Genomic DNA, 114,062 nt, shown 5'->3' with positions numbered 1-114,062 from the left:
AAAAAAAAAGAAAAAAAAAAAGAAAAAAAGGAGAGTGTGTGGGAAAAAATAGGCTGCAGGGTGAACAGGTAATTCACAAAGATTTCCTGTCCAGTCCCTGGTTGTTCCTCCTATGCCCAGTATGCCCTGCTCCTCCAAACCTGCAGGGCAAAGTCCCTATCAACATGACACAAAACCAGAATGAAAAGATCCATTAAAGGAGAGGACAGAATTGCATGGGAGAGTCAGTCAAGCCCTTTGCCACAATGAAAGGAAAACTTTGCAGACTTCATTCCAACTCTGTGTTTTTCCTGTCACAAGGAAATGCTACTGAAACAGTATTTGTTTGCAAGTTTGGGTAAAGGTGAAAAATGTGACTAATTCCCAGTGTAGTTTCTTGAGCAGAGAGAGGCTGTAAACCCTGTCTTCTGCTAACCTGTAGGCTTTAATTATACATACAGACAAGGTATTAAAGTTATAAATGCTTCTTCCTTTTCCCTTCTTGCTCTCTCCCACCCTCTGCAGTATGGCAGGTTCCCATGGCAGCTAAACCCTCACTCACACAGCCAAACACGGCACCTTGGAGTAGGTTTCTGCTTTCCTAGATTTAATACAAAGTATTATCCAATCCTTCATTATATCTCCATTTTGGGTTCTTAATGCAGCTACATGTAATTCACATTTTGTACTTTAAAGTGTCTTATATCCTTATTTGGTTTGGAAACTTGGAAATCTACTTTCCCCTTTTCTAAGAGATATCAGGGTGCCTAATAGTCCAGAGGCATTAGTGATTAGGAGAATTAGTGATTATGAGTTCTTTCAGCTTCTTTCAGAGAACAGCTTCCAGCCCATTTCCTTCAATTATTAGGAAAACTGAGTTTACACAAAAGGGGATCTGTACTAGCTTTGCCTGACCTTTAATCTTCGTTGCTGACCTTGCCTCTTTCAATGATTTCTGACACAGACTCCAGTTATTCTGCCACTGGTAGACTACACTATATTGTCCCTTAAAATAGGTGAGATTCATGTTCAGATTAATAAATTTGTTATATAAATCCCTTTCACATAATCCTCCAAGACCCCATTTTGCTACGAATCTTACTGATGAATAGCAAGGCATTGTCCTCTACACTAAAAGAAAAATACCAAAAGACTGGGTTTGTGCAGTTTAAGAAGCAGTGCTTTGAAAAACAAAGCCCATAAGATTTAATGCAATCTTCCCATCTTTCCTGGATTTTTGGTTCATTGTAAAATCTCAGTATCAGCTTTCTAACGCAGTTGGGCTTTTACTGGAACTTCTGTATAGAGTCTTCTCTGACTTCTTTATAAGTGTGTATAATAGCTTAACTGGAACTTTAATAAAACCATGCTGGGGGAGATATTTTCCATTATGGAAAGTTTTCATACACCTTCCAGAAGAATGTCACCATTTCTTTATGAACTAATTATAGCAGTTCCTCAGAAACAGTCATACTTACAAAACTTTCCAGGTGCTCAGAGTAAATGAACACAAGATCTTCTCTACAATTCACTGAGTTCATCTGGCAGAAAAAAAAGTCTCATCCAGGTAGGAATTTATTAGTCTCCCAGGCCTTCAAGGCCATGGATATGGCATGGAAAGTCAATGCAGTACATCATTTATTACAATTCACTAACGAGAACTGAGACATGGGAAACAAATCACTACCAGTTTTGGTACAGGACATGACACCTCTTATGTGTCCCTTTTCAGTGCCTCCTGCAGCAGAGCACTTCCCAAACACAATGACACAAAACCCACTGGAAGCCTGCTAGACCATCAACCAGACAAGAAAGGTTTTGCTTTCCCATAGTCCTAAAAGAAATTGCATACTTATATATAGTTATTCTATAATTGAAACAAAGCCATTAAAGCAGCTATAGGACAAAGAATAAAACTAAAGCTTGTTTCTTGCAGTCTATTTTCTTTGCATTCCTACTTTGTATTAGTTACAGGAAATTAGGAGCCAGACCACCTTCATTTCTAAAGCACAGGTTAAATTAATTATGTTTACAAAGCCTAGTCTGGCCAGCATGAATAGCTGTGACAAGAGTAATCTTGATACATAGACCCACCAATACACTAACAACACAGGAGGTTTGTGGGCCAGTCTTACAAACCATCCAACAGCCACAGACCTCTGATGCATAGCTCTGAACTCAGCTGCTGCTTCTTCAGGCAAATTTCATGACCAAATGTTAATCTTGTAAAGTCTCAAAAAAACCCCCAAAAAACAAAAGTTCCCCCAAACCCCAACCCGATGTTTAGAAGCATGAAACTTTTTCCTTTCTAAAAGACATTTTTTAAAAAACATATTCCAACAAAACGCATTTTTATCCGCTAGAAGGAAAATACTGACTTGTTAAAAAAGAAACTGAAAATGCATAAATATGATTAGGATATACCACTTCACCTTAAAACCTGAACTTATGTGATTCCTGTGGTCTAACAGAGGCCTAGTCCATTCCCAAGTCTTAGTCCATTTCCAAGTCTTATTCCATTCCCAAGCCTTAATACTGTGCTGCAAAGCAAAGCTACATATGAACAGTTGGTAGAATGAGTCCTCAAACTACTCAGATTGACACTTGGCCAAATGCTCCTTTACTGTTTTATTTATGCTAGCACGTAAATAGTCCAACCCTGAGCTGCCCTGGATGGACCCACAGAGGAGAGCCAGTCGTGGCAGCAACTGCTTGTGGCCCAGAGTGCTGCTGCAAAGGTCTCCTCAGATCCAGATCTCTTGCATCCTTGTCCAGAGAGCAGGAAGCTCAAGGCATTGTGCCATTGTTGAGTCTGGAAATGCAGCTGCCAGAATAAAGGCAACTTAGAAGGCACAACAGCTTGGAAGCAGCTGTTTCTTTCAAAGAAACATCTCCAAGTACTTAAATTTTAGTGCAATTTAGCTTTTAAAATTTATGAAAAAAATAGTTTCTGCTAGCTGTGATTCCCAAGTAAATGCATAGCTTGGAGTCAATGACAAGTAGAAACAGTGAAGACATTTGCAGTTATCTAATTAGGCAATCCAGTTTCACTGCCTATATAATTTTAATTGCTTTAGCTATGCTAGTCTATCACTGTAGATTATTTCTTTACATTAATTTTCCTCTTCTTTTTGTTGCCAGTCCTAAGAAAATACTTGGTAAGAACATACAGGAGTAGGAAACCCACTGCCAGAACAAACCTTGCATACTCATTCCACATCAGAGAACCAGAGACAAATAACACACTTCAGCTGCTAGAAGCTCTTGGGGATTGCCATGAGAATTTCAGGCTTGAGGACTTTCTTGTCCACCTAAGAATTTCCAGATACAGCCTCAAAGAACACTTTTCTTACCAAAGGACAGCAAAAGCAATAGAAGGGAGTTATATTTTGGACCATCTAACTTGTTATTAGGATATGAAGAGGTCCTTCTGAGAAGTCTCATTACTGTGAGGTGTTCATCAAATTATTCCTGACGTTCATATTTTCAGCCCCTTGCATGAGATATAAGGAAGAAGAATTAAAAAAAAAAAAATAGCAGTTGCACTAAATGTGTTTTCTGCACCCCAACCACAGATCACCTTTTCTATGTATGCTCTCTATGCTGGATGTTGAGGGAACATATAGAAGCGTGGCCAATGGCTGTACATTACCTTGAAAGCACTTGCAGAAAATAATGGCTCAGAGGTTTTCCTTCCTGAATGGTTAGTAAAAAAAAAACAAAAAACCTCCCACGTTTTAACAAGAATTTTCAGAAGGAGAGAAGTAGCAGGTATTTTTATACAGCACCACACTTTGCCAAGATCCCAGTGGGCCCTGTGAAACCCATCTCTGATGAGGGATAACAAAAAGGACAAATGAGAGATCCGGTGACGTGACATGTCCCTTGGGGGCAGGAAGTGTTTGTACCCACTGGAGCTCTGGGGAGAACTTCTATGTAAGGAGAATGTAATAAATGAAACTGGAACTTGTCCAGACACTAGAAATTAATACCATTAATCTTAAAAAAATCCCATAGCACTTTTCTTAATGAAGACAAATTCTTTGAACTAGGTTAAAACATAAAGATTTTGCCTAGAAATGTGGGAAGAGAAGGTGCAAAAAATTGAACAGAGGAGTTGATTACACAGAAGGTGCTGAATTTGTAGAATATGATGCCTTTGGCAAGCACAGTACTAAACAATTACCATGTGCAAAGGATTGTGAAGGGAAGTAATTTACCACCAACAAAAGTCACTGTAAACCAAGCCATTGTGCAGATCAAACAGGAACCCTCTGCTTTGTATTTCCTGGCTGAAGACAAGCAGATGTTGCAGCAACCTTTTATCTGTATCACATTTCCAAACCACTATGCCCAAGTCTACCCCAGATTATTTAGTGATTATAACTAGCAGTCTGCCTTGACTGTGGCATAAGCCATCAAAACATTCAGTAAAACTTTAAACTTGCATGTTTTCTCATGAATTAATGCAACGTCAGCATCACCTCTTGGCAGTGAAGCTGTTCAGTAAAGCAGTTAGCTTTCACAGCTTCCACCTCAGCGTGCCAGGTTTTTAGGAACCTGGAGTGGAGTGGTTAAAATTCTCCCTCAGACTGTGTGAGACGGCAACCCCAGAGCTACAGACCCCATCAGCCAGGGGAGCACCTGCAAGTTATACACCTGACTGTTATTGTCATTTGCTCTTCTATCCCTACGGGAATTACCAATGATATCCAAGGAGTCCATGGTGGCACAAGGGATAATGTCAATTTCTATAGGTTTTTGGTGAGATAATTAATGAAAAGTTAAAGAAAGCATTGCTAAACAAAGCACCAAGAGTTCTTTGAGAAGTCTATTTTTAGGGAAACATTTTGAGTGGTTTTTAGGCAAGTGATTTGGCCTAGCAATTGAGAGTAATTTGAACACCTGGAAAATGCAACATTTAATTGAGCCGCTACTGACTGTGTGCCATGGCCTGCTTTATGTTTCACCAGAACCCCAGGAGAGGCCTGCTCATGTGTGGTCTCATTAGCAGATTGACTGCTTCTGCTCCCTGTTTTATTGCTCATCTCTTCCCATGGGAACCTCTTCATGTTTGAAGAGCTCCAGAGAGAGTTTGGTGATTTTCAAAGAGAAGAGCATTCTTTACCTTGGTAGCCCCTACTCTTTGTGATGAGGAGTATTGAAGGAAAAGTTTTTCTTTGCAACTCCAGTCATATGTTTCTCTGTGAATTTTAGGATCAGTTAATTCCATGCTATCAAGTTATTAAGTGTTTGGGACAGACCAGCTGCAGACTTATAAGCAGTTCCCTTAGAATAGGTATAAACATATTTTAATTTCGTGCTGGCAAAGATCCCAACTAGTACCTTCCGAATCACTGCCTGGTGCAAATTGCCTTGGATGTTTGCCATTCAGAATTTTAGCCAGAGGACAAATAATCTGGTGGGACTTCAAAACCGACAGCCTGATATTTGTCTGATGCTGTTCTGGATTCTGAAATCTGTTAAGTTACAGGAAAAGAGGCTTTGAATACCTGGTTGATCCAGACAATTTTTATGCGGCCGTTTCAAATCAGTTGGCTGAGGAGCTCTCCAGGGCTTTGGTGAAAGTAGGTAATAAAACTTTAAAAATGGGGAAAATTTTTGACAGATGCAAGATACATTTTTGAAATTATAAACAGTGAACGAAGACAGCAGCCAGACGTCAATTCTGGCCCACATAAAAGCTTAGCAAAATTTTTCACTGAAGAACAATAGCATACTTACCAATAAAATTGCAAGAAAGTTGATTTCACTTGCTGATGTCTCACTTTACCAGATTACTTCTGTGATTAATAAGGGAAACTGTTAATTTTCGTTTTCTCTGGAAGCATTAGTCACTCTGCACTACTATGGCTGAATGCTGCCATGTAATATAGACCACATTCAGTTAGTATGGTCCATATTAATTGGATTGAACAGTACACAGATAATGGATGCTGAAATATTGGTCATCATTAAAGAAAGATATTTATAACAAGGCCTTCCACAGATTGGCTGAGATGCAAAGCACTTAACATGGGATTTATTAGTGATCTGAATTAAAGTGCAGAATTCTGCAGCTAAATATTGCAGGTAGTTAGATACCAATAAACTGGGTCACTAACACACACCAGGCAGGGTTGGAAGTTAAAATGGTAATTCAATATACGTGAGCTTTACTGGATTTCAGTCAGAATCTGAAGAGGGTACAGGTCATTTGCAGTCTGGTGCTTAAACTGAAAGCTGGGCATCAAAAGCAAAATTGTTCAATAAAGGAAAAGAAACACAGCAACAGGATACCACAGAATTATATTTATGTTGTACATTTGTCTTCACATTGCAACATCCACATTGTTCATTTTGTGACAAGTATTTCTAACAATTTTGAATACATATTTACTGTATAATACATTTTACCAAGAGGCACTTCCAGTAATTCTGGCAAAAAGGAGCTTCATTATAGTGTCTAACTTACAAAACAGTAAAAATAAATAATGTTTATCTAAAAGATTTTTTTCCTGTACAGAATCTATTTTGTACAAAACATTTATCAGCCATTAACTAAATCACTTAACAAATACTTGTGAAGAGAATATATTAAGTATTGCTACATGTATCGAGTGCAAGATACTAGTGAAAGGAAAAGAATTATTCTGTTTATGAAAATCACCTAAAAATACAAGGCCTTGTTCCTGAAGTGTTTAGAAAGGAGAAGCTTGGTTACAACAATATTGACAATATATAAATATAAATTAACGTATGTAGTACTTAGTGAAAAGAACACTGTGTTAAAAACTGGTGTGTACAAATCCTAAACAAGATGGCACTTTTCTGCATTGCCACTTTGGCTGGCAGTTATTTTTTAAAATATTGCTTCAAAAGAATTATAAAGGTACACAAAACCCCTTTTCAAATAGAGCCGTATAAAATTACACTCCCCCCACCTTTTCCTCACCTTTTAAAGTGAAAAAAAAAAATAAATCAAGGAGGGATTAAATTTGAAGAACATGGGTGATTTATGGAAACTTGCTACAAGAGCTGAGTCTGAATAAGCATCATTAAAATAATTTTATCTGAACTGTGGTGCCCCGGCCAGGAGTCAAACCTCACAGGATAGGATGTAAGGTGACCAAACTCCTCAGTGTTTTCCGAAGTAAAAAAACTTTTGCTGGCCTGTTGTCAGTTTTAAACTACAAATTTTGTGTAATTTGGACCTCAAGTCTGGTGGGGGTCAAGTGCTTCAATTATATTGGCACACCCAAAATTTTCATTCAGAAAGGGTTTTGATCTTGGTAGGTTGATTTCTTGATTACTTTACCAAAATGGGATTTTGAAATTTTTTTAATCACATCTTCTACATGATATACATACTTCATATTGTTACCCAGATGGCCAAACTGTATTGGAAAACAATTACTTTTGGAAGGTATTTCTTCCACAACTGGAGGCAAAGGTTACAAATAGTGTTTCTGTTGGAAAATGTCCTAGATGTTCTTTAATCAAAAGCACTAAAAAGAAAAAAAAACTGCCACCCGTCAGTGAAAATGTTAATCTGTAAAACAAACATAACCTACAGTATGAATCACGGCTTTTTTAAAAGTGAACTTAAATTACTTTCCATCATGCAAACATCTTATATCGATTACTCAAGAAAAAAAGACTTAACTTTAGAAAAGTAATGACCAAATGTACGCTGACATGATTGAAATATTAAAAATATCATCAACACCACATAGCAGTTATTAACGTTGTCTTTGATCTTTTGGGATACCATCTGCAGTACTGTATCAAGGTTTACAAACATCTAAAAATCAACATTTTGCATTCAAATACAGATTTTCATTGTGTGTCAGGATCAGGCAGGAATTTTGAAAAGGAAAGACAGCTTTAACAGACAGCAGGCTTTCTACCTAAAGCAGTATGTACACACATGGCAAACCCCTCACTGTTTTCTCTCTGATCAGATCACAGAGCCTTTTTATTCCTTTTTTATGAAAGCATGGGGGCAAAATGATTACTGTCACCACCACCAAAACCCCCAAAACTCAATCTCCTTTAAATAAATACTCAGAAGCAAAGAGCAATTGCTGATTCACATTAATTGTTCTTAAGTGTTCGCTGTGGTAAAGGAAGACCAGTTGAAAACTAGAGCATCCAAGCCTGAGGGCTGTAGCCATGAGCAAACCATGGCAAGGTGGGTATAGAGGTGAATTACATTTCTCTAAGGTATTTCTCAAGCTATTTTGACAACAACCCTATGAAATTCAGCATTTGTTCTTTACCTGCCCCCCAGTTCCTCCCCCCGTGCCGGGCTGCCCTGTTCCGTCTGGGAACCCAGGCCATTTGCAAGCCAACAGTGCAAGCACAGCTCCCTCTGCAAGCCCAGGGAGAAGCCATCTAACACACACCTGCCTCACCAGGCCTGCAGCACACTCTGTGTTTTGCTCATTTGATCTCATTTCTGTGGTTTTGAATCACGAGAAGAGAATTCAATCCATAAAAGGACACGTGGTCTGCAGCTGTGGCAAAGGCCTTTATACCTGCTCTTAACGCTTCCACACAGAAAACAGAATTATTTGCGTTTCCCATCTAATTTGCTGCTGGGATTCATTCCTTTCCATACCTGCAGATCTCAGTGGCGCTCCTTGGTGCACACAGATCCCATATATCATCCATGGCAGAACAAGTCTCATCTGTTGCCCCATTCCCACACCTTGGACATACTACACGCATGGCTTTGGAAGTAAGAAACAACTGGCACAGACTAGCCATCTGAAAAGCTCAAATGAAATAAATATGCTCTTTTTCTTCCTCCCCTAGCATGAAGCAAAGTTTTCCTTAATGAGGGAGAATTAAACAATTTCAGTCAAAAATTCTTCTTGGTTTACCATATCCTTGAGGTTGGCAGTCCACAACCAAGGCCAGTTGTCTTTACCCAAACTCATCAGCTCCCAGAAGAAGCAGTTTTACACGTGCAAGCACTCGGGGGGAATTTTTGCATACACCACAAGTCACATTGGCAAGGTTTCAAACTGCACAATGCTTATCATTTCAGTTTTATCACAGAATTATTGTTATCTAGCTCAAGCTTTTGACCCTTTTTGTCATTGTGAAAACAGACTCTCCAGAAATACACCGGCACTCCTCTGCCACCAGGCTCCAGAATAGTCCTAAGAATTCAGATGGGTGCTCACACAGGCAACATCTGCATCTTACTTGAGAAGGTGTGATGTATTTTTCACCAAAAGAACACCTGCCTGCCAGGAAAATCCCATTAATGGCCTCTGAACAAATCATAATTAGGATGTAAATGGTGGATAACTCACACTGCTCCCTCCAACAATAGGATTCAATAACTACCACAGCAGGGGCTAAACCCTGCTTTGATTTACCTCCAGAGGAATGTTGTTTTCCTAAAAGAAAGTGATGAAATTCAAAAAAAGACTGGTCATATTAAGTTGTTCTCAAAAGTACTGGTGCTATTTTGCTCTAATTTAAAATTTGACTCCAATAATCAATATTTTTGCTAGTTATTCCAATGATTGCCTAAGAGAGCTGTCACCTAATTTCAATAATTCCCCCATCTGTTCAAAACCACTTAACACAATTTTTCTCCAGGAGCCCTGGACATTCTTATTTGTTGATTCACCTAAAAATATGAAAAAATGTAAAAGATTCCCCCACTCTAGTTAATGGGAATAATTATCTTCTCTTTAATGTTGCCACCATTTTGACTAATGCTGCAACATCAAACAGTAATTAAATGCCCAGAAACTCTATGGTTACATAATTTCAGTGGGATTACATTTGATTTTGAAAGAAAAGGAAAATAAAGTTTGCTGCATAAAGTGTGTTTCATACTGGACTACAATTTCCTTTTCTCTTTCCCCCAAAATGCCACTTTGGCTTCCTTCTTATACGTGTACAACCCCATCAGCTCGAGGACTAATTACACCAGCCCTGTGCTGCCAGCTGAGGAAGACTCAAGTTCTTAAGCCAATGCCCAGGTTTGAGACTGGAAAGAGCAAGCAATCCTTTGTGCCTGCCTCCCATCTGTGATGGCATGTTCTCTGCTCTGGGCACTTGCCTCGATTTAATCTCTTGTCCATGAGGCCATGGGATCCTCAACAAATCCTTATACTCATTGTTAAATTGAAAACATTCTTTCTTAAACATAGAACACTTCAATCATAACAATACTTGCAAAAGCGATAGCAAATATTCTATGTTGTTTTTATGAATTAGAGGTTTTCCAACAGTCAAAACCGTCTTCTTCAGGGAAAAAAACCCCACAGACTGTCATTGTTGTCCTCCCAACCCACTGGACACTGTCTATCGGATGGATCAGCCTTAGGATGAACCACAGTGCATCTACATTCTCTCTCCCTCACTTGAATCATCTGGTGCATCTGCCTGGGGTATTTGTTGGTCAAGCACCTTGTGTCTTCTCTAGATCACAGTCTCAAGTGGACCCAGGTTTGCTGGGCTGCCCAGACTCACACTGACTGGCACATCTGGCCATTGAAAGTCGGTGAGAGTGGACTAAAACTTGCAACCACCATCTTCATCAACAGCAAAGTCCTAACACCACACAGACCAAGCAGGATAAAGACTTAGCACAAGTACTTCATTAACAACTGGGACCAACCACAAACCTTTTGCTGCATTGTACTCATGACAAAATTTTCAAAAGCACATGGGCACAGCATGGGGTGTGAATGCACCCAGACTGGGGCACAGTCTGGGCAGGTGTCATAGGCCCTAGCACTGACTGATGCTCAATTTGACAAAAGCCTTTGCTTCTCCACACTGCATCCTACTTTCCAGGGCATTTCTGAAGAAAGATGGCACCAGAATTTCAGAAAAAAAAAATTATATCTAAAAAGCATACAGAAATTTACAACTTTCTAAAGAAAACAAATGAAGTTCATGTCCAGCACGGAATGCATAGAAAGGGGGCTGGGAACTGAATTTGCCTAGATGCTAACTCTTACTTTTAGAAGCATATATTTGAACCTTTTAAGACTTAACTTCCTTTCCAAAATCAGACCATCGGGATCTTAAGAACTAACAGCAGTACACTAAAGGTAAAAGACCCAAATGCATCCACTCAAAAGGTATTGAGCAGTCGCAGTCTTGGATTTTAGATTGATGATGATGCAGAGAGAAGTTCACACATGATGTCAGGGTAAAAAATGATTAACAACTATCTTTACATTGATAATAAATGCATTCTCAAATTACACCTGCCCTGGGAACCATTTACTGTCAGAATGGGACCATCATTTGGTGTTGAAGCCAGCACTCTGCACAATGGGACAGGAGTTCCCCAGACTTCTGTAAAGAATTTCAGTCACAGAGGAAGGCAATCCAAAATACTGCCAAGAGAACAGTAAAATACCTTTTCCCTATTTCTTGTAACTAATTTCTAATGCATGGCTTGGAACATCGCATCAAACATCATCTTTCTACTGGAGGAGGTGATGATTTTCAGAGGTGAGTGTCAACGTGCTCTGTACATTAGCTAAAAACAAATCAAGAAACACTAGATTCTACAATTAGAGCATAAATAGTAAACTGTGGTCCTTTGAACATTTTTCTAGAGACAGCATTTTTGGGTTCTTGGAAGCTAAAGTCTCAGACTCCTCCTAAAAGAAAAGGTAATTAAATAGTTTGGGCCTTTCACAGTCTATTTGCATGTTTTCCATCTGCAACACAAGTGTAATGAGAGACGTTATATTCCATAGTAAACAGCATATGGCTATCCAAGAAACTCTCAATATAGGGACAAAAGTGTTTCTACATGATTGCTATGTGAGGGGCAGAGTGCCTTTGTCACTGCACTGGGAGCTGCAAACACTGCAAAAAACTCCAATTCTAGGGAACAGCAAACTTCTCCTAGACTAGAAGAGAACAGGATCAGTCACCGAGTGACATAACAGTGGAGAAAGCAAAATATCCAAGAGAAAAAACCACTTTAATCTTTCTCCTCCTCTTTTTAAAGAACTGGAATCTAAAACACCTCAATTTTTTTCTTTTGTTACTGCAAAATCCTGTTTAAATGGGGGTTGCTTTCTCTAGTATCTAACACACTGTTTTACATACAGCATGTACCATAAACACATATCAACACTGTAAACATCCCATCTAAATCCTGAGCATTTTGCTGATTGGATACAATTAGTTTTCTTTTATTTCTTTTTTTTTTCCCTAAACTATTTCACAGGCTGTGGTTTGTTTGGGGTTCACAACACCAAAGGACTACACAAAGTGGAAAACTATCAAGATCTAGCCTCCAAAAGGTTTCTGTAACTGCAGGTCAAAAGTTTTGCCTCCTTTGGACTAGAAAATATTAAAACCCCCCCTAAAAATTACCTGCTGTATTATCTACTAACCCCAAAGCAAAAAGAAAAAATAAAATTGTTTTTCACATTCTTGACATAAAATCTCTCTGTTATTTTCTTTTGTGTTATATGTAAGCCAACCTGGAAATTTCCTAACCATTGCCTGCCAGACATGCAGTTCAAAGACTGAAAATCAGATTCATAAGGAATGGACACCAGCAGATATTGGATTTGATTAGTAACTATTTGGAGTGCAGAAAAAGGTCACCTCTTACCAAGTTAAACAATTGCAGCTACTTCACTAATACACTGGTATTCCTTCCATTTTGGATAAAATCAATGATCATTCTCATTTTAAGCCTGTCAGTAATTTTTTTCACTCTAAAGACCCGAGTTAATCAGACTGTAGCCACAAACAGGCTTGGGTAGCAAAGGAGTATCAATTTCTGACAGCTGCATTGGCAATCTAGAAACAAAGCTTAAATTAGAAGCTGACACTAATTTTACTTAATGGCAACCAAAAATGATGACTAGAAAAATATAATGATTCCACTTCAGCACATTTTTAGGATATTTTTTCTTAGTTCAACCCTATGTATGCCAGCTCAGAGGAATATGTGGAACTCCACTTACAGGATTTCGCCTCATTCTCGAACACTTCTTTGTAATTTTACCAACTGGGCACCCACTAACACTTGCTGCAATATAATTTTTTCATCTTCCAGTGAAGGCAACATAAAACGCAGTATTAAGATCCAGTTGCGGTGATTATGTACTGAAAATCAAGAAAAAAGTGCTTGGAGATGTGACATTTTAAAGCATCTCTGTAAGTTTAATTTTTAAAGGACAGAATGAGGCATAAAAAATCCTTCCCATACTATAAGGTATGCATATCACTTGTACAAGAAAAACCCAAATAAAATGATCAATCGAAGTGACTAAAAAGGTGTGAAAACAGTGCAAGCTGGAATTGCTGGAGACTGGCTGAGGTCTTGGAGACATCATTTTTTTCTTTTGAGTGAATTCTGCTATGTCCTTTGCCTTTAAAATAACAGTGCAATTTGCTTTTCTGATTTCATTGGAAAGCACTTACTAAATAGTTCTGCCAATAAGAGCATTCAGAACCGTGCTCTAGTCACTCTCCTGAAAGGCAAACACGGCCTCTCTACTGCTAAGAGTAGAATGGGATGACATCAGGCAAATGCAACCAGCAAAAACCCCAAATCCTGTTTTGAGCGAAAGTTCACTCTGACAGAAATGCAAAGCTAAAAGAACCCCTGAAGTGATAACACACATGTTGATTGGCTTTGATAGAGAATGTTTTCCAACACTTTTGGGGAGGTATCAATAGGATCATGAAATTTGGTGAATGTGTAACAATGGCAAAAAGTGATGAGTGTAATGTCAGAAATTTAATACAGAAAGGACTTCTACAAACTCCACCTTTCACAAGCAATCCTCTTCTTAGTAAAGGGCTGCAGGATCAAAGTATAAAAAGTATATATAGTCAAATAATTTTTGAGAGATACTGAGCTTTATGTATATAATTCTTTCTGTGGGAACAAGTCTCTAAATTGTGTGGTACTGGTTGGTGCGGCCAGTCCCCAAGAGCATTAATATTTTGAAGCCTTGATTCTATAGACCACTGGCTTCCCATAAGGGTCTATACAAATTACTCAAGACTTTGTGGGGTTTTGAAATGGCTACACTGTATAAAAATGTTTTTGTATTTATTTTTTAAAAAATTATCTTTACAAAACAACTTTTCCCTTTTTTTCTTTTTCTTTTTTTTTTCTTAAAGATATCATTATCTACAGGAACCCATAAAAATTTTTCCATATTTACATCTAGATAGCTAATCATTGACAAATATAATATCGTGAAATAAAATATTGAAAGTGAATATCCAACTTTTTAAATAGACATTTGGCTCACAGCATAAACAACAGAGAAAACAAATGAACAGAACAAACAAACAAACAAAAAGATCTGCTCTTCTTACAGGCCTGATCTTTTTCTATCTCTTAAAAAAAAAATGAAAAAAGGAAAAAAAGTATATCGGTGGGACCAAACATGCCGCTTCTAAGCAGAATGCCAGCAACAAACTGCTCCCATCCAGCACCTCACACCGAAAAACCGAGTTCTCTGAAGGTCATGTGAGTGGTTGCTGAGACACACGAGTGCCCAGTGGATGCAGGACTGGCACGTGTCCCCCACGCTGCTCCTAATGCATTGCCTGCATTGCTTTGAGGAGACAATGGCCCCCACACTCCCCTTCTTTTGCTCTCCCAAGATGCAGTTTAGCTCTGCTCTTAACTGATATATTTGGTCATTGATGCAGGGAGGTGTTAGGTTGCGGTAGGAGCTGACAGTGGCGCCTCTCGCTTCCAAGGACATGTTTGCTCTCTGTTCCCTCCTGCCCAAACACGCTGCCCCACACAACCATTCACACAGAGGGCCAGGTCCTCTCCAGGGGAACAGAGCAGTGTGGCACACAGTCCCTCGCGACCCCCTTTGGAAAATATGCCTTCCTGGCACATCCCTTTCGCCAGCAGTGCGGGAAGTGCTGAGGAAGAGGAGGAGGAGGAGCCCACACAGCCAGACAGGGCCAGGCTGCCAGCCTGGGCCAGCGTGGTCTCTGCTGAAAGGCTGCTGCCTGCAGCTGGAGTGCAAACTGGGACTTGGAGGCCTATGGGGAATGCAGAGCTCCTCAAAATGGGCTCCATTTCCCTGGTGGGCACAAATTCTCTAAAATCCGGGCCTTCTGTTTGTTGTCATGTATTGGGACACGTGCTACAGCTACTGTAATAAGAACTCAAACTATGCTATATTTCCACACATCCACTCACACTTGCAAACACCCCCTCACACACACATATGTGTTGGCAGGATATATCAGCATTCATATAAAGCTTTGGAACTTTTATCCCTCAGCATTAAGAGCAAAAGCTACTTAACTGGTACCTTACTGTTAACTGCAAATGTTCTTCAGAAGCAGCATTTCCTTAGATAACTTTCTTCTGTAAATATCACAGTGACCATAATATATCACTAAATGTATTTTGCTGAAGTGTGCAGCCAATAACCCTGGCTATATATATATATTTATATAATTCCACCCACCCCCAAATCTCTTTAAAGAAAGTCTGTAAAAGCCGGTGTTGCAGTGTGAAAGCTTCCTTGAGCATAGGAGTTTAAACAATGTACCTCACCATAAAAAGGAAAGAGAAACAAATTAAACAGCTGTAGGCGCATTATCCCATACTTCTACAGTGTTGTGTCTAAATGCTGTGCTGGCTTGAGAAAGAGTCTGTGCACAAGTCAATCTGTCTTAAAATACTGCTGTAAATATTGTCATTGGTTTGGTTCTACAGTTGTGTTCTCCTCTTCATCCTTCTTGGGCTTCCCTTTCTCCTCCTCCTCTTCCCTGATGGCCTGGATTTGTTCTGAAGATTGGTGCAGTGGGGATTGCTCTGCCCCTTGCTTCTCTGACCCAGCTAACCTCTCCTCATCCTCAATTACTTTCTTCCACATTTTATGGTTCTGAAGCAGGTGCTGAGTGATCTGACAGTAGATTTTCCTCCTCTTGAACTTCTTCTTTCCTGTAAAACACCACGTGACATTAATGTACTGGTTTCTGTGAGAGAAGGAAAAGGGACTGAAGGTGTAGGAAGTAGACAGAGTGTACTATGACACATAGGAACTGGACTAACAGAATTTTAAAACCACAAATTCAAACTGTCTTAAAATTCAGAAAGCTACACCTCTCCAGACCTTTGGGAAAGCAAACTGGTTTCCTGCACAGTTTGAGCCCCAGCTTCATCCTATCCCAGGTTGCATGTTGTGCCTGACTATGCTGCTCACAGAGGCATCTGGTGCTTGAATGATTATGCATAAAGCGTGTTGCTGAGCTGTTTCTGCTCATTTAATATCAAGTACTTAAAGACTCTGATCAGCCTCCTTCATAACAAACATTATTAAATTCTGTGCCCTCCCCACACCCAGTGGATTCCTGCTGTTTGTCTGAGGGAAAAAGAATTGTTTTCTCCACATTTTACCTCTGAGCTGAGCTGTAGAAGGATGATGAATGTAGGGTTACTAATGAAGCATTAGTGATCAAAGGAGGGAACCCACTCCTATGTTCCGTTTTCAGAGATCTACTATTCTACCATTGCAGTGGAGGTGACCTTGAAGCTTTAGCACAACATTGCTTTGGCAGCAGTCTCACCACTGAAGAAGTATTCATATAGCCAAACACTATCAGGGAGCTCAATGTCTTATTTTGAAGCATCAGTCCCCTGCTGTTAACCTATAAAGTGTTTTTGTCACTGGTGGTTCTCATGGCTCCTGGCACAGCTGCACTACAAGTGTTTTGCTGTCTGAAGGGTGTTTTGTTCTGTCAATATAGTCTGTCCAACACAGATTGTTAACTCCTTAACAGTACAAAGCTGGAAAATTTTCCCTGGTCATTAACAGTGCCACTGGCAGTCGCAGAACTGAAATAACAACCCCTCCAAAGACAACTGCTGATTTCTTTTTTAAAGAATGTGACGTAGAGGAATGTTTTGTACCAAATAAATTTGCGTGGATTAGTATTTGCAGGTTGCCTAAAGTATGTCTGTGTCAGGATCCAAAACGTTTAGCCCTTGAAGCTTTTGAACTGGAAACAAAGAGCTTTTCACTGAGCACAGACCAAATCCAGCTCAATCCTTCATTAGAAAGCCCTTGGTTCCCTGTAGGAAACCTTCAGGTTTAGCACTAATAAGAAGCCCCTACCCTGCCAATGCCTCAAGCAGGACATTCTCTCCTGGGTTTCCTGAGTGACCCCACATCTTGTTGCTCTCTGCAGACACCACTGAGCAGTTGCTGTGGTGTTAAAATTTGTCTGAATCACTGAAGACCGAGATTGTTTCATTCTTCTACTTGCATGAGACCTTCAGTGAAAGTACATGCTCCTGAGCAGTAACAAATATTATTTCAAGCTACCTTAAGGTTTTATAACTCTTAAATTTATGTCAACTGCTTCAGTGAATTATCAGGACCTAGTCGAAGTGTTTTCTGCTGCAATTATATTTCTATCTGCCTGAAAGGCATTTCCACCAAGAAAAAGATTTTTACTAACATCTATACAACTCTTCATATCTATGCATCTGACATTTCAACCTTTTATTTTGTTTCACTGAGAAAGTTTAGAACATCCAAAATTTTGTTGATCATTATATAAATTTCTTACTACCTGTAACCCCCCCTATATTGACACAAAATATGTCACAGATTCCTGATTCAGACCCACAGTCACAGAGAATTTAGGGAACCTGAAGAAAACAGTTTGTAACACATTGGCATGATTGTGAAGATTAGCAGCCTACATTTGGTAAGAAGGAAGTAGGAAGAATTTGTTGGATATTTCACAATTTCTGATACATTCATTTTTAAAGTTTTGAAAACCGTAGCCTAAAAACACCAGGCTGACTAGTAAAGTTCTATAGCAGAGTAGAATGTGAAAAAGAAAACAGGAAAAAACTAAAAAGGAAAACAGAAATCAACTAAAAATGGTCTTTTTTCAATGTGACAACAGTTAATAAAGATCAGTGCTTTTAACCTGAAAAAAGCATAGTTGGACTCTGCTAGTGGTGATACAGAAGATAAGTATACAGAGATATGAGATGAAAGGAAACTGGGGATTTTAAAGGTGAGACAGTCCAGTGGATATATGAGAACACCCTTCATCTTTCTTTTTAATACAGCAATAAACATTTCAGACTTTGAAGTCTGTGTTGGTTACCTATCACATACACTTTCCTCCTGGTAGGCAATTCCATAAAGGCCAATCTGCCACAAACATGTGGCTCTGCCTGCTATTACAAAACTGAGAGACTATAAGGTGCTAAAATCAACCTGTGTGTGTCTTATATTACTTAATGTTTGCTGTTCTCAACATTTTTAGTGCATGAGAACCTGCTAAACCTAACACACATGCAAGTGTGTGTGAACAACAGCAAGGATTTCTTAAATACAAACTATATTCCTCTGGATTTTACTAGGGATAAAAGGTTAATTCTGTACATCAGGAGACATAGGCTTTAGTTGCTCGTGTGACTTATTGCAATCATCAAATCTTTCTGCTTCTCAGTTTCCTCAGCAGAAAACAGGGATGATATTCAGGTAATGGAGGGCATGAAAACGTGTGGGAAAGAACAGAGAAAGTGAGGCTGTTAAAAGAAAAAGCTCTTTATCGATATTTCACTAGCACACTTAGGGCTGGTGCTTCCTAGAAGAGGAGAGAGAAGAAGATGACCTAGAGGAAGGAAATAAAAGAACCATAGTAGAAAATTCAGAGGGAGAAAGAACGTGAAAGAAATAAAAAGGTAAAGCATGCAGCATTAAACAGATAAAAGAAATAGGTCTACAGTTGCAGCCTTTTCTCTTAAAGATCACTTCCCATGAGTGCCTGGAACCTCCTTTCAAAGTAAAAAGCTTTCCTCTCAGTATGACAAGTACTGGCACCGTGTTCCTTCTGGAGGAGAGGCAGGAAACTATCAGCTTTAGTTACTGATTAGCCAGAAGGGCCAAGTGATGCAGCTCCCAGCACACAACACAGCCACGCTCAGAGCCAATTCTCTCATCACTCTTCTCCACACATTACCTTGGAGAGGTTTGCATTAAAATACTTCCCCTGCTAAAAACTCTTTTACTGCACCAGCACCTCAGACCCTCATGCCATAGTAATTAATGGAAATGGTGAGTGTTTTCCTTGAAAAATTTTCTCCAAATCATCCTTTATTCAACTGAAATTGTTGCAGTCTACTAACACCAGTCCTGAAAAAGTCTAAAAAGCCCTCATGTAGAGATGGATGATCCACCACCAGAAACCTCAACTGAAGGTAGAAATGTATAGTAGATATGAACTGCACAGGTCCTGAAACCATGGAGCATCTCCATTACCAACATAACTGGCTACATGCCAGCGTCTCCAAGGACAGCACAGACTCACTGTCACTCTGGAGAGGCCTGTGTTGAACCTGACCAGCTCACAGTCTCTGCTTAGTTTTTTGGTCACAATATGGAACTTGTTCTGTTGAAAGATATAAGCGTGAACAACTTACTGGATTCAGTATTTTCACAAGTTTCCATTTCCGCTGTTTCTTCCTCTTCTTGCTCATCAGTGTCTCCTGATTCATCACTATCTTCTATCCACTTTCCTGGCATCAGCCCCGCTGAGTCATAGGAGTTACATAGTGGTCCCACAATGTGAGTGATGAAAGATTCCTGGAGGTGTGCCAGCTGAGGGGCAGAGCGGTCCATGAAAGGACTGATTGGCAAGCCCAGGCTGGCCTCTTCATCACCCTGGAGATGGAAAAGAGCAGTAACTTCTCTGAAGTAAATGAAACAAAACTGTGTGATAAAAAGGTAAAGCACATCCAACCAATTAAAAATGATGAAAGAAAAACAACTGAACTCCAATGCCACTTCCATAGCACGCCAGCATGACATTGCCACAGTGCCATCATGTCAAATGGTTAATCAAAGTCACAGCTCTTTTCTTGTGACAGGACCCACTACTGACAGTGTGAATTGATCAAGGATGTTTTTGATCAAGGATGAATTGATGGCTGTGTAGAATGTTGCCCATTGCTCTTGTCCTGTACTTTACATTGTGAGTGTGAAAATTTGAAAATTTTTATTTTATTTCTTTCTTCGCATTATTTAAAAAAACATCCCTTCTGATTTTGTGATTCTTAGTTCCCAGTAACCTTGTAGTCAGCCACCTGTTTACATGGAATGAGACTGAACTTCTACAAGCAAAGGCTATCTCACTGAACTAGTTTTCTTACTAATCTTTTCCTTACTACACATAGCATGGGGACCCCTGGTGGCCTAGTGGTTAGCGTGCAGGACTCTCACCTCTGCAACCCAGGTTCGAATCCAGCCAGTCCCCCGGGCAGATGGAGTCCGTTAGGCCTGTGAGGCCATCCATCTATGAGAAGGTCACTCTAAACAAACCTACGTCCTGAGGACCTCACTGCCATTGTCCAAGCTTGCTTGGCCCCGGCAGATGAACCTTAGGATTAAAGGGTGGGCTCAGTTCAGCGCAGGCTGTGTCTCTCACCTAAAAAATCCATTGCGCAGGCTGGAAAGGTAAAAGACCTTTCCCCAAATCTTCGTTCGCGAAGATGGGCCATTATTATTATTATTACACATAGCATGGAGATCTGGGTTTTGAGTCATAAGTATTAGTTTCCTGGGACTATTAGAATGATCCCTATGAAAGCAAGGATTGCTCAAAAGCAGTAAACCTTTCCCATGAAGCTTTTTGTTAGCTTTTCTTGGAGAGAGAGGGTAGAGAGAAGGTAGAGGAAGACTTTTTTCTTTCTCCTCTCATGATGTAAATAAAGTAAAACTTTATTGCAGAACCAAATCTGATACACTTACAGCAAAGCTTCTGGTGACATCACTGAGTTGTCAGCTGAGTAGACATGACAAGACCAGATGCCATCTCTCCAAGAAAAAAATCTAATTTACCTAATCAAGCTTGATATATAAATTAATGCTTCAATACAATACAGAGTTCTATATCTGAGAATATAGTTTAGAATTTGGAGATACATTTTCAGTTTCCATCACTTTACAGATTTATCTCCTTGTAAAGTAAATTTCCCAAAAGTCATGGACTTTGTATCTAGTCAAAACTGCGTCTGTATCTGTATTTGGTGAAGGCCTAAGAATGAGAGCTACATTTTGGAGCATGTACAGTAAATGGCTCACTTCCTTGTGTTTTGTTTGTTGCTTTTTTAATAACCCACCCCTAAATGTTATGTTCAATCATTAGACACAAAATACTATTGTTGACAAAACACTGAAACATGCCATCCATTCTTCAAATAGCAAACAAATTAAGAAGAGGTGGCAGCTTGGTCTTCTTTACAGCAGCATATGTGAGATTTCCTGTTTGGAAGCTGTCAGTAGTGGGAAGAATGCTGGTTGTTGAAATGTTTACAAGTTCTTTTTTCATATTCTGTTAAAACATGATTTATTATGTGAAAAGTCTTGCAGTGTGTTTTTTGTTTCTATTTAATACGTCTAACCTGTCTTCAAACAAGTATGCTGAGCATGTGAAGGGAAGAGAAGGAAACCTCCTGTAACAATATGACACTGGATTTTGGATATTTCCATACAACACATTTTTAATAGAGTTTTATTTATATGGGAGTGAAATTCTTCAAATGAATTGGAGTTTATTAAAAGAAAGATATTTTATGATTTTCACAGCATAGGTTGAATTTACATATGTATGTTTTTTGATAATAATTCCAGGGAAATTCAAACTTTCCATAACATTCTCCCTTTTAGAAATGAGAATATGAAGACTTTTCCCTTCTCAGAAAAAATCTGATGATCAAAAGCATGGTGAACATGGTTTGATACACCTCTTGCAGCATATCACATGAAAGAAACACAGATTTTAACCTAGGTTAAATGAATTGAGAATCTAACTGATCCTTCTTAATGCCAAAAGTAAGTCCAAATCCAAAAAAGAAAATGTTCTGAGTCCCATTTCTGAATGATGGAAAATAACCCAGATTCCTATTGTGGAACAGATAATATGGTATCTTCCCACACATGTATCCTCTGAAGCTTAATTCACTATCCAACACTTAGAGCAGTTACTTCCCTCTGACACTATTTATGTTTGATCAAAGGAAAGGCATATCATTACATCTAACTAACAGGTTTTGTCTGCATGCAGCAGTCACCCACATAAGGTATGATCATCACCAGAATTGTGAAGTACAATTCATTTGGACAGTTGTAACGAAGAAGAAAAGCATTTCCTGAAAGAAAATTTGGGAGATGAAGGTTGTTTTGGGACACACTCCCTTTCTTTAAGGAAAAAATGAAAAGAAAAATGGAACCAACTACATTTGTAATAGGCGTAAGGTTCATTGTTTTTTTTGGTGTTTTTTTTTTTTTTTCCTCAGGAGATCTCCAGTAAATGAAGGAGCTTCAGGTCAATGTCTGAATTTTGTCCCTTTTCCCACTTCTTTACATACTCCAGAAGACAGCAGTAAATCCTGCTTGTTTTTTTTCCAAACTGTAAGTGCAGGAAATTTAAAGGAAGCTGAAAAGGCTTTAAAAGGGATTAGTCTGTGACTACAAGTTACTGCACAGCCTCCCCAAGAAGTCTATGGGATGTCTGGTTCAGTAATTTTGCCTGTTTGCTTCATCTGGAAAAGACAGGATGTGGAGTTTAATCTAACTAGCCCATTCAAAATATGTTCCCACTCAGGAAACAGAGGAATAGTGTGGGAACAGCCCTGACCCTTGCACTCAGCAGGGCTAAATAGGTTATAATGAGAAAAGGTTCAATTAAGGGCTCCCTTACACCTAGAAAGAGAGGACCAGTGCCTGGCTGTACTCCCAGGTCTTGGTAAATCAATCTGTGGCTGTCCTCCTTCCTTGTGCTACCATCAGCAGAGCCTTGCATAATTAGTGCAGTTGTACTGACAAACCTTCTGAAAGCTGGAAGTGTTGTCTTAAAAAATAACAAATGAGTCAGGATCAATGTGTCGGGAGTTTGTGATAAACTGAAAGTCAATGTTACAGTTGTGCTCAGCACCATAAAGGTTTTGTGCGTGTGTGAACAGAGATGTGGCCCACGGGGAAGCTAAAATAATTCCTCTGCTCTGTTTAGATCATCTCAACAAGGATGTTGTGTCCACTTTTGGAGACTACGTGTCAATAAAAGTGTGAGACACCTGGAGTGAGTGCAGAAGAGAGCCATGAGAACTGGCTGATATCTTGAAAGGACTTAGAAGGAAGGATGAAAAGCCAGTTTGCATGAAAGAACACTGAAAGGGAGACGTGATGACTGAAAACAACAAAAAAAAAGAGGAATGGAACATTTGTTCACCATGACCACTGTATGGATAGACTAAAACAATTAAGCCTTGTACAAATATCATCATCAGAGGTCTTTGAGGACACACCAGAAGCTTCAGTGACAAGGGAGTTTTACTGGTCCGGCAAAAGAATGGATTAGTGTTAACTCTAGCCATCCTCTTCTCCCCTATCTCTGTATTTTTTACTTATCACCAGCATTATCATGCTCCAGGGCTGTTTAACACCAGACATGCAAACAACAGATACCACTGTGGACACGCTTTTATTTACCTGTTCATAAAACTCATTGACGATGCCTTCTGTCCACTGCAGATGCAAATCTTTGCATTTTGCAGGCCCGTTTATGTCGGCCAGTTTGATGCACATTTGGCAAACCAGCAAGCGGTCGTTCTCGTTAGTCCAGTCAATTCCAACATCATCATTCACCTAGTGGACAGAAAAAAGAAAACCATGACAGTAATCCTGGGCAAAAGGATGCATCCACAGAGGAAGTTCAGCCCTGGGATATTGCACAATATATTTAGCTTTTGAACAAAATCACAAACGAAACCCCAGGCTGAAATTAACAATCAGCTGTAGGGCAATATGTAAAAAAAAAAAAACAGGTGAAAACCAAAGAGCATTGAGATGAATAATGGAAAATCAGTATTTGCTAGGACAACCAAAAAGTGCAATCTTTCCATGACATTTTCCAAGAAGTTAATATCTAATTGGTGTACAAAGATAAATTACCATCAAATGCCATGTTGATTTAATTGCAGCGTGAAGACGCAGGTAACAAGCTTATTTCCCTATTTAATCTAGTATGGCTGAAATTATTTCATAGAATCACAGAATCAGCCAGGTTGGAAAGGACCTCTGAGATCATGAAGTCCAATCCTTCATTTTTTTTTTTAAATTTTTTTTTTTTTGGGGGGAAATCCAGTCTGGGTTTTCCCCTATTCTGTACTCCAGAAAAATCCAGTCCAGGTTTTCCCCCATTCCGTACTCCAGACAAAATCCAGTCTGGGTTTTCCCCCATTCTGTATGCCAGATAAAATGCACTCTGAGTTTTCCCCCATTCTGTACTCCAGGCAAAATCCAGTCTGGGTTTTCCCTGATTCTGCACTCCACTGGAAATCCAGTCCCCCAGTCCCTCAAAGCGGCCCCAGGATGCCCTGACAGAGGCACCACAAGATGTGAACCCCCCAAGGTGACACCAGAACAGTGTTTTATTTATTGCTGTCATACCAGACTGCTACTCAGTCTACAGCTCAAAGATGTCGAGGGAGCTGGTTTTGCAAAGATAGTTCCACATAAGTGTTTCATTAGCAGTACATACCTCCTCAGCATGTTGGCTAAAGGACAAATTAACCAGCAACAAGGAAGTCAAAACTTATTTGTCTTCTAAAAGACCAGTATCTATATCCTAAATAAAACAAGTCATTTTACCAAAGGGTAGCTGAAGATTAGAGGTTTGGAAACTCCCTCCACGGGTTCCTATGACCTGGGATGTTTATTTATGTATTTTATCTAGTGATTATGTGTATCCAAAACACATGGAACTGCCCAGAGAGTAGGGAGCAGAACCTGGGACTTCCTCTTGCTTGGAGATCACTAGGCAATAAATTGAAGGACTTCCACAAGCTCTCCATGAACTTCTCCTGAGACACCAGAATGCCCAGTGAGCACAGCTCCTTTCCCCAGAGTTTGGAATTAGCTGGAGGTTAAAAGTCCTGCTACAGGTGAAGAACTGACTGTGATTCTTCTCAAAGACAAGTGGTAATTATATTCCACACATTCTGGGGAAGTGCTCAGCCAAAGAGTTATTGTACAAAAACACTGCAGCAGCAATGCTTCCTCTGGCTGCATTTCAGAAGGGACAAAGCAGCAACTTCCCACTTGTTCAGAACTCTTCCCAGCTTTGTTTTCAAAATAAGATCTAATCCAAATGTTCCAAGAGCCCTAAAATTCCTGAATTAAATTTTATTTGGAGTCTCAAAGTTTTATACCAAACAATGCAGTGCTTAGGTCCCTTAGGTCTAATTCCTTACGTATCAGCCTGTGAAAAAAAATAAAAATACTATGCAATATGCTACGAAAAACAAATTAATTTTCTGTGAGCAAAAGTTTGACTGGGCTAAGTATAACTCCCAACCTAGTCCAGAAAGGAAGATGAAACAAGTGGTCTTATTTAGTGCTCAGAACTAGTTACATTTTACTGTTTATTCACACATCTGATTCTGGACCAATGTGTGATCATAGAATCAAGTCACACCTCTTCAGAAGACATCAGGGAAACACCCCCAAAAGATGCCAGCCAGCGAAGCTGAAAACCATCTTTGCACATTTTTATACAGAGGAATATGCACTCTCTTACAAAGGAAATTGTAACCATAACAAAACAAAACAAAAAATCACCAAGTTATTAGCGCAGGGGTACTAAAATATTTGTTAACACAGTGAAAGTGAGAATAGTCAACCCGTGAGGCTAGAATTTTATTGTTCATAGGTCAATATATAAACATAGCATATTTACTAGAAACTCAAAATCTGAGCTGTTGACATTAAGTCAAAACTTTCTTGGCCCAAGAACTCACCTTTTATTCCTACCTTTTTCCTTTTTGCTATTTTTCCCTTTTGCTATTTTTCCCATACCTCTCACAACAAAATCAAAGCATCACAGGAAGATTAAGGTTGGAAGGTACCTTTGGAAATACTCTAGTCCAACTCCCCAGCTCAAGGCAGGCCCAGCTAGAGCAAGCTGCTCAGCATCATATCCAATTTAATTTTGAATATCTTCAAGAAGGAAAACTCCACAACCTCTCTGGGCAACCTCTTCCAACGTACAATCCCCATCAGAGGAAACGTGTATTTTCTTATTTTTAAATGGGAATTCCTGTATTCCAGCTTGTGCCCATTGTCTCTTATCCTGTGACCAAATACTACTGAGAAGAGTCTGGCCCCTTTGGCTTTACTCTGCCTATCAGGTAATTACACACATAGTTGCATCCCATCAGGTGCCATGGACTTGTCTATGTCCAGTTTGTTCAAGTGCTTCCTATCCAATGCCATTCCCTTAGGATAAGTCTTCACCAGTCCCGACTTTCTTGCACACCCCAGGGACCTGGAATTCACAAAGCCAGGTCTTAGTCACATGGACTGAGCCTGCAAAAGCATTGAGCACTTCAGCCTTTTACATTTCCAAAAGGTCTGCAATACCACTTTCACTGCCATTAGCCACATTTTCCCATCTCAGCCTTTATTCCTAAAATATCTCCTAGTGTGGTAGGGGATAACTTCTACTGTCCACATAATTTCCAAAGCTCAAATCCCTCCTTGAATCACAAGCCTTAATTGTCAAGCTTGCAATAGTTGAAAATGGATGGAAAGTTGTTGTGCTGTGACTGGATGGAACTTCCACATCCTCTGTCAGCAGAGCAGTGAGCCCACGTGATGAGGGCTTTGCTTTTGGTGTACATGGTCCAATATAATTAATGTCAGAGAGCAGCGAGTGTTCCAATGCATCAACACCATCAAAGTGTCAGACAGCGAGCTTCCTTCACTATTTCGTGGTGGTGCTTTCCAGACTGCAAGTTTTCCGGTGTGACAATGATTACATTACACTGACTTCAGTACAGAAGTGTCACTCTGACCACAGACTCAATATACTAAACTATGGTTCAGGAACCTAATCAATAACGGGATCATTCAGAGCTTAATTTCTCAGTTACAGCACCTTCACCCCATACACGAACATCTTAGGACTGCTCTAAGTCCATGTTGGTACAAAACAGTTTTTGCCAGCCAAACATAAATAATCTCTTTTTTGAAGCAGTGATTACTGCTGGAAAACCAGACTCAGTCACCAGCACTGGTTAATATGTGCACCTTCTCTTCCACTTTTAGTCCATGCATGCCCATTTGACTGTTCAAGCAATAAGGAGAAAGAAGGAGGTTAATAAATGTCCTTTCAAATCGATAGTGAGCTGGCAGGATGTGGCTGTTCTCCTATTTATCTGCAGTCTCAGGCATCACCTTGCTTGGTTACAACACCTAGCATTGTGCTGACTGATTGATTTAAGACAAGTTTATTTTTCAATATCTACAGTTTACACCTAGTACTTTGGCCAAGCTTGTCCTCTTCCACAGTTAAGACATTTAATCTTTGTGACAAAACCACACTAATCACTGGTTTAGCCTGTCCTTTTTCATTCCTTACTTATGTTCACAGAAGTGATGGTTTCGGTCCAAGCTGCCAAATTCAAAGGATGTATTCAGACAGCCTAAATTCCTTTATTGTCATTGTAGCCCTGACACACAATAATCTGGCAATATTGTTCAGTACTTTATGAGGAAATCAGGGTAATGAAAATGATCCCAGAGTTTAAAATTAAGAGCTAAAGAAACCCCCCCTGACATTACTGGATGTTTGGGAAATGACTAGCAGGGGTACAGAAGAAGCTCAGACTTTTACAGATCTAGAAATCAGTTCTCTGTCTACCCTGGACAATAATTTAAGGTCTTTCTTTACAGCTTCTTAAAGCCTAATGTAGAGAGAAATGTTACAGAGAAATAGAAAAGAAAACCAGTTGTACATCTGGAGACTTCAAAGTTTCAGCATACCGGTCCATCCAAAGTCATACCACAAGAAAATATTTTATCTGTACCACCAAATCAGCTAGGAGGTCCTAGTCCTGGATAAGAAACACACTGTTCTTGGTGTTTCTCACAAGGAATAAGAAGGCAGTGGTAGCTCCAAAGGCAGGTACCTAGTTAACATGCCAACAGCTTTGATGGGTGATGGAGTTTATTAAAGTAACTTGATAGGAGGCCGTTTCCAATAAGTTAGGTTGAAACTGTAAATGAATTTTAAGAATAGTTTCTCCCAGAGTTTTGATTTTATACTCACTGAATGGACTGTGCAGGAAAGATCTTTAGTGACCCTTCTCTGGGGTTTACCCATTTGAAAGAAAATAGGAAAGAAAGATCATGCTTCCCTGCATTTGAAATTATAATTTCACAATTGTTATGATCTCCATGCCTTGACAATATAGCAGAATGATTAAATCAATACAAATTCACTGGAAGTATTTAGCCACTATGAAAATTCGTAAAAACCTTTGACTATTTTCCCTCGAGTCTTTTGCTAATAGGTCTTAAGTACTAGTGAACAAGAAAACAATGTTGAAAAGGAGGATGTAAGTGGGATTTACACTCAAATAGTCCATAATATCTTTAGCCTTAAACCACTTTCTGAAAACACTAAACATATATAAGAGAAGCTGTGCCACTAAATTTAAATAAGTAAAAAACAACAGAAAGGTCACAGTACTGTTGAACAGAATGTTTTACGGCAGTCAAAAGGACAATCAGAGGAAACAGCAACACAGCAGCCTTTCTAGAATTTTCGCTGTGATGTGGCCAAAACCACAATCTTTTCTGACCATCCACCAGAAACCCAAACCTGAACCTTACCTTGGCATTGAATCTGGCGACAAAATCAAAGTGTTTCTTCAGGTCAGTAGCCAAAATTGCCTCAATGACAAGGAAGCGAAAATGCTTGAACTCCACGTGGTCGAGGTTGACCAGGAAGTTGTACTCTGGCCTCGACATGAAAAGGTTCCAGGCAGCAGCGGCGTGGTGGTTCTCCAGGACGGAGCGGTCGTTGTACAGCACTGCCTGTGGAAGCAAGGAGGGCAATGGAAAGCTGAGAAACATCTTAGCAAAATCACAGCAGTGCAAAAATGGGATTGACATGGGGGTGATGCTCAAGGGAGGTTCAGGTTTGGTCATTTTGTTTGTTGAGGTTTTTTTTTTTTAAAAGAATTCCTCAAGGTCTGAGGATATGATTTGGGCAGGATTAATAACAGACACCGGCATTGTTGTGATGGTGATGATTTATTGAAAGATTGATTTGAAAAAATCTGGGTCTTTTATGCGCCAAGGTTTTTGCTTCCTGACTGAATTGTATCATATGACAACAGATTATTCTGTTTCAGGCCACAGATTAATGACTAATATAACATAGAGTTGTGTGCTTCCCTGTTTCTTAGAGCTAACCTCAGTTAACAGGGATTATTGTCTTTGGTAATTGCACCCGACAGCTGTGTCTGTGTCGGATCAATTCCAAACACAGACACAAGCAAAATTCCAGTTTGCAATCTGACAACACACACTCAGCCTGACAGATTTCTCAGTGCTAAAATCCAAAACAGGGGAAATCTTTACTAAAACAAATTGCATAACTCTCATAAAGATGGCAATTTCACTCAGAAGCTAAAGAAGGATGTAGAAAATGGACTTTAGGGGACAACGACCATCCAGGAAATCTCTCCACCTCAGCAGCATTCAGTCTTTTGACAATTTGGTTTATAGAAAGAAAAGCTTTCAGAAATACGCTTCCATATAAGATAGATACAAGTTTTTTAACTTTTTACAGAAATATATACACATACATTCCAGTGGCTTTCACTTCAATTATATTTTTATGTCACCTAGAGACAAAAGAATTCAATTCTATCCTAAAATATAGAATCTGTTCTTTATCCCAGAGTACATGTTGCTGAAGAAATTCAGCTTCACAGACCATCTTGCCTAACTGCACTGTAAGGATCTGAGATATTCTGCTACCCAGGCCCAACTCCTGAAGGCAGATTTTTAACACAGCAGCACTTTAATGTTACTGGAAGTTGATACTGCCTGTCATATAAAAGAAGAAAAAACCTAGAAGCCAAATACAGGTTCATCAAATTTCAGGTGATATCAGGTTTTAAAAAAGCCCACAAAAATGCAACAAACCAAAAAATAACAGGATGAATTTGATTTTTTCTTATAAATTTATTTTCAGACTAGGGACATTATTTAAAGCTAATCATGTAACTTCCTTTTTTTTTTAATTATTTTTTTATTTTTACAACCACAAAGCACTCGTTTCATAAAATTAGATTTAAGGATAGTACACGTCTTCTATCAATTTATTTACCTGGCCAGAGTATCAAACTTCTGTATCACAGAAAAGATTTTTGCAACGATGTGAAGTATTACTATCAGTCTATAGACAGAAACTGATACAGAGCAAGTCTGGATGCTGGCTGTGGAGTAAATCTAGAATTTCTGCATCCCTACCCAATTGTCACCATTAAACTCTCCTTTTCTCTTTCCTTGTCCATAGAAGTATTTTTCAGTACAGTATGCTTAAGCCAGGCAGGTCAGCTATGCAAAGCAAGGAAAGATGATCTCATAATAAAAAGTGACTCAGAATTGCTGAATTCAACTCCCAGCATTGGCAGCATCTTCTGTGTAACCCTACGCAAGCCTCAAGTCTACATTTATAAAACTGAGATTATTTTCCACACTCCCCTCCTCCCTGATAGATGTATAGTGAAAAAATACTTTCATGAAAGAGAGTAGCTGCTCACATTCAATAGAAAGAAAATATGGAATGATCATGCACAGGCTAACTTGCAAGGTGCAGTTAACTATACATTTTATTTTAATCTTTCTGTGCCTTATTGGGTAGAATAATTCTTCCCTTACTTCACAGTTACAGATTCTGTATCAGTCAGCAGAGCTTTAGCTTCTCCTGACAGAGTTTATCAGTACCTTTCTTAACAGCTCTGCTAACTGAGGGTGTGTAAGAAGACTCTCACCAGCAATCCCCAAGTGAAGTGATTATTTCTATCACTTTGACAAGCTGTTTCAAAATATTTGGCAGACTTGTGCTTAACGGAAGCCACAGGCACCACTGGCAAGGAAAAGCTGTTATCAAGACACTCCAAACTTAACAGCAACACTGGTTGAGATCCATTTACCTGAGGAGCACTCGTTGCTACCAAAAAGGCATTGGTCCTTCCTGGGTGATCATAATCATGCATGGCTGCAGCTACATAAAGAGCCATCAGTTCAAGGGCAGGGATGTTGCCAGCCAGGCATCCATAGCTGTCATCTGTAGGTGTGTATGTCTTCGAAAACACATAACCCATGTGGCCGTGAGTGATTCCACTGTCAGAATCTGAGCAGAAATAAATAAATTAAAACAATAAAAACATCCTCACCGCTTTTTTTCAGTGACTTACTGAAACGGATAGAAGCAACAAAGCAGGGAGAGAAGGAGCAAAATTACAACACATAGCAGCAGAGTGAAAGCACCCTGGCCTCCAGGCTTTCTGATACAGTGTGCATGATCCAGTGCAATATGGCAAACAACTGGAAAGTAACCATTTCTGATCCCACCTGGGGATATTCCAGCCATCCAGCAGAATCTGTTCTCAAACTCTGCAACCTACAAGCATTAAGACACGGATTCACAGGCATGCTGGAGCTTGATCTTCGCACTTCTTCCTCTAATTTTTCACCTAGGCTAGTAAATACAAAGTCATCATATAGACTAGTCCAATACGAAGTTCTAGACTTTGAATCTTTGCTGATAATCCTCCTATCAGCCTGTTTTTGAAGCAGCTTGAACACACCTATCAGAGACTGAGTGAGATGCTTTGCTAATTTACTGCTTGAATAGATGTTGCATGCAGTCTAACAATGTCTTTCAAATAACAAACACCAAAAAGGTGCAGGACTCAACCCCTGTTATTCCACCTTTTTCACCTCACCTACAAAAACATCAACAACCCTTGCAAACAAATTTTTCCAGGAATAAAAATGTTTCCCACCCCACCGACACATCATGAAGAGTTTCACAGATGATATGCATGTGCCATACAAACACCAAAACCAACCAATCAAAGAAAGAAACAAACAACAATAACAACTACAAAAGAGCAGAAATGGAAGTAGTTTCTGCAGAAAAAACTCTTGCTTTAAAGTGACTCTCTGAGAACTCCCATAAAACACAGACAGTTCCAGTAGTTGCTACAGCTGACCTGGAGAAGTTAACATAAAGATGCAAAAAGAATAGTTTCCTATAATAAGCAATCATAAAGCAGCAGAAGATTGGTCTTGCAAGTTGGTTGCCAAATGGTAACAAGTCTCTTTAGAGGCAGTGGGGAAAGGCAAAAAACACTTCATGACAGCCAAGCAGCAGCAAGTGCACGGCACTACCTGCATGCCCCAGCAATTTTGTAATAGCAAAACAATGCAGGGGTTAAGGATGAAAAATCCTTCTGAAGTAGCATTGAAAAGCACTGTTAATACAGTTTGCCTAGAAAAACTCCCCAAATGTTAACAAAGATCTGCTGTTATACGTGACAACGAAGGCTTGCATTCCCACATCATTATTAGGTTTTGGAGGACCAATTCCATTCTCTCCAAAGTTACACAAACGTACTCGAACACCTCCTACATCCATCGTGCTACTGAACTTAATAGTCTATACAATAACAAGTACTGCATGCAATCCTCAATTCTTGGCTTTCTTACAGCAAATTTTGTGACAGAAACTTCAAGAATACAACATAAGCACTTGCACACATAAATATACCTGAATCGCTTGCTGACCCGTGGTCATTAATCACAGTTGGCAGCCCCGGGATGGGCTGAGTTGTCAGGTACCACACGGCATGTAGAACATCAGTTGCATGGATTCGGTTGTGATCTGTGATGCAAAGAAAAGGACCCCTCCGTTAAACAGGAAGATATTTCCGACAGAGGGATATCAGCACCATCTAGTGGGTATCTCGTGCCAGTCAAGCGAGCAGAGGCAAAGCAGACTTTATCAAGAGCGTGAGAGTTGTTTTGGGTTTTACCTCTTCACAGAAAGGAAAAACAGGTAGGTGAATTAATTTTGTATTAGCCAAAATATTCCTCTCTACTAAGAACAAAACATATCTAAGGAAACAATTAAATAAAGGGCTAGACTCACAAAAATTCCAGACACCATGAATAGTTAAATATTTTAAACGTAAAGAAATGGCTCCAGTAGGACAGACAGATAGTGGGACTTCTACCTGTAATATCCTCAGGCTATAATCTGCTGTTCCAAGTCCCTGATCTGGTTCAAACACAAGGAAAGATTTGAAATTGGGTCTCTTGCTTTCCCAGAAGAGTCCAAAGCACCTGTCTGGGAGGCATTTCAGGGAGCTTTCCTCAAATCCCTCCCACTGTAGCTGTTCCAAATGGTATTTAATATTTTGACAGAGAGACTATATGACTTCTTAGAATGATGTTTCATATATTTTTCTGTGATCGTAGAGAAAACAGCATCTCCTGTGTTCCTCAACACTGGGCTTATCTGCCAGCTAAAAAAGGAAGTAATAACTCCCTCCATGCCCTTTGAAAACAACTTTCTTTTCCAGTTGAAGTAGTTTGAATTAGTAAATAATTTGAGGATCACTGAAAACAGGTTTCTCAGTGAAGAAATGGTTCCCACTGAAAAAAGTATCAATATGTAGTTGCAGAAGAAGAGGATGCACTCATGTACTTGGAATACTTTGTTTTAGAAAGCTCATCTCCCTTGGTAGCATAGCATTGCTACTGTGTAAAAGTCCAAGTTGCTTTTGAGGGGTAAATTTTTCAAGAAACTCCAGTTGGGACACGGGGCTACACTTGAATCATCAGTAAACAGTTCTTTACCTGATGGCTTTATGTGGTTTCTGGCTTGGAGTGAATTTGCCATGAATTGGTATGAAACAACATGAAACACAAAATACATGAAAAAAATCCCAAATCATGAGAGGCTGGAGTTCAGCACCAGCCTCTTACTAGAGAACCATCCATTTGGTTATGATGTAGCAGAAGAAAAAAAGTAGCTGCTATAATGAGAGAAGAAAGGCTTCAATACCAAAGTGTGTGGAAAACCCTCAAAACTTTAAGGAAGCATCATTATGTGCTGGGAATTTTTACTTACAAGGTATCTCTCGGTATCCACATTCCAAGGCATGAAAGTAATTCATAAATTCCCTCACTGGTATTTTAAAGGTTTCAAACAGTCCCATGTCTTCAAAAAGCCTGTATGATACCTGAAAAAAAGAAAATAAAAGACCCCATGTTGCCAAATAGACCAGAAAACCTCAAAAAAATAGATATAATCTCCTTAGGTCAAATAACTCCATGAAAACCTGCTTTCCTAGTAGTATTTTCTGAAGTTCACCTGATCCAGCTACAGCTGCAGCTATTTGCATTTCCATAGGAATGTGGCTACATAGCCAGACAGAAAAGCTATTAGTACCAAACAGTCCTCCTCATTCCTTCATTACACCCTTCCAGATGTTCTTCTCTTCCTTTCAGGCATATGCCCTCCCTGAAATTTTGCAAGCACCTCAGAAACCTACACACATGATGTTCAGAGGTCTTCAGTGTCTTGGGAAAAATTTCCCCACAAACTTCTCCAAGGAGCATCCTTGACTTACTTCCCAGAAAAGTGGGAAAACTGACAAAGGGGGTAACTATCTGGATTCTATGCATTACCTCCTTTCCTTTGCTCTCATTTTGGAAGTGAAATGGAAAAAATGACCTAAACAGGATTCCAGAGGCAGCAAGTGGCTTAGGAAGCAGAGCTGCCTCAAGTCTTCCTGCATGGAAAGATGACTGCAAACATCCAGGAGAGGATATATTGGAAGGGAGAATGAGATGGATCAGTGAGGAGGTGTTCAGGAAAGACGAATGCTCAGAAATGCAGACAGCAGCTGCTGCAAAATGGGCACCTCTGAAGACAAGTTTGAACCTGACATACAAAACAATGGGGCACAGCAAAATCACTGCCTGACCTTTTCACTTCTTTCAGAAATTGGACCCTAAAGCCTTTCAGCTTCTTTATTTATTTACTGCTGTTAGCTGTTCTGTCCTTTTGATGCCATCTGTCTGGTAATGAACTGCCTAGAGCCAAGCAGTCTGAAGCACATTTGGATTGATGAGTGCTATATGATAAGAAATGGTTCCAAATTACCTTTTGTGTTTTACACCTGAACATAAATCAAACATCTAACCACAAATGTTTCTTTCTGTATATTATGTATATAAATTGGGACCTGTGAGCTGCACCTAAAGTTTGATGAACATAAACTTCAAATGCCCCTCTGCTGTGGATTTTTACAGTAAGAACAGGAAAAAAGGATATGAATTTGCAGCATTAATGATCTTCCCTGTGCCTTTCCTCACAGTCATTCCCTACCAGGAAAAACGTTCATGTGAACTAACTCTGGCAAAGCACTACAACAGGCAGTGATGATGCAGAGACAGGTTGAGTGTGATGTCTGACCCCATCTATGATGATCCTCTAATGACCAATATCTGACAGTTCTGCTGTGTGGTTCTGCTGGTGACCCCAGATCTTACTTCTGTTCCTACCATAATTTACTGTGCTCTGGAAGACATGAGCTTAAAATAAAAGGTAGGGCCTACAGAAGGCAAAACTTTATTCTCTGAAAACCCCACGGGACCCTCCTGTACTGAGGCAGAGTGAAGAAAGTAACCTTATGTATAATTTGAATTAGAATCTGCATAGGACACTTTTTATCTATCTGGAATCATGGCTTAAGTATTTCACCTACAGAGAGCTGAGGAATCTTACATTCTAGTTTTGTATCAGTGAAATGTAAGCTTCTTATTTCCATCACTACATTTCTGTATAAAAAGAGGAAGCATAAAGAAATATTATTCTGCATGACAAAACCTTACTGTTCTGTACTAGCAGTACTGGACAGGTATCTTAAATAAAGCATGTCATAAAAGCATGTTTTTCCTTCCCTTGGATTTTGAGAGGTGGGTAATTCCAGACTTGAAAAGAAGCAAAGCTGACTGTGATGGCTATGAATGACAGCTCTTCCACAGCCAAGAAACTCATCTGTACATCTTGGTTGTTTTTCTGTCTTTCTCTCTTACAAAATGGAGAGAAGGCAGAGGTAAGGGCAAGTCAAAAGGAGGAAAAAAGGGCATTGATGTCTTCCACAAAGTCAACTACCTATTTTCTTTCATTAAAAAAAAAAAAAGAAAAACTGTGCACCTTTGTTTATTCATTGCTCTGGATTAAACATTTTAAAATGCTTCTGTCTTTTTAAATCTGTTCTTCCCAGCCCACATCCTCTTTCATGAGCTCCCTGGGAGTTAGAATCCCATGGGCTGAGCACGGTGCCCTTGCAGCCAAGGTGTGGTCCCTGCTCCAGGGACAAGCCCAGGGAGGCTCCAATGGCCCCAGGTGCTTGGCAGTGGGTGCCCCACACTGCCCCTTCCCTCCAGCCTTCATTTGCTGCTTGTCTCTGCCATGATTGCTAATGCTTGAATGAATCATTTATAACTCAGATATTTCTGGCAGTGCTGCCTGAAGAAGGACAAGCACTTCTGCATGATTTGTAATGGAAGCTGGTTTGGAAACGGGGTTTGTTATTCACATGTAGCCCATCTCCTGGCTGTTGCAGGCACACAGGAATGGCTCTCGTGCAAAGTTTAGATTAGCAATTCCCTTCTCATTGTCTGCAGGCAAACCTCTTGCATTCCTTTTTTGTCTCCTGTATTTGCTTTCTTCAGATGTGTGCTTCTTTGAAGTGGCTGGCACCTGTCTCCGGCTCTGACAAACACAGCTCCTCACAAGAGCTGCTGTGGTGATCCCAGGAATATCCCATCCCCCAAGGATTGATCTCCCTCGCTCCTTCATATCTGCAGTTTCTCTCTGCAGAAGCCATGTGTGATGGTGAGGTGAGCACACAATCCTCTTGGCACCACCCAGGGACCAGCTCCCAGGCCCTGCAATGATGCCACCCTGCCCCGACACTGCTCCTGTACTGCCAGCATAGGAGCACCTCCACTTCTCATCTTTATAGGCCCAGCAGCAAAAGCTAAACCTTGACTTTAGCCTATTCTTTTTTCACGGTATTTGCTTTCCAAGGCAAATAAGTTTAATTTCCACAGGTTTTAGTTTTATAGGAGCTGTGAGAAGGGTGTTAAGTGTGACTGAAGTGAGACTGAATGTACATTCCTCTCCAAATCCTATCATGCATAGTTGTTACTGCCACATTTAGAGTGCTTGCCACTGTACTTTGCAAAGATGCTTTTGTGGTCACTGACTGGTTTAGGGTATTTTTATACGTCTAAATCAATTTAACATTCCAAAAAGAAGAAACAGACATCTCAAGCAGCTTTAAAGATGCTAAGCCAGCATTTGCTTTCTAAACTGAATGCATCCCTAGAGGCACGTGTCAACTCTGCTTTGTTCCAACCCATAAATTTAACCTAGCAAGACAAACATAGTTAATTCAGCTTGTTAATTTACTTTTTTTTTTAATGGATGAGTCCATTTAATATCAAGATACAGAGAATAAATCATTAGACCTATTGTTTTCCCTTGTTTAAAGTATCTCAGGATTTAAAAAATACAGAAAGAAAAAAAGTACTTTTGGCCGGAGAAAAAGATTTATTTATTTTTGTTCCCTTATTTCTGAGAGTAATTTCATAAGAAATATCTGAGTAGGTGGGAGAAAGAACTAAAGGATCTATGTTTTATGAACAAGGCTGAACTTGCTACATTCTCCTGTTAGGGAGTGGGAGTTATTATAAACAGCTGTTACAGAAAATGTTGAATTTTGATCACAAATATTATTTATTACAGCTTCTCTGTTTTATTTTACAGGCCTCATTTTGTGGCACTGTGATGTGTATAACATCCTTAGAAGCTGTGCAAAAAGAAGATTTTGGGAAAGAGAGTGTGGAGCTTTAGAGCAAATTGAGGGAGGCACAGGGGGATTGTCCCCAGAGGCACAGAACTCCATGTAACTGGATAAAGTGCTTAAACTCTTTAGAGATACCCAGGCAAAACCAGAAAAGTTTTGGATCACCCAAACTGTTGATTAGTCATGCCTTTAAAAGAAAGTTCTGGCCTTGTGTTTAATTTATCATTCTATTATTATTCTATGCTATTAGAAAAAACCCTGACCAATATGATCCTGAAGAGTATTTTAATCACAAACTCACTGTCTAGTGCAAAAGTGTCTCAATAACCATCACTGAATTTATATCAATATCCACATCCAGCCACACTTTGCCTATTTCTCTAAAATTAACCTAGAGACTTGGCAGGCTGGTCAAACACAGATGTTGCTTGCCAAGCTACAGAACACTAAAAGGCAGACAACAGAATATATTTGAATTCATGCCATGGTTTTCCTTGTTGACCACTGGATAATTGAATAGAGCTGAATAATAGGTAACCACCAAGGGACCGTGATTTGATACAGCATTCTCTGGTGCTTGTTACACTGAGATCTCCCTGACACACTAACCTCTGTGTTTGTGGGGGGTGTTAATTGTCCCTTATTGTACTAATTAACTTTATCTCCTCTCCAGCACTCATCACTGCATAATGCCTTGTAAAGTGGTACTGGTTCACTCAGATTCTCTTGGGCTTGTTTTCCTTCCATCCCTAAATAATAATAAAAATTATTTGCCTTTCCTGTTTAATAATCTTCAATACTTCCATAAGAAAAAATGGCTAATTTGTCAGTGTGCCAGGAAAAGGGGCATAACAGAGTAGAAAGTTCAGCCAGGAAAGTGATTATGGAAGTGACACTAATCCTGCTGGGTAGAGACAGGCTGTGTCAGTAACTGGATTCAACTCCCAGAAAGGAATAAAACCCTGATAGTTCTGATAACTGAAAGAAAGACTAGCAAACTAGACTAGCAAGGACTATTTTTCCTCCCATTTCCTCAAACCCTGCTCTCTTGCATAACCTGACTGAAATCTCCTGTATAAAAGAAGAACAAAGCTCTGTATATCCTGCACCAGTTTGCATATATTTACTGTTTAGCCCTCCCATGCTGTACCCTATGAGAAATCCTTTCACCCAGAGCTCAGTAAGGGGTGGCAGCACCTCCTGCAGATAGAAGAGAATATTCAGAAAGGTTTATGTAAACTCGCTGGCCAGAGGGCAGCAGGCAAAATAGGTGTGTGGTTTACCCTTTCACATTTTTAAATTAAAAAATACAGACATTTAAAAGTCAGGAATGTAGTGAGATGGAGTTCATATTGTCAGCTTTGAATTAGGTGACAGGGATCATGACTGGATGACCAGTTTGTAAGTACAATGGGTCTTAACACTACTGTGTCTAAATCTGTCAATATTCTAAGGCAGACACTGCAGACAAGATATACCTCTCACCTGACTGAGAATCCGACCACATTTCTTTCCAATTTTTTCCACCAAATCAAAGATTGGGAAGTTCCAACTATTTAGCTGCTCCATCAGGGGATCCAGGTTGTCCATAACCAGAGGCTCAGGAGCAAGTACAGGCTTGTCCTGTGCCAGAAATCAGAATAAAGAGGAGCGTTAGTTCAGTGAAGCATCTCATGCAAAACATTATGCTCTTATCCCATTAGCATCATCTGTAAGTCGATGGTACTTTACTCAGCTCAGCGGAGATGTCCTCATTTCTACCAGCCCTGCAGCAAGTCACTCTCCTTTATAATGTGTTTCACTTGAATGAATCGGAAATTCTGTATATGAAACATCAGTGTCTGAACTTATCCATGAGACACATTCATTCATTCACTCATGGGAATCATTCATTCTTTTCCAAGGGAATCTGTCTTCATTGTAAAATTTGCTGCAGTGCAGAGGGGAAAGCTCTCAGTTTCTACTTCTCCATCAGGACTCATTCATTACAATCCAACAAGGCTAATGGAGCTCAGTCCAACTGAAGACTTTTGCTTCTTAAATGAAACCTACCTGTTTTCCAAGTCTGCAAATAAAAGATGGATTGTGCCCCTCCTTTCACATTTCTCTCTGTATACTTCCTAGAATTACATTTTACTAAGAAACTGCAGATGAGTAAATGCCAAAACATTTCAAGCAAAATGCCTTCTCTCAGCATGTCCAACTCCAACAGATTACAGTAAATTTTTCAAGAGCTCATGCCAACTTCAATTTATTAATTCAGTTGTACAACGAACTGTGGAAAATGTGACTAAACAAAGCTTTTCCTCTGCATCTCAACCAAGCTTACAGCTGAACACAGCAGCTGTATCAGCACTTGTTCACCATACTGCAATGTTCTTATGTTTAAGACATGTACCAATAATAATATCTTGCAGCACCCTCAGAGCAGTGTTCATTTATTTTACAATAAGGACCACAGTATATATTATTAGTGAAGACTGCAAGCCCATTGAGAAGCTGAAGTGGCTGAACAGGAACACTGTTTATCATGCTGCTACTCAGAGAAGATCATTTATCTTCCTTTCAACCCCATTCCCTTTAAAGGAAACTAACACAGAGGCCAAACATTTCAGAAATGCCTAATGCTAGATCCACAAACTTTTATCCATCAAAATAGATGGTTGGTGTTTCATAAGCGGCCAGTGCTTAGCGGCCCTCAAACATTTCAATGGTTCCTTTCAATTCTTGAAAGTTAATCCTCCTGCTGCAATTGTTGCTTAAAACCATGATCACAATCTTTAGACAGCCCTATGGTTTGGTTGTTTTTTTTTGGGGGGGGTTGGGTTTTTGACAGATTTCAGCTTTGGTTTGGTCTTTTTCCCACTCCATATCAGCATACACTCAGTCTATTGCACAAGTGGGACTCAGACAAGCTACCTCAGGTGGTGTCAAGGGATGCAAGATGATGGTCTCAGGTGTGTAGGACCTACAGACAGATCCCTTTCGTGTCTGCTCCTTGGAGCAATCTGTCTCGTCATCGTTTTGCACGATGTCACTGCTGTCGCTGTTGTTGGTCTCGTAGTCAGAGGTGGCTTGCGCAGGATCATCTACAACACAAATCACAGAGCTCGGTGTGTGAACGGCAACAATTCCACGAAAGGCACCCCATGACCTTCTGAATAACAGCAACAGGATCTCTGACTCATAATACATATGTGCTGCTTGGCTGGGTCTGAAGCTGGACAATCTGTCCAAAGGCATATACCCTGCAGAGTGTAAAAAACGGGACCAGGGACTGAAGAGTAAAAATATTTTGAGGGCTGTTACTTCTGTTGATTAAGTTAAATGAGGGAAACCATATTTCTTTTATATTTTAACTCCGTTTTTCATTAGCATTTTGTACGTGTTATACATACAAAAAGGCAAGAAGCCTCAAAGCCTCACCTACATATGTTCTCCCTTCATGACAGACAAGCACGTCTGTCCTTTCATTACTGGATTTGAAGGAACAAGGTGTTTTTGACAGACAAAGAATTACCTGTTCTGTTCAGGGTGTGTGTGGTAGCATCATTTCTATTTAGTGTCTCATCACCAGCTTCTATTTGGTTATAGGGTCTGCCACAGCTGAAATACATCAAGAAATATCCACAGTATAGAGAACCACATGCATCAGACAGTATTATGTAAAATGATTTCCGGCTGACAGTGTAAGATTATGTCATACAGTATAAGCCATGGTCCGGGGTGCATTCTCCAGACAAAACTACATGAGAGAGCTGAAATTTTATTGGAACTCAGGAAAGGAGAAAAATACAAAAAGAGCTTGAATTAACTGGCCACCATCATTAAATTTGTGTTGCCAAGAGTAAGCCTGTAATATGTGATTTTTATTTTAAATTAATTTTTTACTCTCTAAATTTATCAGTAAAAAAAGAAAATAAGAAAATATCCCCTGGTTCTGTACTCCAGCTGCCCTCTAAAAGTGACAACATACCAAGCACATAAGAACCAAGGAGGCAGTTTGGACAGAACATGAGGTGAGTGATCTGACATCCATACATCTACCAAAGAAATTAGAAGACAGAGTTTGTTTGCTTCACCATTCCCAGAACAGAAATTCATTCTGGGAGGGATCACCAGATCATGGCCCTTTCAAATGTCTGGCTCTTCCCTTCCAGTAAAAAAAGCTTTATTCCTTGTGTGTGATTCCCTTTAAGCCTTAATTGTGAATTCAATACCAGTGGAACATTTCAAATGATAATATTCCAATATGATTGAGTCTAGGACCTGAAGAAACAATGATATATCATGAAAACATGAGAGAATATAACAAATCTGAAATCTCATTTAGCAGTATTATATCAAATCTGTCCCCAAAAGACTGACACTTTAACATTTCTTTCTCTGGTTTGAGTCAGTATTTTGAGGCATATCTCACATATAACCACCTTTGAAAAGCAACTATTACAAAATTATTTTCATCGGTCAAACTTTGTACTAGAAACTTTGTACCATTGTAAGTTCAACATGTAAAAATGGCTGAAATCCTGTGCCAGAGGGCTTTTGACTGGGTCATCCAGAACACATCCTGGAGCTTGATATGCCCTGCAAACACAATGAATCCCTGAAAGACTTTTAAATAAAAATGTAAATCTGTCTTCAATGATACCTGTACTGCATAGCCAAGCAAATAAAGCATGTATCACTCAGGTTGCTAAACCAGATGAAAAAAAGTATTAATTTCTCTGTCCCGCATTCCTTGTGATTTCCATAAGATCAATGATAGAGAGCCTTTGATTGGGTATAATGCCACAAGGCTTTTGCATCACTATGAGTGTACCTCTTTATTTCCTGAACATATGCAAACTCACACTGATTTAATATGTATGGTCCACAAAGCACTGTATTGAAATAAAAAAAATTACTGAGCTACCCAGCAGCACACTTGAAATCTACTCTGTGTTGGAAGTAAACGTGCCCATGCAACTTTAACTCAATCCCTTCATGCACAGGCATTATAATACCCTCCTTAACTTCAGGATTGTTTAATATTTTTTGCACAGGATTCCTGCCTCATCCACTAAGCAGAATTAATACATGATTACTTACAAGTTATTTTACTGGGATTGCCTGGTGTATGTTCCTGTTTACTGTGGTTTTCAAACTGTGCTGTCCTACCACATTTCACCTTGTTAGTAAAAAAGAAGTACAGTAAAACTGCCATCTTGATGCCACTGCCTGGGTGGATCTGACTTAAAACACTGAACCCATCAAGAGTTGACTTCCTCTTTTGTTGTAGGGGGGGGGATTGGTTTGCTGGTGGCAGAGGTTTGCTGACTTTGCATTACTCCCCAGCAAGGCAGGGGTTTTGGCAGTAAACATAGCAGGTTGTACACCATGAAGACTAGCAACCTACTATGCAAAAGCTCAGACATTAAAAATTTACTTCCAGTGTTAGTTTAACTCTTACAACTTGTTAGCTCTTTAATTTCTTTGGTATTTGAGATTTTTTGTTTTGATTTTGCCTACATTACTAATGGGTGCATTATTTGTGTGCTGTTAATTCAGCTTGTATCTGTGGATTTGACACCTCTATATACTAATGGCTAGAAATGTGACAGTGCTTGTAATTTTTCAACAGGGACTTAAAGACTACTAGCACCAGTAGGTGCTGATTCTATTAGCAAATGGCACCATAATATTTTAAATAATATGTTTTTTCTCAAATAATCAACAACAAAGTCTGTGTCAGCAATGTAACTATTTGCAATGCTTACACAGTCTAAGCTTTTGAAAACAAGCAAACTGAAAACCCAAATATGCTATATAACCTACACAGATCCAATAAGACAGCATCCACATTAAAGTTAATGAGCATTTTACCAGTGATGACAATGAAATCAAAGTTTGCACATATGAAGGAAATATGTTTCATCACTATCTACAACAACCTTACATTGGTTTTTCTGACATTTTTAACACAACTGTTAACCGTTCTCTTTAATAGAAGGCTTCCAGACATAATTATTACTTGTGAAAGTAATATTTTGTTGAAGTAGTAATAAGGACACAGCTTAATAAGACAGTAGTACCTCTTTGTTATATTCTGTTGTGTAATACAGTTTTCATTTCAAATGAATCAGTCCAAGTCCCAGTTTTGATACAACTTTGGAAAACTTTTAAAAGCACTTAAATTTCTATTTAGTTACCTAAACCCATCTTAAAAGCCTGTTGGGATTCCAGTCTGAACTGCAGTGAGGATGACTCCCTTGAGCAAACTTGCAGTCTCAGTTTTGACTTTCTCACACCCCCTTCCTTGCCCTGCACGCAGCGTCCTGAGACACATCCACAGCCACGTGACTGGAGTCAGAAAGGAAAAACCATTTCCAAAGATAGTCAAACTTGATAGCATTTAACCCAGCCTCAGATGATGTGCTGTCCACTAATCACAAATCACTCACTGCTACGATCAGAAGTGACATCTAGTGAGTAAGGTAACCCTGAAACTGCACTGGAACAGGCTTAGGAATAGCAGTGTTTCCCACTGTTCTGGACACATATTGTAAACCCCACTAACACAATTTAGCAACTGAATCCTTTCTGAGAAGATAAGCAGAACAACTTTCTTTCCAAAATGCTGATTTTGCAAAGCAGGATCAGCCTGTGTTATCTAATAAAGGGCTACTTTAAAGTGTCAAATTAAACTGTGTAACTCTAACTCTTAGTACTTGAAAGAATTTATCTGCAGTTGATTTCTGAAAAAAAATCCTGACTTTACATAATCTGACTCTGCCTATGGAACACAGGATCCACTCCTCCTGAAAGAACGCTCAAAATTGTGTAGCCTTCAGGAATTGTTGGCACATCTTTACCAGAAGCCTACAGGCCAGAATCTTTTCAACCCTCGCAGTCAGATTTTTCTATCAAACATCAGGTGCCTGCTGTGGAAGACTTGGCCTGTGACCTGAAGGTGACTATTCATATTAGAGGACATGGCATAAAAACCACAGGTTGTTAACATGAAATCCAACTTCGGGATCTGCAAATCATTGGCAAAGAATTTATTTATGAATCAGACTGTCCATCTGACATCAGTAACAGCAATAAATGTAGCTAACACTCTTCCACTTTAAAAGCATTTTGTAGCATTGGTCTATACAATAAGTCAAATACTACAAACTTGAAATGTCAATACACAATACTGCAGTAAATCACAAAGTCTTGTACATGGGCCAAAAGAGCATGTTCACGAGAACAATGTGAAATTAATCCTACTCATGTCAAATTACAATCTTACCTGCTGCAGATGACAGAGGGGCTGATAACAGGATCTGACAGGGGAGGTGCACTCTGAGAAGAAGTTAAGACTTTGTGTGGCTTTAAGCCCTGCTTGGTGTCAGTATCTGTAGAGTCTGGAAATGACACAGAAGATGTTTTTCCAGTAGGACTTGTGGCAGGGGTCCCCTGAATTGGTGAATGGCACGGGGAGGTGAGAGGTGAAATATTTGGTGGGATACCTGGCAAGAGAAGAGAAGAGTCTTGTCAATTAACAGAAGTGGCAAATGGTTGCATTAGTTCACTGTGCAGAAATACTCCTCTTGAGATGCACAAGTACCAGCACAGCTTTCAAACAGGAAAATAACAGAATACCCTGCTCCACTCTGAGCCAAGCCCAGGGCTGTCACAGGGAGATGAAATTCCATTAGTATCAGCCACTTCTACCTGCTGAAGATCTGGCTCAAAATACAAAGCATATTTTCCCTTGAGCAGGATGCACTAACTGGCAGGCATGAAATGAAAAGCATGTGTTAGTGGCATGACTATTGGTATCAACATGTTCTACTGACAGAGACACCAAACTCCAAAGTTCCCAGACTCATCTGCAGATGCCAGATCCATCTTTGTTTCGCTGTCTTCATCTGTAAAGCCAGGACAAGAACAGCTTACACACATTTCCAGAAAATTTGGATTTTTACATGTTTGAAGACTAGGAATGAACCAAAAAAAACAATTTTTAGTGGTCATCCATTATAGAAAACACTGCACTTCTGGTGCCATTTCTGCATTCCTCACAGATTTTGGCCTTGACCTTGTGCAGCTTGAGTTTAGTTTTCAATATCTGTTGCTCACTAAGGGAACTTGCAACCATTACCTGTACCACATGGTATTGTTACTCCTGAGCTAGAGTATCAGGAACTGCCAATATCCACATGTGTGAGCACTACTGAGATGTAGTTCTCTCTGTCCCTTATTCTATCTAAGCACCACTGCAAAGATGAAATGCATCAGCTGGTCCAGAGCTTGAAACAAAGTGCCGCCTCCTTTTTGAATCCACTTTACATTTTTCTAGTTTCAGACAAAATTCCAATCAAAGCATAGAGGGGTAAACTTAATCTATCTTGAAAGGAAATGCACATAAATTGAGTTACCTCCTGATCTAAAGTTTGTAGGAACTCAGCCCCAGTTAATTTACCACATTCATCTTCAAAGCCAAATGATAGAAAGACATTAGGAACTTGAACTGGTTTTATGTTTGAATTGTGCCCACTATCTAAATGTATTCCAGACACAAAAATTATCTTAGAATAAGGCAATATGTTGGCTTATTCTAAGCTTATGAAATACTAACCTTGCAGGATATATGTATACAGTTCCAGTGTTTTTTCCTGATAGCAACTTTCTGTGATATGAGGCTAAAATATGATTTATTTTTGATAATCCAAGAGTTAAAAAAAAAAATTCTGACAGTTATGGAGCTGTAATTTGGAGATATCCAACATCTCCTCAGTTTTGATTAGGGTATTTCTTCAGCAAACATGTGGCATGTATTACTGTCTTAATTCAGAGACTGAAAGTAGGATATTACGCTTGTCTTGAGATCAGAAAACTACAGCCTTCAGAGCAATTAAAATGTTATCAGATGGCCATGACACAGGGAAATTGCTTTAAAATACAGAAAACCTCTGTTTCACATTTATGAATTCATTTAGATATCTGCTTTCCATCCAAAAAAAATATGTCTTTAAAAACATTTTGCAGTCTGTTAGACGTGCAGAAGATTGAGTTGGATTATTATCTATTTTTGAGCTACATGTTACCAGGTAATATTCATGACTCTTAGAGGATATGATTTAGAAGATACAATACATATGGTCATCTTTCAACAGTTAAAACAAGTCCTGGGAATTTAAACAGCAGTTCTCACAATAATGTTTCTAATCACAGCTGCCTTTCTACTGCCAGTCTGGGCTCCTGTCTCCTGACATATTTTTCATTGTGTGTGTTTTGGGGTTTGTTTGTTTGTTTGCTTAAAGAGTAATTTTCCAGGGTAGGTGACCACAAATAAATAAATAAATTTACAAGAAAAAACGCGAACCTATTTTCAATAATCAAACATTTAACCATTATTGGCAAATGTGAGAGTAAACGTGTCTTGCTACAGTAAGGAATTTTGAACAGTCAAGATAAGAGAAGAATAAAAATACAAAGAGAATTTTTTAAGTACATCCATCTGCTTAGGTACTCCAGAACTTCTTCATATGTGCAGTGTTGAAGATATAAAACAGTGACTTCAACGTGATGTGAAATGACATATGAAAACACTTGATTTTTTTTGTGAAAATAGATATAACTAGCAGCTGTTTTCATGCATAATTAAAGACACATTTTATAAATTAACAGATTTACAGATTTAGCTAGATCAACTTCTACTAATAATTAGTGTATCTTGCCAATGGAGCTAATATATAAAAGTCTAAATAGTATTAACTATGGCAAATGGAAATAATTATTTAGTTGGAACATGAAAACAAATCATAACTAAAAATGCATGATTATAAACAGCCTAAAACATTGAAATATCAATCTTCTACACAAAATGCTGACACAAAACTTTTACTCCTCTCCTTCAATACCCCTAGGAAATGCTTGTGATGGAATGGAGATCCCCCTTCATCATGTGGGAGCTCACGTACTTGGGCAATAGAGATGACTATTAATGCTTTCTGAAAGCAGAATTTACTATATGTAAAACTGACTGATGGAGTTGGCAAGTGTTGTTTTCAAATACAAAATATTATACACTCCACCCCTTTCCCTTTAAATTCACTGGGTAATCTCTGAAAATAACAAGTCTAAGTGTAATATTTGTTTTGTTTTACAACAAATTCCTGGATTCCTGGTACTGTATCTCCATTATTTTCCAGGTTTAATTTTATTCAATTGCCTATGTGCCTATTACATTTTAAGATAGTACTGTGTTTCTTGGTCTTCCCTGTGATAACACAAAGCAGCTTCTGTACAAGAAGAGATGTTGTACAGTTCTCTTCAGTTTGAAAAGGAGATGAAATGTGACAGTGTTAGATATGCAAAATAATTGTGCAGCCATGTCTTCAAACCCATCTCAAAGTTGGGATTCTCTGACCTTTTCAATGTCAGACCTCAGGCATGTATCAATTTCCATCTGATAGTTGGGTGGCCAGTATCTCTGAGTAACATTATCTCAACATCATTCCATGTTTGGAAAAAACCCAGGCTGATATAAAAAAGGGAAGTCTTGTAATAATTTTGAATTACAAGTTAAAGCATGAGTAAACACTATATTATCCTGCATTTGTACAGGGAGAAGAACCCCATTACTGTGGATTAAGGCTGCTTCATGGCTGTCATATCAAACATTTAATTATCAATTCCAAAGTCACCTTCTCAATTTCTTTCCCTAGTTAAAACAGGAGTAATGGGTTTTTTTTAGAGTCTCAAAAAACAGAGTGAAAAGCCCCTTATTTCTCATCTCTAAATATCAATAAGAACTACCTGTACTTTCTCATAAATAAATATACAGACACAGACAGAGTTACAAAGGGTTTGTCTTGGATATGTTTGCATAAGATGGGTCAGTTGCTGCTTACAGCTGAAAATGGCATTATGCACATTGTGCTTCAGGAAATCTCAGTCAGACAATATGCACAGACAGCTAATGTCATAAATGTTACAGAAAACACTCTGTTCTCAGCCCTGTTGCAGTCAAGGGAATTACATGGATATAAATCACAACACAGTTCTGTATCACACTTGCTGCATCATGTCATGACTAACCTCTACAAATCAAAAAGTCAAAACATTTACAATGGTATCACTATGAGCTACAGTATTTTAAGACACTGTGTTGTTTTTTCTTAAATACAGGAAATAACCATATTATATTGATGGAAAAATAAGAAAAGAAACAGATTGGACAGAGAACAAAAACAGCTGCACTTGCTACTTATGGGGAGCAGTTAAGTGAGCCTGACAGAGTCGTGGATGCCCACTCACCTTGCCGGCTCTGCCTTTTGGCATTCAGGTGGTTGGTAGATGACATGGCATAGGAGGTGGAGAAGGACCTGCTCTTTGTGATTGTCATCAGAATTGAGCTGTTCCAGGAGTCAGGGCTGCAAAACCAGAGCACAAACAAGCACCATTCAACACAGGTAAAAGCCTCAATGGCAGACCTTAAGAAGTTAGGAGCTGCAGCAAGAAATATGTGATACTGGGATAGCACAAAATCTGACAAGGAAAACAACATCTATGGGCTGGCTGAACTGCAGTTTGTGAGGTGCTCAGTACTGTGTTCAGCAAAAATATTTACAATGCAGACACTCCAAAAGCTGGGCTTCCTTTGCTGTTGAGGCCTATTCACTTTATTTATACACATGCCTTCATTATATTGTTCTGACAGTACAGAGGCTCAAAAGTTGACTTGAAATACATTAGATTTATATTTCCTTTTAACACCTCCTTAAAAGAGCCAGAAATGACTCAAGTTCTCAGTATAACTAAAAGCCCAGCCTCCTCTGCTGCTGGTGCCACAGCAGATACCCACCAATCCTTAGGGCAGTGGAGGAGCTCCTCAGGAGACCAGGAAGGTCCAGAAGCACCCTGCATGGCCATGGCTCCTCATGTGCCCCTTTACACTCTAGTCAACTGTATCCCCAAAAAAATCCTACTGACACACCCTGAAGACATTGGTCCAAGGGAAACATACTGAGGGAAAATAGGGGTCATGTGTCTCTGGTCTCTGTGTGTGGAACAAATGCTTGTCCCCTACAACAGCATGGACCCACGCTTTCAGCCTTCAGGCTAGAACTCTGTACCAAAATTCTTCTGTACAGCAAGAAAACTATATTTATTACTGTTTTCCCAAATGCCACTCATCAAATTTCAGCTGCTTGCAGGGATGCAGCACTGGCTCTTATCAAGCAAGGCCTGTGAGCCCTCTGGACAGATCCACCAGGCATCTCAGGCTCCACGTTCCCCCTCACAGCCTCACATGCAAGTGATGAGGTGACACACAAGCCAGAAGACAGACTTTTAAAGTAGTCTAGCTCCAGCTGACCTTGAAAAGAACTTGAAAGAAAAAAAAAGCACTCTGTAAGAAAAAACTACGCAACACTGTGTTACACCTCTACAAATATATTGTTTTGGAAGAGACGTACTACCTACAAAAAATAATTGCTGGCTGTCTTCATTGGCCCAAATTCCTATAATCTGTGATGAAATGAGACAAAGAAAGATTCCAGATGGTTTTTTAAAAATTTTCTTTGTTTGTTTTGTTTTATGGTTTTATTGTTTTATTTTGTTTTTTAATTAACACAAAGAATATCACACACTGGCCCACTGTGAAGTTCAAGAAAAACCCCAACAAAACAAACCAAAAAGCCCCCAACCACATTCTTTGACTTCCTAAGGGAGAACCACTGGATATAGAAGTGACTGAGGGAGAGAACGTGGAAGTTCTATTATTTTTCCTGTACCATTAGAAGCCATAGGAGGACCATGTCTTACCAGTTTATTGACATAGGGTTAGAGGAATACAAGATTACTAATCTCAAACAGAGATTTAAGGGGGATTTTCGCAAATTTGTGACTACAGAAATCTAGAGATGACGTTCCAGGCTGTGAGGAACAAGTTGAAGATTTTGTAACTTTGACATTTTGTAACTGTGACATCTGCCACAGGGAAATCCTAGTGTCAGCCTCTCTCCTACCCCTTCAACCTATGAAACACTTCTTTCTCTGTGACCTGTGGAGTGCTTGAATTTGGTTTGGTACAGGAGAAGTGGCAGATAATCAGGACTTTTCGTCTCTTCAGTTCAAAATTCTTCTCCTTGAAAGAAAATCTCTCTTGGTCTGCCAAAACTTTTAAAGCTAGACTTATAGGATCCATTTTTGCCCTTTCTGGAATACACATTGTTTCTCCTACTGTAAGAGAAGTACTACAAACAGTAGGCTGGGAGGCTTGACAGAGCTATAATTATACAATTGGCGACATTAAACATAGGAAGAATTGATAGCCTGCTTAGCTGGCTCATCGTGCAGAGTTATATAACAACTGCAGGAAAGGACCAACAATAATATTTAATTGCTCTCCTTCTCCCTCTGATTCCCATCTTGGGATGCTTACATACTACGTGAGACTGGGATCAACAGCATAAATCAAATACACCCTGGGAACCACAGGTCGGTGAGTGAAGAGCGTTTCCATTTGGTTCGAGCTTTTACTGAGATAGCTGGGACTCCTCACAAAGGGAATTTTGGCCAGCCACGTGTTTTTCTTGCAGTGCACTTTGCAGGCTGCCTTGAGCACCTCGATGCCCTGCATGAGAGTCTCCTCTGTGGGAAGGGTTTATGTATCTGGAGGAAAGGCTGACCTTGGAAGAATGCAGCTCTCTGGGGCTGTGTTCACCCAAGCTATTTAACAGCCAACACTGGTGTTCTCAGGCCCTCTCAGGCCCTATATTTTTCTCTGCTACTGGTACCAAATTTTGAATTTCAGAAAAGCATGTGAGTCTTCTGATAACATGACTCCAAATTCTCTTCTTGAATTTGGTGCTTTGGTTCTGATCTTTCTTTCCCCAGAGCAAAGCATGTCTCCACATTCTCTCCTCCAGCTCCAAGATGATAACCCTTGCTGAGGTTGGGGAGGGGACCTGAACTTTATTCTCTCAGGGTGGCACCACAACTGACTGCCCTCCACCCTACTTTTGAAGGCTCTGCTCCTCTCTGACTAGAACAGAAGAATATTCATGGAGCCAGAAAGGAGGAAATCCTCTTGAAATAGCTACACAACATGATCACAGTTAACAGTGCCTGGGAGCCAAGCCTTTCTTGTCACAAACAAGAGCTCTTTGCACAAGGATGACATTCATTCAACTTCTTCACTGTCTGCTACTGGATTATCTGCCACAGACCCTGTGGAGGGTTAAAAGCAGCTCAACTCAGGCTTTATGGTAGCATGGAAATCCCAAAATGTGAGGTACATAGGTCTCAGTCCTCTGCAAATGCCCTAAACAAGTCATCTGCTAGATGTAAGCAGCTGAGCAGATACAACTTCTCTTTCTCCATTTCATGGGAGGACCATGTATTTTATGATACTGGCTCAGGGATCAGGCCCTGAGAAGAATGGAGGATGGAGAAGTGCTTTATGAACTGGTTTAATGACAGAACCACATCACTAGGTGTGTTCTTAGAAATGGCTGGGTCACTTGTTAAAGTTTTTTCTTGGCTGGGCAATACCCACGCAGGAAACTGCTACATATCAAGAAGAATTCAACCAGATATTTTGCCTTTCTTCCAATCTCACTGTGCACTTCTGCACTTTGTTAGCATAAACAGATTTTTTAAAATTTATTTTACTTCCCAATAATACAAATAATTTTGGCGCAATCTGACTAAACTTGCGAATGCTCCTTCTTTGGCAACCCAACTTAAAGAAACATGAAGAAGTAGTTTTAACACACTTCACAGCCAGCATTTTTGAACGAGGGACATCATCACACAGAACCAAAGAAATCTGCCCAAACAGAAACATAAAAGAGAGAGGAGGTAATTTGTAACCTGGATGAAGATGATTCATGGGGTTTGATGCTGGCACTGCGATCCCTTCTCACTGGAGCTGGCTCCAGTGTAGGTAATCCTGTGGCTGATGTTGTTGTGGTCCAAGTTGAGGACACTCGTCTCAGCAGTCCTGGAGGCAAACTTTTCCGTAAGCGCTGAGGAGAAATCAGTTGCTTAGAGTTTATATCAGCTTACAAACCCTTCAAACATGCAGAAGAAAAACCATTTCCATTTGATTAATTCTGCCTGACAACAACTAGTGAGGCACCGTAAATCTGGATTCTCCCAGGTATTGGGGTGCTTTCCTTCTACTCAAATCAACACAGCCAATGTTTTAAATGCTTGCAGGGTCTGGACCATCCTCCCTGTTTCAAGTTTTAAAAAAGGTCTACACCCACAGCCCCATAGCCACAGAGGTTCAACATCTGATGTGGCCAAAGGCACTTAAACAAATTAGCAGGGCCACAAAGGTGGATTGGAGCATCTGTCATAAAAGGAAAGCTTGAGAGAGCTGGAATTCCTCAGTTGGAAGAAGAGGCAGCTCAGGGTGGATCTTACTAATGTATACAGATACCTGAAGGGAGGGTGTAAAGAAGATGGAGTCAGGCTCTTTCCAGTGGTGCCCAGTGAAAGGACAAGAGGTAATTGGGCAAAAATTGAAATACGAGAAATTTCATTTGAAGGTAGGAAAATATTTTTTACTGTGAGGATGACTGAATATTGAAAGAGGTTGCCCAAAGAGACTGTGAAGTTTAAATTCATGGAGATACTCAAAACCCAACTGGACATCCTCCTGAGCAACCTGATCTAGGTTGAGCCTAGAAAAACCTTCTGCATGAGAGACTGGACTAGATGATCCCTGGACTGGACTAGACAATCTCCAGGTGCACTTCCAGCCTCAACTATTCTATGATTTAAACTCTCATGAATTCTCAGAATCAGAGATTCAAGGCAAGAAAGGCTGTAAGAAAAATAAGGGACAGGAGCTCCAATTTTTTTTCTGCTATATCTACCCAATCCAAAGGTCACCCACCGAAATAAAACTTGTTCTCTGGGATATGATGTCTCTTGATAAGCTTCGAAAAAGCATCATTATTTACAGCAGATTTTTCTTGACCACCCTGCATTTTTCTTTCACCTGATTCTTCCTTTCCTCCACTAACAGGACTCACATATTTTTTTTTTTATTTTTGAAGACAGTGATAATAAGGGATGATGATAAAGAGTCTTTTTGGATCCAGATTTGCTGTTAGAGATGCTATAATTTTGTAAGATGTTTCCCTTGTAGTTCTCATGAAATGTTTATAGTTAAGAACTAAAATAAATATATCTCTGCAACGGAGATCTTGGACTTTGCCAGAGGGTTAAGAAATACGAGATGGAAGACACCTGTGGTTCTGAAGCTCAGACTTAAAGATAAATATGTAAACATACTATCTCCTTACCCAAAATCGTGTCAGATGCTAAAGGTAAAGACCCTAAATCTATATTTATACACATAAATAAAGGACTGCAAATAATTAGTTTTATGAACCATAATACATTTAGGTCAGTGAACTCCAGTCAAATTAGTTCTCTGTAGCATTAACTCATTTCTTCATCATTCATTTGTCTTCTCCTCACTAGGTATTACACAACAGCAAACGGGTATCTATCTGCTCCCTGTGTTTGCTCATGTGATGGCAGTGTTCTTCCACTTAACTTTTCCCCTCAGAGCCCAGATTGCAGCCATGATAGACATGTTCACTAAAATAAATTGGAAAATGTGGTTAAAAACCCGTGAACATCCATTTCATACATACAGCTGCTACACAGGCAAATAGGGTAATAATTATCATCACACTAAAATATAATAAAAACAAGAATCACAAGTGTTGCAATTCGGATGCTGGGAAATGCTGGAATGAACGCTGGCTGTGCCATTTAAACTGTAAAAACATAAAAGCATTTGCCTGTGCAACGTACTCTGCCTATATTTAATTTTAGAAGGGAGACTGCAGTACAAAAGCATTTTGGTTTTGTTTCAAAAGTGAAACGTAAGCCTTGCAGGACAGCTAATTAGCAACAAACATACAACTCAAACTACTTCAAAGCTGATGTGTTCTCTCTAGCTGTTCACTTGCTAAATGTGGGTAGCTAACATTGGTTATTTCTTGTCATATTCCTGAGCACTTATAAAGCCATCTGTCAAAGCACTAATAGATTTTTTTGGTTCAGTCTTCTTTTCTTCTCAAGACCACTTCTCATGAGCTCACAGTAGTTGTCATACTAATGACTGTGATAATCTTTTTGTTTGTTTGTTTGGTATGCAACATTTTAAACTTGATCCAAAGCCCTGGAGGTCATCAAGAGGGAGTTTTTCATTGACTACTATAGGTTTCACACTTCTGGCTAAGGGAAGGAAGAAGAGACTGAAATTCATACAGAATTTCAAATTCCAAGCTTTAAAGTGAGCAAAAAGGTCCCTCATATTCCTGCTTATTTCCCCAATGCTCGTTGTCTAGGACAGTCATCCCTCATGCAGTGGCTCAAATCTTTTGAGTGGGAGGAGAATTTCTGTGTAAGAAGTGATGGGGCAGACCTGTGAGTGTGAATGACAAAAGGCTTCTGCTTGCTCTTCTCCCTGTCATTTCTTCTCCCAAGCTCCAACTAACAGCTGCAAGAAAATATGCACACCATCTGTGTGATCTATTCTGTGTTGAACACCATCTTCTAAACATGCCTGAACCAAAGTAAACCTGGTTGCAAGTTGAGGGATACACAGGAATTGTGTTACTATGAAACCAACCAAAGGACTAGCTGTCCTTTTCCAGTAGACTGTCATCGGTGCACAGGATGTTAATCTGAAGCAAACAAGCAAAAATCCCAGTGATGTCTCCCAATAGCCCAGTGATGTACCTTTAGGGAGAGCCAAGTAACAAGATGATACACAGGCTCCAGTACTCACCTTGGGAATGGCCAGTTTCTCTCCTTTCTCCGGACATTCCTCTGAGTCGGAGCAGGTGTAGTTCTCACTGAAGGACACCAAAGGATTCACCCTTGGCTTGTGGATGGCCTGGAAGGTTAACTGCGTGTTAAGCAGGTTGCTCACTGTTCTCAGCGATGTGCACACGTTGGGGGGCAGCGAAGGATCGGCCAAAAGGTCCGTGATGAGCCCATGTGCTTCTCCCATGACAGCGATATCCACTGTGATACTGGTACCAGAAGACTAAAGAAGAGAAAAATAACCCATGTAAGACAACAGAAGTGAACAACCTGCTGAGCACTATCTAAAGCTGTGGTGAACTCTTCACAACTTTTGTTAAAGTGGTTACCCACAGAGTGGAAAAATAAGAACATGAAATAATTCTTTAAATAAGGAGAATGACGCTGAATAGATTGACCATCAGGCATAATGCTCACAGTCTCCAAAGACTTTGGAACTCCATCATATCTGATTTCATGGCTTTCATCATCTGCAGCTGACAACCCATCCGAATGAATTTGCACAAATAATTTTGGAGACATAGCTTAGGATGGGATGGGAGGAGTCTCTCTTGAGAGATGCCTGTCTACTGACTACAGAGGCATCTAGAACAACTCATGTTCAATGCTTATGCTTGGTTGAATGAAATTAATCCCAGGCATATACTGAGATCTTTAAAATATCACCATGCAACTAAACTACAGTATTCTGGTATGGTGGCAACAACATTCTTCTCCAAGAAATTGCATATTGGGCAGCTATACCAAATATGAAATAGAGTAAAAAGTGGATTTTTCAAACCTTATTTTTTTCAGATGGAAGTGATGAGAATAGCTACTCTGCAGACTTGTAGGACCAATTCAGATGGTCCTTACTTTCTCTTGGATTTGAAATATATATCTACTTTACATATATCATTTAGGAAGAATTATTAGCTGAAGCAATGTATTAGCAGAACCAATATCAGGGACCAGCTCCTATCACTGGCAGATCTTACGCACCCTAATCATGGATATAATTGATGTGCACATGATGCAACACAAACCAACTGTGGCCCAGGAAACTGTCTTCATATGTGCAGTTCATCCATCACAGACACAGGTAATTTAACACAGCTGTAGCACTGGACTTCCAGTGCGTGCACAAGAGGGTTGATCCGTAAATGCATCTTTGAGTTTCTCCAGAACTTCCCCACAATCAGCAGCTTCAACTACCATCTGTCCTGAGAACCAGTAGGGCACCATATTGGCAATAAAAGAAACAGTATATTGCCAAAAGCAGGAAAGTTGTCAAGTCTGTGAATTGACAGCTATATGATACAATTGCAAAAGACTGAGGATCTTTAAAAACCTACTAAAAGAACAGTGAGACTGGATGCACACAGAAGCAGAACAACTAGAAAGGCAGGATGCATATGGAATTTCAATGCAGCAGTGACATTTCAGCCTCACTAGCTGGTGTACTAAAACCTGTCATAAATTCTGCATGGAATTGCTAATTCAAGGCACTCCAAGAGTGACCATTTTTCCTTTGCTGTGTTTCTGACACATAAGCTTAAGCCTGCTGCTACTGTTTGGGACTTACCAGCAGGTGTACATGCAGTTTGCCAGAGGGATCATTCCAGTAGATTTCGTACTAACTTACTTTTATGTATTTCTTAGAAAAAGCTAAAATGCATGGATTTCTAAATGGTGAAGTTATGTCTGTGAAAAGATTATATGAGTTTTTTGGAGTGGCAAACAAACAATATGGAGAATTGGTCAGACTTAGCAGGAGGGTGATCAGAGCCCCATCCAGGAATGACTCACCAGTGACAGTGTTTATGGACCTCAGAACACAAAGAACAGTGTAACACAGCGTGACACTGCTTCGTTCTCACAAAATGCTTTACAGGCAACAGAAAAGAATTTCTGAGGAAAGTGAAATATTAGCTGAATGCAGCTAAACTCCTCCCCATTTGTGTAGTGTGGACATCAGGCCCTTGGCAAATAGATGTTTCACTCCACTGATCCACTCCTTGTGTCCCACTTCTTGCTAACACAGAAGTAAACTGAAGAACCAGAAGACAGGCCTCCTCACTCACCATCCTCTCATGCAACCAGAGAAAAGAGCTGCTTCTTCCCATATTTCTTTGCCACGCTATGAAATAACATAAACCAGAAGCCGCTTGATATACTGAAGTGCTATTTCATCCTACTGAAAAAAATTAATTTCTGAACTTAATTTAATGGTTCTTTCATTGCTTAACCTCTCAGGAGCGCATGCAGAAGATTCTGGCAGATGCTAAAGAAAATTCTTAAATTAAAAGACAAGGCTTGGGATGGGAGGAATTAATTATCTATCTTAACCTCAGCCCTGAAAAACAGACCAAAGGGGAGTGAGGGACAATATGTCATTCAAAACGCCATAGAAGCCTCATATTTTCAGCAAAACTGCATAATCTACAGTTTGAAATTCTATTAAGCCTGGAGCCTGGAGTTGTTGACTGCCAATCAGAGACAGAGATTAATACTTCAGTGAAGTAAACAAGTCTGACTCAGCGGGCTATAAGCAGAGGCCCAGATTTTGTACAGCAGTACTAATATTTTGCAAAGCAGCCAGCATTGTTCTCCATGATTAGCACCAAGTGGGGAGAGGGAGAGCCCTTTTCTTCTCAATGGTGAATTTTCTGCCACATGGCCTCTAACATGTAAGGATGCCTTGTCAGGTATCTCGGTGGCCCCGCCTTGACTCTGGGACCCAGCAGATTGGTCTGAATCATAACACCAGGCTGTGATGAGTTATGCCAGGACCAAGTGCATGGTAAAACCCATGCAGCCATCCACCCATCCATCCTGCCTGCACAGAGTACACCCAGTGAGGTCAGCACCATGCCTGTAAGGAGATCCACACTGATTTTACCCCCCCAAGACTGAAAATGAGATGTGAACCCCATCAGCACAGCCCAGCCAGGGTCACCACAAAACATCAACATGTGCAGCATGACATGCTGCATTGCACAAGACTGTGAAAACATTTTACACAGTTCAAAGACATCACTGTATTGTACTGAGCTGCTTTAAATTTGAGTATATGATAGTTAGAGTATTGTCTGAACTACTCATAAAACTTAGAACCCTCAGAATGAGGGCATGTGTAAAAGAACAACAGACCAAGCTTAAATCCCTCTTGAAGAAAGAAGCACAAGAGGGTAAACACTGCTCTAATCCACCAATTTCAGTACATTTACACACATCCTAAACTGGAAAAGTTTGTAAGTTGTAATTTAATTGCATGGTACTTGTATACAGGAAAGCACCTTCTTTTCCAAACAGTTCGAATATTTCATCTATCTCAGGGTGAATTTAGAGCACTGCCAGACTAGTCTGACTAGATAAAATTACAGGTATTTAAAGTATTATTTTCTAAAAAAGTTACAAATTGAATGCATGAAAACATTTTAAAATATTTCATTTTTCAGATTCACTACTACAAAACTGCATATAGTTTGGAAACCATTATTCAGAAAGTAAACAAAAATGCCTTTCCTTAAAGGGCAAGAAAACCTGGAATTTACTTTAAAAGACATATGATGATGTGAAAGCAAGACAGCAAATTGGTGAAAATTTTAGATTGATGTAATTGTATATGCACACATTTGCACACATATATATGCACAGTGTCTTTTTTTTCGGGGTAAAAGTGCATATAAAATCCATGTTCAGACTTTGTAAGTAGTTTTCTTCTTACGTGCATAGCCTCTGCATGAACTGATTTGGATTCTTTCCAAACCACTTTACTCATTGCAACTCAAAGGCCAGATACTTGGGAATAGTGGCATGAATAAGATGTTTGCAATCAACATTAACAAACAACTAATTTGATAAAACAGAACAACAAAGAGCTAAGCTAAGGTGAATTTAATTGCACGTTGGTCAGTATTCATTTGCTCATCTATGCCAATAATTGTGAATCCAGTTCTCTCCCATGAATTTTGGAGAAGACTGGCTTACTGTTCAATTTGTGACTTCATTCCATCCCTGACTTAAGCAATGTCATGCAGTGACTAAAACTGAAATGCTCTAGCGTAGGAGAATGAGAAAGCAAACAGGCTGGGGGGGGGGAGCAAATCCAGATCAACTAAGCATGCTCACGTTTAACTAAGATAAGGAGAAAAATTAATTCCTTATAATGCTGAAAAACAATGGTTTAGGTCATGGTATGACCTGGAATTCCCAACTGGGTCCAATGCACTTGCAGCATGTTTTGGGGCTTCTTCTCATGTAGAGAAATAAGTAAAAAGGGTTTTCTCCTAAAGAATGCATATAAAAAGTAAGATGGCCAGATCACAGTAGGATGCATCAGAGCCTGGGGACAGACATGGATAGTTCACAGCGCCAAATGTGCAATCATCTAAGTTTGCATTGGTGGGAATTTACAAGAAAACTCTGATGTGCCAAGAAGCACACATACTGCTGCATCTGCAGGACCAAACCATAAGCAGCATGTCCCACTACCACACAGACAATTTTTAACAGGGCAGGAGACTTATCTGCAAGGAATACTCTTAAATGCCATATGAAAACAATATTCTAGCAAATTTTAATGAACACTTAGAATTTTTGGGTTTGAGTAATTTGTTTTGGATTCTGTAACAGGACTAGAAAATAAACTTGCAAACTTTGCATAACCTTTGTTGGGCTTTTCTATTACATTTCACAAAATCCCATTAATTTTCTTTTGTTAAATTATATTCTGCATAAAACTCACTCTAAGAATAGCTATTTACTGGCTAGGGGGAAAAGCAGATAGAACTGTGTAGGAGAAATGAATTTAGGAAAATAGGAATAACAATTTCCTTTATCCATAAGACCTGATAGATATATTTAGGTTACGAATTGTTACTGTTGACTCACCTGTAAAGCAGATTTGACATCCATACACCTAACAGATACCTTAATACAAATAAAAGTATTTCCCCTCCCCATTGATATTTTGTATATGATTCTCATACGACTGAACTCAGCCAGCCTAACTAAAAAATACTGTTCTTTCCACCCTCCAAAAAGGATGATTATCATGGCAACACAAAACCAGTCAAAACTTCAGTATAAAAAAAACCCAAAACCAAACCAATTATCTAACACAAACCACAATTCATTTCACTCAGCCTCATGTTAGGGAAAAAAAAAAAATCTTTATTTGCTGTGGCTTGTACAAGGAAAAGCACTGTAGGCAGAGATGCTGGCCTTTCACCACATTACACTCAAGAACACTCTGTAAGCAAAAGAATGGGGGAGGCGAGGAGGAAAAAAGAATTAAAATAAGCAGCATCCAACGTATCTTCAATCTTCACACAATTACAAGCAACTATAAATCAACATTTGATGTAGTTTCCAAGTCACATCATAAATGTTCAGGCCAAGATGTCTGGAAACAAAATTAAAAGCAAATATAATTCTCCATTATTTTAATGTCCGCAGAGCAATTTGAAGGATAAACATGAATTGGCTTCTATGGAAATAATGAATCATTTTAAAGGCGCCACAGACTTAACTACTCCACCTTCCACTGAATGACTAAGGAGAAAGAGAAGCGTGCATACTATTCTTTGACATTTCACTTTTCTGTATTAAAAGCTGCAGAAATCTTTTTATTTTTATTTCTCTCTTATTTTGCACTAACGCAAGATTTCAGGTTTTCTCTTCTCTGGTGAGCAAACAAGATGTTTATGAGAATCTTTTCTCTGGCTTATTGAGGCACAGCATTCCTACCGCTCTCTGGAGGTGAACCAGCCACAGGCTCTGTAAGGCACACTCTTTTCTAGGACTGAAAATAGCATCTTCCTGTTGTCTCATCACATTGATCAAAGAAAAACCTTTCCCAAGCATCAGTGTAATCACCGGCTTTGCTATTGAGTCTTTAAAGCACCCAGAGCCAGATAACTGTAAACCAGACACTGAAGCACAAAAGATGATCCCATAATGAAGGAAGACTCTGGATCTTGTGTGAGCCATAACAATTTTGGTTTCAACTCTGGTTATAAGATGTTTGGAATGGCACCACCATAACAAGAGCAGACCTTCCTGATAACAATTACACTGAACTCTGATTTGCAGAGCAGAAAATGCCACAACTGCTACATGCAGTGTGTCTGTAGCCTGAGCACAATACACCAGAGTCCAAGGATCATGGAGCACCCAGAGGAAATTTTTAAAAGTAGTTCTGCAAACACAGGATCTAATGAGATGGGTCTCACTAAGGAGTTACACTTTTTGTCCCTCAGTAGTCACTGTATTGCAAAGACCCCTTTCCTCAGCAACAGCCCTGAGGCCACACAATCAGCAGGAGGCAGCCCTGCCTGAGGCTACACGTGCCTGCTGTGGAGCAGCCTTATACAGGGCTCTCTCTAAGCTCACACTGTGTTAAACTGCCAGTCAACTACTACCAAGCAAGGCCACTGATTTGGACCCTCCTCTGGTATCCCACCATAGGCTGACATAAAACTTCTAGGAAGGTAATAATCTCTGAAACTTCTTCCCATCTGCCACATTTGCTTGAAACCGTCAGAGAGGAGCGTGATCATGTAAGATTACTTTCTTTGGAAAACCAGAATGAAAATAACAGCATTCTTTAAGAAAGAGACACTGGTTTGAGAAGGAAATACTTTTTTTCCCTTCTTATAAAACCCATGGAATGTATCACTGTCTATAGCACACTTTGTCTGGGGCGGCAGTTCCATCCCCACATCCTGCACCTCTACCTTAGGTGACACTATTCAGAAAGCTCACAGTTACAGCTGACTAACTTTCTTCCATTACAGGGCCTTTCAGTTCGTGACAGCTTTGTCAGCCAAAGAGCTCAGACTGAAACATATACTGCCAGGTATTTGTCTGGGGTGAATTATTTCAGCGTTTGAGAAAAATTGTTCAGACATTTACAAGAAGACTGTTGGAGATTTTTATCCATGCTAAAAATTCTTAGTAAACTGATACCATTTAATCTGCAGCAGGCACAGAAGGTACAGCAAGGCCTTTTGCTTTCCCTGTCCTGATATGTCCAGATTTGGTTATACAGTCTCTGGGAAAAACAGAACCAAAGCCAGCCTTGCATGACCTCCGTGGGTTGTCAGAAACCAGCCACCAAACTGCCTGAGGAGGCTGCCTGTCCTAAGTGTGCACACCTCCACACGCTGCACGTGGGTCCTTGAGCACTGTGCTCAACATTCTGAGGGGCAAAGGAACACATTTATCCAAACTGCACTGTCAGTCTGCACCTCAGAGTTACACCACAGTTATTCTTCGCTCTTGCTGAGTGATGATGTCAAGGTAACCCCTTGCACTGATACCACCAGGCTCAGGTGAGCACCTCTCTGGGTGGACCACAGCTGCTCAGAGAGAAGTCTGCCTCACTGCTTTAGCAAAGACACCTACACTAAATTAAAAAAAAAAAAGTAGGAGTTTTTTTGCACATCATACTCAATAGACAAACTGACCTGTTGAGAGAGAGAGAGAGAGAGAAACAGAGAACACATTTGAGTTCTATGCAGTTTTGGTGCCATCTGTAACTTTCAAGGCAGACTATCAGTTGATACTTTCAGGTCACCTAGCAAGCTTTTCCAGATTCGTTGCATGCACCAAAAGAAAATATCTTTGTGGACACTGGCAGCCAAGCAGCAGTAAAAAGATAGATGCAGAAATAATCTGAAGGAGTGGGAGGATTAGATTTGGTAAGATTCAAGGCCTACAGACTAGGAAAGTCTGCACCTAAGTGGATGCAAATTCTGGTCATAACCCAATGTAACTTAATTCTCTGTCATTTATATCTGACAGAAAGGACCTCAAATTAACTAACTCCACTGGTACCAACATAAAGTAGTACTTAATTTTCCACATTTCCTCCTGCCACAGTAGAGCACATCTGAAAAACCCTAGAAAGTGTAGGAGAAAGGGGCAGAGGATTGTGCCCAGAGTGTGGGCCATGGGCAGCAAGGGGCATTCTGTAAGCAGCTGTACACGTGCTGTGCCTTGGGCTCCTGGGGAAATCCCAGCTCAAGTGAAGACACTCAGGGAATTGTGATGACCTTCTGCATAAGGCATGCCACAAGAAGGATCCAGGGAAAGCAGCTCCTGGAAGGAGGCAACAGCACAGGCTGAACTTCCTGGCTAAGAGCCTCTGGTCACAGCTTGCAAACCTTGTGGAAACTCTGACACTATGTTTGATGTTCTCAGCAGAGCCTTGGGGACTCAGTCACCCAATTCCAAGGGACTTTCCGTGCTATTTGGCTGCCTAAAAACATTAAACTATCACGATTACTCCAGCCCGAAGAACTACTTGACGACGTAGAGCGGATCACAGCCAGTCACAAACAGTCAGGGTTTATTATTTAAAAAGTAGACACCACTCCAACTAAACTAGGAACTTTAAAAAATATTGCTTTTCATTAAAACACAGCAGATGGGAAAAATTAAATTCTAAGCGGGGCTCAAATCTGCTTTGAATAACACAGAGTGAGGAAAACAATTCTGTACTTCAGAGACTGTCCTCAATTGTCTTACACTATTGTTCTTCAATTTGTACATCAGATGGTCACAAATTGGTGGCTTGAAGCTGATAGTTTGTGTTCATGTGAAGCAAACAGTGACAACTGTCTTCAGCCTCAACTTGAGCTGCAGTAACACCAGCTGGGACCCAGCAGGAGCGGGGCACTGGGTGCACACACAGCGGAGGATATGCCATCTATTAATACCTGGTGATCTTACCCATTTGAGTTTACAGCTCCAATATCCCTGCTTAGCACGAGAAGCTATTTTAATTCTACGGTGAACTAAAACAGAGCAGCCAAATACACAGCATGAGTTAAAAAAAGATCCATTGAAAGCAATAATCACCATTCTGCCTCCTGCGTACTAACTAATCCTCCCACATTTTCAACTCGACAGTCTCAGTTACACTAGAACAAAGCCAAAAGAGCACTATAATGCCATATTTTCTCCCTTTCAAAGTCTTTCAGACTCTTTTGGGAAGCAACTTGAGAAGCGACATCACAATTAACAGCAAGCTGCAGAAATAGGCGTGAAAATAACCCCAGCTAAAGAGTCACATCCACCTCAGTCCTTCACTAACTCTTTAACAGTATTAAGAAGAGCATTACTAAATATCATTAAAAACATAATACAAGTAAATTCAGCTGCTAAATTAAGACAAAAGATTGGGGGTGGGGAGGGAAGAGTTTCTACAGAGGGCGTCAAACGTATTTTCAATTGCTAAAAAGGAGTTGCCATCAGGAGGATAAAGTGAAAAGAGCAAACTCAGGGAGGTTTTAAGAAAGTTTTGAGTGTTGAAAACCAGAATAAATAGAAAATCAGAAACTAGGAAATAATCATCAGTGAAGCTGCAGATAAAGTGTCTTTAACATTCAGTCTGTTCTTACTGAAATTATGGCAGGGATTTGGAAATGACAGCAGATGTATATCTTGGGCCATGTTTTGCATATGCCGTAGCAACAGAGCTCAAAGACCTCATGAAATTCTCCAGGCAACCAAGAACACTAATGATATTTAGTGGTCCATTTTTAAGAACTTGCTTTCACTGAAGCCAAAGGCAGGCAAAGATATTCTACACCTCTTGAAAAGGATAAATCTTGTGCACACCAAAGTCAAGAAATAGCCTCACTTCAACCAAATTGGCCAAAATTTAACATTTTTTTCTTCTCCATCAGACCTTGTGGTTTGCATTATTCTAGTTCTTCTGATTTTAAGCACTCACACTAATACCACTTAATAGCCATCTAGTGTTACAGACGTCTCCTCCTCTTTCTCGTGACTTTATGTCACTAATGAACTCCTCTGTGAAAAGGATTAATCATTTTTTCTTTAACACTTGGCTTTGGATTCTTCTATTATGACTCATTTAAGAAAAGCAACTGTAGCCTTAGGGACTTGCAGCCCCCAAATCCTTCATCGTAGCTGCTGCAGAGCTGTAATTTCTCTAAAGAACAAGCTACTTCAACATCTAAAGCCAGGACCTGCAAAAGGCACACTAAGCATGCACTAGATGTGAAAATCCCCCACCCTTCCTAGATTATTTGTAGGCAGACATTTCAATGAAAATCAGAACGGAGAGAAACAGTAATTCATATACAAGAAAAATAAACCACTATCCTCTACATGTCTTCTATGATATTAAAATGATTTTTTTCACTTAGCACAGATATAAACTGACAGACCGGCAAGCCCTGAGGACTGCTTTCAACCTACTTCATCCTTGACCTGCAAGGACCAACTTAAAGACACACGAGGTTAGTTTATACCATGGGCTTATTTTGCCTTTGCTGTCACGAATGAGGAAAAAAACCACATTTGCCTGCTGAGATATAAGGTACCCAGCTGATCACAACAACAGGTCAGTGCCTGCATCAGATGGCCATTTTCAGCCACTCTGTTATTGCCTATAATCTACAAACTGGATGCTAAAGGCTCTAGGGTTTCCTAAGTCATCTCAGCAATCTCTGATTTCCTCCATGAAGCTGGTGACTGATTTGTCTTGTGCAGTTTTAACCTAAGAAAAGTCTTACTGTCAACTCCTGTCTTTTAGGTTGAGAGCAGTTCTTTACTTGGATTTTAGAAAAAAAAAATAAAATGCATATAATATTCTCAATTATGACATCCTGGTTGCTTCTCAATTCTAAGTGGAGATTGATTCAATCTGTGCTTCTGCACCATGAATATCTCACCATACTGAACTTTGACTGTCTGGCTCAGGGTCTGCACTTTTTTATAAGGGCCAAACACTTCTGTGTTTTTGGAAAGCCTGGATTCAAACTCACATCTAAATTTAACAGCACTGGCTTCTCATTTACAAAAGGCAGCAGAACCATAGAGACCAAAAAAACAGACACAGATCATGAAGCACTGGTGCTTATGCTGGCAACCCAACTAGACAATGATAACTCTCTGCAGTGAGTTATGTTTTCTGCTTGGATGTGGATATTAACAAAAAAAAATCAACTGTTTCTTTTTTAAAAAAATGTTAAATCCCCTTGTGAGGCTGAACTTTAGTGGTTCACCTGCATCTACTCCAGTAAGAAATCAGTGATGATGCACCAGCCAGTGCAATAGAAGCACTTGCTACTACTGAGTGGAGTAGGTAGATTGAATTTGAAAGGACAAGATGACCCACTGAAACTCTATCACCAGGACTGTTAGTGAACTGCCACAAGAGAAACACTGAAATTACATCAAAAGAGAAAAAGTAAACGCAGCCCACCTAAATTTGCACCTCATTCTCAGCACACAAACCGTCTGACACAGCAGCAGTACTGACTCTGAACCTTTAAAGTCAAATGCCCAAGTGCTACTAGGGTCCTGTTCACAGGTCCTGGCAGACAAGTTAAAAGTCTTCTCTGATTTCTTAAAGGAGGTATAAAAAAGAAGGCTCGACATACAAATCTCTCTTTTACCACTGAAAATCAACCACTTTGGAAGATGCATCAGTACAAAGCCTTGATATTTTAGCCCAGGAGTAATCCTAATAATTAGTATTGAACTATTTGCTGATGACACTTCAGTTCTAATCACATGATTCTGCCACAGAGCTCTCTTACACAGAGAACAGTGCCATCCTCACAAACAAGAAACAGCAGTTCAAACTAGGCAGCTCAAGGATTCTCACTGTATTGACAACTTTAGAGAAATACAAAAACCATTTTGTGCCCTGACAGAAAAATTACTGGGTTTTGAATTTCTGGCAAAGGAACGGGCTTGTTTTGGCTTTGCTCCAGCAATTTTAAAGCAGTTTTATTAAAAGATAGGAACAAGAATTCATGTCAACTTTGCAAAAACTTGAATTTTTGCTTTGAAAATGATGAAACAAAATTCCTCATTTTTTTTTCAAAAAGCTTATGGCTTCTTGTCCTGCAGAACAGCCTGGTGCCCCCATTTGCATTTTTTGCTGCATTAGACTTCTGCAGAGGCTTAGTCTCTTGTGCTCAGAGGCTCATTGTTGAATTAAATGGGATCCATAATGGATTAGACCCTGGAGATTACTTCAATATTGAGGTTTGTTAACACTAGTGACCTAATGCAGGGTATTGAAGTTAAAGGTCTCCCCCCATAGTCAGTCTTACTTTTAGAGGTTAAACTCAGAACAACAGAGATAAAAGACCAGTTTAATCACAAGAAAGCACTTTACTTCATACCACTGACCTTGGTGAACATCTCTCATCACAAAGCTTTATGCAAACATATTTGTTAACAAGTTGGAACAGACCACAAGCAAAATTGTTTGCCATACGGTGCTCTGACAGATCAGCTGATGAAGCATATGGATTCAGTCTTCCTAATTCTGTATTATCTCTCTAACTGCTTCAATCTGAGTGTTACAAGCGGCCCCAGATATCCTATTTATCCTATTAAGGTAAAATAAACACATTAATTGCCGATCAATTCTCTCTCTACGCCCTTCATCTGCTCCTAATGCATTTGGTGAGATTTTTGGCACTAACATTAGGAAACAACCTTCTCTAGAAAGAAGAATCACTTCAGTTAAATGATTTCTTCTTTTAATTACTGTCATTCCTGGCAAGATGCTAACACAGAACAGAAAATGCATATCAGTAATGCTCAACATATTGGTATTTTGCCAGGAACGTGAAGCCTGCCCTTAATCTAAGTAAAAAATTATTTGTATCCATTTCCTCTTTTAACGCAAGCTACAATTGCCACGGAAAGTAAAGCTGAGGCACTCTGTATGATGTTACAGCAAAATGAAATACTCAACTAAATTAAATATGCACAACACTTTTACCCATCTGCCCCTTTATTCTTCACCGACAGATCAAAGAAATGTGTTTGATTTCCTGTCAATAAAATCAAGGTGGCACAAGATGGTAACATGATGAGGTCTCACTTTGTTCTGCTTTTTAGGAGAGATGCCTTCAATTAGGATGGTGTTTTTCTGACATGATACAAATACGCCTTTAAGCCATAACTAACTGTATAACGATCCAATTCTATACAGAGCCATAGTAACATACCTCACACTTACACATGTTAATGGCTCAGTTTAAATGGAGGGAGGGGAAATAACTGGGAAGAGAGGAATTAATTTTTAGTTGGACTTTTTTTTTAAACAGAGAAGAAAATGCAAGTTAAAAGCTGTCTCTAAAGACTAGTTTATCTTTTGTGTATAAAGACAACCATATGACCCCGTGCCAACTAAAAACAAGCAGACAAGACAAGTTACAAATTAGATTTCATATTTAACTCTGAAGCCTGGTTTGGGTGGATTTGGGTGTACTTAATAACCAGTCAAAAAAAGATAAAACCATGTTCTGACTCAATGTAAAATTTAGGGGTTTCTACTCTACTTTAAGGGCTTGCTTACGTGACCAGCCTAAATGTGAACCAATTAAAGGACATTTCACCAAGTGCACAGAATAAATTATTTTAAATAAAACCTGTCCATTGGCAGACTACTAACCGCACACAGTAACTATTTTTGCTCGTAAAATGACGTTCATTTAGCTCTGTATAAACAATTTATGAATCCACCTTTAACATAACACAGCCTTTTCTCCCTGCACCAAGCTGACAGCCGTGGAAAACCCCACACAGCTCCAGAGCAGCAGGCTGAACTCTGTTTCCCCTCGGGCAGCAGCAGCGCTGGTGATGATCTGGACGCCAGCCCTTCATTACTGATGAGAACATAACGAGAAAGGAGATCAGAGAGCAGGTCTTCTGCTGGAACTGAGCCACAGCCTCACTTATAAGCCAAGCAATGCAGACCGGGAGTTCCCAGGAGGATGGAGCAAGGAAGCCCAAAATGTCACTCATCTAAGGGTTACTGCCTCCTGGATGGTCCACTAGTGTCTCATGGGGTCAATGGCACAGAAAAAGGGGAGAGGGCAGGAGACAGGGTTATGCAGCACATCTATGAGGACATCCAGCTGCAGAAGTGAAAATCACAGCAGGAAAAGCAGATGAGAACTTCGTGGTGGGGATGACAGTGAGAAAACTACAGAAGGCCTGGTTCAATACATATCCAAGGCTAGAGCACAAATACTTCCCTAAATGAGCACACTGCCTAGGATGCCTCATGCTAGGTAACAGCTTAAATTGAGTCAGTGCTTCAGGAAAGGGTATAATGGAACAGCCATGGCACAACTGGGTAGAACTTTTCACGCAGGGCATTGGGATCCTGCAGCTTTAGGTGCAGGAAAGCCTTTCCCAGGAATCACCAGATGGCACTATTCTTCCTTCAAATTAAGGCTGTAACTCTGCTGTGCACGTGAAATGCTATCATTGATTTGGGCGGAAAAAGATCTCAATCCATGTTTTTTATATATTAGGCCAGTAGTCCCTCGCTATTCACATTCTTTCCAATGATCTTGAAAATCTTGTACAAACAGCAAAGAAATTACTGTATCTGGGGGAGGTGGAGGGAATCTCATAACATTTTGAACTGACCCTTATACTAAAATATTCCGCAGCAGAAGGATTACAGACGTTTCTCTAGGAACACAAAGCTCCCCAGCAATACATGAAATGCCTGACGACTGTATTAAGAAAGCAGAATTTCTTGCAGAGAAGTAAGTCAGACATGTAAGGATAACATATACATGCCTCTCTTCTCCACATGTTTTATTTCTGTCTGCGAGCAGAGCTGTTGAAAACACTAAACTCCACGTATAATTGTGCAGTGTTTAGTATGAAAATATTCCCTAAATTTGGTTTAAGATTATTGTACTTCTTTAAAAAAAAATAAATCTGTTGAGAGTATCCACATAACATAATAATAGAAGAGAGAAAATGGAAGTATATTACAAATGCTAATAATGAGACATCAGCATACACATACATGTTAGTGAAAGCATGCTTTCCTTCAATTTGTTGACACGATTTGCAAAAGATGCAAAGTATTCACATTTGCACATTTGCAATTGGGTACAAACTACAGAGGCTGTGGAAGTAAATCCAGAATACAGCTAATTTGGGATGGAAGTACAGAGTGGGCACATTCATACTGAAGTCTCAAAAACCTCTGATCCTAGATGAGAGTGAGTGTTATTTCTTTTTGTTTTGTTTTGTGTTTAATTCACCAGAAGACTTGTCTGAACTCAAGACCTTACAAATTGATAAACTGAGGGGCAAATTAATCAGCAGAGTGACTCCCCTGACTTCAGCAGGAGTCACAGCAGAACTGAAGTTTGCCTGCTGTGCTCACGAGCCGAATTCCCTCACAAAACAGATTTTTGTTTTTCTCTAAGCAACTCTCCCCCCTTTCAGCTCCCTAGAAGTTGACAGGCTGTTTCCTGTTCCACGATCTGTGAATCACGATGTGAACGCCAATCGCTGCTCCCCCGTGAAATTAAATTAGGTATCGGAGCACAGCGTGAGCAATAAGTTTCTCTGAGACGCCAGCCCTAAAGAAACTGTACCCTTTCTTCCCCCAGCTGAAGAATGGAGTTATGAAAGCAGGGTCAAGTTGGTTATTACTCTTCGTACTCCGCAACATCAACCAGTCCACTCTGAGCCAGCTCAGTTTTCTCTGCTTCCTAGTCATGAATACAGTGCTACCAAATTTAAAGAGTCCAGTAATTCATTATATTTATTTGTGTGTTCTTCTGTAACCACTTAACACCATGTGAATTGCAGCAATGCTTAACACACATAGAATACCATGATAAATCACCAGAACTTAGTGCATGTCATACAGCTGGGAGATTGGTAAAACAAGGGTAAGCAATATTAACACATGGCTTATCAGGCAGGAAAGGGGAGTATGTGATGCTGTTTGCTTCAAAGTGCCTTTCAATAGCACTTTGTTAAGCCATAAAATATTCACACTTGGAATGATCATCGGGTTATGTTGCCCCATATTTTTTTTTTCAGACAGATGGCCCTTGGTAACTTACACACATCTTTGTCACTGCAGTGTACACTGAGCAAGAAGACACCACAGAGGCACATCTGAAAGCTGAAATTGGTAGAAAATAAAAGAGTAATTAAAACTTGGTTTGTGAGCTCAGATTACCATAGGCCCATATTCTGGAGCCTATGGTAATTTCAGATAGGTTTAGAGGAATTTTAATTCCAAATTGTGATATAGATGTCAAAACCAGACTACTTAGCCTCCTTTCTGCATCACCACCGAGTGCTCCAGCCAAGGTACTTTGCATTTGCTTCAAGGAAAAATGAAAAGTACTCCCTTCTTTCATTCTCAGACAGAAATACACTTCTCCCTTTAACCTGAGAAACTACTCTAAGGACCAGTTTCATAATCTGCAAGAAGCAGTAGTCTTCATGCTCCCCAAAATTAAGTCTGGCTTTTCTTTCTCCAGCATTTATGTGTTCCCTTGTGAGCCTTGCAGGTTCCTCCAGGTTCACTTCTCCAAGGTCTCGGTCTACTGAAAATCTAATCATAAACTCTCCCTCTTCTGGGTTAGCTGTCAGACAAGGGCTAGTATTGAAGTTACCACGTCAGTGAGATTGTTCTGGCCTTCAAGCATTGCCATGTCTCCTGCCCAGCTGCTCTGGAGATGGCTCAAGCACAGCAAAGTAAATTGGTTTAATCTTGTGCATCTGGTACTGAGTTCCCAGTCATCTGTTCAGGGTATAAAGGGACTCTGTTCCATTTCATTGATCATGTCACAGTCCAGCTCTAGTGATAGAGCTTGAAAGCTTCAAAATCTAATCCCTGATAGCTCTTCTTCTCTGCCAATATTTTTCACAGTGTTGGACTTGTATGTTTGTTTCACAATTTACTGAGTAACCTGGATCTGAGAGACTGTAAGTAACCCTCTTAGGGCTAACCTGTTAGTCTGTTTATTATCCTAAATTCACAAAAGTATTCCTTTGTCATTTTAAAAAGAAACCCACAAAACCTCTGCAGAGAACAACCGTCTAGAGACTTTCAATATTTCAACATTAGCCAAATGAATGTGAAATAAAACCTTCATCTCTGCATGCCTCTTATAAGATTCACTTAAGGTAACAATATCCCACAGAAGGCCCTGTGGATTGCTGGAAGGTGCAGAGCACTCTTTGCCTATACAGTGAGCAAAAGCTTTAGACCACTTCTGGGAATGCAAATGAATGGAATCCACGTGACTCCGGTAATAAAAGGCTCCTGTCTCTTTGCAAAGCATTGAAATGCCATCTGGCAATTTTGTTGACGTCAGCAGGCGCAGAAAAACAACCACTACCTCCCCCCCAAAAAGCAAAAGCCTTGGGCAGGAGGGGGAGGAACGCAGACTTCCATGGTGCGGGTGCACTTCGGGCTGGGGTTCCTAAAAACCTGCAGCCGCGCTGTCAGCCCAGAGACCCGTAAATCTGCGGCAAGCAGCACAGCCGATGCACTGCCTTCCCCTGCTCTTGCCATGCAAACCTCATCGAGAAAAAGCAGTGTTTCTTGCTCTCCCTTACGCCACTGAAGGTTTTCAGAGTAACCGCTTAAGACTCACAAGTTTTCAGTTCTCTCAGGGGAGGGGAGCTGCTGCTGCGTAAATGAAGAACGCTGTGCATCCAATCTCTGACCTGGCAGAAAGCAGGAGTCTGTCACCTTGTGGAGCTCCCTCTCCACCGACAAGTCCCAAAGCACACACAGAGGGCCAGTGTAACCTCTTGCCTCTATTTCACACTGCTGAGCAGCCGTGGGTTCCCTGGCACCCTGAATTCAGAGACTCCTACACCAAGCATCAAACAACACACACTATATCTTCTCTGTTATCTCACCTTGTCGGGTTGCTGAAAGTTTGTACATGAGGAACAAACCTCTCAGTGTAGACTACAGGGAAAGACACAAAACTTCCAGCAATACACCAGTAACTTTGCAGGGTATGGAAGATGCACCGCTCATTTGGCTACTTTGACTATATTTCATGCACACTGATCCAAAACGCAGTGGAAGAAACTCTGTAGTATTTTAAGTGAAATATCACACAAACATTTAATGATGACAAGACATAAATGACCTAAGATGCTGTAAGAAAGATGCTCAAATCCTGCAGGAATAATATTATAAGCTGCAGGTACTTATTTAAGTCATATTTCATAGAAGGCAATATTGCTTCTAAGTATTACATGCCACCTGGCACAGAAAAATTGCCAAATTTTCCTGTAAAATGCCGACATTCTAAGCCCATAATGTAAGTTAACTTTTCTGTGATGAGCTAAAATAATACTTATGAACATGTGTGCATGTAAGTGAAGCAGGCATCTCTTCCACATTGAAATGCACTGCTTTAAAACAAACATTAAAAGGAAGGATGTGTCCTCCATGAGACACATTTAAACCCTGAAGAAAGGAGTTGCTTTTAATTAGGGATGAGATCCCTTAATACTATTTCTCAAAAACTTAGGATCCAGAACCACACAGGATAGGTGACAATGAGGAGGGGGAGATGGAAGGGAGAGGCTGACCCGACATCCAGGGCCACAAATGTTACGTGCTCCAAGTTGTCTCACTGAAGTGGTGCAACACAAAGCACATTCTTAAGGCTCTGCAGGATCAAGGTCTCACTGACTGACGTATGCAAATGTGCCTGAAGTAATAGTCCTTTTTCTTTCCCCTGTTCACTCCCCCCCCTTCTCCCTCCTTCACATCTCCTCTTACTGAATGAAACCGAGGCATTTTTGCTTACAAAACTGCTCTTTGAATTCCTAATCTCTGCCTCAGTGTAATTTTTTAACAGCAAGTCAAAGCAGCACTGTGTAAATAACTGCAAGGAGACAGCTCTGCCTGGAAACTGGAAAGTTTTACTTGCTCACATCTTAAGCCTGAAAGCTTATGCTCAATTCAATTAAGAAAATTTATGGGTAATTCCACAGTTTCTCCCCAAATCCTTATGTTCTCAGGCAGCCAACCCAGAAATGAACAAAGCCTTTGACAACTGACTCCTTTCTGCTAGCACATGGGCAATTATGAGGAAAGTGTGCATTTAATTGAGTTAGTCGTAAATCCTGACAGAGGAATGAATCAGAGGCTGGAGAAGAGATTCCTTGGTGCCATTTCAGGTATAATCACTTCTGCTTAACATTTGTTTACTGACTTCATAAAATACACAAACAACAAAACAATCCTTCCATAATTTTACAGCTATTAAGCCTCCACTTGAAGCTGTAGGAGAATAAACTTAAAGCTACAAAGGTGACAGACAAGGCAGAGATTTTTTGAATTCTCCTCCTGTCTCTCAGGTCTGCATCCCATCAGGTCTGTCTTAAATATAAAATATTTTCAGAGTTCACAACTAAATCCCACTCAGTGACTCTATTCAGAGCATTCTCCAGTAAAGCTTATGTACAGCAATAAATAAAAAATTTCCATGCCTTCTTTCATTGGTCTCAGGGTAGTATTTCATTGAACTCACAATAACTACAACCCTTGTATCTAAATGGTCATCCTGAGGACTGTGTTATCTTTAAAAACATCAAGGTGCCTCTCCCTTCATTCCAAAATATCACTCAAAAGAAAGACAGCCTCCCTGTTGTCTGTATGACAAATGTCTGATAGAGTTTCACCCCCTGAAGCTGTTGCAGACCCGGGAGCTCCTCAGCTAAGACAAGAAATGCCTATTGCTACATTCCCAGGAGACTCTCAGAAGCTCCACTTGAATGAACTTGCAGCTTCTGGATAACATAATGTCCAGAGAGACAGCTAAAATCCAGGATTCTGAAATTATTCTCATTTCCAAGATTTGTGAGGATTATTCAGACACTGACATTCACTATGCATACATTAAATGTGACTTATTCAGAGGGAGCCCGTCACTTTGGCAACAGCACATAGTGTGGGAGGAAAGTGGTGCCACTTGCAGATTCTCCTCTACAAATATTTGTTTGTTCTTGTACAGATAGAGTTTCCTATTGCTATTTCCTGTTTTCTAGTTGCATTGTTCTGCTCTCCAAGCAAGTCACTTCTCTCTCTTTCTCTCTTTCTAATCAGTCTTGTATCTTCCCCTGCCAGGCACACCTGAAAGTTTATTTGGGACAATTCACCTACTGTTCCAACTACCACAATAAGCAGAACTCGTGGACTTCCTATGTGAAGTAAATACTCAGGGCTCAGAGAAGGCCCTTCCCCCTTTGCTGCCCTCCTCTCTCTCTTGGGGATCCTTCTGTATTTCAGCTGAGACTAGAGCTGAGCCAGCTAAAACCCACAGAGGCCCAACCTGGGCTGGGAAGTTTCAATCCAGCCATCACTGGAATAAATCCAGCACAGCAGGCTGACAGGTTGCCCTTCAGGTTGCCCTGAAGGATTTTCCTAAGCCAGGAGGCAGTAATTCTCGTGGGCAGTAATTCAGAGTCACAGAATCATATAGGTTGGGCAAGACCTCTAAGATCATCAAGTCCAAACACAGACTGAATTCTACATTAATTGCTTTCATTTCTTACGTAGCCCCTGTGTGCATGTGGTGGTGGAGGTCAAGTCTAGTTTAACCTGCATTAGTCTGATCCCTGCAAACTCAAAGTCATTACCTTAACTGAAGTTAAGTTAAGCAAAACTGGAAGGTTTTTAAAAATGCTTCAGAATCCTGAATTCGATAATGAGTTGTGAATCAAAAAATTAATATAAACACAAGGACATCCCTGTGGTCATGCCAGTGGAGATGATTCCTCTCTCCCTGTTTGTGTGCCAGCCCCTTGCTGAGAACTCAGCATTTCCCAGTTCACAGCTGATAGCGCCGTAAACACCTCTGGCAGTGGAAAGAATGTGGCCTTGACACAATCCGGGCAGCCACTGCAGACCCAGTGAGGGAAGGTAAAATATGGAAATCCTGGCCTCGTGCACTGAGGGCTAAACTGCTTGCAAGGTGCCCTTTTGTCACCCTCATGAAGCTGAGAGCACCCTGCTTATCAAGTGTGTGAAAGGGTCCCGTGGAATCCTCACTGGCTTCCTCCGAAGGCTGTGCATCCTCATCCAGGGACAGTTCACTGAGTTTTACAACAATGCTATAAATCACAAGAAGCTCAATCAAAGATTATCAATGCAGGTGCTATGCTCACATTTTTATAGGCCATTAGCAAACAAGCTAATCAAATATTTCCACTTGGCTAAAAGTGCAAAAACGTTAATATCGTGTGTAGAACAAAAATAACACAGTCTCCAGATAAAATCTTTGTGCTAGGATTAACAACAGTAAGAAACTACAGGTCATTCAAATACCTTACTGATGTAATAGCTATGCAAAGATGTGGATCACTGAGGGAGTATGATCTTACCTGCTCCAAAAAGATGCCAAAGAGAAAAGAATTAAAAACACAGGTTCCCATCCAGCAAGTTAAGCAGGCGTTTACTTCATTACTGAGTTACTTCATAGTGGTATTACCAAATCTGGTTCTTGTTCTAAGGTCCTTTAATAGCTTTATAAGAGCCTTCAGAACCTATGCAGAGGTGTGTACAATTATAATTATTTGAGAGAACAGAGTTTTGAATGGTGATAGTGGTCCTCATTAAGAGAAGTAACTAAAAGTTTGGTTTAGCCACATTTTTATTATCACCACGGGAAGAGAAAAAGGATTTCAAGGTAAATGGGGAACCACCAGGAGGCCACATGCAGACTTCAAACTATAACTGTGCTTAAGGTCAAGTATTTCACCAAATCAGGGCCACTGCAGGCAGGAGCTCTGTCAGTGCATCCAGTGTTATCTTATGTAGAAACTCAGTACTTGTAGCCATTACTGCCTTCACTTTCCAATTTCATCAGGAGAAAATTATTCCTGACAAAGGGTAGCTGATTCACGACTGTGAACTCGCCTTTTTGCTAACCCCTGCATTCTCTGCTGTGCTAGCCAATCTAACACATATATCATTCTGGAGAGTTTTAAATTTAACTCACCACTGTGTTGAAGACTTTAGCATGGAGCAATGTGACAGATTTTACCAACACTTATTAAGAATAAAAAAAAAGAAGGGAGCAAGCCATAAAGCAAGCAAATAAAGCACTGGCAAAGGCTGGAATGCAATGAATACATCTGCACTTACAGCAGTGGCCAAACTGTAGTGCTTTATCATAGAAAAGTAGCTTGAAATAACTTTTCAGTGTATTTGATATATGATACTGCTCTTTTAAAACCAAGACTAGAGCAAGTTTGTGAACTTCAAAGTGAAGTTGTTTCCGGTGGGAGGTTTATTTTGTTATGAGCTTGACATGCTGTAGCTGTGACACTGAGCAGAGTTGCAATGTCAGGGTTCAGGAAGTTCACCCACACTCTAATGACAGGAGATCACATGAGCCTGACTGCAAAAAATGTCACGGTTGGGGGGGTTCTTCCAAAGTTTAATTTCCCAAGCATTTTATCTCACACAGATTGCACAAAACTCCCCCTCCCCCATACTCAAATCTCAACACAGAACGAGTGCTGAAGTGAACGTTTGGATTTCTTTCTGTCTGGTGTATAATAAATCTAATTCATGTAAGGCAGTTTTGGCACTAAGTTATGTATTTGCACATTTCTGTTGGCTTAAGTCACACTTTCTGTTAGGAAAGCTGTTCAGAAAAGGTTTATTTCCTCCACTCTTATAAATTGTTGGCATAAACAACCATCCAAAAATTTAACCTCAGTTATTTGGCATTCTAATGATTTACACTGAAACCCACAAACTTGGGTTTCTTGTTAAAATCTGTGTCTGAATTTAAGTGTATTAACCTTCAAAGTATTTAAATTCCAGCTAAGAGAATAAGAAGAGGGTGGAAGGCATCTGACAGCTACACTGCTCTTTTCCACTGCTGTCTTACTAGAGAGTAGCACAGGATAACCCAGATAGATGAATCCTGAACTGGCAGGAAGATGAGACAGGGAGATACTGTCTTTTCTAAATTTTCCTCTTCCATTGCTATATGGGCTCTTCTGCAAAACAGTGTGCCCTCTCTCAGCATTATCTCCTTCTTAGTCTTGGTTCCTTTCCAATTCAGGTTTTATTCTTTTTAGGTTTGGGGTTTTTTTTTTTTTGGAAGAGTGGCAGGAAGGTCTGCAAATAGTGCAAATATTTTAAAAACCAAGCTACATAGTAACTTCAGAGAGGAGTGCAGTCAGATGGGGCAAACGGTTCGGTATGAAAAACCAGAGTACTTTGACAGTGGCACAGATTCACCTGAGTCATGCCTGCTGGGGGCCACAATATCTCCAGTCTGAAAACGAGGAGATGAATAAAACATGCTTTCAGTCACTGACTCATACACATCCAAGCACACAAACTCTTTGCCATTTCTCCCCCTCTGAAATAATGCAGCAAAAATAAAAACAATCCAAACAAACAACCTAAGGAAAATTATTTTGTACTTCACAAATTCTGTTACAGAAAGACGATTTATATACAAGAAAAGTATTTGTGCATGCAGCTGGAAGTGAGCTTTTTGAGAAAAGTTCTGAAGCAATGACTAAGTCTTTTGTGTCTTAGTTTACCTAAAACTTGATTAGCACATTGACATGCAAAACACAGACACTTTCCAAAAAGGGTTACAACACATCTACCACGGGAAAAGAAGCAGTGCCAAAACGACATCATATCATTCCTAGTTTGCTACAACCTCAGTAACTCTGGTCAGTTAGCAGGTCCTTAAATGATTTTCCTGACATCTTTGCTACGTCATCTGAGAGTGGTAAATGAAAGGCAGCTTTCTTTCTGCTCCCACAGCTCCATTGGTGATAAACACCCTGCAGCCGGCTGGTAATAGTTTACAGGCAGGATTAAATCTGGTTTACTCGTCCAGAAGATTTTTTTGTATCCATACAAGAGAAAGCAGGAGAAGGTAGACCTGTTGGGTCAGGATCACTTTTCAAGTAGCTGTCAGTGCTGTGCCCTGAGCTGCACGTTCAGCCAGTGCTGAGGCAGTAGGTGACAACACAGGAGCAACTGCCTGGTGCAGTTTTCTGCACGGGATGCTTCGGGACGTGGAGTTTCCACATCGTACAGTACCAAACTATTTCATTACAGCACAAAGACAAGACACTTTGATCTCAAGAAAGAAGGGAAGTGTTTGTCAATCAGCACGAGGATGGAGTTTGCACTGTGTCCTGACTCTGAGCTGCCTCTGGTTTTCTCACCTGAGCAGACCTTCTGCCAGCTCACCTTGTCTCCCCGGAGCTCCCACAAGCTCTTAGTTCCTGATGTGCCATGGCAGATACAGCCTCACCTCTCTGTAACTTGCACTTACCCTGCCATACTGTGCTGCTTTTTTGATTTGAGCTGTGTTCGGGTGGGGTTTTTGTTTGCTTTTGGGACAAAATTTGCTCTGTCTTCTATGAACTATATCCTCTGCACCCTGTGTCTTCCTCTCATGTAAAGAGTTGTAGTTTAGTAACCTCTTCCCAACTGTCTCAAAGATGAAGGGGAGAAAATGAAAACACAAAAGGCAAGCAAATAGTTGAGCAGATACAGATAGTCAAGGCCACTGACACTTGCCATAAAACACAGATGGTGGGTGGTTTAATGGTGATGCTTACAGAGTGATGTAGTGTGCTACAGAGATACCAAATCTAACCAGGAAAGATCTCTCCATTCCTTGAAGCAGATAAGCCAGGTGAGCTGAGAAATTGGAAATGTTATTGAGGATATCTGCCTGATTCAGTATAGGCTGAACTGTTCCCAATACTGAAGCGAATTTGCTTGTGTCTACACATCAGTGAACTGCCAGAATCAATACTCTTCCCAAAACAGGTTGAGATTGGTAAGTTAGGAAGGAAACAAAGACGCCACACTATAAAGAACTCTTTAATTTTAAAAATTACTAGTGTGCCAGCTGGATTCAAAGACATTTGTTTTGCACTCTCACTATATTCTTTAGTTGTATTCACCAACTAAAGTGAAGTTGGAAGTCTTTGACAAAAAATCTCAAAACACCATAAATCCCCACCCCAAAACTCAAGTAGTGACTAGGCACTGTCATTTGTAGGTAGACTAAGCAAATCAGAGGTGGGGGAGATCAAAACTGAGGCAGAGGAACAGCTTCTTTTGTACCACATCTATTCTATGAAGGAATAGAATGTGATCTGCCGCCTCCCCCAAAAACCAACATGCCTCACAGCAACAATGGATGTTTAAGCATTCAGAACTTCTATCACATCACAACTTCTCTTTGAAAACAGTTTAAAAATATTTCACTCCTATTTCTAATAAAATAATTTAGATAAGAAGACATATACTGTATCCAATACTGGGTTCACAGCATTGAAGCAGCACAAAAGATGGTATCTCCTTTGAAATCTGTTTTGCCTCCTTGCTGTGGTCACATGTTCCTTTTATTCTTTTTAATGTTGATGTAATTTTATTAATTTTACCAGAAAACAGAGGAAGGGAAGGTGATCTAATTTCAGTAGGAATGTCAAAGGAAATTTGTATCTGCTGTAACAGCAACTAATGATGTGTCTGTATCAAAGAAATGTATTCTTTTAGTCATCCTCCTGCTGGGAAGTGCAAAACGTCTTCTGAAAGACCTAAATCTTTGATTTGTGTATTTTACATGAATGCTACCATGTATGTTATTCATTTTACATTTAATCAGGGAAGTAATCAGGACAATAATTACAGATATGTGCTAATCCACAACTAATGAGCACTCCTGGAAGTACTATATGCTCCTACTATGTCAACAAATTCCAACCTACAGCAGCCAAAAAAATTACCCAAACAGGCTAAGAAATGCTCTAGTCTCAACTAAGTATTCTTGGATGGAAATACCAGTTATTTATGACAGACTAGTAGATAGAAAATATCTGGCATATCCCACTCTCTGTTTACGCATTGGCAGTATTTTACTGAAATAAAGTTAATAACGTAGTAACCCCTCTTCCTGTCCATCCCTCAGAACCCTTCTCCTGAAACAGCTGAAACCTCTTGGCCACTCTCAACTAAGTCTTACAGCAAAACAAAAGCCAAATATATTTCAAATCTGGCAATGACCATCAGATTTCAGGGGGGGTAATCCTTGGTATGACCTCTGAAGCAGAGAGGGAAAGGCTTCAATTTGAAGGTCAGTGGTTACCTGGCCTGGCCAGCCCACCCCCACCCTCAGTTGTCCAGCTGACTCCTAGTGGATTTACAGTAGTGATAGGGATTAGGGAATTGGGGTGTATATAGGATGTGAAACATAAATTACTGACTCATTAGGTTTAATTAGATTTTCTGCCTGTAGAGCAACCCATTTAGGTTAAGCTGTAATTGCAAGCCATTGAAACCTAAATGATTACATTTACACTAGGAGTGCTGCCTAGCTGATCTCTTTCATCAGTACTTACTCTGTGCTCCAAAAGGGAACAATTGTTCTTTCCTAGGATTAGTACTTTCTGGCTTGCCTTCTGAAAGATGATAAAATAATTCAATCAACAGAAAATGAATCACTTAAAAAAAAATCCCAAAAGTCATTACTCCTCAGAAAACTGCTCAAACTAAGAAAGGAGTCATGTGATTCACTGGAGGGCCAGAAGACCTGGAGCTGCAGACCTTTCTGCACTTCTCCACAGGACTGATTATCAGGGAGCAAACAACAAATAAGAATTGGTTTTAAAATCCAACAGTGTAGACATGTTTAGTGGTCAGGAAGTAATTTCCAGAGCTGAAAATACAGGCTCTGCACAGATGCTGCTTCTGCTTTCTCCATGGCCCATCCTGGAACCAAACAGCCCAGCACAACACGCACCAAAGCTGTAATTGGTTCTCCAGAGAAGGTTTGTCTGATATATCAGAGCCAAATAACAAACAACAGAAATAAAATTTTTGTAACACAGACATGACACATTTCCTTAGGTTTTAAAATATTTTTTTGTATTACATAAGATGGCTTTTTAAATGCAGCAGACACCTACCTCCCTCCCACACGCCTACATATATGGTCTATCCATATACCTATGAAAAATATATTATTTAAACATTATTTATGAGAACTGGAAGTCTGAAGAAACTCCAGTTTGACAGCAGAGCAGGAAAAAAAAAACAACTGCACCCAGCTACTAGATTTGTCCCACAATACGTGATAACCCTTGCAGCTGATAAAGGGATGGGATCTCACATCCTTTCTTAAAGTATATGTTATGGGCTGTTACAATATTAAGCCATCCCACAACAGAAGCCTCAAATGCTGACACTCTCCTGCTGAGCCTTTGCCAGAAATGCCTTAGAGAATATCTGCCAAAAGGAGGACTTTGTATCTGACATCACCAGCTTCCAAACCAGCAAACGCAGCTTGGTGGGAAACACTTCCCAAAGCAGGTTCCCCATTTGTTCTGGGTTACAAGGCACTACAATTATTTGACTTCAATCATTGTTTGTGCCATGCACCAGCTGAGACTTGAAAGTGTTACTTGCCTTCCCCTTAAACACTAGATAGAGAAAAGAAAGCACATTTCAGCAAGGCATGGGGGTAACCTCCTGATTACAAGTCCAACACCAAAGTTGTAATATGAAAAATAGAGTAATAGAATCAAATTCTTGACTGCATTTGAGCAGTACATTCCTCTTTAACTGCTCCAATACATCAGGTAATATAAGGAGGAGAGAAAGATGACTGGCAATTTACTCCATATCCTGAGACTATTTGCCCTGGAGAAGGCTTCTGTTTTCCTGATCTCTTGTGCAAGATAAAATATTCCTCCTACCTTTTTCTTCAGCTACTTTTTCACACAGCTAAATGAAATACAACTTTAGGGAGGAAAAAGGTAATGAAACTCAGTTCTTATTCTCTAAGACTGGAATTCTTCCTGCTCCCTTTTTTCTCTGAAATTAAATCATAAATCACAACAGTTTTGCCAACTTTTACCCCTTTTCTATTTGCTAATTGTAATCTATAAACATATGTAGCATGAGGATGTGTCAGTGTGCAGGGATCATGTTTTGAGTTTCTCAAAGGCCAGGTCAGTCTTAGAAAAGATCATAATTAATATTCCTATCAGTGACATGTCACAAGAAGCACAGTCAGCAAATTACATGTGCTGATGACAGTGTTCAAAGACACTGCCCACACAACAGACTACTGGGATATCACACCAAAAATACTGCATGAGGGGTGATGGATAAAATTCAGTACTGAACTAAAGGTTATACTCCTGGGGACTAGCAATAGGAGCCAGTCCAAATTCAAAGATTCTCCATTTCAGGTGGTCAGGACTATGTTCACTTATCAATTCATGAACAAACAAGGCATTGATACAGGTGCAACAAGAATGATGGTTCATCTAGCTTGGAGGTGTTGCCAAGGTTAAGTTGGCCCATGCCCTGCATTAAAATTGCTTCCATAAAGAAGAAAAGATGGGTCACTGTCATAGGAGAAGGAACAGAAGGCCTGATATGCAGACCAGACCCACTTCTTAGTAAAGTCTGCTGCCTGCCTGGGGACAGTTAAAGATGTGAAGAGAAAGCTTCCTCACCTGGTAGAGCCTTCAGACTGATCTTCCAGGCAGGCAGTGATGAAGTTGGAACAAGAAGTCTGAGGACAATCAAGAAAGACTTCAGGGCCTTGGGGCAGCTGGTTAAGGGCTGAGGAGCACAAGAAGTGTTTTCCTGTATCCTTCCAGTTGCAGGGAATGAAGAAGGAAGAAACAGGAAGAGCCAGCAGATCAATACCTGGCCCTGAACCTTGTGTCACTGGCAAGATTTTGGGTTTTTGGTCACAGGTTCATTTACACAACACCAGGCCTGCTGGTAAGATATGGGGTACACCTGTCTTAAAGGGGAAAAAGGATCTCATTACAGGAGTTAGCAGGGATCACTGAAAGAGCTTTAAACTAGATTTGAAGAGGGAAACAAAAACCAGGCTCCCTGGAGATAAGAATGGAGACAGCACGCCAATGTTTGAGGGGTGGTGTTCTAGTGAGGTCTTTCTATGTGCAGTCCTGGTAGAGTTAGGGGATGGAGATCCATGCAGCAGCAAAAACACAAGGGTTATTGAAGGGTTGGAAACAATGAAAGTACCTGAGAGTGGTCATGTAAGAGTTGAGGCTTCTTCCCTACAAAAGATATTGGGATCAACAGCTCGACTGAAGTGCACCTACACCAGTGAACACGGCATCTACAAGGAGCAGGAGGAGCTGGAAGCCATTGTGCAGCAGGAAAACTCTTCAGAAGGGACAGGCAAAGAAGGAGAGGCAGTGGGGTAGCCCCGAGTGTCAGGAAGTGTGGCAATTAGGAACATGGTTTGGTGGTGAGCTTGGCAGTGCAGGTTGACCATTTTGCTTGATGACCTTAGAGGTCTTTTCCAATGTAAACGATTCTGTGATTCTATGAATCTAAATGGCTTCTGCTTAACAAGAGGATTAAAAATTATGTTTTATACTTGATTTATTGCCTTTCCTTTAATCAGGTACCTAGGCAGACTCTAATTTATATTCAATTTATGCAGAAAGTTGAATTCTACTTAACTGCAATAAATGCAGGAAAGAGCTTTTAGATGAAGGAAGAAAATAACCCATAGACCAGGAAAAGCAAACCCTATCTAATGTAGTAGACTGATGGCTGAGAGGGGATATGATTGCTCTTTAAAATACCCCAGAGAGCAGGCTTGTTTATGCTACAGGATAACATTGGACTGTTACAAATGGGATGGACATAAATATAAGCAGGAAATTACCACTAGAGGAGAATTTGGGGAGGGGAAAAAAAAGCAAAGTAACAGTAAGATAGACATTGGATTAGGTTTATGAAAGGATTTCATAGTGCTCTCTTGCTAGCAGAAGGCAGCATCGGAAGTGTCTTTGCTCATAAACTAAAAAATAAATACTTCCAATTCCCATCTATTTCTTCCCTCTACAGTGCATCAAACATGCACTTGTTCCTGGCAGCAGGAAAGTTCATACAGGAGAAAACCATAAAGAGTTTTGTGTGTGGCCTCAAAACTTAAACCACAGAGTCATAAAGTGAACAACATCAGGCAATGGTGACGTCAAGGTCTTGAAACATGTTCATCCGGGGTAAACAGCTGAAAAGTCTTCTGACAATTACTGAGCCCAGAAGGTGAACCTGTGTAACAGCTGAAGAAATGAATTCACTGCCACAGCACAAGACAGTTCCCTGCCAAGTGTCCCTTTGACAACTGAGTACACAGCAAATGCTCCTGTGGTGGCAGCAGAAGCCCACAAACTGGGCTGCTATCCCCCAATACCATTCCCAACCCCACAGCATACTCAGTGCACAAAATAAATCTGGATACTTTGGTACCAACCATATTCTAGATACTGACAAAAAGTGAAAGGCAGTGAATCATTTTCTTGCCCATTATGCAAAAATCTCACTTGATGTTAATATAATATCCTCACACAGAAATCATAAATTAAGGCATCATCTAGATGGTAATACTCACTGAGCAGTATTTCCAGCTGCCAGGAACTTAGAAATCAAGTTATACTCTGCTAAGGCATCCAGAGCACATTATACAGAGGGAAGCCTATTTCATACCCCTAGGCACAGTGGCTATCCTACCTCAGATTTTCAGTTTTAACCTCCTACTCCTTTTATAATTGAATCCCCCTCCCATCCCAGTCCTTTTCAATAATTCATTCTCAATAATGAATCATAATGTAATAAAATAAAAATTCATGGACATTTTGGTGACATTTTAATGGAAAGAAAAGAAATAAAATAAAGTGTAAAGAATGAAAGCGGTAAAGACTATATTTTTATTAATTGGAATAGCAATGCCAAATTCACTACGTTCTCTGGGTGGGAAGCCAAAAAAACCACGGAAAACAGTAAAAATATGGTCACATCATCTGTTCTGATGTTTCTGTGAAAGTACTCTTGCAGAGATGGACATTTGCTGTCACCTGAGTAAAAACCAGTTGTAATCAGTATAGCACTATGAGGCCCAATTTTTGGCTTGTAAATTATCAATATTCTCATGTAAAGTAACAGGTTTTGTGGTATAATAAAGGCCACAGGATCTGTCTTATAAAATATAATAGCAACAAAAATGGAAAAATGGTCTGAATAGAAAAAACCCACAACAAATACTAAAAGATCATCAGCATCAAAATGAAACTATAAAGAAGTTTAAGAGACTCATCTCTTGTTTTATTTTTCTGGTTTAGAGAGCATCACTAGGTTATGACACTATCAAATGGCACAGTGAAAGAGTTGAGTTTATATACACCATAAAATCTGAAAGGTATAGATAGACTCTGATCAGAGCAGATCAAATTATTAAAAGTACTAACAGGTAGACAAGAATAAGAAGAACAATTAGAAGACTTTTTTCCTGAACTGAAAAAGGCACTTTTTTATACAGATGGGTGTTGCAGGGATTAAGGTTTAAATGCAGAGAACCTGGACCACATTTTGTGGATGGGAAAAGTTCCATATCAGAAATGTTGCAAAAGGGAAAAAAAAGGTTGGCAAGGCTAAGACAACTTTGCTTGGATTCAAGGACCTACACAGAGCCAAAGATGATACAAAGGAAGCCTGAGAGGAATCTAGAAGGGAACTAGGAGGAAGCATAGTATGCTTCCTATGCTATCCTTCTGATGATCAAAAAGGTAAAGATGCATTTGAACTTTTTTGAGGCATAAAAAAGGGATACAGGCCCTTATACAGAAGAATAGCATCAAATGTGGAGGTGAAGATAAGTTAGTAAGTGCTGACATGCACTCTGGTCAGTTGAAAACATGTCTGGGATGCCAGTCTGGATGTAGTACACAGCAATATCCATTAGGGACTGGGCAGGCATTACAGTTGAATGGGAGTAAGTAGTCAAGCTGGGGACCGTGAAGTAATATCTGGAAAAATATCAATCATATTCCTGAGCTAAACAAATTGCATTTAAAACAGACCCATGATCAACATGCCTAGAAAATTTTATAGCAGTGTGAGAAACTTATAGACATGACTAAGTTCCAATTTCATTGTAATGGCCAAAAAGGTCCTTTGACGTGATCAGTATTACTCCAACACATCAGGGAATATGAATGGGACAGATTTTAAGTAGTTATCTTCATCCTGGGAGGGATGATCAGGCACGTGAGAGAAACACAGAGAACAGTCCTCCAAATGAGATGAAGTGCCATGATGGGAAGAACTGTATCAGTTAAAATAGCACTGCTTATTTATCTCCCCAGTAAAGGCAGTTGATATCAACAGACACCAATTCCTAATTGAAGAGAAATAGGAGTGCACGTTGGAATACCACCATAAGGAAAGTCTGATCCAGAAATTTTTCTGTTCCTTTATGTGATTGCTACCTCGAGTGGTTCCTTCCAGAGCACACAAGAGATGCTGACAAGGGAGGGTTCATCTACCCTACTACAAGGACTCCAAAAAGTTTGACTTGGAGCAATAAGGGGAGTGCAGGTTCCATATCCATTACACAGTAAACGCCTCCCAAGCATTGGAAAACTGAGGTAGAGTTTTCAGTGAAAGACACCAGACCGTTACAAACCATTTGGGATCACCAAATCCTTTCTCTTGGGTCAGTTGTTAACATTGTCTTGACATTTAAGTAGAGCACTTCCCTTTGGCAATAACAGAACTATGTGTGCCATATTAAAATATCTTAGATTTGTTTCTTTCTGCTCCTATGGTGAGGACTTGCTAAAAATTCCTGGACTTCAGAACTCCAGCAATAATTCCAAAACAAAATGTTGGAAGTACATTTTTTTTGAATGCCTGCAGCAACAAAAATAGCACATCCCTAGGACCTCGAGAATCTCAGGAATCTACCACCCAGTTGTATAACTTTCGCAGCTTCTTCTTCCAACCTTAAGACTCAGTGTTGGGGGGATGGAGAAGGAACATCACAGTCTTGAAACAAAGGTGCTGTCTATGCACTCCCAAAGACAAAGGGCTACCCCACATCAAGAGATTTAGAGATTCACTCCAGAAGATGTGTCTGGCACAGGACAAGACAGATTCACACTGCTCTTAAGGAACTTCCATTCCAGTTTCTATGTTTCCTCCTCTCCCATGCTCTACTTGCTCTTCAGTAAAAAATGTACACTGCACAACATGAGCCTAAGCATGGGGGGGAGTTTATCACAACTGAGCTGCTGATGTACCACTGTCCAACTGGACTGTGTCCTTTGAGGAAGGAGACACGGTGCTCGTGTTGCTCCTCCACCAACACCAAGCTGCATCCACCATCGATGCTGTGCAGTGGCTCAGAAAAGAAAGGTACTGTCTGTCTGTAAGATGGGAGGTGGCAGTTCCACAGAGAAACCACATGTACAATCATACATTTTCACAACTCCTATCTGGACAGAAATGAGTCAAAATCTACGGCTTGATTTTGTCCAGGGGCTGTTTCTGTGATGAGAATGCAACCACATCAAAATCCCAGCAACGATCACCATTCTGAGGCAGCGCTGTCTCAAAGGCAACATTGATCCTTTAAGATCACTGACTTCAGCTATGCATCACTTTCACATCCCACAGAGTTGTAAGGAATAGAAAGCAGTACTGCAGCTTCTCTTGTCAGCAAAGCCTCCCTCCTTTTCTGCATCTTAATGAAGAACTTAATATAAAATAATTATTTGCAGATTGTTCACTCAACTCCAACTGTTAATTTGAAAGAAGGAAGTACATAAAACCCTCCAGGAGTCCTAAAACACAGTCTCTGTATGCACAGAGTTATTATTTTTAGACACCTAAAAAAATTGGTCCATAATAATATGACACAAAAGCATACTACCATTCCACATTTCTATCATATCCATCATCTAACTTTGAAGATTCAGGTCCTCCTATCCTGAATGAGAAAACTAAAAATGCTGTATGTGTCAGGCTTATTCTGATGCTGAGGGTATATATGTGAGAGTAGCATATGAACTTTCAAAACCATACAGGACAGAAAATTTCAAATTGTTTGTCTGTCAGATATCAGAAGAATAACAGACAGTATTAACAATATTTTCTCATTTTTAGAGCAGTAAGCTCTTGTGCTTTAGATGCAAAGTTACTGGAAACAGAAAGAAAGGTTATCTGGGTTTCTACCAAAACACTATCCCCCTGAAAAGGGATTACATGTTTTAAATCACTATTTTGGTAGCTGGTTTTAAATATTGCTCCAGCTCTGTTTGGAAAAACTTTTTTCCTGGCTCGTCTTCGCCATCTCTACAGCTTTTTTTCCCTCATCATGAATTTTCTGTGCTTGTGGCAGGAGGTGTAGGGAAAACAAAAGGTATCTCCAAGGATGTAAGCTCCACAACTTCTTTGGGTAACCTGTTCCAGTGCTTGGCACCCTCAGAGTAAACAAGTTCCTTATTATTTTTAAACAGGAATTCCTGTATTTCAGTTTGTACCCACTGCCTCTTGTCCAGTGACAGGACACCCCTGAGAAGAGTTTGGCTCCATCTCCTTCAGTCTCTCACATCAGGTATTTATACACACTGATGCTCTTGAGTGTTCTCTTTTCAAGGCTGAATAGTCTCAGCTCCCTCTGTCTCCTCTCACCTGACAGATGCTCCAGTCCCTTAATCACTTCTGTGGTCCTTTGTTGGACACACTCCAATATTTCTGTGTCTCTCTTGCTCTGGGGAGCACAGACCTGTACCCAGCATTGCAGGTGTGTCTCACCAGTGCTGAGATGAGTAGAAGGATCACCACCCTCAGCCTGTCAGCAGTGCCCAGTGCAGTCCAGGATGCTGTTGGCTTGCTTTGCCATCAGGACATGTTGCTGGCTCATATTCAGCTTGGTGTCCACTGGGACCCCCAAGGTCCTTCTGTGCCAAGCTGTTCCCCAGCCAGTCCGTCCCTTGTCTGTACTGGTGCCTGCAGTTACTTCTCCCAGGCGTGGGAGGACTTTGTATCTCCTGCTGCTGAACTTATTAAGATTCCTGTGGGCCCAGTTCTCCAGCCTGTTAAGGTCCCTCTGAAACAGCAACACAACAACTTGCAGTAGCAGCCACTCCTCCCAGTTCTGTATCATCTGCAAATTTGCTACAGGTGCACTCTTTCCATCATCCAGGTTATTAACTTTTTCAAGCTAATTTTTTTTTTCTTTCCATTTTTGCAGTTCAGTAACTGAGGCCTCTCTCTCTCTTCTAAGGGCTTGCCCGTTCACCATAAAAAGCAGGGGTTTTCAGTCCTGCATGAAGGCCAGCAACTCAGTAATTATGAATTCTAGATTCAAGACCTGGTAAGCTCCAGACTTCCTTTATAGACTGTAAGAATTCATACTGCTTTTGTAACATTCAAGGTTATTCAGGAATTGAAAGTGGAGCAATGCAGACCCATTACACAATGAACCTTGATCTGTAAAATCCAACCCAACACAAAATTTTGTTTTTTACGACTTGACTTTAAGATTTACTCCAGCTCTAGCTTATTCAAAAATCTCAGCAGGCTGCTCCAATAATTCATTTTGAAATTTTGAATGCTGATCCATCAGACACAGAACAAAATTATGGCTTACTACTAAAGTCAAGAAAAGGAACATCTGCTGTTGAGAGCAGAGCTGATCAGCTGTGAGCTTTTCCACTGGGAAACTCATAAAATGAGCTACTAGAGAATCCAGCATGTGTTCTTGTAAGGAAGGAACAATAGGAAATACTTTCACTTATTTATTCTTTAAAACTATCCCAGAGAGCAGCAATTACAGCACACATATCTTCCCCAGCACAGACACAAAGCACAGGGAAAAAAAACAAAACAAAACAAAACTCTTAATATAAATGTCTTCAAAATGAAGTTTCTATTATAGTGTGAACTCATAGGTTCATTTTGTCCTTGTTAACAAAGGCATCTTCCAACATCAATGGCATTGTGGAAACTCTGTAAGGCAGGTTAGAGCAGCCCACATCCTCTACCAGTGCTACTATTAACATACCAGTGGAAGCATACTGGCTGAAGACTAGGCGTAAAAAATTAAGTACATTAATCATGTTCATTCCATAATTGGGTTCATCTCTGAATACAGGAAGGTAAAATTTTACAATGATTGTGTTCAAAAATTTGTTTGGGAAGGTGGCAAATACCTGAAACACATATGCAGTAAGTGAAATCTAAGGTGCTACTGGAAATGAAAAGAACACCTTGTGGCACAACTCTCAGCCTTTAGTAGTTGTCAGGAGCAAAAATCTATCATCACAAAAGCTCCAGTGCTACATAGTGCTAATGTGGGGTGGTTTTTTTTTCATTACAAGCAAGCTGGCTGTATCACAAATTATTATGTAGGCCATTGCTTCCCTTCATAAGACCTTGCTCAATACTTTTTCAAAACTTTAAACATTTACTCTGATGTTTCCCCTTGCAGCAGTTAGCCTGTATTTGGAAAATTTTATCCAGCATAGCCATTTCCAGGAGACTAAGGGGCACTGTTTTACTCATTATTAACTATCAAACTCTTTGAGATGCACCACTCTGGTCTCAGAACATTCTCAGTGTAGCTTCTGTTTCAGAGATTGACATACAGATGCCAATATTTTGGCAATTTGAAGAATTTACAGTCTGAAAACCTGCAGAGAGTTCTAGTTTGAGGACTTGAATTTCAGCAGATTAAACGCTCTGAAAGTCTGTAACTTTCTTTATGGGTCTTAAAGGTTTCCAGCAACTCAATTGTCAGATGCCAATAAATTTTAAATCCCCTTAAATCCAACAAACAAGTATAACTGACGACCTAAGCATTTTTCCTAACAGTTTGCAACTGGAAAACTAAAGAAAAAAAAACAAACACATGAACAAAATCTCTTAACCTGAGGACCATAATCCTCTAAATTTATAAAGAAGCAATTAAAAAATATAAGCTGTAGCCAGGAAATTTATACCGTATAAGAAACAGGGATCTGAAAACAAATAAATACACAAAACTATTAAAAATGCCAAAAATGAAATGATGAAAACTGCCAGATACACTGTTGTGACATGAGAAATGCAAGGAGATTAAGGGGTATTTCAGAAGTCTGATGACCCCAGGGGAGAAAAAGATCTGCTTTCTCTGCTCCAAAAGATGACAGTTCACAATCTCATCTTCTCAATTCAATTGCCTTAGTCAGTCTATGTCTGCACCACACAAGTGGACATGCACTCTCCAGTCTAAGGCAAAGCTTGGCAAAAAAACCCCCAACAAACCAAAACCAGTGTATCAGCTTCTTCCACTATCTCTGCTTTTCAAAATACTGAGTGTCAAACAGCACCATGCCTAACTGCTTATTTTCTTACCATGCTGCTTCAAGGACTCATTTCACCAGGATATGATTTCAGACTGCTGTTTGCACTTCAATGCTGATTCCTTTTCCAAACTGCACTCATCTGCAGCATGGCTATGATCCTACAAATTGCAGCTTTCCTGAACTGGAACTTGCTCACTGAATAAAGTAAAATACAATTTGAGTATTGTCAGCAGGCTTCTGTTCTGTGTCACACAACTGGACTGCCTGATTATCACCAGGAGTTGCACAACAAACCTGGGAAGATTAACGGTGGACAAAGGTATTCAAGAAGAAAGGCAGCATTTTTGGAAATCTGCATTGAGCTCCTGCTTAGCTACAAGAATATTGACATGACAGAATGACTGTCATTATCGAGCTTCCAGTCCACTTCTGTCCCACTGCCAATCATTTTGAGACAGAGAAGTTGACAGAGAAGAGGGTCTGGCACCATTTTAAAGGTTTTTCTCCATCCTACAGATGACGGATATGGAAGGTTGCAGGAGGTTTGCCCACACCTGTGTCACAACCACTCAGTATGACAGATCTTGCCTTTTATCCTCCTGCCCCCTCAGAACCCTCCATCAACACTTATTGCAATTTCTCTGTCATCCTTCTGGCTTTTGTGAGTCTCTATGGATATTTTATTGCCATTTTTGCCAGCATGGAGCAATGTACAGCGCTGAGACTCCCCGCCCCAGCTCTTGCCTGGCCAAAGCCACACCAGACGATGAATACATTCCTGGTGCTGATCCTTCTGAAATGAGCTGGTCTCTGTTGTACTTTGGAAACATTGGTTCTGTGGCCTAAATGGACACCTTTACAATCCTGACTGCCCAAGGAACCTCTCTGGTCACATCCTGAGGTGTGGTGGTGATACACTGGCAAGCAAGAGGGATCTCTCTCAAGTGTCATTACCACCCTGTTCCCCTCCTGCACATTCCTCAGAGCAATAGGGTAGAAAGCCTGTGGGACAAACAGAAATGGTCCCACAGTTGCAGCTTAGTGCCTGTGGCTCAACTCCTCCCTTCTAGGAGAAGCAAGGCCAAGTCTGCGTCAGGTTGTTTCTCTGAGATAGCTTTCTGCTCCACATCATTCATTTGCTTCATTAGAAAGCAAGGAAGTTTTTCATAGATCATTTCTTAATCCAAGCCTCAGCTTTCTGCACCTTTCCTGCTGTGCAAAAGCAACTCTCCTCCCCCAGCCACAGCTCCATATTCCAAACAACCCACAACCTTCCCATGAGGCCTCTTTCTCATAACATCCCAAACTCCACAAATCTCTGCTCTGCCACTAAAGCTTTGAAATCTTGTCTGCTGAATGAAAGGATAATGTAAGGTTTTATTAACAATGAATAACTGTGGAAAACCACAGAAACATTCTTAACAGAAAACTTTTTTTTTTTTTTGGTAAACTGTTTTTAGGTAAAATTGGAGGGATTGAGTTAGATACAAGGATCATTGCTGTGATGTGTTCCAGCAAGAATTCTGATTCAGGCATGTATTCCCATGGGCCTTTCTAATGTGAGAGTGTAGGGAGAGATGAGCTACAGCTGACAAGGCTGTAACCCCCAGGTGCATGGATTTGAATAAGGTGGAGGTACAAGGGGAGCTGGGAGCTCCTGTGGTCACTCACAGTGCTGCTCCTGTGGCCCATCTGACTGATGGCTGGCACACACTTCTTCTAAGTAAATGCAATGATACAAGGTAGTGCATGACCTCTACCTTGGCTTGCATTGCTTCTCCCTGGCTGTCTATGTCTGCTACTCTGCTGCCACTGAAGCCTCCTTCCTCAAGAGACCACGTGTTGTGGTGGTGGTGATGCCATGGGCGGGATGGCTCCCACCACGTGCCATAGCCTGTCTGGGAGACAGGTTGTGCAAACAGAATAACTAGGCACAACCCACCAGGCACAGGCACTTGAAAGGAGAAGGAACTTCTTGGCTCCTGCTGCCCCTGGCTCTTTTGCACATTTTCCTAATCCACAGGACAGCTGTGAGCCAGGGACACTCACAGTCCTGCACCGACTGCTCTGAGGCCTCCTTGCCATAACCATTCCATCATCCCCTTCTCCATGAAAAGCTTCACGAGCTTTGCACAGAGAGGAGGCACATACCATGAACCCCTGCTGCACTGTGGCTTTCACTCAGTTCACTGATACTGTCCTGCTGTGAGCCAGGCTCTGCCACGGCCCCCCTACACAAACATCCACGCCTGCGAGCCACATTCCTGCCTGTGGCTGAGGTGCAAGGACTGCTGTCCTGCAGGGGCTTGTGCTTCCTCACCATGAAGTTCCCAGTGAAGCTGGCTCTGGCTGAACCTCAGCAGTGCCATACTGCTGTCAGGCAGCTGGACAGCAGCAAAAAGTCTGAGTGTAGCGGACACCTGAGAGAAAAATAAAGCACAGGAGCTCGAACACTGTCTTAAAAAATATCAGATGTGTTGTAGCCATCCTCATGGGTGTACAGGGGTTATAAGTGAGGACCATTCAGGACACAAAGGCAAGATGCAAATAGCAAAAAGGTCTGTGGCTGAGGTGAGCCATTAGTAAAACAATTAAAAAACAATAAAGAAAAAAAGAAATATGCAAAACTACAATTTCCAGTCCTGACAAAGTGAACCTTGTCCATTTCTTTACAGCAGCTTTAATCCATCAGACTTAGTCTATACATGAACACACTGAAAATATGGTGCCTGCATGATGTCATGGGATATCAGACTGACTCTTGGAAAATCCCTTGATTTATCATTTCACAGTTATGACTCAAGTCATATCAGGATCAGTTTATCTGCTGTTTAGCACCTTGCATGGGTTGTAGGCTCTGGGAGTTTCTCCCACCCACCGTATCAGTGGTTAGGAGCAAGATATTGCACTGTACACGCAAACTGCCTCAGGCATAGCTGTGCTGTAAATCACTGGCAGGTGAGAGAGGCATCACTTCGTGGGCTTTACACTAATCCATCCCAATCTAAACTGGTGACTTAATGGTACAGAAAGCATTACCGCTGCTTACGCTGCTATAAGCATGCATTTCTAGCTGAAGAAATATTACAACATTTATTTATCTGCACAGTACATTCCTTTTAACTACCTATAGCTATATAAATCCCTACAGCAATTATTGGTTACGAGGTTTTTACAGTGCTGTATAAATCTAGTTCCTGTTTTTAAATTCAGTTTCCATCATGGGATAATGTGTGAAGATTTCTCCTGTCTTAGGAGCAGTATCAAATACAACTTATGCTCAAAGGCTATGGCTCATGAAATCTACAGGGAATTTCAGGCAGAGGGAAGTACTCAACAGCGTTACAGCAAATATTTAACACCTCTGGCTCATCTGGTTACCACAACATTTTAAATCCATATCCATTCAGTGAAATCATTCTTAGTAACAGCTCTCAGGGATAAAAAATTAGGATCAGTTCAAGATCCTCAGGCACATACATCAAATAAAAGCAACAGAGAATTTCCCCCTAAACCTTACTGAAACTTCAGGAAAGACTTTCAGGCAATCTGAACTGCTGGATGGACAAGAAAGAAAAGCATTCATAAATTCTTTCTTTAGATCTAGACAGGTAATTCCTTCTGAAATTATTGAGAAAGCCATTCAAGATTCAAGCACTAAGAGACTACAGTTTGTTGAATAGACATTAATATACAACATTTAATTCATCACCATTTTGCTTAAATTTACCCATGAAAAACACTCACAGAACAAAACTATTCCGCATATAAAAAAGTATAGCTAGATCAGACATTTCTCATCAACTGAAACCAAATAGATCTAATTCAGGTTTCACACTCAAATCCACTTTCCTCACCCTTTCACACACACAAAATGCAAAACACCGAGGATAACATTCCTTTGTCATACCGGACCCTGGGAACCATGGAAACTTCTGTGATGTAGTGGCTGTGAGCATAAGTGATGCTCAAAAGATCAAAAATAGAATTATATAACAATACATCTCCAAAAACCCTACAACCTTCAACAATATTGTCTACAGACATCATAACTACTCTTGTTTTGCCACTACCTCTACTTCTCAGCCTGCTCACCCTTGCCTCAATGGTTCTGAGTGTACTTTGGTTTGATGTAAAGTATGTAAGATGAGTAATAACAAATCACTTAATAACTTCTAAAAGACAAAAAGTGTGTTCAAATAGAGTATCAGAGTTCACTGTGGACTTACAGCTCCCATGTTCTTAAAAGTCAGATCTGCTCTATTATTTTAAACAAGAAACAAGATCAAGGCAAAAATCCCACTTTCAGAGCTTGATTTTATTTCCTTCCTTTAGTATTTTTTTTTAAAGTGGTAGTGCAGTAAGCCAGTTTGGAGAGGTTTTGTCATTTGTTAACATAATTATCTTTTATCTACTCTGAATAGAGAAGTAACCTACAATGTTACTACTCATCTATCAAAATATAATATCATTTCCTCCAGGTTAGCCTGGAACATAGTAAGCTAGTGCTTTAAGGACTAAAAAATGAATTTGCAGCAAAAGGCAGAGGTATTATTTTTATACAGTAACTTATGAACAGGATCAGCCTAAAACACTCAAGAAGTTGCCTTTTTGGGGTTGTAATCTTGCACAGTAACTGCATTTTCCTACGAGGCACTGTTGAGCAAGGAAGGAGGAGAACAAGCAGAGCAGCCCCACTCCACTTATGCCAGCCAGTGTAAGGAGCAATGCAAACAGCCAGGCAAATACCTGTGTGTCTGAAGATGAACATCATCTTCCCCCTGTTAGTTTAGCTTTGGCATATCTGTCCAGATTCACATTTTGCTCAAGTCAACCCCATCTATGTGCAGCACTTACTGAGTCTCGCTCTCCTAAAGCGATACATGGGTCAGGGAAATTTCCTTTTTTAAAACCCTCCAGAGGGGTTGAGGGACTGATGATGGAACGGATGCACAGCTCAGTGCAGTCAAGCACACCTCACACCTAGGTAAGGAATACTTATTTTTCCCAGACACATCTGTATGTGTTACATACTGTAACACAGTATGATGCAATGCAACATTAGATTACAGTCATTAAAATGAAAAAGAAACGCTGGAAAAGTGAGGCTGAAATACAGCTTTCCTTTGAAACAACACTGTGTCTCCACATCTTAATAGAAACAAGATTACAAATTACTCACTTCATAAGAGAGCATTTATTTACCCCTCTTTTACCAGGAGATTTTAGAGAGTCTGACTGAACTGGATCAATTCAATTCCATTTCAATACAACAAAAAGGTATTCATCAACTCTGCCTTATTATTTTATTGTGAATTATGATGTGACATAGTATTTTTTGACTAGTAATAGGTCTGAGATCCCTAGATGTTCTCAGTGGTCTAATTTAGCTTTAAAATTCTACAATTCTATAAAACATGGCATGTAATCTGCCCTTCCCTTCCCTCTCTCAATAAAAAAGTGTAGAGGAGGATGCTTCTCAAAAACTGGGAAGCATTTTTGATGCCCATCCTTCCTTCTGTTGAATAATTTTCTCCTGAATTTCCTCTTTATCACTGATAAATGCACTTCATAGTCAACCGTTTTATAACCAGAAAACTGAGTTGAAACATGTACTAAGCAAACACCTCCACTTTCCTTTCAATATTATTTCTAGAATTATTTTTCTTTTAGTGTCTTTACATACCAAGTAAGATACTGAAAAAAAATTCAGAGAATCCTGGAGTGCCTGGATCAAGAAGTACTCCCATTCATCTCATCTTAGTCCTACTTATGGTGACAACGCTTGCTCCAAACAGCATCCCACAGTTTTTACATCTGCTTTGCCCAGCAGATGTTTACATATTTTCTGTTTACATCTGCTTTATTCTCATCCTTGTTAACATACTTGCAATGACGCATCGACCAAGATGATCCTGAAAACGCTGAGGTTCTGCCAATGCATCAGTGGTTTCATACATATATACATATGTGTAAGGTATGAGATGCACCGAGGACATGCACCGAGGAACCCTTTAACAGTAGACTACACTTTTCCTTAGCCCTTCACTTTAAAACACTCCTAAAGCCTTTAGAAAAAGTCTCATTTTTGAGACAGGAAGATTCTGTTGGTTAAATAAGTCTGTATTAGTGGGCTGCCATGGCATCTCCACATTCACAAGCACACGCTCCTGCAAAATCAGCTTTATGCACATTTTGCAGTATTTATCATGGAAATTACAAGTAATAATCAGCTGGTTCTCTCTGTATGCAGAGGACCCCAACCACCCCCATTAAATCAATGTAAAACTCTTTACAGTGGCACTGCAAGAGTAGACAAGAGACACAACAGGTTCACCAGAGCACTGTACCTGGTCAGCAGCGGGAATCGACTCCCACCTACGCTTCAGCAAGTACAGAGATTTCCGGCTCATGGTTTCGGATCTGCTCTAGAGGCTTTTCCAGACTTGAGAAAAAGGCTTCTCCCAAACCAGTGTCAAGAACCTTATTTCTGACTCCTGTGTTTCATTGCAGATGGCAGAGTTCCCCGATGTACACGAGTTTTTGTGAGCTGCAAGGTCGAGACCGGTTACACCCGAGCTTCTCACGTTTCTCTAAAGCATCTGTCTCCTCACAGTGCCACGACAAAGGGAGCCAGTGGAGACAGAGAACAGCCCAGCTTCCACTGACGAGCCACCTCGTAAAAGCCTGAAGTAGGTAGACAACACCAGACGCACTCAATCTGAAAATAGCTGTTGCTTAGGAACTGGAGGGGTAAAATGCAGCACCTCAGATATATAATTGAGAGCTTTTATATTTAAAGAGAATTAAAAGCGCTGGACCCGTGTTTCTCTCTCATTCTTTTACAATGCCAGAGGAACGATCGCTCGATTCCACTGACTCCTGGGGCTACGCCTACATCTCCAGCAAGCCAAACAAGTCCTGATGACAGAGCAACAAATTACTCCCACACATTCAAGGTCCCTTGTAAAAACGTGTGCACAAAGCGTGCCGCATATCCCACCTGAAACATCTCAGAAGTATCAAGTACTGTGCTTTAGTAGAACGATTAAAATACAATTTGCATAATTTTTCTGCAGAGCAATAATATGCCAAGGATGAATTCTGCTAGTCACATTTTCTTGTAGCATGTGCTGACATTACAAATGGGTATGAATATTTTCCCCTCACATGAGTGACATGATGTAGTTCTACAGACTGCACGTGTGTATTTGAGAGAGATTTCTTTAGGTCGATTAAATGTTTAGGAATTTCTTTAATTTGGAATTCAATTTTGAAGTTCCATGCCTAAATTCTAAATTTTAGCCTGTATTAAGTTTGCAAATTAAGGATAGAACAGAATCAAATTCACTTTGCCCTTTCTGTTTGATTTCAAATCCATAGAGTAAATTCTCTGCGTGAAGCACTTACAGAAGGAAGTGTTGTCTTCAGAGAAGAAAAAGGGAAGGAAAAAAAACCCAAGTAGATAGCCAGGAACTCATTGATCTTTGCAAGGCAACCTATAATTCACTCCAATTACAGCAACCTTAATAGTATAATTATTCTAAAAGAAAAGGAATCCTACAACATACACACATACAGATATATATGTATGTGTGTGTGTGCACGCATGCAACATATTAAAAAGGGAAGTGTAATGACAGTGTAGAAGTCAGGAGCAAGTTAAATATTGTAAAGACAGCTTTTTACTTGTCCCATTTACATTCTATTGAATTGCAGATGCTTATCACGAGACAAACTCCTGCAAACAGAAATTCCCACAAGCCTCGGTGTATTTCATTTGACATCCATCGCTACCTGTAACTAAAGCACTTTGCATTTAACTCCTACATGCAGAAAGGAACACGTTTTCCAAGTGGGGCATTAAGAAGTATGACATGCACTGTAGTAGTTTGCTCTCATGTTTCAACACATGCCATAGAAAACCTACTTGCTCTTAAAAAAACCTTCACTGGATCAGAGCTTTTTCAATGACTCTTGGAAGAATAACTTTATGAGTTCGTATGTGGATTTTAGTTTTGCATTATAGTAAACCAGTGGTTCCACTTTCTGTTCTCACAAGTGACATTTCTAACATCCACATACATAGGTGGCTTCCTAGGATCTATTTTACCACTTTCCCCTCATTACTCCGCATGAATTAAAAGATCATAGAAGATTAATAAATTGCCTCCCAATAACCTAACCTTAAATCCCTTCCTGCTCCTTACTCTCCCCTCACTGCTTGCTGGGCAGCACAGGTTGCACTACCACTGTCCAGGAGAGACCTCTTCTCCCAAGTCCCATTTCTGTGCTGATGGAAAGCCCTCCTGACCTAGGGAAACACCATAAGCAACCCTGTGGCAGATCCTGCAGGTAACTGCCACTTTAAACACCTGATGTGTTAGGTTTGAAGCAGAAGTATACCTAACACATCCCTCACCTTCATTTTTAAGCAACATCTTGTTACTGGTACATTTATTAAAGACACAAGCTGGCAACAATGCAACAGAACCACAAAAGAATAAAACAGGTCTTTTATATTAAGGGCAAAAATCAAAATCTTCTAAATTTTTCATAGCCTCTCAGGGAACTACTTAAATTAGGTTTAACACTCTTTCTATCAAGACAATTTTCAGAGCCATGTAAAAGAGATAATCTGAGGCTACAGTGGAATAACTGAGGTTTATTTTCTTCCCTCTAATGAAACTTCTCTTCCTTGCTTCTTGTGACTGGGTACTAGGATAGCACGCAGTAATCAGAGAGCTTGAGTCATTTTGGGATTCTTTATCAGGAACTGTAGTGATAGGACAAGGAAATGGCTTTGAACTGAAAGAGAGTAGGTTTAAATTAGATGTTAGGAAGAAATTCTTTATTGTGAGGGTGGTGAGGCACTGGAACAGGTTGCCCAGAGCAGCTGTGGATGCCCTATCACTGGAAGTGTTCAAGGCCAGGGTGGATGGTGCTCTGAGCAACTTAGAATCATAGAATCATAGAATAGGTAGGGTTGGAAGAGACCTCCAAGATCATCAAGTCCAACCCCTGATCCAACTCCAATTACTATATCATGGCACTAAGGGCCACGTCCAATCTCTTTTTAAAAATCTCCAGGGATGGTGAATCCACCACCTCTCTGGGTAGGCCGTTCCAATGTCTGATAACCCTCTCTGTAAAGAGAGGGTTGGTTTAGTGAAAGGTGTCCCTGTGCATGGCAGGGGGTTTGGAACAAAATGATCTTTAAAGTCCCTTCCAAACCCAAACTGTTCTATGATTCTAGGATGTTCTTTTCCCACCTTGTTATAGATCCTTTAACATTTCTATGGCATGTCTGGATTGTTGTACAAAGTATCCATATAAAAATCCTTCACCTGATGTAAAAGCAATTCCAAAATACCAGAGCCCTAACCTATATAATTCAACACTAGATGGGAAAGACTGCTTTACCCAAGCAGGAAAATTCCTGAACACCAATATTGGTAGCAAAGTCTCATTCACAACAATTGTAATTCTATAGATAATTAAAAAATGTATCAGGTGATGCCATTTACACTCTTAGCAAAATTTCCTTTCAGTGATGTGTCAAGGACAAACCAGTAGCTACACATGGCTTTCCCGCACCTCCCCACACAGTTCTAACACCTTATTCAATAACAAAAAGATTAGTGGTGAGAGGGCTATCCAAGTTTTACAAGTTTGTCAGGTTTCAAAAAAAAAAAAACCAGCAAACACAAAACATACACATATTATTTGAAACTGCAACCCTTTGATGTCCTGATGGAGACAGCTGAGCAAGAAATGCTTTCTCAATACATCTAATCCATCTTTCTGCTACTTAAAGAAACCTTCTGTTGCATGTATCAGCTCTGTATGAATCACCTGTTTGGATTACAGCTCAAAAATTATATTAATGAAAGCTGTCATGGTTTTATGCTTTGTTCCATTGATTCAATCCTGCAAATATTAACAAAACGAACAACTTTGCCAATATCAGATGGAAAACTTTCCCGAATGCCTCAAATTTACCAAAAGCCAAAATGAAACACAAGATGCTGAGTAACTGACCTGTGAGCCTCTGGGTCCTCGTTTGTGATCCCATTCAGAATGCCCCATGAGCTGAAAACCAAAGAAAGCAGAGGTAAGAGATAAATTGCACTTATTAGCTTTAATTGAAACATTCATGCTTTTATATCCATGACACATTTTCTTTAAAAAAGCAGATTAGGTTTCACCATTTATTTCACACAGCTTTTAGCTTCGTAATGAGGATGAAAAGATTTGGGAGTTGTTACTATCACATTGTATCTTTACATTCAGAGCCAAAACACATTTGGCATCACATCACTGCTCATGCCAATAAAATTCCCACTGCCATAGATTAAACTTTAGCCAGATGTTTAATGCTGATCTGGTAGAAGGACAGATGATATATCAGCAAGGAAATTACCAAAACTGGGGGACATTTGATTAAATAGCACTGTATGTTTTATACCAAGTACGATAGTTAGTGACAGCTTTAGATCTGTTTCTCCACTGAATTATGCCTTTTTTTTTTACAGCTACTCAGAGATCTCTTCTGAATAGTGTTTGTTCCTATGCACAGAAGCATTGCTTAATGCAAATATAAAAACATATGAATGAACGACAGGAGGATTAATGTGACATGTAATGACTTACACTTATTAATATTTTCTTGCTCTTTTGTCCCAACATTCTTTCCCAAAGAAAATGCCTTCTCCCAGGTCAGAGGAGGAGATTTACAACCTACGCTTATTGCAGAACATGTTTCCGAAACACTCATTCCAAGACAAGAGATTAAAACTCCTCTGAAAAATGAGGAAAGCTGCATGCATCTCATATGATGAGGTTTTTTTATCTTCTCCATCAACTGTTCCTACTTACCCTTTCCTTTTCCAAGGAAATTTTAAGTTATTAACTATCTACCTCCATAGCTGGAGACAATGCAGATAGGCATCAAAGATCAGAAATGTCACACCATATTTTTACCTGATACAGCCTCATGACTGGCCCCCTCATTTTAGTGTAATTATTTCCTTTTCCATATACTGTTGGTGGAAACACTGGCTGTGCCAGGTTTCCCTGTTTACTCCTCTATACTGTTATGTTTGGTCACTACTGGTACAAAACCAAGATTTGATGTTTATGAAAGCTGGCCTCTCAGTAAATAACTGGCATGCAAAAACTACAAAGAGATGCATCTACCAAGGGTTATATTTTCACAGAATCTCAGCCAAAACCCTCATACCTGTGCTTCCTCCAAGGTTCCTGAGAAAACCTCTTCAGTTTTACTCCTCAGCCCCCATGCCTTGTGAGGAAGTAACTCCCACTTTCTTAATTTACTTGGCTAAAGGAAAATTAATTTAGCTTGAGTCTGACCACCTGTGATTCCCAGCATGATAAAGGATATCTTTACCTACAGCTTCCTACCAGTGAAATTAGCACAAAAAATAAGCCTGTTATTTCACACTTAAGGAAAAAGTATTAATGTTACAGGTCTGCCTATGATCACTGTGGTTCTCCAGGCTCTACAGGCATTTGGCAGCACATAACACACCTTCAAAACCAAGTGTAGCATAAGAAAACTCCTTCCAGGTTTTGCATGCTCCTACCCTCACTGAATCCATAATTCACTGAAAGCAAAGGGCTGCTTTATTATTGCCACCAAAAATAAGCAGTACAGTCAAGGGTCAAGCTTGGCATTGTTGTTCCCATTAGAGGAGGTACACCAAATGTAGGGATGCTCCCGGTCAAACCAGTCCCAGGAAACCATACTGACATGATCTGGGGCGGTTACTCATGGTCACCACTCAATCCTCAAACCCAAATCAAGTCCTCTTAAACATTCATTCTCCAGGCATGGTTTGTTCACACTGTTCCCTGTTCCTGCTTGGTGCTTCACATCTCATCATAGAGCTTGCAGCCCCATAGCCAGCTCCTGCTCTGATCTACTGCTTCTCTTCCTCCTCAGCTTGCAGGTGCCTTTTGTTTCCCTATCTCTAATCATGCTCCTCTATCCAGTCCTGGGATGCTCCACAGAGTGGATGTTGCAGCAGCAGCCAATGTTACAGTGAAAAATGACTCCAAAGGCTATAACAACTCACCCTTGCTCCGTTTCCCAACGTCTAACTATCAACATCACTTATGGTAGCGAGGCCAAAGTCCCCAGTGAAGCAACAAGTCACAAATGCATTGGAACCACCAGAGTGACCCCTTGCTTATTGTATCCCCGTTTAATGAGCAAACTCCTCATAGCAAATGACACAACCCTCATTCCATTTAATTTCTCTACAAACGTGCCTTTGTGGCATCAGCCACGTTTGTATTTTTTCTGATAGATCCATTTTCCCCACTGTAATTTCCACACCACTGTTCTCTCTCCCTGTGCCAGGATGCCCTACTGAGTTAACCCTGTGGCTGTCATGGGGTGAAACGATGAGTACAAGGAAGCAAAGGAACAGTTCTAGGATGACAAGAGACCTTTGCTAATTTTAGGCCGTTTTCAAGCACGATAGTAAAATTCACGACCTAGGAAGCCACTCTTTTCCTGCCTTTTTTATAAAATCTTACTTGGCTTTAAAATGCATTTCTGCCTCACAATCTAGAAAACAGTGCTCATATCATGCTCGAATGTTCTTGGCATATCTGCAGTGGTCCATAGTAACAAAGGAGTGAAGGAGGAAAAAATGAAATTAAAAGGATATCACACTTGGAATAAGACCTCAAGCTTTAAGACAGAAAGCAAAGCAAACAGATAGAGCAGTTGCAGCAGAATCTCTGCCAGGCCAACATCCTACAGAAGGATGATTGCCTTGGTGTGACACCCTTTAGCTCAACAAGCCATGCTGTGCTTGATTACTTCTGAACCTGGGAAAGATTTTCTTTGAATGAACAAACTGTAAGTGCTGGAGTATGAAAAGGAGGAAAGCAAGTATGCCTGACCTATTTGGCTACTTGGAAATCATGATTTTCACGAGCTTTATAGAAATCAAAAGATGAAAAAAACAGTATTAAAAACAAACAAACGAAAAAACTCAAAACCAAACCAAACAACAAACCTACAGACAAAAAACAAACCTACAAAAACTTGGAAAAACAGAGTGTGCATAAATCCACTTGAGTGAGTCAACCTTCTAAAATAATTAAAAAAGAAAATAACGTACTGTTTAATTGATGCATGCACACAAACAGAGATACAGACATAAAACCACGTTTGGAAGTAGGGGGATTTATGTTTATCACTAATAGAAGAGTTTGCAGCAGACCCCCCGACCTCCTCTAAAAATTCTCTGGAATCACTTTGGTCCAGAGTGATGGTAAACAGCTTCACAGCATCAAATTTATCATTCTTACTGACCAGGCAACTGAGTGTACCAGCAGCAGAAAAGGAAGGATAAAAGCAAAATCAAACTCCCACACAGATTAAATGTGTGCAGTCTCTCTCAGAAGAAAAGTAGCTACTTTACATTTCATCTGAAACTGTCCTGGAAACCCAGCTCTGACAGTTTTAACATTTAAAGACAAAGCAGCTTTAAGGAACAAGAACAACTCCTGCACGTTCACAAATGCACGAAAACATGAGCTTCACTAAAGCTACCCTAATAAAGGACTTACAGGTTCCCAAGGAAAACAGACTCCCCAGCCCAGCTCAGTGTGAGCACTGTCAGTGGAAGAGGAGGTGGGAATGGAAAAGACACCAATACCAAAATCACAGTCACAGGCAAAAAAAGAGAAGTGAAAGGGGGCTAGTTCACTTTGAGCATTTAGGGTGGTAGCCCGTGCTCTAAAATTCGGGCTTTTGCTATAAACACTATGAAGTTTTTAGGCTTTGTGGTTGTAAAACTAATGTTTGATAATGCAGCGATACCTGCAAAGGAGTAGGGAATGGTATAAAGCATTGTCTGCATTAAATATCTGAGATACCCATGTTAAAGTAGAACAAAGACATCGAAAAATTACCATCTTCAGCTCTTGCCTTTCTAAATGCAGTTCTTCTCCTATTTGGTTATTTAATTAAAGTCCCAGCATATGATTACATAAGAATCTCAACTTTCATTAAAATTCATAAACCATAATTCTAAGCCTCCTCAGTATTAGAGAACTGCAGGAAAATGTGACCCACACATATCATAGAAGATCTAAATAAATAAAAAGATGGAAAGTAAAGAATGACAATTCGAACCTTTTCAGCTGTTTCTAAGCCTTGTTTTGCCCTTAAATAATCTTTTTTGGCCTAGGTTTTTGATTTTGGCACCTTTGAACCAGCAATACTGCTGGAAAGAAAAAAACAAGACAAAAAGCCTCCAACGAAACCAATCAAAAAAACCCCAGCCCCCAAAACCACTCATAGAAATAGAAAAGGTATAATCTTATTATAAGGACTTCTCCAACTGGGCACAGGTTGGGAAAAACCCACAATATTTAGAATGTGAGCAGTGCCATGTATATTCCTTGGAAGGGGAGGGAGTCCTCAGCAGAATGCAACAGCATTTTGAAACCACATGGGTTTTTTATTGAAGCAAATATAACACTCAGCACAGTTTCATTAGAGGGAATGAGCAGATCTTTTCATGGTGAGTACTTAAGAGAACTAATGAAATAGTTATAGTTAGTGTTTAACAGAAGACTTTAAATCAATGCAAAGTCTATTCTAATTCTATTTAGATTATAGTCTATTACTCTGGAATTTTATTTAGATACTTATTTACACATACACAACACTTTTACAGTTATAAAATAATTAGATGGTGATGACAAAAATTAGCTAAATCAGCCAAAACTCAAACTTTATTAGCCAAAGCTAATAAATGGGATTGAAAAAGACTGCAGCAGGATTAAAGAGTCCAAATGCATTTGTCAGGACCTTGCCCAAACTCACTGGCTCCTTCCCTTGGACTTAAAGATTTCAGACTGTAGCTGGACATCTCGTTTCCATTACAGTGAACATAAGAGAGTCCTGCTTTCTCTAGTGAATGAACAAAATGGGAACACAAAGCAAAGCACAGGAATGTGAGAGAAATTGCTCCTCTTTTTCATCTGTAACTGGGAGCCAAACACTTAGCATGCAATATTCCCTGTTGAACTGGCTGCAATACACGAATAGAGCAGCCTGAGCTTGCCCAAACAGCTGAGAACCTGCAGAAATGCCTTTTTGTGCCACTCCTGCAAGAATTTAGAGCATTTAGTAGCAGCAAAAATTCATCACCAATGAAATGATGAGAAGTTTTGGCTGGGTGGTAGCCAGCAGTTGCTTATATTTGGGAATCAGCATCCAGAAGAGCTAGATAGGAGTATCCAATCTGGCTGGCACCTGGTTTCAGCCTTCACCAAAATAGCAGAGCCTGTATTTAAACATGAGTATAACATCTTCCCTCTTAGAAAAGATTTTGTTGAATGGGCACGTTGAGGATGTGAAACAGCGTCTCACTGTTTGACAGTGTTTGACACTGGCTCCTTACAGCCTCTGCTGAATGGGGCATAGTATGATAGATCTGCTCTGACTGACTGAATGGGCATTAGCCATGCTTCAGTCAGGATCATATTTCCACTGGTAATAAGAAACTGTTTGTTACCAGCATGTAGGCACAAAATGTTCCCGATAAGTTCCTTTTTTGGTAACAAAAAAGAGCACAAATTATTTCCTTGATTACATATTAGAAGAAACATTTATTTTTACAAACATGCAGGAGTCAGGTCATGCAGAAACTAACAGGGTGTTTTTGCACATGCTATTTTGGGTAGGACTCCTTCTATTCGATAGACTGTTCCCTCCATTTTCATGGTAATCAAGATAAATGAGACAATTTACTGACTTAACTGATTTAGGGAGGGTAGTTTTGGTGTGGACACCATCAGCAGGAGACGCTAAGCAGGCTGGAGCTCCTGAGATTCAGCACTGCCAGATCCTGGCAGTGGGGTAGCAGCTGCATGGTTGCACTGACCACCTTCTCCTCCAAATGGTACAGCTGCAGCTTGTCCTGTGGGCATCCAAAGCATCAGACACACCTTCCTTGCTGTGTGGTGAGAGTGATCATACTCAGGCAAGTGTAGGCTATGACACACAGATAGCAAAGTGCTCCAGTATTTGGAAAAACAATCCCTTTTCCACAACCCACCGCCAGCTCCCCGGGTCAGCACAAAGCACGAGATGTCAGAGCCGCGCTGCTCAGCCAGATCTGTGAGCTGCGTGCTGGCTGTGCAATTAGTGGGGAGGGAACTCTCCACCCAAAAGCTCCCAACGTGTTGGAGCCCTGCAAATCATCAAGGCCAGCCCCCGTTCTGCGACTGGTTAAAAAAAATCTCCTCAAAACAACAAAACAAAATAACCCACCACAATAAACCAACTAAATGAATGAATTGGGGGTGATTGTGAAAGAGCCATTCGGCTGCTTCCTAATCAAATAAGTTGTTTCAAATGTTTCTGGGCTGCTGGACAACAGCTGCAAGAAGAGGTAAGAGTTTTAAATCAAGGCAAAGGTAGAAACACTTTGAAACTTGGCATTGCTTTGAACTGGAGGCAGGGGCAGACAGGTACAGTCATGAGTCTGGAGAGGAGCTGCAGCGAACGGCTTCCTTGCAGGATGAGCCCCATGTGGGGATGGAGTTAAGTCTTCTGAAGCTGGTACCCTGGGGAAGCTGGAAGTCCCAGAGGGAGCTGCTCCTTGATCCCTCCAGCCCTCTCAGAACCTGGCTGGGAGGTCAAGCAATGAACCACAGCATTTCCAGAGGCTACACAAAACAGGGGAAAAACTTATATCTCAGGAAGATACTCTGTTGAGACAGCGAGCAGGACAGTGAGCAGGACAGTGAGTCTCCATTCCCTGTGGCAGCAGAGAATGGAGAAAATAGGGCACTCGGTGAGCTAAGGCTGAGGGGAGGGAAATGGTCATGTCAGCAGCACAGGAGGACAACCCAAAAGGCACCAGCAGTGACTGTCCTGCAGGCACAGCAAAGAAACCATCCCAAGCACTTAACCAGGGACTCAGCTCCAAAGGAATGAGATCATATCTGGCGCTGGGCGAGACAGCAAGAGAGAGACTACATTTTGGAGGACTTTCTCATGGCAGCATATGACCTTTTAGAATATTTCCAGACAATAAACTGCATCTGACTTCTTCAGGGATCCAGGCTCCCTTGCACAGGGGCAGGAGGCACAAAGACATGTGACACAGCAAACTGGCAGCAGCGGGTTCATGGCAACTGTTGTGCTCCTTGCTCCACACCACCCCTTAAAATGAGCAGGTTTAACTTTAGATAATATGAAGGTATTGTGCAATGAAAAAAACCTGTAGGTGGGAAAAAGAAAAGGCACAGGAATATCCACCTCCACACCCTGTATCTGGTTTTATAAAATTTTTGTCACAACTACTTAAACAGATGACAGTAGTAAAACAAATCCATACAGAATTCTATTATTTTCACTCCTACCATTGAATTTCTCAGGTCCCTACTAATCTTTCACACATCAAACAGTATTTTAAACAATGGGTTTGGGAGGCAGAGGTGTAGTAAAATACAGAAAAGACCTGATTTTTTTTGGAGACTAAGGGAGTAGGGGAGGGTGTGATAATGGTGGTTTTTTTGCTCTTTTTCTTTTGGGTTTTTTTTTTGGTAAGCAATTCTTATTCTTCCATGATCCTCAAGGATGGATGACAGATGAAGAGCTACTAGCAGATGTGGAGCAGATTTTTTTTAGCAAAGGCTTCCTAAATTAAAGATCCTATCTTAATCTGGATATTTAAAAGACTTTCAGAATAAATGAATAAAACAATTAAACTAATCATAAATAGAATTTTTATTCCCTTAAGCTGACCTGGTGAATTAATAATAGCCATATTGTTATGGTGGACTAGTAATCCACATGCAAAAGTGTTCTACTAAATTTCCTATGTACTCACTTTCCCATTCTGAGCATACTCCTGAAAACCAAAGCTCTAGAAAAAAATATCCATACTGGTGAGATAAAAAACGTGGGCACAGCTACTTTGATATCCTCCCACCTTAGTCATGCCCATAATTTACAGACAGCAATTTACAGAAGATTTCTTTGTATGGGAATGCCAGGGCAACACAGCAATGTCAAGACTCTTAAACGTGACAGCAACTAATGCAGATTGCTAAAAAAAAGAAAATTACTATTTAAACCTTTCTTGCTATTCACAGTACACACATGAAGTTCCTAGATTTCAAAGCTACACAGTCAAGTCCACTCTGGTGCAATTAAGTTCCTAGAAAAAGTTAGAAAGCTTATTTACTTTTTTTTTCCATTGGAAATCATTAACTGTGCATTAAGAATCACAGTCATAATATCGAGCCTGGCACAGGCTTGATAAACGAGCCAGCTACTGCAGCAGACAGAGCTTAGTCTGAGAGCTCGTTTAAGTATCTAAAGCCTATTATTTATTTTTTTAAAGGAGCCTAAAGACTTCTACAAAACAATCTGCTCTGCAATGTGTGTTACCAATACTGTTCTGTCTATAATGCATAGGTTTTCTCTCACTTTCCATCTTTTCAGAGATTGTAGTTTCATATAGGTTTCATTTGCTATATTGTTAACACAAACCTCAAAGATGATGTCCTCTCTTTTGGGCTAGTTACCAGCACGCAGCAGGGTCTCTGCATTCGAAGAAATTAGCTCCTTGAAGATACAGGGGATGTCTTTTTGCATTTCAGCAATTAAAAACCCACTGAAAGAGCAGGTACACATTGAAGGGATTTTTCAGTCAGGCTCCAATTTTAGGTGAATCACCCACAATATTAATACAGAGCATGACAGGTCATATGGAAAGCAACTTAGTCCAATTAGTTTAGTAAGTGCATTAATCAAATAGCTGACTGCTCTCTGGCAGTCTGCACAAAAATGGGAATTTCCCAATTCAATTCCCAGTGGATAAGTGCCTACCTCACAGCAAAAAGGAAAACATCAACATAAACAAAACCCCAAAACATTGTCAAATTGACATCCTTACTGGCAGCCTCAGCAGAAAAAATCCCTTAGGACTGAGTAAGCATGGAGGTTTCACCAGACATTTAACCTTCAGAAGTGGTTCCTCTTCAAAGGAACTGAGCCACGGCAGCAGGGGTAAGGACACATGTGACTTGCTTGTGTCCTCATTGCACTTCCCTCCTGCACACAGGATGGCACGTTGTCGTAGCTGTCAACTTAAAACCTCTCACCAGTGCAACGAGTCACTTACAAAAAGGAAGGGGGTAGAGAGAGAAAACATCCCAACACCAACTGCTTGGTCAGAGAAGTCAAAGGTTGCAGAGCCACTGCCCCCCAAAACTGGAAATTCTGTAAGCAGCAGAGTCCAACAGTTTGAACAAATCAGATCTCTTGTGATACTACATGCACTTACTGAAGAGGGAAAAACAAACTTTGCTTGTTTTAATATGGCAACTTAATGTCCACCTGGTGTGAAACACGAAACACTGTGATTACAGGAATAGGCCCCTGGTGAGGCTAAAATACAGCGAGCCAGAAATTAAATTCTTACAGTTTCAGCAGCTCATTTTCCTGAAATGCATTAACTTTAATGGTAGCACACTGAGGGACAGCTAGATTTAGTAATGAAACTTTTAAGATGCAGAGAATTTGGCCTCCCTCAAGTTAGTGCACAAATCACACTGACCCTTGTCCCACCGTGAGAGCAGCACTGAGCCTCGCCAGGTGAAGCCTCAGCTTCCAGGGCTGGCCTGGAAAAGAAAAAAGCATTGGTCTGCCAAGGCTTATTTCAGCCTGACACCCACACAAACAAGCTACTTCTATCATTAACACCCCATTTTCCCGGTTTTGAGGTTTCACAATGCAGAAGAATAGAACTGACATTTCATCAGCTAGATCCCAGTTAGCAAATGTCCTAAAATTACACTGTAGAGTCTGGTAGCTTACTAAAAAACCTCAATGTCAAAACTCAAAGTACACTCAGTTTAAACACACCCTTGGGGGGATTTTATACTAACTACTTTCTATTTCAGACTATTCACTTTAAGCTCAACCAGCAATGTTTCATCACTCATCCAGGAAAGCTCCCCTCTCTGCCACCCAATCTCAATCAACCTGCCAAATTAATTATCACCCTGCATTTGTCTATTGCTAAGAGGGGGGAAAAAAGCAAATAGATGAACCTCAGCAGTGACCAGAGCAAAAATGAATCCTCTGAAACAGAACTAATTAAATCAGTTCAGTGATCTTCTTCCAGCATGACACATTTCACCCACCCCATCCCCAAGCAGCCCATTTCCCACATCTCCTCCAACTGTCCTCGGCAAGGCACTCACATGGGGCTCAGATGTCTATTCAGCAGCAAACCAGGGATCTTTTCCACTCATCCTTGTAACTGCATGATTTAAAATAAAGGAAAAATCCAACTGTCACAGAAAATGCACAACAGTAATTTCACAGTGACATTTACATGCGAATTCCTGGCCACAGAATATGTGTTTCAGCCAGATAGCAGCAGGATTTGATTACCTATCTCAAATTTATGGGACCACAGGCACCAAACTTCAGTGCTTCTCTGCAGAGCAAGGCTTCCCTTTTGGTACCCCAGTTAGGCCTTACAGCAGAGCTGTCAGGACTAACACACGGAGAACTTGCAGTATTTGTGGGTTTTAAATCACTGCCATGAGCCAGACACCAAACCCTGTGCTAACTGCGTTCCTAACCTAGCAAGGACGTGTGCGTGCACGGCTGCAGCATTGGTGACTCTGCTGACTTGAAAGGGCCTAGTTCAAGGAAACGAGTACACACACATTTTAGGCTTCCCTGTCCTACAATTTTAGATGACAGTCCAGCTGAATTGCATGCAGAAATACATTTGGGCCATGAATTTCCCCGCTGCTGGAAATGGCACCAATTTCCTTGCGGTCATGCTGTCAGACATTGCATGACACTCTGCACCAGCTGATCACATCATGCCTGTGCAGGGAGAATATTGAAAGCTCTGGGTGTAGGACCACAACAGAGACGCCAACCTCTATTCTTTCTGTGCACTTCGTTTTCCATCACTCTGCTCTTTTTGCAGAACACATTCAGAGCAAGAGCAGAAAAGGCAAAGGCAACTCAAATAGAGCAAGAAATGCCAGGTGACAGCCCCACTTGGGAAACAAAAAGACACCAAAGCAAGATCTCCCCTTACCAGGGATTTTGAGTATAAAGTCAATCCCACCTTGCTTTTCTCCATATACAATTTATAATACGGTCTGTGCTTTCTCAGACAGGAGGCACATCACAAACAGACATCAGTACTGAAAGGTACTGAAATCTGGATGCCTGCATAGGATCCCTGTCAAGTCAGGTAAAGCTTCAGATGCAGGAGCCCTGACAGTTCCCTCTTCCACAAAGGAGCAGGAGAACAGCACAACTACACACAGAGGCAGGACTCTGAGTAATCTCTAGGTAGGTGCCTACACAGGCAGCAGTTTGTCATTCACACCCATCTGCTGCTCCAAATCACACACACATGCTGTCACGTGTGCTCTT

The 114,062-nt window shown here is 40.2% G+C and overlaps 1 protein-coding gene across 2 annotated transcripts; it reads right to left on the bottom strand.

The window, feature by feature from the left end:
- Positions 1–12,921: 12,921 nt before the first annotated feature.
- Positions 12,922–99,393, bottom strand: PDE3A (phosphodiesterase 3A). Of its 2 annotated transcripts, none has more exons than XM_027699724.1 (15): positions 98,935–99,393; positions 55,563–55,823; positions 52,616–52,770; positions 49,055–49,170; positions 45,039–45,258; positions 41,280–41,365; positions 40,679–40,848; positions 39,245–39,382; positions 34,006–34,117; positions 32,641–32,754; positions 31,019–31,218; positions 28,683–28,886; positions 23,496–23,651; positions 19,430–19,670; positions 12,922–15,925 (listed from the first exon to the last, which is right to left on the bottom strand). In XM_027699724.1, the coding sequence occupies exons 1-15, from the start codon at positions 98,995–98,997 to the stop codon at positions 15,678–15,680; spliced, it is 2,484 nt and encodes an 827-aa protein (XP_027555525.1). In that variant the 5' UTR covers positions 98,998–99,393; the 3' UTR covers positions 12,922–15,677. The 2 variants fall into 2 exon arrangements, with proteins under 2 accessions (XP_027555525.1, XP_027555526.1); XM_027699725.1 differs by lacking the exon at positions 98,935–99,393 and adding an exon at positions 81,797–81,817.
- Positions 99,394–114,062: the final 14,669 nt, after the last annotated feature.

Source organism: Neopelma chrysocephalum, unplaced genomic scaffold, assembly GCF_003984885.1.
Source record: "Neopelma chrysocephalum unplaced genomic scaffold, ASM398488v2 Primary Assembly neopelma1_139, whole genome shotgun sequence".
Taxonomy (NCBI): Eukaryota; Metazoa; Chordata; class Aves; order Passeriformes; family Pipridae; genus Neopelma; species Neopelma chrysocephalum.
The sequence above is the reverse complement of the archived record's forward strand: the minus strand, read 5'-3'. Positions and strand labels throughout refer to the sequence as shown.

Coding starts and splice junctions, on each gene's coding strand:
- PDE3A (XM_027699724.1), bottom strand. CDS start 98,997: ATGAGCCGGAAATCTCTGTACTTGCTGAAGCGTAGGTGGGAGTCGATT. Junction 32,755..34,005: donor TGGATACCGAGAGATACCTT/GTAAGTAAAAAT, acceptor TTTGCATCACAG/ATCACAACCGAATCCATGCA. Junction 31,219..32,640: donor CGGGTCAGCAAGCGATTCAG/GTATATTTATGT, acceptor ATTTCTGCTCAG/ATTCTGACAGTGGAATCACT.